The 139,958-nt window shown below is 40.3% G+C and overlaps 1 protein-coding gene and 1 pseudogene across 1 annotated transcript; both read left to right on the top strand.

Moving 5' to 3' along the window:
• Window positions 1–37,020: 37,020 nt before the first annotated feature.
• Window positions 37,021–81,303, top strand: FAS (Fas cell surface death receptor). The gene is made up of 9 exons (XM_066243526.1): window positions 37,021–38,243; window positions 63,410–63,572; window positions 71,155–71,292; window positions 72,990–73,098; window positions 75,637–75,695; window positions 75,852–75,923; window positions 77,081–77,145; window positions 78,074–78,098; window positions 79,221–81,303. The coding sequence occupies exons 1-9, from the start codon at window positions 38,214–38,216 to the stop codon at window positions 79,556–79,558; spliced, it is 999 nt and encodes a 332-aa protein (XP_066099623.1). The 5' UTR covers window positions 37,021–38,213; the 3' UTR covers window positions 79,559–81,303.
• Window positions 81,304–107,376: 26,073 nt separating this feature from the next.
• LOC136313628 (AP-1 complex-associated regulatory protein pseudogene) lies at window positions 107,377–109,870 on the top strand (annotated as a pseudogene).
• Window positions 109,871–139,958: the final 30,088 nt, after the last annotated feature.

The following is a 139,958-nucleotide window of genomic DNA, read 5'->3' as shown; positions in this document are numbered from 1 at the left end:
AGCAAATAAGAAGTACTGAGAACACTGCCTAGCCCATGGGAAGCACTATGTAACTATTCTCTATGATTATCATGGAGTGTTCTGTAAGAGGAAATTAAATCTAGAGGTGAGAGAAACACCTTCCCAGACCACAAAAGTGCAGAAGTAAATACTTAACTAGGGAATGTGGCACCCTGTGCTAGTTTCCTGTTGCCATTTTAACAAATTACAACACAATTACTGGCTTCGAACAACAAATATTTATTGGATTATAGTTTTTGTGTTCACAAGTCCAAGATAAGTTTCACTGGGCTAAAACCAAGACAGCAACCTTTCTTCTGGAAGCTCTGGGAGAGAATCTGTTTCCTTGTGTTTTCTAGTTTCTTGAGGCCACCTGCATTTCTTGGCTCAAGGTCCCTTTGCCCATCATCAAAGCCAGCAGCATAGCATCTTTAGATCTCTTTCTGACTCAGACCATCTTGCCCCCCTCCTTACAAAGACCCTGGTGATAAATTGGACCCTGCTGAATAATCCAGAATGATCTTTCCATTTTAAGATCTCATTAACATAATCATGTCTGCAAGTTCCTTCCTTCCTTCCTTCCTTCCTTCCTTCCTTCCTTCCTTCCTTCCTTCCTTCCTTCCTTCCTTCTTTCCTTTCTCCCTCCCTCCTCTTCCCTCCCCTCCCCTCCCTTCTTCTTTCTTTTCCTTCCCTTCCCTTTTCCTTCCTTCCTTCCTTCCTTCCTTTCATTTTTTAAAAATACTGTGTTAGATAACACATTCACAGGTTTTGGGATTAGGAAGATGTGAACATGTTGGGAAGACCATAATTTGGTATTCCACACATACCCACGCCCTTACACGCCAATGTATTTCCTATTACATGTCAAGGCATTTGTAACAGTTTCTCAGTGACATTGACATTAGATATATTATTAACACTTAATAGACACTTAAGAAATAGCATACAAGCCCTATTTTAGGAAAAGGATCAGAAAACTAAAATTATGTGTCCACAATCTCATAAAGGACAAATAGGAAAGTAGAGGAAGATTGTTTACTCCTTTAATCTTTCAGTGTCTAGAACATGTAATATATTTTAAGATTAAAGGGGCACCTTCAAATGCTTTATTTTATTTTATATATTTATTTGTATAAAAACAAAATGCATGTTGGATTTGGATTACAGAATAATACTTTGTTAGATTTTGGAACCAGAAATTTTTATTTTTTCATAACAACTTTTAACATTCTCTCTGTCACCATAAGATAACTTGGGAAATTAGGTCTAACCATGAGGAACAGAGAGTTTTGAAAGTTGAGTTCATTCCCTGAAGATATGAGCACTATTTATTGTCCTTTCATTAATGACATTTACATCTTGCTTGTTCTTTCACCCTATCTACCCTCATTCAGAAATAGCATTCTCCAACATTTCTCCAATAATACTGAACAATGGACTTTTCCACTAATAAACCAGACTAACTCACAGCTTAGGACCTTTGCTCATGCTGTTCCTCAGCCTGGAACAATCTTTCCTCGGTCAGCTCTCTAACTCCACTCCTCACTCAGATTCTTTTATCATACTTCACTCATCCTCAACTCAGCCAGTTATCACTCCTTTCATACAGTAAGCCTTCCCTGCCCACCTTCACCCCCCATATTTTTTTTTTACGAAGCTGGAAATGGGGAGGCAGTCAGCCAGACTCCTGCATGCGCCCGACCGGGATCCACATGGCATGCCCACCAGGGGGCGATGCTCTGCCCCTCTGGGGTGTTGCTCTGTTGCATCCAGAGCCACTCCAGTGCCTGAGGCAGAGGCCACAGAGCCATCCTCAGCGCCCGGGCCATCTTTGCTCCAATGGAGCCTTGGCTGCGGGAGGGGAAGAGAGAGACAGAGAGGAAGAGGAAGGAGAGGGGGAGGGGTGGAGAAGCAGAGGGGCGCTTCTCCTGTGTGCCCTGGCTGGGAATCAAACCCGGGGCTCCTGCACACCAGGCTGATGCTCTACCACTGAGCCAACCGGCCAGGGCCCACCCCCAATTTTTTAAGTGGCCTTTCTCTCTTTGCTTATACCATTCTATGTTCACCTCTCTCATAGGACTTACGACATTGTTCTATAACAATACTTCTAGACTATAATATGTTTGAGGGCAAAGACTAAATTGATTTCCTCTTTGTATTCCTAGAGCCTATAATGTGCAGTAAATGTCTCCTGAACTGAACTGCATCAAACACAAAAAATGTTTAACAAAATGTTTTTAAATGATAAAAGTCAAGAGTATTCTGAGGAGAGGGTAAATAATAATAATATCAATTAATATTTATCAGCTAGTACTATGAGCTATGCTCTCTACATACATGAGCTCATTTGAGCTTCACAGCAACTATAAGGGAAATATAATATATATATATATTATATATATTTTATAGATGAGGAAATGGAGGTTAAGATAAGCTTATGTCTTGTAAAGTCTTTATAACTAATCAGTGGTAGAGCAGGGACTCAGACCCAGACACATCTAAGTTTAACCTGAGACTGAGTTCAAGTACATACACAGAAGTGTGGGCAGTGACCTGGGTCTCAGCATACAGCAAGCTAACCAGGAGCGAGAAGTTAACCCATCACACAGAGACTGGTGACTTCACTATTCAACATCCCTGCCTTATGTAATTCTGGGCACACAATACAATGCTGGCCCTAGCTGGCTATTCTCTTTTAACCCAGATGAGACTCAAACCGCCCGGTGTCCTACTGGTTGAAGCTCTTAGTCACAAAGGCCCGGGATCTCTAGAATGGCTGTTCTGGTTCACCCATGACTGGTGGGTATTCTGGGACATGAGACTTCCAGTGATTGAGGAAGTCCTGGCCAAACCATGATAAGTTGCTTATTCTTTAACAATGATGAGAGTGTTCTTCCCTCTGTATTATTTGTAAGTAATGATTAGGGACTTTTCCTGTCAGCTGCTCTTAGAGAAGACTACAAATATCTCCTCCACACCAATGATATAGAACAGTCTTGTCCAACAGAAATTTCTGTAATGATAAAAATGTTCAGGATCTGCACTAATACAGTAGCCACTAGCCACATGTGAATACAAATCACTGCAGTTGTGGGTAGAAATTGAATGCTTTATTTTATTTAAATTAAATTTGTATAGCCTCATGTGGCAAGTGACTACCATATTGGACAAGCACAAGTATAGAAAATAATATTTAATATATATATATATATATATTTTTTTTTTAGTAAGAGGAGAGGAGATAAAAAGACAGACTTCCACATGCTCCCTGACTGGCAACCCTTGTCTGAGGCAAACGCGGGAACCAATAGAACCACTGGCTGTTGGAGGAGAAGAGAGAGAGAAGGGGGAGAGGGGGAGAGAAGCAGATGGTCATTTCCAGGGGTAGTCAACCTTTTTATACCTACTGCCCACTTTTGTATCTTTGTTAGTAGTAAAATTTTCTAACCACCCACCAGTTCCACAGTAATGGTGATTTATAAAGTAGGGAAGTAATTTTACTTTATAAAATTTATAAAGCAGAGTTATAGCAAGTTAAAGCATATAATAATAATTACTTACCAGGTACTTTATGTGGGATTTTTGCTAAGTTTGGCAGAATAAATCTTTATAAAACAACTTACTATAGTTAAATCTATCTTTTTATTTATACTTTGGTTGCTCTGCTACCACCCACCATGGTAGCTGGAACGCTCACTAGTGGGCGGTAGGGACCAGGTTGACTACCACTGCAAAGCAATTTCTCTTCTGTTACTGGATTGTTAGAATTTAACCTGGGTTTCTAGGTGAAGGTGAATGAAATCTGTTTTCTTGCAGATGCAATCCACAGTGCTAGCTATACTTTCACAAGGAACATGAAAGATGCCCATTTTTCTGTCTCACATCACTTTGGGGCATCAGGCAACCTTCGAGTCTCCCCAAGGTTCGAGACTCCCCAAGGTTTCTTACTTCTGACTCAACCTCAGTTCCTCAGAGCTGTTCCTGTTTGTGGCCAGGCTTCTGGGTCTCTCGCAATCCTCACCACACATTTCTGGCCATTTCCTTGATTATTAAAATGTAACACTTGCTGATCAATGCCTTAAGAAACCAAGAGGTCAAGTCTCTAATGGCAGCTTTGCTTAGTGGTAGTCAGCCTGGTCCCTAACACCTACTAGTGGGCATTCCAGCTTTCATGGTGGGTGGTAGAGGAGCAACCAAAGTATAAATAAAAAGATAGATTTAACTATAGTAAGTTGTTTTATAAAGATTTATTCTGCCAAACTTAGCGAAAATCTGACATAAAGTACCTGGTAAGTAATTATTATTATATGCTTTAACTTGCTATAACTCTGCTTTATAAATTTTATAAAGTAAAGTTACTTCCCTACTTTATTTATTTATTTATTTATTTATTTATTTATTTGGTTTTTCTGAAGCTGGAAACGGGGAGAGACAGTCAGACAGACTCCCGCAGCGCCCGACCGGGATCCACCCGGCACGCCCACCAGGGGCGACGCTCTGCCCACCAGGGGGCGATGCTCTGCCCCTCCGGGGCGTCACTCTGCCGTGACCAGAGCCACTCTAGGCCTGGGGCAGAGGCCAAGGAGCCATCCCCAGCGCCCGGGCCATCTTTGCTCCAATGGAGCCTTGGCTGCGGGAGGGGAAGAGAGGGACAGAGAGGAAGGAGGGGGTGGAGGTGGAGAAGCAAATGGGCACTTCTCCTATGTGCCCTGGCAGGGAATCAAACCCGGGTCCCCCACACGCCAGGCCGATGCTCTACTGCTGAGCCAACCGGCCAGGGCCATTTCCCTACTTTATAAATCACTATTACTGTGGAACCAGTGGGCGGTTAGAAAATTTTACTACTAACAGAGATACAAAAGTGGGCGGTAGGTATAAAAAGGTTGACTACCCCTGGAATAGAGAGTGCCTTGTTCATTGAATTAATTAACTGAAGGCAAGACAGTGTCAGGGCTTCCTGTACTATAGAATAGCTTCCTGTACTATGTGAGAAATTTGAAGAGACCTTTCAGTACCCCCTAACTGTTTGACTCTCCAACCTTTAGATACTGGATTGGTGACACCGCACTAAGTGTCTTAAATGAGTGTTACTGCCCATCTCTGTTCCTTAAGAAAATGAGACAGATCAATAGTTGCTGTTACAAATATGCAATATACAGCTATAACAATGTGATGCTTTTCCCAATCTGCTGATTTACACTCATCAGAGGAAAACTTAATACAGGCAAGCAGAGAACAGCCATAGCATCAAAGAAAGACCCCTGGTGTGGAAATGGCACAGTCCTGACTCTGCCACCAAGAAGTTATCGTGACTTGCACAAGATCTTCACATCTTTGGACCTCTAACTTACTTCTAAAATGAAAGTTTGAGCTATTTTGCCTCTCAGTTTTCTTCTAGTCCTGACAGTCTGTGTGATCTTCCCTTGGTCCTTATCTTCAAACAGTGTTTGCTAAATCTCAATGAAAAAGTACCAGGGAATTAGGGGACCGGGTGAAAAAGGTGAAGGGATTAAGAAGTGCCGATAAGTAGTCACAAAATAGTCATGCGGATGTAAAATACAGCATAGGACAGGGGTCCCCAAACTTTTTACACAGGGGGCCAGTTCACTGTCCCTCAGACTGTTGGAAGGCCGGACTATAAAAAAACTATGAACAAATCCCTATGCACACTACACATATCTTATTTTAAAGTAAAAAAACAAAATGGGAATAAATACAATATTTAAAATAGAGAACAAGTAAATTTAAATCAACAAACTGACCAGTATTTCAATGGGAACTATGCTCCTCTCACTGACCACCAATGAAAGAGGTGCCCCTTCCGGGAGTGCGGCTGGGGCCGGATAAATGGCCTCAGGGGGCCGCATGCGGCCCGCGGGCCGTAGTTTGGGGACCCCTGGCATAGGGAATATAGTCAATAACATTGTAATAACTATGTATGTTGCCAGGTGGGTACTGGAAATATCAGGGGGAACACTTTTCATTTATTTATTTATTAAAAAATTTTTTCTATTGATTGAGAGAGAGAAAGGAAATCGGGAGAAGGGAGAGAGAGAGAGAGAGAGAGAGAGAGAGAGAGAGATGCATTAACTCATTGTTCCACTTAGCTGTTCCATTTAGCTGTGCACTCACTCGTTGCTTTTCCTTTGTGCCCTGACGAGGGATGAACCTCAGTGCACTGGGACAACATGCTATCCATTGAGCCACCTGGCCAGGCCCAAATCACAATTCTTGAGATTAGGGTTTGATAATGGTACTCCAGAAAATATAAATGACAGAATTGCTACTGCTGGATTCACAGACCATTTTGCTTAATTTCTGTCAATGTGCCTATCTTACATATGATGTTTGTGCCACGTGCCGGTCATCTGTGTTCAAAATCCAGGGCAAGTTTTGCAAATCCATGTGTGTTTAGAGGCTGAAATAACTGAAAAGGCCAAGTGATACCTCTGATGAGCAGAGACCCAGGGACCCCATAACGGGGTCATCCACCACTCAGCTTCTATCTATTGTTGATATGCTAGTTCAGACTTACTCAATGTTTACTTTTTAAGAGAAGGCAGAAATTTTAATTTTTATGTACAATCCCCTTATTTTTAAATGATGTCAATTAGCACATTAAAAGAAACTTAAATAAGCTAAAACAATCTTTTTCTGTGAGCCTTCAGTTTGTAAACTCTGATATACAAACAATTATAATGACCAGTCCGGGCTCTCCACCCTATGGAATTCCAATGGATCATTGATTTTAAAGCAGGGGGAGCAGAAGTATCAGGTACTAGCAACGTTTAGTCTTAAAAGATGCTTTCTATGATAAAATAGTGGCTAAGAGGGCAACAAATTCAGTTTAGAAGCAGTCTCAATTAAGAGTATTTCACTAATACAAAATGATGTTGAATATAAACACTAATTAAAACATAAAATTAAAAAAAAAGAATTTTTAAAATATGCATTCTGTCCTTTTCAGGATGGGTTTGTTATTTGCCTGCAGCTAAGTGTCATTTTCATCAAAGAATGGTAAAGAAGGTGAAGAAGCAAACTTAAGTAATACCACTTTTGGTCAAAACAGAGCTAGGTTCTGGAGTAATCAGACTGATATCCTCATATGGCTTGTAAAGAACCAGGTTGTACAATATACATTTAGCTATATAGTTTTTGCAGATTTTCTTAAAGGCTTCCATTTTCTGTATGTTAATACCTTATTACAATGCTATAGACTCTGATCACCATCTAGCTAGACTTCAAGTTTCTTTCGAACTCAGGTATCTCACTTCTGGTATTTTTTTCTCAACAGATCCTCTGTGAGTCTTGAGTATACGTCCATTTATTCTGCATTTAATATCTACATATTTTGTGGCAGTTGGTCTTTTCCCCTCTGAGTAGCTACAATAATTCAACTACTAGGGGAGCGAGGGCATTCAAAGGAAGTTCCTTTCCACACCTCTCATCTGCTGCCCCCTTGCAATTTTCACTCCAAGCTTCACAAACACTTGTTTTTGTGTGTAACAGAGACACAGAGAGAGAGAGAGACAGAGAAAGGGACAGATAGGGACAGATAGACAGTAAGGGAGAGAGATAAGAAGCATCAATTCTATATTGTGGCACCTTAGTTGTTCATTGATTGTTTTCTCATATGTGCCTTGACCAGGGGGCTCCAGCAGAGCAAGTGACCCCTTGCTCAAGCCAGTGACCTTGGGCTTCAAGTCAGCGACCAATAGGTCATGTCTATGATCCCACGTTCAAGCCAGCGACCCCCACGCTCAAGCTGGTGAGCTCATGCTCAAGCCTGGTGAGCCTACACTCAAGCTGGCAACCTTGGGGTTTTGAACCTGGGTCCTCCATGTCCCACACTGACACTCTATCCACTGCACCACCATCTGGCCAGGCATCACAAACATTTTTTTTAATTCATTTTAGAAAGGAGAGGGAGAGACAGAGAGAGAGAGAGAGAGAGAGGAGAGACAGAGGGAGAGAAGTGGGGGGAGGAGCTGGAAGCATCAATTCCCATATGTGCCTTGACCAGGCAAGCCCAGGGTTTCGAATCGGCGACCTCAGCATTTCCAGGTCGACGCTTTATCCACTGCACCACCACAGGTCAGGCCATCACAAACATTTTTAATGTCATAACCTTCCCTTTCCACAGAGCACACAAGCATGCGTCCCATTTCCAGAGCCTGAGATACCTCTTCACTTCTTGTTCTGCTAAGTCATGTTTCTGTCTCATTTCAAAGGACTGCTCAGGTAAACCTTCTTAAGTAAACTTTTCCACATGGAGAACGCTCCATCATCCAGTAATTTTCTTACCACATTTCCTTGTTGTACGCTCTTGTATCTTTTTATGTGTGCCCTATATCACCATTAAGTACCAAACTTCGGGAGACAGCCGGTGTGATGGTGTTTCCCTCGGGCACACTGCCCTTTCACAGAGAGTGCCAACTCAGGAATGCCATTAGTTAAGCAACTCCTTATTTCCCTATAACCTTAAAAGAGCTGCAGAGACCATCTCAGACATTGTTATTTTCAGGAACTTTTCCCAGTTTATTTTAAGAAAAGAACAGATAAGATGTACAAGATAAGAAAGTTCTCTGGCTCTAGACTTTCTTTAGCACATTTCAGGATTGTGTGTTGAACATAATTCATTGTGAACATGACAGCTTTACCTTTTTTTCCTTAAACAGACAGTGTTGTCTAGTACCCTAGTCGCAGGAGGTCACTAGGCCTATCAGCAGACATCCACGGCCACAAGGCAATGCACAGAACAGAGCCCTTGGCCAGCAGGCTAGAGCAGGTTGAGAGATCAGGGGATTACACAAAGCAGTCAAGGGTGGCCATCATGCTTGTCTTTGCACTTCCACAAAGGGCAGATCTTTCTGGTGAGTTCTGAGTGAAGGGGTCGCTTACTAAATGAACAGCAGACCCATTGGATGAGTCACTGGTCTTATGCCATTGTTGTGGCTGATTTTCTGCAAACCAATTATCCATCACCATTTATGGCTGGTTTCTGGGACAGCCTTACAAAAAGTAAATTGTTCCTTAGATGTAGTTAACCAATGTTTTTCCCACCCAAGTTCTTTGAAATAGTGAGTTAGAACAGTTCTTTAAAACGTGGCCTAAACTTACAGGACCATAGTCGTTGGATCATGTGAGCAGTTTGTCAGATGTGCATTCCTGGGGCTCACCTGAGCCAGAATATCCGGTGTGGGGCCGGCGGGTGTGCCTTTAAACCAGAGCCACTCAGAAGCACTGCAAAAGCGGGTAGTAGGGTAATCTGCCATAGAACTCTCAAAAGTGTAGAAAAAAAGTGAGGGCTGGTTCATCATCATCGTTATCTTCTCCTGTTAGATTGTGGATTTGAAGCATATGTCCTCTGAGAGCTGAGTGGATAGCAGAAACACAGACAGGGGCGGGTGACTGAAAAAAACCAGAAGTCTTTGTTCTGTTTTAGGCTTTACCATTAATTGTCTGTGTGGCTTTGGACAGTTCACTAACTCTTCTGGCCTTGGTTTTGTCGCTGTACCTATCAGTGTGTGGGCCTATATATTTTATGTACTTTTTACCTCTACCTATCTCTGATAAGAATATTAAATTTAAAAATATAAACCCTTCTGATGATATCTGTAAGGCATGAGGCCAAAGAGGTCAATAGTTTTCATAAAAAGAAAGAGAGAGGCCGTGGCCGGTTGGCTCAATGGTAGAATGTCGGCCTGGCATGCAAGAGTCCCGGGTTCGATTCCCGGCCAGGGCACACAGGAGAAGCACCCATCTGCTTCTCCACCCCTTCCCCTGTCCTTCCTCTCTGTCTCTCTCTTCCCCTCCCGCAGCTGATGCTCCATTGGAGCAAAGTTGGCCCGGGCACTGAGGATGGCTCTGTGGCCTCTACCTCAGGTGCTAGAGTGGCTCTGGTTGCAACAGAGCAACGCCCCGGATGGGCAGAGCATTGCCCCCTGGTGGGCGTGTCGGGTGGATCCCGGTCGGGCGCATGCGGGAGTCTGTTTGCCTCCCCATTTCTGGCTTTGGAAAAATACAAAAAAAAAAAAAGAAAAGAAAAAGAGGCTAAGGGAAAGTGGTCAGTACCATATCATAGACTGGCTGTGTGTATGACTTGCACCTCAGTTTCCTCATTTGCAAAATGACAATAACATCGGCTCAACCACTTCACAGAGTTTCTGAGCTTATGAGATTTATAGGATATAAACTTCTCAGATGCCTTGAAAACCATAAGGCGCCAATCAAGAGGGCATATTACCAGTTGTCACCTGAATCAGGATTAATTCAGGTGAGTATCTGGTATCTGGGAGATGCTTAAATGCTGCTTATCCAGAGTGATGTGGGAGGCACGGGTGACTTTGGTTTCTGTTAGAAGATCCCAAGGCTTGAGTAAGAAGTTGCCATGGAGAGCAAAGTGGCCTGAACAGTTCTGAGAGGCCAGGCTGTGAGCCAAGATCGGCCGGGAATTTACCCAACACTCTTTTTTGGTATCAGATATAATTTAGGCCCTAGAAAAGAAAAGGCCCTGAGAGATGTCTTTGGAGGCTTCAAGAATTCCAAAAGCTGCAGCTCGGAATTTGAGGCATTCACTTCCTTTTCTAACAAAACTGAGACCCTATAGGGTAATTTCCTACTGAGGAGCTCCACTTCTTCAAAACCTCATTGGAATTTGAGATAGTTGGTAGGACGCTTATTCTCTATGGCAAATACAGCAGGAGCAGGAGTGTTGGTTCTGGAATCAGGTGGGATTCAACAACCTATTTTGAGTCATTGAAAAAATCATCCAGCATCTCAGCTGCTTGGTTTTCTCATCTGTAAAATGGGAATGGGGCCGCATCTACGTCATCAGGCTATCGCGAGGACAGACGAAAAACACAGTGAAATACTGAATTCTGGTGACTTTCAATGTGAGGTTCCTTGGCAGTGCTCCATTCTTACATGCATTTTATAATAATAAATATTGCCTAAGCCCAAAGTGCTAAATGCAGCACATCCTGGAAACCTTCAAACAAACAAAAGTCAGCATTAAGAACCCTTGTTTCTTAAACTTTCACAGAAGAAAGCAAACATATAAAATAGAACATACTGTTCCATCATTTTCTTACTATAATCCATGTCTTAAGGCCAATTGAAAAATGAAAACAGGCTGGATCTGTGAATCACTCACCCGGTCCAGAAGCAACGAAGAGTCACACACCTGAACTCCTTTCAATCGTCACTAAATTAAACATAGAGGATGGTCAAACAGGGTTTCCCTCCCCCATCCTTCACCCCCACCTTGGGACACTACTTGGAGTAAATACAAATTTGAGTCTTTTAAATGAATGATATCTCAAGATCTTGTTGGTATGATCATCATACTACAAGCTTATATTTTATCCAGAATTCAAACAATTATAGGGTTCAGATAACAGTTCCTTATCTGCTGTAACATATAATAATAATAATTGAGATTTTCCAGTTGTGACCTTAAGGTGTGTAATGGTCCTGACATTTTATCAGAAGTAAAATATTCAATTCAGTAGTGTTTTATATATATATAATTATCTGTATTTAACTTGTATGTTGTATATATTACATTTGTATTTAAGTTACAGCCTGTATTAAGTTAAATGTTTGAAAACATTTAACTCAGATTTGTTAGACTTAGCAATTCTCATTTATTCAGAACATCTGACTAGCCACAATATTTATGTTTTTGTGTGGTCACATCTATAGAGCATTAATGAACTTTCTTATTTTGCAGCAATTTTCTTATATGGAGTACAGGTGATTCCTTTCAGGTACAGAAACTGAGCAAAGCTGCATGCAGGGTCTTTTGTCACCTTGAGTTTAAAGTTCCTAACAGGATAACTGAAAACATGTTTGTTTTTCTGACTCCATGACAACAAGGACTGTATCCAAAAACCAGCTGTGGATGCTGATAAGCTGGCACACCGCTCACCTGAAAGCGCGGGCCAGCTCTGCCCTCGCGCACATATTTGCCCCCCGAAGTCCTTTTTTTGGTAGAGAGGAACAGAAAATCCTGGCTTCTTCCGAGAACTGGAAGCAGGCAATCCCTCCTCCAAAAGTAGTCAAAATACCACTCCAGACAACCTTGACTTTATAAGGGAAGGCAGCTTCTGAGTCAGAGAAGTGTGTTCCTGCTTAATTCTCACTGGCTAGCGTGGAATGAGGCGCTGCTAAAAATGTTTCGGGCAACTGTTGATTTAGGAATTTTTGTCTTATTTTCTAGTAACAAAATGTGTACATGTTGTGGAGATTCTGCAGGTCCCTGTCCCTCACTCACCCCCTTTAAAGTCTTCTTGGAAAGTGCATGCGGATACAAGAATTCTCAAACTCCGAGAAGGAAAAGTTTCAGTCTGTCAGAACTTTGCATAGGTTTGGTATTTTGGATAAAACATTACATTATTTTATTTTTTCCCAGACTGCATGCAGATGGATTCTGAGTAGATTCATCTGAATCAAGAGAAACATCCCAGAAAACATCAATTGTTAAGGGTTTGGAAAGCTATACTTTTTGTTTTATTAGAACTTTAGTTTTTTTCTCCCACACTGAATAGTACGCAAAATGATGTTAGAGGTAGGATCTTGATTGTTGAACCAAGAAGTATAATCATAAGTGGTACAAGTGGGGGAATTTTTTTTTTCTAGAGAGAGGGGGGAAAGGAAGAGAGAGAGGGACAGGAAGGGAGAGAGACGAGAAGCATCAACTCATAGTTGCAGTCACTAGTTATTTATCGATTGCTTTCTCATATGTTCATACGTGCCTTTGACCAGGGGTTGGGGGCTCCAGCAGAGCCAGTGACCCTGTGCTCAAGCCAGCGCAACTTCAGGGTTTCAAACCTCAGGGTTTCAGTGTCCCAGGTCGATGCTCTATCCATTGTGCCACCACTGGTCAGGCTGAAATCGATTTTCTAATGCTCTATTCACCTTGCCTCCTCTCTCATCCCCCCCCCCACCACACACACATTTATTGACTTTAGTGTCAATATTCTGTCTTCAAAAACCTGCTTTGGAAGAAATGAATATTTCCACATTCTGATTTGTTTGAGGTATCAGCTATGCTTGAATCTCTGTCACTCTGCCTTGGTGTGCCTTTTACGTCTCTATTTGAAAGAAATAAACTTGCCCAAGATGGCATATTTTCTGTCATGTAAAGGAGACTTTCAGAGTTTGAGCTTCATCTGCTGTGATCACTTTTTGGCTGGTTTATTCTTACTCCAAGTTTTCAGATCTCTAAGATAGTTAATTTCTTAAGGAAGCCTTTCCTGACTACCATACACCCTCTGAACTAGGTCTTGTTGTAAATTTTAATAGAACACCACTTTCCCCTTGGAGTTCTCATCAGTGTTTGTAATTGTATGGTTAGGTATGATTTTTTCTCACTAGGCTAGGGCAGGGATCTGACTGCTCACCATTGCATATCTAGCGTCCATCACAATGCCTCAGGCATAACAGTAAATGTCTCTCCTGTGGATACTGGTAAATTTTAAACTCTACCTCGGCCTTTATGATGAATAAATGCCTCTAACGGTTCAGGAAATAGGCACTTTTTGAAAAATTCACTACAAGGTTTTTCTCTACTCAGAGGCAAAGTCACCACTCCATTCAAGTACCAAGAATTGTCCTTCCAATCTTTGTATCTTATTCCACTTTCCAGAGACACCTGAAAGCCCAGTAACTTGTTCACCTGTTTGTTCACTCTGCTGAATTCCCTTTGACTTCCATCATTATTTTGATCCTAAGTTTTCCTAGGAGTTCAGCCCTCTGCTCATCAGAGAGGGCGTTCAGTTAGCAATGCTGGGACCATCTGAACAGATCTAGTTCTAGCGAGGCACAGCTCAGATCAGCAGGGAACGCTAGGGGTTGGGAAGAACATAATACTAGAACATTAAAATTGCGTTCGTATAGTTCAGAAATTAGACAGTTTAAACAGCTCCCGAATTCCTCATTTGATATCAATGAATCCCAAATCTGACAAAGCAAAGGGGTGTGTCTGTTGTCAGGATTCCACCACCAAAAGACAAAACATAATGACAAACTTTGTCCTCCTTTGTCCTTATCCTCCAAAGTCACAACCACCCTAAAAAGGGAGTAATGGGGTCTGAATTTCATGCCTTTCCCAGACACTTGTGAATTTGGGCAGGAAAGGCTTTTCCAGAACAGGTAAGCTGAAGAAGGTGGACATTTTTTCTTACACTCACTTTTCCTAAAGTTTAACACTTCAACTGCTTAAATGGGTACCTCACTTCCAAGTATGTAAAATAATAGCTTGTCTTTTTGTTTTGTAGCCTCAAATTGTTAATCAATGAAAGAAGTCCAGCTAAAGACAAATACAATCACAAAATGGGCCAACCCCATGCAGGATGTTTTGTTAAGGCATCAGTGGGATGAAATCATGTAATTCTGTCTCAGTCTTTATCAACGTGGCCCACTTAAATTCAAGGTAGAGTCTGAGTGTTTAGGTAAACAGAATAAGCAAAGAATGTGTGGGTAACATATTTGTTTAAATTATGCTAAAGGTTTAGGTCCAACTCTTGTTAATTGACTAATTCCTTCCTCTCTAGACCATTTGGCTTGAATTTTTTTCTGATGGGTTTGCCAGAAGCAGAAGGAACAATGCTAACCACTTGAAGGGTTGTCTGCTTATTGGTTTTTACTAACAGACATTTGTCAAAGCAGGACTGGAATACAGACAGGAGCCACAGCATGTAGCATCTTTAGCGGTTTGTGCAATCTCTCTCTTCCTGCTCTTGCTGCCGCATTTCCTCCTAGAAAATAGCCAAGAATGGATGTTCAGAGGGTGACCGTCATATGGTGAGCTGATCTGTAGCTTCTCCAGCAGTTTATTTAAGGTAAACCTATAGCTTCTGGAGAGCTAGCACTTATTAATTATTTATTTCTAATGAAATGAAGCAAATTGTTGATTGCTAACAATTAAGAGGAGAGGGGTTTAACTTAAGCTATCGGCTGATCTTCAGGCAGCAGGAAAATAAGGGATTGGCTACTGTTATTTTTAATAGTGATTATTGCTCCATGGATTATAATATACGTCCTCAAATTTTCAGTTGACTTAAACTTACTATTGTACCATTTCAAGGAAAATGTTGAAACCTGACAAGCATGTATTTACTCCCTCTTTTTTTCTGTAAAGTGCATTTAAATTTCATACAATGGTTTAATTTTTGCTTTAATATTCTCTGTATTATTTCTATTTCTGTATATGTGCTCTCAGAATAAGTATCCTATTATTTTTTGGTCTATTTCTGAACTGTTTCCACAAAAACTATTCAATTTTACAGAATTCTAGGTATTTTAGGGGGGCAGATATAAAGATTGTGTGTGTGTTTGTGTGCTCAACTATTGAACAGAGCCATTACAGGACATGAAGCAGATTGAATCCATATGGAGTCTGTGGTTGTTTTATATTAAAAGCTAACTTTTTAAGTCTCTAGCCTTCCCTAAAATAAATTGCAATTTCTAAGTTTTGTTTGATCTATTTTCGTTTTGCTTGGACCTTCCCCTTCCACTTCCCTCCTCCTTTCCTTATGTGACCCCTAGAGTCTTAAATTCCTTAGAACTGGCTAATTTCTGGCACTGTTCTGGAAACAGAGCCCATGAAGATCGACCCTGCAGAGTCCCTGCTTGGACCTAGTGGACTGTCCCCCGAAGAGACCTGCAGGTCATCATCACCATCTGATGATCCAATGTCCTAACGGGGAGAGTGATGAGGGATAAGGCAGTCCCAGAGATTGACAGGGCAGAAATTAAGAAATTTTTTCATAGAGTTCACAGGTAAAAGAAAACTTTCTTATTAGAAATTATGTCTTTCTCCCCCTTATTAGAAATATGTCTTTCTTCCCCTTTCTAATAATTCTGATTCATCAGTTTATCAAGTACTCTCGGATGTAAGGCAGTCATCTCTGGAGGCCGTTGGGTAGGCAATGCTCTGCTTATCCCCCATTCCCTTGACCCAGAGCTTCTTTAACACTGGCCGTTCTTTCTTCAGGTACGAAGTGTTTAACTGAATGAATTTTAAATAGTCCTTAATAATTTACAGGCATTTGGATAAAATCTATATTCATCTTTGCAGCTGAATCAAAGTCACCTGGCCAAATATAAATAAATATGCATACACATGCATACATAATTACCTACTTATTTTCCATATGTATACAATATACTTTCAGAGCCAGATGTTTTTGTTACATTTTAAACCCAGAACTAAACCAGGCATGAAATAAACTGTAACTATAACCTGACTAAGGTGATATTTCACTCGGCCAGCATCCTCACTAAAGAAACCAGGCTCTAAAGATCCCTGTTTAGGAAACCAACAGCAAATAGAAAAACGTTCTTGCATTTTTTTCTGAAATGTCCAAATAATTTGCACTTTTTATTCGACGTTTTATGTATTGAAAGTGAGATTGAAGCTAATAGCGCCCTACCCAATATATTTGGAAATATGAGAAAAGCAATTGTCATAGCATGTAATTTATTCTATGTTGTTGACCTTTTTCAAAATGCATTTCTCTGGTGGTCAGATCAGTTTATGGTTAAGTTAATAAAAATATTTTTCTTGAATTCCACCTGACTATTGACCTTGGCATAACTCGCTTAAGACTTTATTTGGTAAAATAAGTCTTTTTAATTAAGAAGCAGTTTAGGGAACCTGATTAATGCTTTATTTTTGTAGGGTTAAAAATATGTGGAATGTGGCTCCTCTTTAAAATAATACTGTCAGTGATTGGCCAGAGCAGGAAAACATTCTGGGACGAATAGCAGAGGGTATAATGGTCTTAGAGCCCATTCTCTGGAGTTAATTGAGCTGGTTTCAAATCCCAAATCAGCAGCTTGCTGACTTTGTGGCCCAGGCAATTTACTTCACTTTTCAAAGTTGCATCTTTAAAGTGGGGAAAATGATAAGGTTATTTTGACAATTAAATGAGATCATGCAAATTGGTTAGTCCAATGTCCAGCATGGACAGTAATTAGTGCTCATGCATTTAACTATTATTACAGATTGCAGTAGAAGTCAAAGTGGAACAGTGTCTTAAGTCACCAATTAAAAATATAAGCCCTGGCCGGTTGGCTCAGCGGTAGAGCATCGGCCTGGAGTGCAAAAGTCCCGGGTTCGATTCTCAGCCAGGGCACACAGGAGAAGCGCCCATCTGCTTCTCCACCCCTCCCCCTCTCCTTCCTCTCTGTCTCTCTCTTCTCCTCCTGCAGCCGAGGCTCCATTGGAGCAAAAATGGCCCGGGTGCTGGGGATGGCTCTGTGGCCTCTGCCTCAGGCGCTAGAATGGCTCTGGATGCAACAGAGCGACGCCCCAGAGGGGCAGAACATCGCCCCCTGGTGGGCGTGCCGGGTGGATCCCGGTTGGGCGCATGCGGGAGTCTGTCTGACTGCCTCCCCGTTTCCAGCTTTGGAAAAATGGGGGAAAAAAAAAATATATATATATATATATTATTGTAATCAGAAATATTAGTAGATACTTAAAGAAGCGGTTGATATTTGGGTCTGAGTGTATGTATCATATTGAAAATTCTATGATTGATCAGGTTACGATATATATATATAAAAGACACTCTCTAAATCTTTGAACATTTGGGTATGTTAAGGTTTGTGAAGATGATTGTTAAATTTATAAAAAGGGAGGTGACAGATTGAGACAGAAGAGTCCTGCAAATCAGTGTCTATGCTTCAGTAAGGCGCTGGCCCCGGGCACAAATATCAGTTGAGAAGGACAAAAGTTTCGTGATTTTGTAAAGAAAATTGACAATATTACAACCGTTTGCTTTTTTGCTTGTTACAGAACAAACCTAGCAAAAAATTTCTTGTCATTCTTAGTTTCGCAGAACTCTGATATGTCAAGAATCTCAGACAAGCCTGACCAGGCAGTGGTGCAGTGGATAGAGCATCAGACTGGGATGTGGAAGACCCAGGTTCAAGACCCCAAGGTTGCCAGCTTGAGCACGGGTTCATCTGGTTTGAGCAAAGCTCATCAGCTTGGACCCAAGGTCACTGGCTCCAGCAAGGGGTTACTCGGTCTGCAGTAGCCCCACCGTCAAGGCACATATGAGAAAGCAATCAATGAACAACTAAGGTGTTGCAACGAAAAACTGATGATTGATGCTTCTCATCTCTCTGCGTTCCTGTCTGTCCGTCCCTATCTATCCCTCTCTCTGACTCTCTCTCTGTCTCTGTAAAAAAAAAAAAAAAGAATGTCAGACAGAAAGGCAGGGAGGATACAGAAAGTGAAGCCATTAAGGAAACAAGCTCGTGGGCTCTGGACCCTGTAAAACGGGGACCGGGATGGCTTTCCCCCTGGATTGTAAGCAGCACAAAAGTAGGAAATTTTTTTCATTCTTGCATCTTCAGGACATAAAACAGTGCCTGGCACACAGGCTCCCAATAAATGTTCTAGGATAGAAGGGAAGATATGGACTGGGAGACAATAAATTGTCAGGGCAGTAAAGTTCTGTCTTTCCCTCTGAGGTCTGAAAAACATTTAGTGTGGTATTAGTGTGTACAGCTAAGACTGTAGTCCTAGTGCCAGTGTTACACCACAGTACTGTACAGCTATAATTCCGTGAGTTTCACTTCGAATCAATGTTTGTGACAGAGGCCTTACTAGCTCCTTGTAATTAGAGTCTCTAATATTTTGTGACCAAAATCTGTGGTCCCTCTCAAGTGTGAGGCGTGGCCAAATGGTCCAGCCAGTGCATCTGATGTCCTTGCCACATTAGGACTCTATCACAGAATATTATTAGGGATTATTAATAATAAATAAATAAATATAGTAATTATATAATGTGTAATTGGTAACATGCAATTAGTATATTGATAGATAATATTATTATAAAAATGCCAGAGTAAAGCCGGGAGGGCCATATTTAGTCTCAAGTGGTATTTGGTGTATTTAGTCTCAAGTGGTTGATAAGATTGAGGTCAATATATTGGTTCATTTCAAGAATCATAAAAAAATGGAGAGAAAATGATGATCACATTTAAATATTCTTTCCAATGTACTGATCTAATTTAAGTTTTTTTGACTCTCTAATTTTTTGTAATTCTATAGCTAAAGCCCACTTCCTCTTCAGTAGTTGAAAATGGCTAACATATATGTAAAGCATCCTAAATATAATGAACAATGCTTCAGTGATATTATATTATTAAAAAAGATATACTAAGTATTGAGATTGATTATAATTTACAATTAATACAATTGACTACTGACATTTCAAAGTGTGTATTTGTAATTAAGAAGGCTATGACAGAAAGAAAATGTTGACCAGAACTTCTTTAAAATGTTTTATTAAACAGAGCAAAACGTGAGCGTCAAGGCACTTGGATAAAGTTTAGGTTTGAAAATTGAATAGATCTTTCTTGTATTAAACATTATTAAACCTTATTTTACCAGTGTTCATAAAGGATGTGTATATTGTTTCATGTGCTTACCTCTGGTTTAGGGAATGTAGCGTAGGTCCCCAACTTCCTTTGGATAAACAGCAAAAAGTTATTTTTATGGATCTCAAAGGAGAAACTTAATCCCTGCATGTCTAGCATCTAATGCAGGGGTCCCCAAACTATGGCCCGTGGGTCACATGTGGCCCCCTGAGGCCACTTATCTGGCCCCCCGCCGCACTTCCGGAAGGGGGACCTCTTTCATTAGCGGTCAGTGAGAGGAGCACATTGACCATCTCATTAGCCAAAAGCAGGCCCATAGTTCCCATTGAAATACTGGTCAGTTTGTTGATTTAAATTTACTTGTTCTTTATTTTAAATATTGTATTTGTTCCCATTTTGTTTTTTTCACTTTAAAATAAGATATGTGCAATGTGCATAGAGATTTGTTCATAGTTGTTTTTTTTTATAGTCCGGCCCTCCAACAGTCTGAGGGACAGTGAACTGGCCTCTTGTGTAAAAAGTTTGGGGACCCCTGATCTAATGAATTAATATTTTTATGGACTGGATTATTTAAAAATCTTTTAAAAATACCTCCTATTCTTCCTTTAACATAAATAGGTGAAGCTGAAAATGCATAATTGTCAATATATTTGTCATAACTCTCCAAATATTGTATGATCTTGTTTTCTTGGACACTGACAGAGCTTCAGTCACACCTGCTCTGACCTGTCAGGAGTTGGTAGGAGAGAGACAAGAAGCTGTTCTATTGGAGCCCAACCGCGGAGTAAAGAAGAAATGATAGCCACTCTGGCTAGTCATGAGCCATGCTCAGTCCGTTTGCACTGGAGTGCTAGCTCACCTTGCTGCCTGGAAAGCTGGGAGGCCACCCTGAGAGGAGGAATTTATTAAGGTGTGTCTTCTCTCCCAATAATGCATGCTAAATTGCCCCACTCCTAATTGCCCCACTCCTGCTCCATGAAGCCTTCTATGATTCCTGAAGCTTAAAGCAGTCCTTCATCCTCTTCTTTTCCTCAGTAATTTTGCCTCTTCTATATTAGCAATAACACTAATAAGTACTAATATTCATCAAGAAATTACTGTGTGTCAGATACTGTACAACACCCTGACCATGAGTTACCTATACCCTCCCAACAAGATTATAAAGTTCATTCTGTTGTCATTATCTTCTTTATATAAGTCATAAAACTAAAATATCAGAACAACTAAGTGACTGTTTCATGTTCACATAATTAATGTGTGTGGAGCCAGAATTTGATTTCCAGGGTCTATGCTATTAGCCCATAGATTATTCTGGTTCCAAATCTTCCTTTTCTTCTGTAAGTGCAATAGTGGCTCGTCAAAATTCAGTAAGTAATTTTGGAAGTAAAGCCCAGAAATGAATTGCTCTTCAGGTTTACCTCTGGGCCAGGACAGACTGGTTTGTTATTGCTTCCTCATTGAGGGATTTGAAAGTGGTATGTAGCAATGTGAACTATTTGGGTACAAAACTGAGTATGTAAAAATTGTTTCCACAAACCATATAGCTTCAAAGTTATAAACCAAGTGAAAGTCAAACTGTGGTAACCTAGAATGTTCCTCTTATCCCTCGTCTATTTAATAAGTCAAATCTGTTCTCACTTGGCTATCCTGGCATCTTTTATAAGATAATAGCAGAGAAAGATGCTTCTGGTCAAGTGAAGACTTTGAAAGCAGAGAGGAGAAATGTGGTTCTTATATAGCAGGGGTCAGGAACCTATGGCTTGCGAGCCAGATGTGGCTCTTTTGATGACTGCATCTGGCTTGCAGACAAATCTTTAATAAAAAAAATAACATTAAAGGCCCTGGCCGGTTGGCTCAGCGGTAGAGCGTCGGCCTAGTGTGTGGAGGACCCGGGTTCGATTCCCAGCCAGGGCACACAGGAGAAGCGCCCATTTGCTTCTCCACCCCTCCGCCGCACCTTCCTCTCTGTCTCTCTCTTCCCCTCCCGCAGCCAAGGCTCCATTGGAGCAAAGATGGCCCCGGCGCTGGGGATGGCTCTGTGGCCTCTGCCTCAGGCGCTAGAGTGGCTCTGGTCGCAACATGGCGACGCCCAGGATGGGCAGAACATCGCCCCCTGGTGGGCAGAGCGTCGCCCCTGGTGGGCGTGCCAGGTGGATCCCGGTCGGGCGCATGCGGGAGTCTGTCTGACTGTCTCTCCCTGTTTCCAGCTTCAGAAAAATGAAAAAATATATATATATAAAACATTTTTATGTATTACAATTCATTCATTTTCTACCATTCATGTTCATGGTTGCAGGTGGCTGGAGCCAATCACAGCTGTCCTTTGGGACAACACCAAATTTTTATTGGATAATGCATAATGTACAAGGGTCATTGTGAGGTCAGGAAGTAAACTTCCCTCCTTTTAATCAGGTAGTCAGCTAGCTAATTGCAGAAACACTTTTGATGAAGAAGATGGCTAAAAGATAAAAAGATGAGGAGTATAGTACTTTTCAGCAGGAATGAAGAGAGGAATTCACCTTTGTGGAGAGCAGGTTCTGCAGTGTGTCTAATATGCAATAATAAAATTGCATCGATGAAATAGTCAAATATAAAGCCACACTTCGACACACGCCATACTACATTTACATCGAAATATCCAGTGGAGGACAGCAGGGAGAAAGCATGTCAAGAGCTACTGTGCAGCGTGCAAGCTAGTCAGTAGCAACTCCGTGTTTGGACCCAACAAGGTGACTGGAATTCGGCTAGCTTTGCTGGTGCTTTAGCAATTGTGAGAAATGGAAAGCCATTTACAGATGGGGAGTATGCCAAAACATTCATGCTTGACGTTGCCAATGAACTTTTTGACAACTTTCCGGACAAAGACAGATAATCAAATGAATAAAAGACATGCCTCTGTTGGCAAGAACTGTTCACAATCGTACCATCATGATGGCAAATCAAATTGAAGCAACACAAGTGAAGGACATAAATGCAGCACCATTCTTTTCTCTCGCTTTGGATGAGTCAACAGACATAAGCCATTTATCCCAGTTCAGCATGATTGCAAGGTATGCTGTCGGTGACACACTACGTGAGGAAAGTCTTGCTGTTTTGCCTATGAAAGAGACAACAGAGGGGAGGATTTATTCAAGTCTTTCACTGAGTTTGCTAAAGAAAATAATCTACCATTGGATAAACTTATTTCGGTGTGTACTGATGGTGCTCTGTGCATGGTGGGGAGAAACAGGATTCATAGTGCTTCTTCATGAACATGAAAAGAGACCCATCCTAAGTTTTCACTGCATCCTACATCAGGAGGTGCTTTGTGCTCAGATGTGTGGCAAGCAGCTAGGTGAGGTGATGTCGCTGGTCATTAGGGTGGTCAACTTTATTGTTGCCCGAGCTTTAAATGATCGCCAGTTTAAAACACTGCTGGATGAAGTTGGGAATAATTATCCCGGTCTGCTTCTGCACAGCAATGTGCGTTGGTTGTCAAAAGGGAAGGTGCTCAGCCATTTGGCGGCTTGTCTGAGTGAAATCCGGACTTTCATGAAATGAAAAACATCGAGCATCCTGAGTTATCTAACACTGAGTGGCTCCTGAAGTTCTACTATCTCGTGGACATGACTGAACGTCTGAATCAGCTCAATGTGAAAATGCAAGGCATTGGAAATATAGTGTTATCCCTTCAACAAGCAGTGTTTGCGTTTGAAAACAAGCTGGAACTTTTCATTGCTGACATTGAAACAGGTCGTTTACTACACTTTGAAAGACTGGGAGAGTTTAAAATGCATGCACAGCAAGTGACCAGCTCAACATCTTGATCTCCAGCAGCTAGCGGGCTTCACATCTAATCTCCTGCAGTCATTCAAAGCGCGCTTTGGAGAATTTTGTGAGCACACTCATCTTTTTAAGTTCATCACCCGTCCACACAAGTGTGCAGTGGACAGCGCCGACCTGAGTTACATCCCCGGTGTCTCCCTCAGAGATTTTGAGCTACAAGCTGCTGACCTAAAGGCCTCAGACATGTGGGTGAATAAGATCAAGTCACTGAATGAAGGTTTGGAAAGACTTGCCTGACAAAAGCAGAGTTGGTGAGCAAACACAAGTGGGGAGAAATAAAAAAACTTCAACCCGTGGACCAGCTGATTGTCAAAACTTGGAACATGCTTCCCATCACATACCACACACTACAGCATGTGAGTATTGCTGTACTGAAAATGTTTGGCTCTACATATGCATATGAGCAGTCTTTCTCACATCTAAAGAAAGTTAAGACCAACTTACGATCACCTATAACAGATGGAAGTCTCAACGCCTGCATGAATCTTAGCCTCACCACGTATCAACTGACTACAAAGCCATCAGCAAAACCATACAGCACCAGAAGTCGCATTAATGGTAAGAAGTACTTTATTCATCATTGGTTAGCAACAGCATAACAACGTTATTAAAAAGAATTCAGAGACTTATTGTACTTTAAAAGTGTTGGTCTTACATAAAATGCACACATTTGCTTGTATTTAGTGTTAAACATATTGTATGGCTCTCATGGAATTACATTTTAAAATATGTGGCGTTCATGGCTCTCTCAGCCAAAAAGGTTCCCGACCCCTGCTTTAGAGGATGCCAGCCCATGACAGTCGCTCCAAGGCGACATGTGCATACAGGTTTTCCCTGTCCTGATCTACATTCACACTAAACAAGTCCCTCTGTCTCCTCTGTTTATTGGAAGAAAAAGAAAGGGTGACCAGAGGCAAGAGAATAAAGAAAAAAAGAATAATGGTGCATAAAAAAATAGGCATTAGTGAGAAAAAAATCAATACCATGTTGTTTTATGTTTAAGAACATGGTCCTCTGATAGTAAGCTGGTTCTAATGGGTTACACGGGTGTGTGTGTGTGTGTGTGTGTGTGGGTGTAACAGAAGAAGGGAGATGAGAGCTGAGATAAGAGAAAAGGACAAGGCCAGCAAGTTTCCAAGCTGTGTAGAAGGGCACTTTGTCAGCCCTGGCTCCTACGGAAGCCAGGTCGTGTGATTCATCACAGCCCAGATTCTTATCTCTTCAAAGAGCGGTGTTTACAAGAAGATGATGCCAACATTCAAGAGGGATGAGAGTCTGGCCAAATAATTGTCAAGAACCCTTAAAATATAGGCTACTTAACTTGGGGTGATATTAAACTCAGGAGCAGCAATAACTCTAAAAATGAGGGGGAAAGAACGTGGTGGTCACAAGCTAAGGATGACATTCTCTCTTTCCCTCATTCTCTCTCTCTATCACTCTTCTCCCCCTCTCTGCCTGGCTGTTATTGAAGATGACATTTTTATCGTTATTCTTAACATAGCTGCAAACTTAAAGAGGTGGGAAGAACAGAATAGATGCAATTGTTTTGATCTTTCTCTCACAGATTAGGACGAAATTCAAACCCCATTGAATCAGAAAAAGTTAAAGGTGCTTTACCTTATAATTTGCTAGCCATCTAGTGCTGAATCCACAATCAAATGATAGGTCCATATAGAAACAGCAAATGCTGTTTCTAGAGTCTGTGCTTTCATCAAACACCTACTCATAGCTGTAGAAAGTGCCTGTAAGACTTTGGGTAAACCCTGGCAACCTGGAAGAGTAGGAGACATACTTCTTACTTTTTAGGAGCTCCTAATCTAACTCATGAGACTGAGAGACACAGAAAAGCAAAGCACAGTGCTAAGTCTGTGGGATCAGACGAGAGCCAGATGGGCCCAAGCACTAAAGTGGACTTCTTTCAACTTGAAATTTAATTTCATTTTTTATTTTGTTCACTGCTTTCAATTTCCTTACCTTTCTGGTCTGGATGAAAATTAAAGAGCTCAGTTTTAGACTTGGAGGTAATAAGTGAAAGGGTATTAAAACCAGTGCACTGGATATGTAAACCTACATCAGATCATGAGGTAGAGATTTCATCTGGGAAAAGGTGATGCTTTAGGGTATCTTTGAAGAAGGGAGGGGAACAGAAGACTGAGGAATGCGCTTAAGTAAGGATGCTGAGCATAACCAGTGTGAAGACCAGGACAGTGGTCTAATGGCCCAAAGAAGAGAAGCTTTTCTCAAAGCCAGGAGAGGTTGGGGCTGACTGTTATAATTGTTTAAATGTCTTGTCCCCACAGGTTGTTCAAGTTCATGAAGGCAGGGACCATGCTTGTCCTTCTCACTGCTCTTCCTAGGGCCCATTACAGCCCATGACACCAAGTATGTACTTACAAATATTCATTTAATTAAGGAAGATTGTTGGAATCCAGACTTAAGTTCAAACCTCCATTCAAAGACCATGGAAAATAATGCCTCCTCTCAAGCTTGCTTTCCGATTAGCAATGTGCCTCTTGCCATATAAAGTCAAGTACAGTTATAAGGCAATGAGAAGAGGGGGTAGTTCAATTCCAAGTCAATATGGGTTTATCTGAAGTGTAAATTTTTAAAAAGAGATAAATTTCACAAACTCCAAATATGAAATTAATCTCACTCTTCCAAAGTGCTGAGAAAATTTAAGGTTGCAAAGGGGTCCTGGGCAGTTGGTTCAGTGGATAGAGCATCAGCCAGGCATGTGGATGTCCTGGGTTTGATTCCCAGTCAGGGCACAGATGAGAAGCAACTACCTGCTTCTCTGTCCCTTCCTCACCCTCTTCTCTCCCTCTTCCCCTCTTTCAGTCAGAGAGTGGCTTGGCTGGGCCAAGCATCGGCCTCAGGCACTGAGGATAGCTTGGTTGATTCAAGCATCAGCCCCAGACAGGGGTTGCCGGGTAGATCCCAGTCGGGATGCATACAGGAGTCTGTCTCTCTATCTCCCCTCCTTTCACTTATAAATAAATAAATAAATATTGCAGTGGAGTGAAGCAAATCAAGGAAGGCTCTGAGTTTTTTATTTAGCCTTATATGAAAAGTGGGATTGGGATTGGGATTGTCAAAGTGGAGGTGAGTGTTTTTCTAGAGGGGTAATTTGGATGACAATGTAGGGACAGGGTGTACGGAGGTTGACTACAAAAAGTCAGCCTAAGAAAGACACAGACTCACCACCAAAGAGGGAGTGAGGTCATTTGGCACAGGGGTAAATTAGGAGCCACGAGACCTGTTTTTCACCCCAACTCTCCCATATGCTGTGTGCGATTTCAGGCACACTTAATTCGCCGAACCTAAGGTTCCTAACCTATAAGTAGAGGGCAATATTAAATAGAGAGATAATGTGAGGGTCAAATGAGATTGTGTGTACTTAAAGCACCTGTCTAGTGCAGATAAATGTTAGCAATATGTTCACCACCGGGATGCGAGACAAGTGGCTCCTTTTATTTTTATTCTTTTATTCTTTTCCCAAGTGAGAGGAAGGGAGATAGACAGACTCCCACATGTGCCCCAACCAGGATCCACCCAGCAAACCCCACCTGGGGCCAATGCTCTGCTATCTGGGGCCACACTTGCAACTGAGATATTTTTTTAGTACCTGATGTGGAGGCTCCATGAAGCCATCTGCAGTGCCAGTTGAGCCATGACTGAGGGTGGGGAAGACGGGGAGAGAGAGAGAGAGGAAGGGGAAGGGTAGAGAAGCAGATGGCTGCTTCTCCTGTGTGCCCTGACCAAAAATCAAATTCAGGACATCCATCGTCAGGCTGATGTTCTACGACTGAGCCAACCGGCCAGGGCCAAATGGCTCCTTTTGAAGAAACTGGCCACGGCATCATCCTTCATCACTGTGGTTTACAGACTTCTGCTATATTCACAACATGGAAAAAAGACAGAGAATACTATTTTGGGTGAGGGCCAGATTGGTATCCAAGAAGAGAAGAGTAAAATGAACTGATGAGATCTTAGGGCACGGGAGGTGCCCAGGGAACGCAAGAGAGGGGCATTTTCCAATTCTATTTAATGTGTACTGTGTCGCTAGAGACACAGAGAGGAAGGTGGGCGGGGCGGGAGACATGGAGTTGTGAGAAGGGGGAACCATGAGAGAGATGGAGAAGGCGCGATGGGGAGAAAGGTAGAAGAAGTTTTAGGCAAGGTGTGTTAGACCCTTCCAGAAAGTGTTCCAGTCCTAGGCAATACGTGCTCTAGGCTGTGCTCTGGTTTATGTAAGGGTTTCAGACTGGCCCTCTAGTTAAAAAATAAATAAATAAAGCACCAGGAAAACTGTCTCATCCACCTAAAAAGGCAGGAGGTATCAAGATATTGTACAAAAAAACGTAGGCTTTCGAGTCAGCTGGTCCCGGCTCCCTTATTTGCCTCAGGAACTTGGTCAAGGTACCTGTTTATATGAATAAGAAATGTCATTTTTTCCTAATACATGTGAATATAAAAATTGCATGAGATAACATGTAAAAGAATCTAACACATAGTGAAGGTTTTTCTTTTTTTTATATGATCTACTTATTATATTAGTCTTTTTGTTTATTTTTATTTTTTTATAAATAAATTTTTATTTTAATGGGGTGACATTAATAAATCAGGGTATATATATTCAAGGAAAACATGTCCAGGTTATCTTGTCATTCAATTCTGTTGCATACCCATCACCCAAATTCAGATTGTCTTCCATCACCTTCTATCTAGTTTTCTTTGTGCCCCTCCTCCACCCCTCCCCCTCTCCCTCCTTCCCTCCCCCCGCCCCCCATAACCACCACACTCTTGTCCATGTCTCTTAGTCTTGTTTTTATGTCCCACCAATGTTTGGAATCCTGTAGCTCTTGTTTTTTTTCTGATTTACTTAGTTTACTCCATATACTGTTATCAAGACCCCACCATTTTGTTGTAAGTGATCCGATGTCATCATTTCTTATGGCTGAATAGTATACCAGTATACCATGGTGAATATGTGCCACATCTTCTTTATCCAGTCTTCTATTTTTTTTTTACAGTGATTAAAGCCTTTAAGCAAACTCTTGGCCAATACAGCAAGAATCCATAAAAGAGTAGTATCCTTAACATGTTCATAGTGAAGGTTTAATTAGCTCATATGTGCTGGGTAAAATCCCAGCCCTGTAACTTACTTGCTATATGACTAGGGCAAGATCCTTAACTGCTTGAAAGCTCAGTTATTGCATCTATATAATGGGTATAAGAAGACCTACCTCACAAAATTTTTATGAGCATTAAATGAAATCCTTCCTATAAAGCCCTTAGAATAATACTCAGTTCATATTAAGTGCTCTAAATGTGTTCAAAGTTGCTATTCAAAGGTAATCAAAAGCTGCATGTCTACTAGGTTAATAGCTTTGAACATAAAAGACAATAGACTTTCAGATGAGAGATCCCACCAATCTAATCTTTTTGTTTATTTGTTTTGTGAGGAGAGGAAAGTTAGACATAAAAGGGAGAGTATGTGGCCCAGACTGTAGGAGACATGGCTCTGCGACAGAAATCAAGAAGGCAGAGATTTACCAAGTGGGGAAATCATGGACATTTATGGTCACATTATTCTGATTGGCTGAGAGAATCAGCAGGCCTCTCGCCAGTTTTCTTTCTGTTCACAGAAATAAAAGCTCAGTGTGTATGAAAATCAACTATTTCTTTCCTCCTTTTTTTAGTTGATAAGAAGAATTTACTTATGTAGTCAAGGCAGGCTTGTTTCTGCTCAGTGAAAACTGGGTTTAAGTAGTATAATAAGAAGCTAGATGGGCACTGGATAAAAATTTGTTTATTGTGATATGATATAGTTTGTTGATTTTCCTCCGTTTCCTACCTACAACCACAAAAGAGATAGTTGAGTAATAATACAACTGGCCAAAATGTTAAAAATAGTCAGCTTGGTTTTATCTGGTTGAGATCAAACTGGACTGCTACATGGTCCCCCTGAGCTGGCTAGACCCGTCCAACACAAGTGTCCTCTCCTGAGGGTGCCATGGGCATCACGTGGCAATTCATGAGAAATAGACTCTCATGCTTTTCTTCAGGCCTACTGAGACAGAATATGAATGCCTGGTAATATTGCCCAGTGATTTATATGTGTATTAAGGTTTGGAAAGCACTGAGTTAGAGGGCGGTGTTATGACCACACAATCTTGATTATTACAGTCTTTATCTCAATCCGATTTGCATGGGCAAGAGTGTTGAAGGGAGGCTGAATATAAATAAAATTTCTCGCTTGATAGATTTAGCACAATAAAGAGTTCCCTTAGCTCATAAAATGACAATCTTAATAAACAAACCTTAATATTAAAAACATGATAAAAGTATATTAATCAATAATAGGAAAGCATGTGTTCAATGGAACAATATAACAATTAGGTTCTGTACTTCCTTAGGGAGATTATGGCTTGATCATAAGGCCACTGATGCAAGTTTTTTTAAAGAGGAAGTGGATTCAGCCCAGACTTCAGAAATTCACTTCTGCCACCTAGTAACCATGTGACTTTGGGCAAGTCACTGCATTTCTCATACATCAAATGAGAGGAAAACAGGACCTACAGCATGAGGTGGTTAAGAGGCTTAGATGAGTTAACAGGTACACACAGAACTCACAAATTTTTTCAGCACTATATAAGCATTAGATACTAGTACTGATGATACTATATTTTTGTTTGATTTGACAATGCTATCTCCTTAATTGATTCCTCCTAACGTATTTTCATGGTTTCAGTAAAAATAAATTTGAAAAAAATTTACAAAAATTTTGATAAACTCCTTGAATATCTTGGACATTCCAAGGGAATTTCAAAGCCAGCACTGGGTGGGGAATACCTGCTTCGTATCTTTTCTTGCTGTGGAGGCTGCTATAAAAGTCTCAGTTCCCCCTGGTTTACTGTGATTAGTGAGTGAGGCTCACTCATCATCCTTGTTGCTTGGATTAAAAACAAACCCCCAACACCCCCCAAAACCTCTCAAGACGCAGGTTTGTGAAAGACTGCAGAGAGGTTTCAGATGGCAAAAATGCTTCTTCCAACATGGGTTTGAGGGGAGAATTACTACTGTCACCTATTTTTCATGGGACTTCTTCCAGCTCTGTTTATAACTAGTGTTCATAACATAGCGGATGTTGAACAAACACTTGTCAAACTACAGGAAGTTATGACAACAGGGAGAACATCTCACTACTGGAAAGTGTTCTGAAATGGTATGAACTACCTTGGGAGGCAGAGGGAGCAGTGCCGGAAGGATTCAAGGTAAGGCTTGTGCTTGGCTTCTGGGGCTAGTTTATTTTATTTTTTAAAGATTATATTTATTCATTCTTAGAGGGGGGGGGAGCAGGAAGCATTAACTCCCATATGTGACTTGACCAGGCAAGGCCAGGGTTTTAAACTGGGAACCTCAGTGTTTCCAGGCGACATTTTATCCACTGCATCACTACAGGTCTGGCTTCTGGGGCTGGTTTAAATGGGAAGTATTGAGGCAGTGGTCTCAAAGATGTCTCCCCCCAAAGATTCTGCAGCTGTAGGTCAGGGGCAATCAGCAATGGATCATAATAGCTCAGGCCTCACATCCCTGAAGGGTCTTAAATATAGATTCTTGACACTAGCCTCCCATGAGATTTTGCATTGAAGTTTTAAGTGTTAAAAGCATCCGTTTGCAGCCCTCGCAGGTTGCTCAGTGGATAGAGCATTAGCCTGGTATGTGGATGTCCCAGGTTCGATTCCCAGTCAGGGCACACAGGAGAAGTGACCATCTGCTTCTCAACCTCTCCTCCTCTCTCTCTCTCTCTCTCTTTTCTCCTCCCACAGCCATAGCTCAAATGGTTTGAACAGGTTGGCTCTAGACACTGAGGATGTCTCCATGGCCCTGACTTCAGTGTTAAAATAGCTCAGTTGCAGAGCAACAGAGCAGTGACCCCAGATGGGTAGAACATCACCTGGTAGGGGCTTGCCAGGTGGATCCCTAGGTACTGGTTGGGGTGCATGTGGGAGTCTGTCTCTCTGCCCCCCTGCCTGTCACTTAATTAAAAATAAATTAAAAGCATCAGTTTGCTAAATGGAAACACTTTAGACATCCCATAGTTTTGGTCAACCCATTTCATTATTTGTGTTGATTTTTGTTTGGCCTTATTTAATGTACTAGAAGAACTTTAAAAGCCAGAAGTGGTCCAAGTTCTCTGAGCCAGGCCTCTCTTGAGCTCTGACAGGTCTTGTTCTAAGCGTATATAAATCTCTGGGGTCTGCTGTCCCCTTACTCTATGCTTCTGTTGGGCTCTCTCATTCTTCTACAAGAAGTCCAAACCAAGCAAGCACATTGTGATTGTCCACAGAGAGAATACTCTTCAAACAGGGCATAACAAAAAATATTTTGGGGGGAAAAATTCCATCATACAGGTCTCCCCCAGGTCATTCCTCTTTACCTCACACTGATAACACCTTCCTGGCTTTTACCTCAACCCACCACCCTTACCCCCCCCCCATAGATCCACACCCCCCACTCTAAGTCTCTCACACCTTTATCATGCAACGACATTCGGTTCAGTCCCAGACGCTCCATACTCACTGAGACACTTATGAGAGTCTTCTAGAAAGCCAGCGTTCCTAGAAGGTGGTGTGTATATAGAAGGAGGGTGCTTAGAAGCTTAAAACGATGTTAAATCGTACATCTATGCCACACACCTTTGGGGGGAGGGGCATTTCTCATTATGGTTTTGAATAATGCAATTTGCATTTAGTTATTCATGAAACCGTTGGGCCTGTCTAAATGGCCAAATCATGTATGGGGAGACAAATAGACAGATAGAGAGAGAGAATGAGAGAGAGAGAGAGAGAGTGAGAGAGAGAGAGAGATCTTCACCTTCAAACCACACATGATCAGAGGCAACAAAGAATAATCATGGGAGTAAAGAGCCTGATCTAATGATTCCTTTTTAGTTCTTTTCCAGAAAATTTTATTATTATTATTATTTTTAGTGAGAGAGACAGAGACAAAGAGAGGGACAGATAGGGACAGACAGAAAAAAAGAGAGATGAAAAGCCTCAATTCTTTGTTGCAGCTTCTTAGTTGTTCATTGATTGCTTTCTCATATGTGCTTTGACTGGGGTGGGGGTGTGGGCTCCAGCTGAGCCAGTGACCATTTGCTCAAGCCAGAAAACTTGTGCTTCAAGCCAGCAACCTTTGGGCCCAAGCCAGCAACCATGGGGTCATGTCTATGTTCCCATACTCAAGCCAGTCACCCCATGCTCAAGCTGGTGAGTCCAAGCTCAAGCTGAATAAGCCCGCACTCAAGCAGGCAACCTCAGGGTTTCAAACCTAGGCCCTCTGCATCCCAGGCCAATGCTCTATCCACTGTGCCATTGCCTGGGAAGGCTCCAGAAAATTTTTAAAAATCTGTTTTCTTTGTGGAGAAGCCAAGGTGGTGGAATGCAGGCAATGCTTACCCTCTAACCTGGGGAGGGAGGAAAGCAGTAAAGGCACTGATGTTGGTAGCTATGGGCAGGGCCTGCCTAAATTGTCACTGGTAATTGGTATTGGTGGTCCTCATGCCTTTAGAGGACCATTTGAAAATTGCAAAAATAAGATAAAATAAAATTACAAAATTCAAGACCAACTTCCAGGCAGACAATTTTTGTTCACAGGGCCAATATTTACCGGGTAAGAAAATTGAGTCTGAGGATGGTTAAATATTATACAAACTAGTGAAGTAATTGAACTAGGATTATTAATAAAATCCATGTGTCTTTCCTTCTCACTATTCTGTATTAGTTGACTAAGGTCATCTTCTGCAGAAACCATCTATCCCTCTCTTCTATCCAAGTACACTGTGCTCTAAATTAATCTCCAGTTCCCCTGCCCTCTTTTCTCCAACACCCTGCTGCACATTCTCTCCCCAGCTCTGCAGGAGCCCTCCCCCTTCCTCATCCATCACCTCCCTTAAGCTTCACTCAGTTCCTTTTAATAGGGAAAGGCTAGTGTCATGGTAGAGGGCCACCGTGCCAATCTCGCTCTTCCAAAACTGTGTGGGACGTCAGAGACAATAACTACTCTGATATCTTCTACTGCTCTTACACATCACCTCTCTTTCAGTCTCTTGGGAAGGGTATGAGGCTCAGGTCTGTTGGTCTTTGCTCTAGTGGTCATTTGGGGGCAGGGAGGAAAGCTAAAACAGAGAACAGACTACTATGCCATTAGTCAACCTTTCCAGAAGTATAGTGCCCATGCCACTGGTGGTTTGGGAAAAAATTATTAGAGGTATGCAGGCAAATATTTTGTTTCAATAGTTGTGTATTTATTTTTACGGATACTTTCTATGTTGGGTGAGGGATGCTGATTTCCATTTACGGTTATAATGCAATCTTTTTTTTAAAAAAAACAAACAACACACAACATTGGTTAGAAATAAAGTAAACATTTAAAAATATAGATTAGTTAAATGAAATTACAAATGGACCAAAGAAATGGCAAAAGGTGAACAGAGGTTTAAGAAACACTGCCTTAAGCAAAGCTTTAAATCTCATTTGCCTCAGATTAGCACTTCTTGAAAAGTGGTCCTTTTCATGTTCTGAACACCTGGGGGTGGGCACACTTCTCATGGTGGAGTCATAGACTATCTGTGTTTACAGGGCACTCAGGGGAGGGGTGCTTAACTGGATTACACAACCAGGGTACAGTGGTCCCTTGTCTATCGTGGAGTTGAGTTTCCAGAACCCTCTGTGATAGGTGAAAATCTGCAAAGTATAGACCTTATATTCATTTTATTATTTATATAGATTTCAAGGCTTTATAAAACCCTCCCACATTCTTATAAACCTTTCCCACACTGTTATTAATCTTTTCCACACTTATTTTGCTTATTTTACTGCTAAAATAATAAATATATAAAAATACCTATATACCACAAAATCCTGGGATATAGCGAAAAACCCATGATACAAAATTAGATATATATAATTTTAAAATCCGCGATACAGTGAGACTGCGAAAAGTGAACCGCGTGATATGAAGAGGGATAACTGTATATAGAGCAATTTTATCCCAGTGCTTGTTGCTCAGAATGCTCTCTGCATCCTAACTGCTCCAGTCTAAATGCTCTTTAAAACCCATTGTCTTCTTCAGGTTCTTGCTCAAGAAGTAGACTGGTATTGCAGTTTTGACAGTTGGGAGATTGAATAACTTGCTCCACATCTTGGTGGCCAACCTTTGTCACCCTGGTCAGCCAGGCTCTAGGCCGGCCCTTCCTGTGGGCAGTATCTTCGGGCCCAGGAATACATTTATTCAGATAAGAGGTGGTATGGGAAAGGAGGTGCAAGCTACTTAACTTGTCTTTCTTCCCATCTGAACTGTGACCCCACATTAACAACCTGTCTTGTGAAGGCATCTCATTTAGGATGAGTAATGCAAAAGTAGTAGTTAGTGTTCATTGAGTGTTCTAGGTGCTTTGCATACATCATTTCTTTAACCTTATAAGAAATATGTTCTCAGGAAGGTGAAAATATCTCTGTGATCAGGGTCACAGATTATCAAGTTTTCCCTCTTTTCTCTTCCCTTTTCCAAGAACCAAAATATATTTCTATTAATAGACAGAAATTATTCAATTTTCTTCCTCACTTGGCTGAAGTGGAATCTGGCAATAGAAATATTCTTTGATAGAAGTAATGTCCCTAAGATCTTTCGCCATCTCTACCAGCTTGTGAAGGCTTACCTGAGGCTGAGACTGTAACAGTTAATTTGTAACAACTAATTTTAGTAACAGGGGATTTCTTATGCTGATCATAATAAGCTCTGATGACATATAAATTAGGATTCTGTTAGTTGGATGAATCAGGCTTAAGCAAATATTGCAAATGTTTTCAGGCGAGTAATTGTGGGAAAGCCAGGGTTTGATTTCCACATCCCAGTCCGACGCTCTATCCACTGCGCCACCATCTGGTCAGGCAGCTAGGGTTTGATTTCAAGATGAAAGCAATTCAAGACTCGGGTAACACTAGCAGGCTTTGCTTCTTAGTGCAGTTTCCTCTCAGCATGGGATGACTCTGTCTTCACAACCACATCAGTTCGACACTTCACATATTCCCACTTCAAATCCAGTGCAGAAACGCTGTGTCTTGTTTCCAGCAAAAGTCACAGAGTTGCTCAATTGAAGGTGATATGCTAGTTGCCTTATCCAAATAGTTCCCTGTCCCCCTCGACCACCCATCTACATACAAATGAAAGCCTTGACATTGGTGTCAATGCTCCTGTGGTGGTCGACTTGGCTAGACCAGAAGGCTATGAGTAAAGTGATTGCCCTCCATGATGAGTGTGGACCTCATTTAATCAGTTGAACGTCTTATGAAAAAGCTCCCCTGAGAGATAGGGACTGACTTTGGACTCAAACTGCAATTCTTCCTTAGGTCCCTCGGTCTCCAGCCTGCCAGCCTATAGTTTTGGATTTGCCAGGCTCCACAATCACATAAACCAATTTCTTAAAATACATCTATCTATCTATCTATCTATCTATTGATCAATCTATGCAAACATAGATAGATATCTCAATTTCTATATCTATTCTATTGGTTCTGTTTTTTCTGAAACTGACTAATACCAGTCACCCATACCAAACAGTTAAAAAGAAGGAAAAGGGACAATTTTACCAAAGACAACTTGGAAGTTTTGTTATCAGGAAGAAGGGAATAGGAAAATCAGTCATAAAAGTTCACTACTGTTGGGAGTTTAAAAAGTTGACATTGCTGTAGCAATTTGGTTGACAAAAAATTTTTAAAAATTAGATCCATGGGGAAAAGAAATAAAAAATAAACTTGGTGAAAAGATGTTGAAGGTTTTCTTCACCCAGCTTTTTACATATTCAGATATGTGTTTAAATGTTATTCAGAATAAGATGTCTAATGGCAAGGCTATCTTTAGAGTAGAAGCAAGCTTTAACTTATATGGTATGGTTTGAGTAAAATCAGGATCGTAGGACCCAAAACATCTCCCACATCTGGTAGAGTGCCTGAAATTCTATTATTAAAATTGTATTTTTTTTTTTTTGCTCTGCTCTTGAAGGATTGGAAGCCTTAGGAATGTGCTATTAAAATAAAAATGACCTTTAAAGATATCCAAACCGTTTTCCCCAGAACACCAGCATTCATGAAGGGATCCTTCAATAGGCCCTCCTCAAAGGACTGCATAAAGAAGACAAAGTTTGGGGAAAAGCATACATCATAGCCCCCTGTTAGATATTCACAATGCATATTGACATATTAAGAGCTCTGAGAAATTTTGGATTAAAAGGCCCATTTAAATTAAATTAACCCCAAACTTTCTAAAATCACTTGACCATGAAACATCCCCCCCCCCACAAAGCACCTATTAGTATATCATTGAACTTGAAGGTAATTAGGTGTGGGAGTGGGGGTTGGTTAGAAAGGGCAGGGCCTCAGGAACAATAATAGCTACGTTTAATTCCTGGCTCTGCTATTTAATAACTAACCAACTTTGCCAATGTTGCTTAAACTTTTTTGGCTACAATTCTTTATTTGTAAAGTAAGTTTGATAGTCACCTCACCGGGTTAAAATGATAAAGAAGCATTTGTGAAAATTGCTGATTCATAGTAATTCACTCTCAAGAGATGTTGATTTTGTAAACTGTCTTCTCTCTTTCCCCTTCTTTCTCTTTCCTTTTTCATACACACACACACACACACACACATTTTTTTATTTCAATGAACTTTTTATTTTAGAATAGTTTTAAATTTACAGGAAAGTTGCAAAGATAATATGATAATATACCATCAGCCCTATCCCCATTAACTTCTTTTTGTGTTCATTATGTGCTGGGAACTGTAAGAACAGGACTGGAGCAGCCAGGTTCTTCACAGTATTCACTAACATCTACTGGATGTGAGGCAGAGACGAGCAAACCAACATCTACAAGGACTGGGCTGTAAGTGCAATGCAAACACTAGTCATCATACAAACTTCCCCTTCTATAAAATTCTTGCAAAACTACCTAAACAGACAGCTCTATTTTTCCAAAACAGTTGTGACTTTGAAAAGTGTTAACCAGAGCACCAAAGAGAATTACTTTTTTTTCCCTTCTTCTTCTTCTTCTTTTTTTTTTTTTTTAAATAAAATCGTCCAGGAAATAATGAGTAACAAAGCAAGGGAAGTACCTGTAATTGTGAAGGCTTAATACGCCTGGAGCTGTGTGATTTGTCATAAGTACTAAACTTTGCTTTCCTTTGGAGAAATAAAAGCTAAGGGGTCGTCACCTTTCCGAATCCCTATAGCACAGTATCTGAATTGTCTCCGGTGATAATCGTCACTTTATACACTAGTCAGAACTGCGAGACTCTCATGTCACAGCTGAGTGCCACGAGCCAGGTCTTCCTTTGATTGTCCCCAGCAATTAGCTAAGGCTCCTGCCCGGGAGCTCATGTCCTGCCCAACCAATCTGGTTCCAATTTAGACTATAGAGGAGTTTCACAGGGACAGCAAGTCCCTCTCGGAGTCCTCATCGGATCAGGACAAGCCTTGCGACTGAGGACACGCCTCGAATGGGGAATGCCCATTTGTGCAATAAACTCTGACTTTTTCTCCATTCCCCATCTCTGCTGCACCCAGCAACAATCCTCCCCCCACATCGCCTGGGAGGCCGAGTAGCTGAATCAAAGGCGCCCTCTTCAACTCGGGAGTTCCCCAGCAAAGCTCCCCTTCCTACCCTCCCCTGGTCTTTTCGTTTGTCTCAGAGGAGGCACACACAGGTGCTCAGCGAAACTTCTGGAGCGAGGGCCAAGGAGCTGCAGAATCACCTCGCACGAGCGGCCGCCGGGGCGGGGCGGGCGGGGCCGGGCAGGGAGCACACACCCGGGCTGGCCAGACCGCCGGCAGGGCCCTGCGGGGCTGTCACTTCTCCTGGTGGCGCCGGCCTGCGCGGCTGGGAGTTTGAGAAGCTCTTCACTTCTTCGAATTGCTCCCCAGCCATGACCAGGATCGGGGTTCTCCTGTCCCTGGTGAGTCCTCCCGCGCCCGGGAGGGGCTCCCCAGGGCGGGCCCCGGGCGGCCCCGGGATGCGCGCGGCGGGCCCCGGCGCCGCGGGCGGCTTAGCGGGCGGCGGACAGACCGGTTCCCCGGGGCTGCCAGGAGCCAGGGCTTCCCGTCCGGGCGGGGTCTCAGGACAGCAGGGGCCTCGCTTCCCTGGGTGCATAACGCGGGGCTTCAGGGGGCCAGCGTGCGCCGCGCCGAGCGGTGGGCGCCGGGGCGGCGGGAACGTGGGCGGCTGCGGGGCGGCGGCGGGGCTCCGAGAGAGGAGTCGTTACACGTCCAGCCCCACGTCCGCTTCAGGCGGGCGGCCGGCCGGGCGCGTGCGCGCCGGGCGGCGGGACCTGCGCTCGCCGGGCTGCCCGGCACGGCTTCCCGCAGGGGGCTAAGCGAGGGGAGAAATCGGCCCCCGGCGGCGGTTAAGACTCGGGCTTCGCACCGCACGGTTTCTTGAAAAGGTTGTCTTGGCGCTCCTGGTGTCTCGGGAGCTTTGTTTATTACTCTCTTATCAAGACAGAAAAAGAAACTGTTTTTCGTTTCCCTTCCGGGAATCCCTCTCCTTAAGACTGTAAGTTACGGTCTCGGTTTTCTTTCTTTCTTTGTTTTCTTCCTGCTCTTCATTTTCTTCTCGGTATCTTTTCCAGCCGGCGCGCCTCCTGTCATTTCTGTCTGGAGGTTGGAGGGAATCTCCGCGCTGCTGAGCCGCGGGACCCGCTCCAGGTGCGCATGTGCCCTGGCGCCTGTTCTCGGCCTAGAAGCCTCTGCCTTACTCGCCTCTTACGGAGAGAGTCCGTATCTCAGAAATGCCAGCTTAATGATGGCTAATCGAACAGTCTTGGCTTCACGAGGTTATCTGAGTCCCAAAGCCTATGAACGGCAATGGATTGTTATTTTATTGGGCCCTCCGTAGTTCCAGGCGCTGTCAGGAGTGTTAATAAATCTGATCTCAGTTAATTCTCACAGCAGCTGTGTAGCGAAGATGTCCGCATCCCCATTTTACAGATGGCTAAATGGGGTTCAGAAAATTTAAGTTATTGAACTAAGATCACAATACTAGTATGTGACAAAGCTGGGATTAAATTTCGATCTAATTCCATAGCCCTGGCAGTTTGTTGATTGCACCCGTTTCAGACTACCCCAAGAGTTGAAAGGAGAAAAAAACACAAACACTATCTTGTGATTGGACCTTCATTTTCTAAAAGAATGTATGCACATACATACACATATTTATTTTGTACACATACCTACATTTATATATATATATACATTTAGTTATATATACATATTATTATAATAAATTAAATGTAGTTTATTATATTTATATGATACATGGCCTAGGCAACTGTTTCATTAAGTAAAATTTATAACTGAATATAAGTAAAAAGAAAAAGTCTGACATAACCCTGTCACCTAGATAATCATTGTTTACATTCTGTAGTCTGTCCTGCATTTCTCCCTTCTAAGGAGACTTAAATTTAGTTACACAGAGTTCTGTCTTGCACCCACCACTGGCCCAATATCACACCTCTATTCTGAAAGTAGTTTTTTTTTTATAAATTGAATTTATTGGGCTGACATTGGTCCATAAAATTATGTTTCAGGTGTATAATTCTAGAATATATAATCTGTACTGTATAGTGTGTTCACCACCCCAAGTCAAGCCTCCTTCCATCACCATCTACCCCCCCATCCTCTTTTACCTCCCTCATCCCCCTTTTCCTCTGGTAATCACTGTGCTGTTGCCTGTGTCTATGAGTCTATGAGCTTTTTTTTTTTTTTTTGCTTAACCCCTTCACCTTTCTCACCTCAACCTCTCTCCCTTCTGATAGCTAGCTGTCAGTCTGTTCTCTATATCTATGAGTCTGTTTCTATTGTGTTTGTTCATCAGCAGTAGTCAACCTTTTTATGCCTACCGCCCACTTTTGTATCTCTGTTAGTAATAAATTTTCAAACCGCCCACCGGTTCCACAGTAAGGGTTATTAATAAAGTAGGGAAGTAACTTTACTTTATAAAATTTATAAAGCAGAATTACAGCAAGTTAAAGCATATAATAATAATTACTTACCAGGTACTTTATGTCAGATTTTGCTAAGATTGGTAGAATAAATCTTTATAAAACAACTTACTATAGTTAAATCTATCTTTTTATTTATACTTTGGTTGCTCCGCTACCGCCCACCATGAAAGCTGGAGCGCCCACTAGTGGGCGGTAGGGACCAGGTTGACTACCGCTGGTTTATATTGTTCTTTAGGTTCCATATATAAGTGCTATCATATGGTACTTGTCTTTCTCTGACTGGCTTTTTTCACTGAGCATAATACTCTCCAGGTCCATCCAAGCTGTTGCAAAAGGTAAGTTACCTTCTTTTTCCAGGCTCAGCAGTATTTCATTGTGTAAATGCACCACAGCAATTTTATCCACTCATCTACTGATGGGCACTTGGGCTGCTTCCAAATCTTGGCTGTTGTAAATAATGCTGCTGTGAACATGGAGTGCATTTATCCTTTCAAATTAGTGTCTTGGGTTTCTTCAGATATATTCCCAGGAGTGGAATCCCCCGGTCATAAGACAGTTCCATTTTTAAGTTTTTGAGGTAGCCCCATATTGCTTTCCACAGTGGCTGCACCAATCTGCATTCCCACCAACAGGGCATGAGGGTTCCCTTTTCTCCACATCCTGGACAACACTTGTTTATTGATTTATTAATGATAGGCATTGTGACAGGTGTGAGGTGATTTTTGTGTGCGCGCGCGCGCGTGTGTGTGGTTTTAATTTACATTTCTCTGATATTTAGTGACAGTTGAGCATCTTTTCATATGTATATTAGACATCTGTATGTCCTCTTGAAGAAGTGTCTATTCAGATTCTTTTCCCATTTTTAATTGGATTGTTTGTTTTATTTTTGTTGAGTTGTGTAAGTTTTTTATAAATTTTGGATATTACCCCCTTATCATATATACGCTTGCCAAATCTCCCATTCAGTGGGTTGTCTTTTCATTTTGTTGGTGGATTATTTTTTTGATGTGTAAAAATTTTAGTTTGATGTAGTCTCATTTGGTTATTTTTTCTTTTGTTTCCCTTGCTCGAGTAGATATATCAGAAAAATTGTTGCTTCAAAAAATGTCTGAGATTTCACTGCCTATGTTTTCTTCCAGGATTTTTATGGTTTTGAATCTTACATTTAAGTCATTTTGAGTTTATTTCTGTGCATGGTGTAAAAAGGTGGTCTAGTTTAATTTTTTGAATGTAGCTGTCCAATTTTCTCAACACTGTTTATTGAATAGACTGTCCTTACCCATTGTATGTTCTTGCCTCCTTTCTCAAATATTAATTGATCATAAAGATGTGGGTTTATTTCTGGGCTCTTTATTCTGTTCCATTGATTAATATGTCTGTTTTTATACCAGTATTATGTTGCTTTGATTACTATGGCCTTATAGTATAGTTTGATATCAGGTAGCATGATTTTTCTGACTTTGTTCTTATTTCTCAAGATTGCTGTGGCTATTTAGGTTCTTTTATGGTTCCATATAAAGTTTTTGGAATATTTGTTCTATCTAGATTTGTGAAATGTACCACTGGTATTTCCTTCTCCTTCTCCTTCTCCTTCTCCTTCTCCTTCTCCTTCTCCTTCTCCTTCTCCTTCTTCTTCTGAGAGAGAGAAGCATCAATTCATTGTTCCACTTAGTTGTGCACCCATTGATTGCTTCTCTCTCATGTGTGCCCTGACTGGGACTCTAACTGGCAACCCCCAGGATTGAACCAGTGACCTGGTCACTCCAAGACAACACTCTATCCACTGCACCTCTTGCCAGGGCACACCATTGGTATCTTGATAGAAATGGAATTGAGTAAACATATATAGATTTGCTAGTACAGGTTTTATACATCCTTGATTAAATTTATTCCTGCATATTTTATTTATTTATGTATTTTTATGCAATTGTAAATGGGATTGTTTTCTAACTTTCACTTTCTGATAGTTCACTATTGGTGTATAAAAATGTGACTGATTTCTGGACTTTTGTTATCTTGTAACTTTACCTAATTCATTTATCAGTTCTAGCATTTTGTGTGTGTGTGTGTGTGTGTGTGTGTGTGTGTAATCTTTAGTGTTCTCTATATGCAGTATCATGTCATTTATAACTAATGACAATTTGATTTCTTCTGTTCCAATTTGGATGCCTTTTATTTTTTTCTTCTCTGATTGCTATGGCTAGGACTTCCAGTACTATGCTGAATAAGAGTAATGAGAGTGGACATCCCTGTCTTGTTCCTAATCTTAAGAGAAAACACTTACAGTTTTTGCCCGTTGAGGTTGGTTGTGAGTTTCTGATATATAGCCTTTATTGCATTGAGGTATGTTCCCTGTATTCCCACTTCGCTGAGAGTTCTTGTCATAAATGGGTGCTAGATTTTATTAAAGCATCTAATGATATGATTGTGTGATTTTAATATATATTTTTATTTATTGATTTAAATATTTTTGTTAATTTTTAGAGAAAGGGAAATGGGGAGAGAGAAAGAGAGAGTGAGAAACATCAATTTGTTGCTCCACTTATTTATGCATTAATTGGTTGATTCTTGTATGTGCCTTGACTGGGGATCAAACCCACAACCTTGGCATGTCAAAAGAACACTAACCAACTGGATTACGCAGCCTGAGCATGATTGTGTGACTTTTATCTTTTATTTTGTTTATATGGTGTATCACATTTAATGATTTGCATTTTGTACCAACCTTGCATCCTAGAATAAATCCCACTGGATCATGGTATATGAGCTTTCCAATGTGTTGCTGGATCTGAATTGCTAATTTCTGTTGAGGATTTTGTCATCTATGTCTTGTTCATCATAGATATTAGCCTATAATTTTATTTCTTTGTAATGTCCTAATCTGGCTTTGGAATTAGGATAATGCTGACCTTGTAAAATCAGTTTGGGAGTCTTCCCCCATCCTGATTTTTTAAAATTAGTTTGAGAGGAATAAGTGTTGGTTTTTCTTTGAATGTTTGGTAAAATTCACCAGTGAGGCCATCTGGTCAAAGAGTTTTGTGTTTTGGGATTTTTTTTTGCTTCAATTTCACTAGCTGTAATTGGTCTAGGAATTTATTCATTTTTTCCAGATTGTCCAATTTTTTGGCATATAGTTGTTCGTAATTTTTAAAAAATCATTTTTATTTCTTTGATGTTAGTCATTATTTCTCTTTCATTTCTGATTTTAAGTTCTTCCTTTTTTTCTTGATGAGTTTGCCTAAAGGTTTGACAATCTTGTTTATCTTTCTAAAGAGCCAGCTCTTGGTTTCATTTATCTTTTGTATTTTTTTTTACTCTATTTTATTTATTTCTGCTTGGATCTCTATTATTTCCTTTCTTCTACTCACCTTGGGATTTGTTGGTTGTTTTTTTTCTAGTTTCTTTAAGTGTAAGGTTAGATTGTTTATTTGAGGTTTTTTTTCTTGTTTCTTGAGGTAGGCCTGTAATACTATGAATTTCCCTCTTAGGACTGCTTTCACTGCATCCCAAAAGTTTTGGGTTTTTGTGTTCTCATTTTCATTTGTTTCAGAGTGTCTTGTGATTTGTTCCTTGATCTCACTGGTAATTGATTCATTGTTTAGTAACATACATGTTATTTAGCCTCCATGCCTTTATGTATGTATGTGTGTGTGTTTCTTGTGATTGATTATCATTTTATATCATTATTGTCAGAGAAGATGCTTCACACAATTTCAGTCTTCTTAAATTTATTGAGATTTGTTTTGTGTCCTAACATGTGGTCTGTCCTAGAAAATGTTTCATATGTACTTGAAAGAATGTATATTCTGCTGCTTTGGAGTAAAACACTCTGAAAGTATCAATTAAATCTATTTGATTTAGTGTGTCATTTAAAGCCACTGTTTCATTGTTGATTCTCTGTCTAAAAGTTCTATCCATTGATGTTAATGGGGTGTTAAAAATCCCTTTATGTCTATCAAGGTTTTCTTTACATACTTAGGTGCTTCTATGTTAGTTGCATAAATATTGGTTGGATTGTTTTCTTTATCATTATGTAGTATCCTTCTTTGATTTTTATTATAGCCTTTATTTTAAAGTCTATTTTGTCAGATATAAGTATTGCTACCCCAGTTTGTTTCTCCCTTTCCACTTGCATGAAATATTTTTTCCATCTCTTTACTTTTAGTCTGTGTATATCTTTTGTTCTCTTGCAGACAACATATACATTGTGTCCGTAAAGTCATGGTGCACTTTTGACCGATCACAGGAAAGCAACAAAAGACGGTAGAAATGTGCAATCTGCACCAAATAAAAGGAAAACCCTCCCAGTTTCTGTAGGATGATGTGGCAGCATGTGCGCATGTGCAGATGATGACGTAACACTGTGTATACAGCGGAGCAGCCCACGGCCATGCCAGTCAAGATGTGGACGGTACAGAGGAAAGTTCAGTGTATTCTGTGGCTTGCTAAATTCGAATCCGTGACCAAAGTGCAACGTGAATATCAGCGCATTTATAACGAAGCACCACCACAGAGGAATAGCATTACTCAGTGGGATAAGCAGTTGAAGGAAACCTGCAGTTTGGTGGAGAAACCTTGTTCTGGTAGGCCATCAGTCAGTGACGAGTCTGTAGAGGCTATATGGGATAGCTACCTAAGGAGCCCTAAAAAATCTGTGTGTAAGCCCACATCGAACTGCACTGAATAGGTATGAAACTGGGAAAGTTTTCCTTTTATTTGGTGCAGATTTCACATTTCTATCATCTTTTGTTGCTTTCCTGTGACCAGTCAAAAGTGCACCATGACTTTATGGACAACACTGTATATAGTCTTGTTTTCTTATTAGTTCAACAACCATATGCTTTTTGATTGGAACATTTAAGCCAAGGGTCCCCAAACTTTTTACACAGGGGGCCAGTTCACTGTCCCTCAGACCATTAGAGGGCCGGACTATAAAAAAACTATGAACAAATCCCTATGCACACCGCACATATCTTATTTTAAAGTAAAAAAACAAAACGGGAACAAATACAATATTTAAAATAAAGAACAAGTAAATTTAAATCAACAAACTGACCAGTATTTCAATGGGAACTATGGGCCTGCTTTTGGCTAATGAGATGGTCAATGTCTGGTTCCATATTTGTCACTGCTAGCCGTAACAAGTGATATGACGTGCTTCCGGAGCCGTGACACGTGCGTCCCGCATCACTGGAAGTAGTACTGTACATGAGCAACCCCGCGCTTTGCAGCGCCGCCACTTACAGTACTCCAGGATCTCTCACTGACCACCAATGAAAGAGGTGCCCCTTCCAGAAGTGTGGCGGGGGCCGCATGCGGCCCACGGGCCATAGTTTAGGGACCCCTGATTTAAGCCATTTACATTTAAAATTATTATTAATAGGTATGTATTTATTGCCATTTTATTCTCTTAAATACATTCTTTTTCTTTTCCTTCACCTTCTTAAAGAAGACCCTATAACATCTGTTATAATACTAGTTTGATGGTAATAAACTCTTATAGTTTTATATATATTATAGTCTGGGAATCTCTTTATTTCTCCTTCAATATACAATGATAGCCTTGCTTGGTAAAATAGTCTTGGTTGTAGGTTCTTGCTTTTCATCACTTTGAATATTTCATGCCAATCCCTTCTGGGCTGAAATGTTTCTGTTGAGAAATCAACTGAGAGTCTTTTAGGAACTCTCTTGTAGGTAACTAACTGCTTTTCTCTTGCAGCTTTTAAGATCCTCTCTTTGGGATGTGTCTTGGTGTGGGCTTCTTTGGGTCCATCTTGTTTAGGATTCTCTCTGCTTCCTGGACTTGGGTGTCCTTTTTCTTTACCAGGTAAGACAGTTTTCAGTCATTATTTCTTCAAATAATTTATTGATTTCTTGCTTTTGCTCTTCTCTTTCTGATACCTTTATGATGTAGATGTTGTTATGGTTCATGTTGTCCTAGAAGTCTCTTAAATATCCTAATTTTTAAAAAAATTTTTTTTTCTTTTTGCTACTCTGGGTGTTTTCTGCTACCTTGTCTTTCGAATTGATGATTTGATCTTCTTCATCTAACTTACTTTTTTTTTCTTCAAGTATGTACTTTATTGTTTGTTTGTTTTAAAGATTTAATTTATTGATTTTAGAGAGAGGAAAGGGGAGGATAGGAGCAGGATGCATCAATTTATAGCTGCTTTTTGTATGTGCCTGACTGGGCAAGCCCGGAGCTTCAAACCAGTGATCTCAGCATTCCAGGTCAACACTTAATCTATTGTACCACCACAGGTCAGGCCTAGTGTGTTCCTTTTTATTTTATTTTAATTGTGACAGAGACAGAGAGAGAGACAGAGAGAGGGACAGATAGGGACAGACAGACAGGAAGGGAGATGAGAAGCATCAGTTCTTCGTTGTGACACCTTAGTTGTTCATTGACTGCTTTCTCAAATGTGCCTTGACCAGGGGACTACAGCAGACCCTTGCTCAGGCCAGTAACCTTAGGCTCAAGCCAGGAACCTTGGGCTTCAAGCCAGTGACCTTTGGGCTCAAGTCAGGAACCACAGGGTCATGTCTATGATCCCATGCTCAAGCCAGCGACCCTGCACTTAAGCTGGTGGGTCTGTGCTCAAGCTGAATGAACTCGCACTCAAGCTGGCAACCTCGGGACTTTGAACCTGGGTCCTCTGTGTCCCAGTCTGATGCTTCATCTACTGCACCACTGCCTGGTTATGCAGGCCTAGTGTGTTTTTTATTTTAGATATTGTATTCTTCATTTCTGAGTGGTTGTTTTTATGGTTTCTATGTCCATTTTCATGCTGTTGAGGTTCTCACTAAGTTCCTTGAGCATCCTTATAACCATTTTTTTGAACTCTATATCTGGTAAATTGCTTACCTCCATTTCATTTAGCTCTTTTTCTGGAGAGTTCTCCTGTTCTTTCATTTGGGGCATGTCTCTTTATCTTCTTCATTTTGGCAACCTCTTTGTGTTTGTTATATGTATTAAGTAGATCTTCTATGCCTCCCAGTCTTCGTAGGGTGGCCTTATGTAGTAGGTGTCTTGTGGGACCAAGTGGTGCAGTTTCCTTGATCAGCTGAGCTGAGTCCTCCAGGAATGTCTTTTGTTTTGGGTATTTTGAGCTCTTCTGTTGTGATTGAATCTTTTTTTTTTTTTTAATTTTTTATTTTTTCTGAAGTTGGAAATGGGGAGGCAGTCAGACAGACTCCCGCATGCGCCCAACCGGGATCCACACGGCATGCCCACCAGGGGGCGATGCTCTGCCCATCTGGGGCATTGCTCTGCTGGGACCAGAGCCATTCTAGTGCCTGAGGCAGAGGCCATAGAGCCATCCTCAGTGCTGGGGCCAACTTTGCTTCAATGGAGCCTTGGCTGCGGGAGGGGAAGAGAGAGACAGAGAGGAAGGAGAGGGGGAGGGGTGGAGAAGCAGATGGGTGCTTTTCCTGTGTGCCCTGGCCGGGAATCGAACCCGGGACTCCTGCACACCAGGCCGACGTCTACCACTGAGCCAACTGGCCAGGGCTTGAATCCTGATTGCTATTGCCCAATTTGTGCATGGGGTCAACACTCTGGCTGGTTGACTATGAGGATTGACCCTGACCAGTGTACAAGCTGCTGTGCAAGTGCTGACCACACAAAGCAGATTTTGCCTCAGCAAGGTCTAGTCTAGTGTCCCTTTGGATATGTTGCTCATGAAGCTAATTCTATCCTGATTTGATAATTTCTGAAGCTGGCCACTGGGTCTATCTGTTCTGGGACCTTTTGGGAAACCTTGGTGCAAGTCAATATCAGATGCTGCCTGTAACTGACCCTGGGCAACCTGTTTGGACCTACAGAGTGATGCACAGTTTGTGGCTGCTCCTGCTGGGCCTTGGTGTGCATGGAAAGAACCAAGCTGCATAACAAGTCCAGCTTTCACCAGTACCAAGCCCAGCAGCAGGTCAGCAAAAGTCCCAAGGTACCCAGAGACCAGCCTCTGCCTGCTGACTGCCTGTTAGGCTCACTCACTGAGAGCCTCTGGTGGTACATGAGTTGCATGAGGTACATTCTTCGTGAGTCACCAGGAAGGGGCAAGTGGTGTTCACCATACTGATTCGGGTTCAAACTTGGTGCTAGTTTGAATTCGGGTCTGAGGCCACTCAGTCAATACTTCAGGATTGCCAAATCTAGCTGCCACATACTGGGTACTCACACATCTTTGAAGCCAGCAGTTTATCAGGCCCAAACAAACCAAGATTTGGCAATGTGAATGGAGGCCTCTGCCCTAGTCTGATGTGCAAGGAGAAAATGGCTCCCATTCTAGAGCCACAAAACAGTCTGTCCCAGACGAAGGCAGGAGTTTGATCTAAGTAGGGTTGGGCCTATGGGAATTGGGAGGATGGAGATAGTATATCTCCCATGAAGGAGAGATGTCAGTGAGTCTTGGGGGAGGGTCCAGTAGTGAACCCTGTGCCAGAGCCACACAACTCAGTCTGTCCTGGATTCTGACCTTAGCAGGGAAGAGCCTCCAGAAGTCAACAGGATGGGGCCATTAGGAGCCTGGGGGATGCGGATAGCAGTTCTTCTGCATAAGGGAGGCGCCACTGGTCAGGTTAATGGGAAAGTGGGGAGAATGGTCCCCATCCCAAAGCCTCACTAACTGACTCTGTAACTGACTCTTTCCTGAGTCTGCTTGGATCTCTGTACCCTGGCCCAGGCAACTGACCCCTCAGTAGGGTACAAACTCTGCAGGGTGCGGCAACAGGGAGTCCAGAGGGTGGGGCTATTTTATTTCTTCAGTCTGATGATGCCATATGGAGGGGGATGCTACACTGAAGAAAGATGAGCTCTCATTCCTGAGATTAGCATTAGAGAAGAGAGCAGAGAAAGGAGAGCAGAGAAAGGCCTTGTGGAGAAGGCCAGGAGAAGCAGCCAAGATGGTGGAGTGCTGAGGGAGAAACCAGTTTGTGCAGAGAGAAGGGGATGGGGGACAGAGGTGAATAAGGCTGGTGAGCTAGAAACCTTTGATTCTAGGAAACTCGAATAAGTCAGTGGCTTTGGGAGCCCTGAATGGAAAGGGAAGTGTTTTTCCACTGTGTGTATTTCTTGCCTGCTGGGTGCAAGCTAGGATTAAAGCTAATGGTGCACCAAAAAAAACCCCAAAAAACAAACAACAACAAAAAAAAACATCTGTGGTGTGGAAGAGGGACTCAATACAAGGGTCCTGGTCACTGTCCCTTCAGCTCTCTCCTCAGAGCCACAAACCCCAGTCTGTCCTCAGGTGACTCTAGCCTGCTTTGCTTTCCTTCTTCCCTTCCTTTGCCAGAGCCCAGGATGAGTGGCTGTGAGTTAGATTTTGTGCTTTGGCCCTTTAAGAGGCTGCCTGTGTCTCTAGCAGACTCTCATCTCTTGCTGGTTGACAGAATCCCCACTGATTTTCACATCCAGATGTTACGTGGATGCCTTTTCCTTGCTCTGATGCTCTGGGCTGGGAGCCTGCCTTCGGGTCAGTAACCCCCTGCAGCTGAGATAACCCTCTGGAACCTAGCCCTTTTTGTGTCGCCATCCTTCCTACCAGTCTCAACATGGCTTCTTCTGTGAATCTTTGGTTATAAGACTTCTCTTCAGCTAGTCTTCAATTGGTTAGTCTAGTTGATTGTTCTATATTTTAGTTTTAATTCCACTTTGGTCCTGGGAGGAGGTAAGTGTAACATTCACCCACTCTGCTGCCATCTTGGATTCCCCCTGAAAGAAGTTTCCACACTGTCAGGTTATTTGGGGTGTCTCTAGGAAATGCGTGATTTTATGCTCTTTGCTTCTCTCTCCTTCCTCTTACCCTGTTGGCATTAGTTTTCCCTCCCCTGGTTTCTGATTGTTTTTTCCGTGGCACCTATAATATATAAGTTTGAGATTTCAAAACAATTCACAGCCTGACCAGACGGTGGTGCAGTGGATAGAGTATCGGACTGGGATGAGGAGGACCCAGGTTCGAGACCCCGAGGTCGCCAGCTTGAGTGCGAGCTCATCTGGTTTGAGCAAAAGCTCACCAGCTTGGACCCAAGGTCGCTGGCTCGAGCAAGGGGTTACTCGGTCTGCTGTAGCCTCATGGTCAAGGCACATATGAGAAAGCAATCAATAAACTAAGGTGTCGCAATGAAAAACTAATGATTGATGCCTCTCATCTCTCTCTGTTCCTGTCTCTCTGTCCCTATCTACCCCTCTCTCTGACTCTCTCTCTGTCTCTGTAAAAAAACAAAAACAAAAACCAATTCACAAATGTGACAGAAACAAACTTTCTTTAGAAACGTATGTGAGAAATAGCACTGGGTACTGCAGGTTCATTTTGTGATAGCACCTAGCACTTACAGGTTTTGTCTGGTACTATTTAGGTCTGCGGTCAGGCAATGACCAGATAGCCAGTTTCTTCTACATTTCCTGAAATAGTTGTGTCAAAATTATGGTTGAAGAAAAGGAGACAGCATTTGAAAAAGAAACAAATGCATTTACAAGTAATCATACAGAAAAATTTCAGGGGGAAAATAAAGAACAGTTGTTTAATTTAGAATTTCATTATTTTCCTTAAACCAACCTAAGAAACATAAAATGGGTTGAAATGTACTTCTATTTATTTTCATTTTTAACAGGTTTTACTTATATCACAAAGGACTTGAAATGTTTTATGAATAAAATAAAATTATGAAATGTAATTTAAAGCATTAAAAGTCAAAATGGAAAAATACAAATTTATAAATGAAGGCAATATTGGGAAACAAAAATAAAATTGACATTAAGACCCTCAAGTCCCCATTACTAGTTACAGTTAGATGAGTAAAAAGTCTTCCATTTTTCATCTCTGAAATAAAATTACCACCCTTTGTGTGAGTTTAATTTAGAAAAAGAAATTTTATTTCTTGCACTGAGTTTAGGTAAGGAAAGGTGGAAATAGTCAGAGACAAAGAGGACCCAGGATTTGGATGCTGTTCTGAGTAAATCTCTTTGGGACATTAGTGAAATAATTTCTTTCTAAATAATTCTTATAGTGGAAGTGTCAGTATTGTGAAGGAATCTCTCTGAAGGTCACTAGAATCCTGTAGGAGAGCTGGATCTCTATCATACAACTGCCAGTGGAGAGAATCACTATTTTCTAGAAATGATCAAAACCCAAATAAGGAAATCCCCCACTTGAAAACCCCTAGTGAATTTGATACCTTTTGGCAAATTATCTTGGGCCTCAAAAGTCCCTTAATGAGCACATGTTTTCTATTAGGTAGTAAAGACTATTTACTTATGATAAAAAATAATTAAAGGGTATAATTTAATTTAAAACTTGTTAGAATAAAAAGCAAGTTAAACCAAATTAGGTCAGTGACTCCATCTCTTCTTTTTAAATAGGTAAATATAGAGACATTGGTTATATTATGTAAAACAAAGTAATTCTTGAAAAAGAAAAGTTGCTTATTATTTCACCACCGAATACAAGTGTTTTTATTTCACTTATAGCTTCTTGGCTTTGTGTACACTTATACAAAATTTCATACTTATTCATTGTTATTCATAGTCTAACTTTTTGTTGTGTGACAGAGACAGAGTCAGAGATAGGGACAGATAGGGACAGAGAGACAAGAAAGGAGAGAGATGAGAAACATCCATTCTTCGTTGCGGCTCCTTAGTTGTTCATTGATTGATTTCTCATATGTGTCTTGACTGGGGGCTACAGCAGACCGAGTGGCCTCTTGCTCAAGCCAGCAACCTTGGGCTCAAGCTGGTGAGCCTTGCTCAAACCAGATGAGCCCGCGCTCAAGCTGGTGACCTTGGGGTCTCGAACCTGAGTCCTCCACATCCCAGTCCAATGCTCTATCCACTGCGCCACTGGCTGGTAAGGTCTGACTTTTGTCACTTTGTGTATGTATAAATATTTTTCTATTTATACATAATTTTTATCTTAAAATTTTTATTGGATGCATTATAGAAAAGGCATTTATTAAATTAACAGATTACTATAGTTCTTATCACATTATTTTATTACATATAATTTATTATAAATTTCTTAAATACACAGAGATATATCTACTTATTATTACTAAAAACTTATAGATGTTACTATATATATCTTGTTACCTAAAAATTATAGTACTGTTTTAAGTATTTTACAAAAGATTTCTTGATCCTAGTAGGCTGTTTTTTCACATGAGTTTGTATAGATTAAGGCCTGATTTCAGAAATTTGGCCTACACTGCCCCAGTATATGTTTTGTTTAGCCCACATGGTACTGACACACACAGTATGTATGTATTGTATTCATTTTGCTATGTGTGTACATCTGTTCACGAAAGTGGGAAAACAGCATTTCACTACCTAACACGTCCTTTTCATTTCCTGGAAGACTTGCTTTAAAAAGAAAAATAAAGTGTTTTTTATCTTTTTATAGATAGGGTGTTAGGGGACTCCTAACACCCAATTAACTATCTTCAATTCAGTTGGAAACAGGAACAAATAATTCAGTCTGTTTGCCTACCTGTTTCCTTTGAAGAGAAAGCATAAATAGTAAAGCCCAAATTAGAAAGAAGTTGATCATTGTAAGACTGATGACTTCACCTTCCCTGGAAGGAGGTGAACAGGATGTCCCCTTTGATCACAGCTTCTTTCTTGATTTGGAGTGAACTTTTGTGCAACCACAACTCCCACCTATGGCATTTAGAAACAGCAGTGACAGCAGTATTAGACAACTGGCACACATGCCACTATGTGGAGATGACAGTGAATTTAGTATAAAGTTATGCCTTTTTAAGCAAGGAAGTCTTGGATATTTACAAATCTTACTACAAATTTAATTGGCTGATATACTCAGCCCAGCAAGGCAAGCAACCCTACTGCAAATTTTGTTAAGCTGTGGACTGGAATGAACTTGCATAATTACAATAAACCTGACATTGGTATCATTAACAACAGGTGTCCTTCAGTTAAGACTTGCAGCATTATAGATTTACTCACCTCTGTGTTCTGAGAGGTCATAAAAATACAAGATGTGAAGAACATCAATATTGATTTCTGAAGGCAGAGATCTTGGAGAGAAAAAGAGAACGAGAATGAACTTAGAGCAAGTGGGTTAAGTCTCTCCCCTCTTGCTGAAGATTGAGCTTTGGTTTTTAACCATCTTCACAAAAGGTTTCTAGATCCCAGGAGACCTTTTTCTTTCCCCCATAAGAGTGTCTATAGATTTAGGCTTAATTTAAAAAATTGGGCCTACAGTGTCCCAGACTGTTTTGTTTAAATTGCTTGGTATTGAAACATACAATATGTGTGTGTATTTACATACTATTTTTAATATTAATTGCCACCATTTCTATGTTGGAGGATTTTAGCGTCTCTTAAACAATAAAGCTCTTTTCTCCTCACATGTAAGTGTAACCCGCTAACCTTTGACTTTGTTTCTGCAAGCGCAGTTGTTTTACAACTGCATTGAGCAGCAATCCTATGGGGGGCCCTTGTTTAAGATAATCACAATACAGGTAGCCTCGTTCTCAGAGAGCCTGATTTTTTGGGTCTGTGGTAGAACCTAAGCACTTTCTTTTTAAAGCATCACTACTTGATCCTGATTTCCATCAGGGTTTTGAGAGCTATTTTGCAAACACTAGACTAGTACTAAACTCAAAATCTAATCCCAGTGAACTGACTTTGGGTGATGGGCACACAACGCAATCAACAGTTCAAATGCTATGGAGGTGTTCATCTGAAACCTATTTATTTTACTGGTCAGTGTCACCCCATTAAATTTAATTTCTAAACAATAAAAAAAGACCTAATCCCAGTGGAACTTCCTAGGTTCCTTATTTTATTTTATTTATTGCTTGACCAATCAGGGGTCTAACCAGTCACTTACTCCCCGTACCTCAACTATCTCTCTCCTGGTCTTCCCAGAAACTGATCTTAAGGAAGAAAGAAGACATTATTGAGATAAGATTAACTTGTATTTTTATTTATACATTTTCAAAAAAAGAAAAAGAAAAGAAAAAATTGGTTGTCTTAGTGGTAGAGGTCGGCCTGGTGTGTGGATGTCTCAGATTTGATTCCCAGTCAGGGCACACAGGAGAAGCACCCATCTGTTTCTCTATCCCTCCCCTCTTGCTTCTCTCTGTCTCTCTCTTCTCCTCCAGCAGCCATGGCTCGACTGGAGCGAGTTGGCCCCAGGAGCTGAGGATGGTTCCATGGCCACCTCAAATGCTAAAAAATGGCTCCGGCTGCAACAGAGCAACGGCCCCAGATGGGCAGAGCATCGCCCCCTAGTGTGCTTGCTGGGTGGATCCCAGTTGGGGCACATGCTAGAGTCTATCTCTGATCCCCCCTTGTCTCATTAAAAAAAGAGAATGAAATCTTCACTTACCTCTTTTATGTAGAAAATTTTATTTTTATTTCAGTTTTTCAATGCTGTACCTACTACAAAATGTCATTATTATTTCCTTATTTTTTTACACAAATGTATTAGAGGTGCACTACATAATTGGAAATGGTGAACTCTAGTAGTTTTTAGAATTTCTTTTCCCTCTAGTGTTGATAAGTAACTGTCTAAAAAAACAGGTGAGCAGAATTAATCAGCTGAGCTTCGTGTATTTTTCCACTTGTGCTCTCACCAGCAGAGGACAGTGAGAGTTCCACCCACCTAGTGGGGCCTGGAGGCTGGGAAAGAGCGGGTCAGGTTCCCCTAAGCCCGGATGATTTAAAAACCATTTGAAATCTTTTGTTTTTTTTACCTCAGTGACATTGGAAGACGAGAAATGCTTGTACGCAGCTATGACGAATCCCAAGTGCAAATGTGCCATGACATCCTTCAAATCCAGAATCTGAGGGAATCAAGAGGCTGTGATTAGGACTGCCATAAAAGAGTACCACAGTCTGCATGGCTTGAACAACAAAAATTCATTTTCTCACTGTTCTGGAGCCTAGAGTCTGCGATCAGGCTGGTGGCAAGGTTGGCTCCTTCCAAGGGCCATGAGGAAAGCATCTGTTCCAAACCTCTCCCCTCGGCTTGTGAACGCCCTTCTCCCTGTCTTCACACCATCTTCCCTTTGTGTCTGTGACCGAATTTCCTCTTCTTTCTTATAGGGTAACTAGCCATATGAGTTATGGCATACCCTGCAGACCTCATTTTAACTTAATGACCTCTTTAAAGACTTTATCTCTTAATACGGTGATGAGGGGTTAAGACTTCAACCTAAGAAATTAGAAGTACAGGAGCTGAATTCAGCCCGTAACAGACCTGAATCTCTTGAGTTAGCAGTATGCTGTGACCCAATCACTCCACCAGTTTGGGCATAGCTTCCTCTATCAAATGAGGGGCTTGGGTTGTGTCATCTCTAAAACCTTTCTGATCTAAAATTGTAAATAAAATAAGGTGTGTGTGTGTGTGTGTGTGTGTGTGTATGTGTTATATGTCTAAGACCTTAGAATTTAGCAGAAGACTGCTGGTGTCAACACTTTTTAAATTTTTTCTCACTTTCTATTTCTACTATCCTTCCGCATAACCCACTGCCTTCTGTTACCTGGTAGCTGAATTCTGAGAGAGGCTTTGTTGCATGGTGAGGAGAGGGGGGCTTTTTTCTCTAGAATACTGTCAGCCATCTCGTTTCATCAGTCTGTCTGAAGTTCAGGGCAAGGAGTTAAAATGACCACTTTCAATTTGAGACATCTATATTTTAAGACACTTATTAACATGCATTTTTAAATGACTAAGAATTTTATTCTATTATACTTGTATATTGGGATAAGCCTTATACTTTCATTATAAGGTACAATTTTTAAAAACAATGCATTAAAATATAAAATAGTAATTCTGATCTTTTAAAACAAACTTTCCAGAACTTATACACATAAATGAGTGTCTTCTCCTACCCTCAGAGTGGTCTGTACAGGTGACTGAGCAATCAATACAGTATTCCCACCTTCCTCAGTTACCACAGTCAACTATGGTGTGAAAAGACTAAATGGAAAGTTCCAGAAATAAACAATATATAACTTTTAAATTAAATGCTGTCCTGAGTAGTGTGATGAAGCCTTGGGCCATTTCACTCTATCCAACCTGGGTTGTGAGGCATCTTTTTGTCCAGTGTTTCCATGTTGTGTACGCTTAAGGAAATAAACCAATACTTAATCAAGAAAGAGTATTTACTGTAAACTGTTGTAACCATTTTGTGGGGCTATATAACCAAGCTTTCAATTTCATAAATTATAAAGATAAATTCCTTTAGGGTCATACCTTTGTCTGATTTGATTTAAAAAATAAAACCAAATGTTTTTATTATCAAACAACTTTGCTGTTATGAGTAGGTAATATACTTAGTCTCAGCTGACCAAAGAAAAATAAAATAACTCTAGTTTAAGGAAATACATCCAATTAAAGGCATATGCTTATGATGTTGTATTTAGTAAAATCATAGGACTACTATAGAAACCTAGAACAGCAAAAGATAGGAAATTTATATGAAAAGTTAAATGCTTTTAATTCAAAGATTTAGAATATTTTACACCTTCTAAATAATAGATTGTTGTTATAGATTCACCGCTATTGTTATCCATATTTTCTAATCTTACTGAGAAAAAGTAGCATAAATGATAACTCAATAAACATCTTTAGGTTTAACACAATCCTGCTACATCTAAAGTTGTCCCTTTTTTATTTTTTATTATACAACTAACACATGTCCAGCATTGAAAAAAACATAAATTAAGCAAAAAAAGAAAAAAGAAAAAAAACCTCACTCATAGTCTCACCATCTAGAAATAAACACACTTAACTTTCTGTTATGTTAAAATAATTTCCTGCTGAAACTTTTTTTTCCTTGAAACGTTCCCCTTGTTTTCCCCTTTTTAATATTTTCTTAATCCCTGACCTCCTAGTACTGAACCCTTTGGATGACCATTATGCACTCTGAACAGCACAGCACTCTTCTGCAGTATCTGGGCACAACAGTTGTACCTGTATTGAATAAACTCCCGTCTGTGCTTTGATTAGAAGTAAAACACTCTTCACCATTATTACTGTAGAGCTTGGAGTCAAGCGTCAACTTCTGTTGTCAGTCTGACATCTGCTCGGTACCGAAAAATCTCACTGTCCCAGGCATCTGTCTACTCATTCTTGCCATCTGAAGGGCTGCCATTTTTCAAGGCCCGCTGCCTCCCCCCCATCACTGCTTTTTAAAATTCTTTTCCTGTTTGCTTTGAACTTCATGAAAAACAGAAAAAGGTGATTTTTTTTAACTTCCTTTTCAAATTATAGCTCATCTCTCAGGGCCAATTGGTTTACTATTTTTTTTTTAAATAACCCTAAATGGGAGTCTCAATTTCTTACAGGAGTTTGTTTAATTCAGTCACTGAGAGGTTACTGTACTTGTAATGGCTAACGGTCCTGAGTGTGTGTAACTCCTGGGAAAGTGTGAAGAGCTTGACAAACTGGGGTGATGTGCGTAGGGGGGTGCCATCAACTTCTGTGGCCATTCCTGCTTCGTTTGCTCTATTTAGTAACCTGGTTTGCTATGAAAAGTGATTCATCACTGATGCAGATAATTAATAAATATCCGTTTGTTCTCTCAGTTTCTCATCATCTGATTCAAGGGGCAAACTCTCATGTAGCCCTGTTTCTAAGCGTTTCAAAGGGAGCAAATGCAAAGATTCTGGTGTAAGAGGACTTCCGGTTCCTAACTATCTGTTCATTTCAGGTCCCCACCCCTGCAAGAGGCTGCATTCACAGTTAGCGCCATGGCTGTTCACATTTAACACCCAGACTGGTCAAAGGCAAACTCTGCTTCCTCTCAAACTGCAGACAGGGCTGGGGAGTTGCAGCCAGAACCCAGCTGTGGAGAACTGCTACAATTTTCCCAGACTAGAGGGTTTGGGACTGACTTTTGGTTCTCAGAAAATTCCTGCCAGACCACCCTCCCTCCACACCACCAACACCTACATCTAACATGAATGTGTTTTAAAGGTTCATTGTATAACTAATACTTAGACATTTTGCCAACCATTGCCTAAAAACAATTTAAGTTGTTTGCATGCCTAAATGCAGGAAAAATAATTAGGAAACTAATTTGTGTACCTGAAACAGAACCCAGATTTGGGTCAGAAATGTCAAATTGTCCCTTCACCACTCCTACTTGTGGATTATTGGACAAGTTAGTTCATGTACTCTGGGCTTATACAGTGAGACAGTTCTAATTCTCATGCATAGGTTAACTGTAACTACCACGAAGTGATATATGTGAATGAACTTGGCAGAAGGCCAGACAAATATCTTGAGGGTATGAGTAGACTCTGAAGGGATTGTTGCTCTTAACATTTTCATAAATGATTGAGGAGAGATAGAAGCAAATTTTCTGATTTGCAGAAAATATTAAAATCCTGTAGATATGAGAAACTCAAGGAGATCCATTAAAAAAAAAAAATCTATCTGGCCTGACCAGGCGGTGGCGCAGTGGATAGAGCGTCGGACTGGGATGCAGAGGACCCAGGTTCAAGACACCAAGGTCGCCAGCTTGAGCGCGGGCTCATCTGGTTTGAGCAAAAGCCCACCAGCTTGAACCCAAGGTCACTGGCTCCAGCAAGGGGTTACTCGGTCTGCTGAAGGCCCACGGTCAAGGCACATATGAGAAAGCAATCAATGAACAACTAAGGTGTTGCAATGCGCAATGAAAAACTAATGATTGATGCTTCTCATCTCTTTCCATTCCTGTCTGTCTGTCCCTGTCTATCTCTCTCTCTGACTCACTCTCTGTCTCTGTAAAAAATAGAAAAAATTAAAAAAATCTATCTGGAAGCTGAACAGATGCTTATGGTCCATTTTCTACATCACGGATTACAGCATCTCTAGTATGGTGGGCCATATGATCCTATTAAGGTGTCCAGAGTTAACCTGTTCATTACCTGTTGGTTCTGGAGACCTTAATCATTAGTTATCTTAATAGCAAGCTGCTAATGATGGTTTTGCCGAGGACTCAGATACTTCCCCACTTTGGCCAAGCCAGGGTACTCTGCATGTGACCTGTCAGGAAAGCCCTTCTGTGTATCCGGCCACACAGCTCTCAACCCACATTTCCATCAAGTCACTGCCCAAATGTCCTGTTATTCACTAGCCTTCCCAGGTCACTCTTTCCAAAACAGCATGGCTCCACTCCTCGAACTCTCCATGACATCATGCTGACTTTATTCCTTTAAACAGCACTATTCCTCACTGACATATTGCATATTTCTTTGTTTGGTCATCATCATTTCTTATATGATGCTTAATGTTATGCATCAATGGGACTGAACCGTGGGTGCCCAGATGTTTCATCAAATGTTATTTTGGATGTTTTTGTGAAGGTATTTTTTTGGATAAAATTGACATTTAAAGTAGTAAATTTGAGTAAAGCGGATTACTCTCCATAATGCGGGCCTTATCCAATCATTTAAAGGCCTTAAAAGAGCAACTGAGGATGGAATTTCTTCTTTCCTCAAGAAAGAAAGAATTCTGCCTGCAGACTGCTTTTCCCTGACCACTCCCTGCTGGCCTACCCTGTGAGATTCTGCCCTTTCCAAGCCTCCACGACTGCATGAGTCATTCCCTTAAAATCAATCTCACCCTCTCTCTCCACACACACACGCACTTCATTGGCCCCGAAGAACCCTGACTAATACATGTCACTTATGTATAAACTCTATGAGGGCAGAGTCTTTATCTGTCCACTGCTCTGAATTAGCATTCAACAAAGTATTTGTTCAATTAATTAACTGATTAATGGAGTAGCTAATATTATTATTCTCAGCAGAATATGCAATTGAGATTTCTCTGACTTTTTAATTTTTATTACGCTGGAGCTTTAAAATTATTTTTATTTCTCCTTTTATTCCCTATTATCATTTGCCTTAGTTTACTCACATTTCAGAACTTTGATTTAACCTATTTTCTGGCCTTTTCAAAAGCTTTTCTGTTAAAAAATTTTTGAGCATTTAGATCATTTTGTTCTTTGTGGGTTTCCTGCCTTGTCACAGTCAAAATGCCCCAGTTTCTGCCTGGAGAGTTTGGGGTAAATCTTTGCATACTGTGATCTTGAGTTAATGCAAAAATTTTAAAACGCGCAAGCTATACAGAGCATTGCTTACATCTCACGATGTTGCAGTCACAAGGGGCTCTTCTCACCAACTGTTTCATTCTTGAGGTAGTGTTTTTCATGTTGAGCTGACTATGAAATGTTTCCAGAAGTTGGATCTGTGTAGCAGGCGTGAGGAAATCAGGGAGGAGGTTGGTGCCTGTGCGTCACGGGCCAGATATCGGCGTCTCTTCTCTTTTCTGCTCCAGGATCCACACTTCTCAAAGTTTGAATGTGTTTTGGACCGTGCATTTTGATTTCCAATCAAAAACTTTAAAACTTAAATGAATGAATTAGAAAGTACATTTATTTTAGGCAGCTCCAGAAATCTTGAGTATATGCAGTTTTTCAGAAATAGCATTAAAATAATACTCCATAAATGTAAAATGATGTGCTATGCCCCTGAACACTTGATCATTTAAACCAGGGGTCGTGGGCCTGCTCATAATATAATCTTGTGATGTTAGATAAAATTAGCATTCTAAGGAGGATAGGGACCTCTACCTATGACACACACACACACATACACACACACACTCACACACACACACACTCACACACACATTCACACACACATTCACACACACACTCACACACACACACACACACTCACACACTGTTGGGTATCAACTCTAAGTGCCTTTGCCTTGTCAACTTTGGCCAGCCTCATACCTAGAAATCTTTTTGAGTTTAAATCTGTGTCATCTTCTTCGGTTTCTGGGGAGAATTGAGAATTGAGAGAGAAGGAAAGCAAGTAACGTTTCCTGGTTTGCTCCCTCTTTACAGCACCCACGGCGGCTGACGACAAGAAAATGCTCCTACTCAGTGTGTTTGCTTAGAGTCAGTTTCACTCTCTGTTGCAGAGAGGATGTACTGATCTCTTCTAGAGACAGATTTTTACATTGATTTGAGAACTTTTGTGTGTTGGCAGTGTCTGGAATGTTAAATGATTAGTATATGTAATCCCAGGCTGTACAATAGAGCAAGGTAGTACAATAAGGATCTCAAAAATTGGAATGACTTTCATATGAAAGCCCTTCCCATCTTAGCAATTAACCATTTGGTATGCTTTCAATAGTATTATTATTTACTAGACTGCTCAAATGCAATTACTATTCATTAGCTATAAATTCTCTGATCTAGAAGGATTAATATTAACAGGATGATCTGTAGAGCAAGTAAGAAGTAAGGAACTGTCACCCTGAGAAGATAAAATGATTGATGTTCAAAGCTGCTTGAAAAGATCAAAGACTCAAATGTGTTTTAAAAAGTAAGAGTCATGCAAATGTAAAGAGTAAAAAACAGCCCCAAGTTATTAATCTTCACATGACATGCCCATGTGCACATCTGCTTTTAGAAACTCAACATTCATTTTTTTATTACAATCAATGCTTTTAGTCCCAGAACCTGGTGCATAGTGGGAGTTCAAGAAATGTCTATTGGATTCAACAGGCAGTGGTTTGCTAGTGAAGCCAGCATACTTAGGCATAATTCCTCTGATCTATGTCTTAGTTCCAGTTGTTCTCTACATAGAATTGTTCATAAGTGGAAAGTAAGCTGTATTCTGTTTTAAGTTTACCTGTCTCTTGATTGTAGGGGAAATAACTGTGTAATAGGAGTTAGGACACTTAGATAAGTTCTAGCTCTCTATATTTTGGTAACAAGTGACCCTGAACAAGTTCAGATATTTTCTTGATATTTTGGTGTCATTTTCCCTATTGGGAGATTGGATACTAGTAATGCATTTTTTTTTTTTTTTTTTTTTTTTACAGAGACAGAGTGTCAGAGAGGGACAGATGAGGACAGACAGGAAGGGAGAAAGATGAGAAGCATCAATTCTTCGTTGTGGCACCTTAGTTGTTCATTGATTGCTTTCTCATATGTGCCTTGAGGGGGGAGGAGCTGCAGCAGAGCAAGTGAGCCCTTGCTCAAGCTAGAGACCTTGGACTCACGCCAGCGACCTTGGGCTTCAAGCCAGCAACCACGGGGTCATGTCTATGATCCCAAGCTCAACCCAGCAATCCCATGCTCAAGCTGGTAAGGCCACAGGAGGAAAAGTGGATAGCTACATCTTCATTTTCCTTTTTTGAGGTCCTATGGTATTGTGTATGACCTGAAGGAGATACAGGCTTTGATGACACGGGAAAGGACTATAATGAGAGGGAGGGACTTTTGTGGCACTGATTTATATGTGTAGAACATTTAGTTCTCTTAACTGAGAAGAGTTCAGTATTATTACTGTACCACAGAGTACAAAAATATATTTACCATGAAACAAACAAAAATGGCCTTAAGAAAAAAAATCCAGAACTAATAGTTTAAATTTTTTTGATACTTGGCAATACGATTTATATACTTCACATAAAATGAGAGATTATTTGAATTCATGTATAGAGATACAAAAAATAAGTACTAGAAAATCTGAGAAAAGAATAAACTGGAAATTATCCCCATTTTAGGGGCTCAATTTTCTAGGGAACTCTAGTCTATAACTGAGGCAATTTGACACACTGTCACTAAGACTTATATGCTTTTATCTCAAGAAGAAGGAAACCAGAAATAAATTAAAGATTGGTTTTTTATTAAGTGAAGTTCATTTTTTCTGAATAAAGGTGAAGAAAATTTTATTGGAATTGTGCTAAGACCTTTAAGTGCATTATTCCATTCAAGTGACAAACCCATAAGCGATTATTTCTACTTGATAAAGAATAATAATTAGAAAGAGACTCAGAATATAAATTACTTAATCCACAGTCACTAGGCTAGTAAGAAGGAGCCGGTGTTTACACTTACACCCAGAGCCCTGATTCCTACTATTCATGGCACTGTTTCAAGGGTGGTTTGGAGAACCTAAGATCTGGACTGGCATTCAATGAATTGGCCCCTTTTCTTGGAGATGAGCCCGCAGGAGGGTGGAGTCCCACACTGGTTCCGCCTGTGTCCTGTGACAAATGCAGCTGTCTGGATGGTTTATTCTTGCTTACCAAGCTGCTTAGTCCAGAAGTCAATAAAATTCTCTTCATGCTTTTCTCTTGCAGATACTTACCTTTTCCCCTGGATCATTGTCTAAAGGTGATAATGCCCAATTGACGGGTATCAACTCTGAGCTGTTGAAACTGAATAAGACTGTTACTAAAAGGGAAGCTGAGTGTCCAGAAGGCCACCGTGAGGGCAAATACTGCTGTCTGCCGTGTCTTCCTGGTATGTTACATACACATCCAGCAATTAGAGTGAGAATCAGGGTGAGGACCAGCATACAGTAATAATGAAGAAAATCTTTTTACAGCATTTGCTTCTCCTGCATAATAATTGCATGTGTGTGTGGAGTGGGGGTGAGGGGGGACAACAATTATGAATATATTTTCCCCAGACCAGTTCAATTCATCTTTATCATACTTGTTTGATGTTGGTATAATTATACTTTGCAAATGATATGTACTTCTGAAATAAGAGGAGTTACCTATTTAGCTCCATTTTTCATTAGCAAAAGAAGACTTTTTTGTTGATATTAAAGCTTATCACATCAGCACTGATTACAATATATCGTAATAATTGTAGCACTCTGAAAGCAAGTGTCTTAGTACTTCCCCTCACTTAGATGACACTGAAGCCTGCAAAAATACATTTGCATTTTGCAGCTTAATGACTAGCTGAGCTAGAAAAGCAACCGACAAAACCAGCGGTTTTTGAAAATCAGTATTTTGAAATGCAAACCAGTTTCAGATCAGAAATCCTTGAAACATCAGCTCATTGGAAGCTAAGCAACATGCAATTGTGCAGGCTTTTTCAGCATGGAGTAAATCGACTCTGTTTCATACAGCTACACATCTTGTCTTGCTGTTTTGTGATTTAAGACAGGAAGATAAAGGAAAACATCTGGATTTACGAGACAGATTACTAGAACCATAAAGGATTGTTGATAGGGTTTTCTGGTTGGCCTCCAGGGATTTTAGCACTCAAGCTGCTAAACAGGCATGAGTCTTGTTTATAATAAGATTCTACCAATCTTACGTGGCCTTCTGCCCAGGTTTTAATAACCCTTATGGAGTATCTCCCTTATAATCCAATCATTTTATACTTTAACCCATTCTTATAACTTGCTAAACACAACCATTTTATAACTTGCTAAAACACAACCAATTTGTCCTGTGAATTCAGAGCTTTCATATTTTTAAAACTTAAAATGCAAATTAAAACAAAGATAATATGCTCTGTATATCAAATTGTCAAAGATTTTTGTCTGTTTGCTTTTTTTGTTTTGCTTTGTTTTACATTCTTTTAAGGAGTGATCTCAGCCCTAGTGAGTTTGCTTGTGAGATTAAAAACTCTTATATGCCACTTTTTCTTTTTAAGAAAAATTTGAATATGTGGGTCAAAAACTTGAAAAAGTTTGCCTCTTGCGATACAGTAATCAATTAATAGAAAAATGTCTTAAGAAAACAGCTAAAACAAAGGAAAATACTGTATATGTGGCATTTCATGATGATAATGATGTAGAATTAAGTAAATTTTGGAATACTCAAAACCTGGAACATTATGTTTAATCAAAGTCTTGTTTTCTGATATATTTTTAATATAATCTTCAATGTACATAAATTCCCTTACGAGGTTTGTAACTGACCTGCTGGCTGAATGAACTGGTGCTTTCTGTTCCATCTCTGAAATGTCCTGGATGGCATCCGACACATACTGAGTTCTTTCCCCACTTCTGTTCCCTTCAGTTGAATTTTAGGCTTTTATCAGTACTCAAATTGCTTCCAAAGCTGTCTATGCTTATTGGTGTTGTGAGATATATATATGAGTTAATTATTATATAATCAATGGCTTATGAGTACAAAGGAAATACAGATTTTATTTATGTGAAAACTAGTTTAAATGCTTTGGAGAACTTCACTAAAGGTGAGTTGCTAACTGAATTAATGAATGAGGTGAGAGCAAAATTATTGAAAAAGTCATAAGAATTTTGAAAGGCTTTCATACAGAGTATTGGTGTCTTTAAATTTTCTTTCCATCAAAAAGAAAGGAAGGACCCTAGCCTAGTAGCACAGTTGGTTAGAGCACTGTCCCTATACACCAAGGTTGTAGGTTTGATCCCCGGTCAGGGCACTTATAAAAACCAACCAATGAATGCAAACATAAGTGGAACAACAAAATTCATGTTTATCTCTCTCTCTCCCCCTCCATCCTTCCTTCCCCTTCCTCTTTCTCTAAAATAAATTTTAAAAAAAGAAAGAAGGAGGGAGAGGGGGAAGGATAAAAAGAGGAAAGAAGGAAGGAGGAAGGGAGGGAAGGAGGGAGGGAGAGAGGGAGGGAAGGAGGAAAGAAGGAAGGAAGGGAGAGAGAGAGGGAGGGAGGAAAGAAGGAAGGAAGGGAGAGAGGGAGGGAGGGAGGAAGGAAGGAGAGAGAGAAGAAAGAAAGAAAGAAAGAAAGAAAGAAAGAAAGAAAGAAAGGAAGGAAGGAAGGAAGGAAGGAAGGAAGGAAGGAAGGAAGGAAGGAAGGAAGGGAAAGAAAGAAAGAAAGAAAGAAAGAAAGAAAGAAAGAAAGAAAGAAAGGGAAAGAAAAAAGCAAGAGAAAGACATGAAGTCATAGGTGATGTATTTTGGATGTGACTTTAGTGAGAAAGAATCTGGAATTCTAATAACTTTATTCTACATCACAAGACAGGCAAATAATTATATAGCTATACTTTATAAATTAAAATAAAATACAGTATTTTTTCAATGATTCCCTATTTAGTGAACTGACATTTTTGATAAACCAGTCAAAAGAGTCCTTGCAATATCACCATATTCAATAAGGATTTTACAGTATATTGTATATATCATATGCATATATACATATACATATTACACATACCTATACATATTACACATACATGTACTCATATATATATGTGTGTGTGTGTATATTGGTATGTATAGGAGTGCACCAAAATGATAACAATGAATATCTCAGGGTAATTGACATACAGATGCTATTTGTACTTTCCTGCTTTTTCCAAAATGTCCACTGTGAGCATATGTACCTTATACTCAGGAAAAAAATGTATTTTAAAAACTTATTTTCTAGAAAACAACTACTCACTTTTTATATTTTGATAAATTTAGGTTGTATACGTTGGAGGAAAGAAGCCTGTGATTTATTCTATCCCTGTCATGCTATAGGCATTGAGCTAGACACATTCTGCAAGGTAGTCCATTAAAGAGGACAGTTCTCTTAGAAACCAGGATAATAACACAGCAAATAAAATTGTACTTTGGCTTGGTTTCTTTTAAAATATTGCCATAATTAATAAGGCCCCTTTGTACTGTATTTGAATTAGATTCCAGGTTTCCATGATTTGGTTACATTTCTCTGTTGAAGGAATATTGTTGCTGTTTACTAAAATATCATATGTTTAATTTGATTATGCAGTAAGTACAGTGGTACCTTGAGATATGAGTTTAATTTGTTCTGTAACTGAGCTTATAAGTCAATCAACTTGTATATCAAACAAATTTCTCCCATTTAAAATAACTGAAATAGACTTAATCCATTCCAGCCCTGTGAAACATCCCCAAACCATCCTAAATTATGAAAAAAGACGTGTTTTTAATTAAGAAACACACATGCATACTTTACCAATGCATAACAAAATATATGAAATAAAAGAAAAAAGTGTTATTTAGTACTGTATTCTTACCTTGGAGACAGATGAGTGTGGCTAATGGAGGTGAATGGTGGAGGAGGAGGGAGGGAGGAAGGGATGCAGGCACTGTAGACACGTAAACTAAAACTGCACTTTCTTAACACTAAATGTAAACTAAAACTGTGGTATTTTTACTTGAAACAAAACTAAAACTGCACTTTCTTTACTTAAAATGAAAAACCACAAAAACTTAATTGTAAAAAAGTGCACTTTCTTAACTTTAAACTTAACCTAAGCTTAACATTACGTATTTTTCATTTAATCATCACCTGTTTTTGCCTTTTTGGCTGCAGTTTCGACACTTTCACTTGCAGGACTTTTGAATAAAAATCTATCCAAAGAGATTTGCTTTTGCCTGCCTTTAAAAAGTAAATGTTACAGAAATTGTGACAAACAGCATCATTAAAAAGTGCTGAAGTCACGACCAGTTGAAAGTTTTTCTGGTGTTTCTTTTCAGTGAAACTTGAAAGCTTCTCCCAGCATTGCCAGCATGTCTTTAATTTCCCTTGTAGAAATCACTTCCTCCTACCTAACTACTACCCTCCTCCTCAGACTGAATCTCTTGCAGAAGCTCCGTATGTTGCATCATCTGTAGCTCCATCAACTCCTCAGTTGAGAGTTCTTCCTCATGTTCCTCAATGAGCTCGTTTACATCACCCTCATCTACCTCCAGACCTATCAACTTTCTGAAGGACACAGTCTCCTCCAACACTTCTACCTTGGTCTTGGTCTCTGGTTCGAATCCTTCAAAGTCCCTGTCTGCAACAGCATCAGGCCATAACTTTTTCTATGCCGAGTTCAAGGTTCTTCTTGTAACCTCTTGCCATGCCAAGTCAATAATGCGTAAACATATCATGATGTTGTAGTGATCTTTCCAAAACTCTCAGAGGGTTAGAATTGTATTCTCAGTCACCTCAAAGCAACGGCGGAACAAGTGCTTTGTGTAAAACTCTTTAAAGTTGGAAATGACCTGCTGATCCATAAGTTGCAAAATTGAAGTCATGTTGGGTGGGAGGTAGAGGACTTTCACGAATTTGAACTCATCAAGAATGTCATCTTCAAGACCAGGTGGGTGGGCTGGAGCATTATCAAGGATTAGTAATGCTTTCATCGGGAGTTTATTTTCTTGAAGATATTTATTCACTGCAGGACCAAAGACGAGATTTACCCATTCAATAAAAAACTGCCGCGTAACCCATGCCCTAGCCTTGGTGTGCCACATAACCTGCAGTTTTTCTTTAAGAATCTTGTGAATCTTGGCTCTGGCTGGTTGGCTCAGCGGTAGAGTGTCGGCCTGGCGTGCAGGGGACCCGGGTTCGATTCCCGGCCAGGGCACACAGGAGAAGCGCCCATTTACTTCTCCACCCCCCCTCCTTCCTCTCTATCTCTCTCTTCCCCTCCTGCAGCCAAGGCTCCATTGGAGCAAAGATGGCCCGGGCGCTGGGGATGGCTCCTTGGCCTCTGCCCCAGGTGCTGGAGTGGCTCTGGTCACAGCAAAGCAATGCCCCGGAGGGGCAGAGCATCGCCCCCTGGTGGGCAGAGCGTTGCCCTTGGTGGGCGTGCCAGGTGGATCCCAGTCGGGCGCATGCGGAAGTCTGTCTGACTGTCTCTCCCCGTTTCCAGCTTCAGAAAAATACAAAAAAAAAAAAAAAAAAGAATCTTGTGAATCGTAAAGGCTAGAGGATTTTTGGAATGATACACTAGCAGTGGCTTTACTTTACAGTCACCACTAGCATTTGCACACAATGCAAGGGTCAGACGGTCCTTCATGGGTTTATGGTTTGGCAGCTTCTTCTTCTCTGCGGTGATGAAAGTCCTCCAGGGCATTTTTTCCAAAATAATCCTGTTTCATCACAGTTGAACACCTGTTGGGAGATGTAGCCTTCCTTTGCGATAAGCTCAGCAAAACGTGCGATGTACTCCTCAGCTGCCCTAACGTCAGCACTCGCAGCTTCACCATGCCTCACTACCGAGTGGATGCCAGATCTCTTGAAATTTTCAAACCAGCAGTGACTTGCCTTAAACGTATCTTCTGTTGCCTCTTCTGATGTTGATGGTTCTTTCTTCAAGTAGCTGTATGTGCCTTTTCTCATATTACAGTCTCTGTCACTGTATCTCCTGCCAGCTCTTTCTCTTTCACCCACACTAGCAGAAGCTTCTCCATTTCTTCATGGATATTTGTCCTTAATTGGGACAGAATTGTAGTTCCTTTTGCTGGACTTGCGCTTTTGATGGCATCCTTTTGTTTAAGGATGGTACAAATTGTAGATGTATTGCAGTCGTACAGCCTTGCCAGTTCAATCACTTGTACACCACGCTCATGCTTTTCTATTATTTCTTGCTTTACTTCTATCGACATCATTCTCTTCTTCTTCTCACCACTGTCCTTTACATTCACTTTCTTCAGTCCCATGATAGCACACAAAATGTTAGTAAAAAATGCAAAAACGATGCAAGAACAGGTATAGCACACAAGATTTGACTTGTTTCTGCGGGTAACACATGAGAAAGAACGAGATGCTGGTGTTGTGCTGCCAATACTGGACCCATGAGCCAACGCGCCAACTAGCGGCAGCTTCCCAAATCATGACTCATATCTTGGAATTTTGCTCGGATCTTAAACAAAAAATACAGACAGAGTCACAGCTCGTATCTTAAAAATTTTTTTTGTATGTTGGTCTGCTCATATCTCAAGGTACCACTGTATTTTGTTTGATCTAAAAGAATGCTGTGAGGTTAAGCAAGTCATGTACCTAGAAAGGACAGCAGAAATTATGTTGGTTTGTGCATGTGAGAAAGGCAGATTAGACTTTGCTTATTGTTCTCAATTAATTATACCATTAGCCATTAGTCATTAGTCATGCTTTTCTCTTAGCTTCCCCTGCACATTTTTGTAAGTGCTCCAGCTCCTATAAAAATGCCTGGAACACAATAGGCCTTTAATAAACACTTGTTTAAAAAAATTTCCAGGAGAAGGCATTGTTGTATAACACTAACAGCAGTATAATAACTTGTTTTATTGTTAAAGTAAATGAAAGCAAATATTATTTGAAATTGTGTGCATTAAGATAATAAATCTTATGACAGATTTTGTTATAAATATGTTCATGCCTGTTCATCAAAGCATACTCTGACCCTTAATGGCAAATGAATAGAGAGAAAGGGAGAGAAGAGGGACTATGAGCATTTAGTAGGCAGGACCTGTGCAGTCCTGGCAGCAATGCAAGAGAGGTATTACTATGTCCATCATATGCATGGAGAAATGTAGGTTCAGAGAGATTATTTTATTAAAGATCACAGGGATACTAAAGATTTGACCAAGGTCTTTAGAACTTTAAAAGTCCTGGTCGGCTCAGTTGTAGAGCATCGACCAGGCATGTAAATGTCCCAGGTTTGATTCCTGGTCAGGGCACACAGGAAAGGCAACCATCTGCTTCTACTCCCTTCTCCCTCCCTCTTCTCTCTCTCTTCCCCTCCCACAGCCATGGCTCAATTGATTCAGCATGTAGGCCCTGGGCGCTGGAGCCTCTGCCTCAGCTGCTAAAAATAGCTCAGTTGCCAATGCAACTTCAGATGGGCAGAGCATTGACCCCAGATGGGTTTGCTGGTTGGATTTGTCTCTGTATCTCTCCTACTCCCACTAAAAAAAAAGCCCTTTTCCTTACACTGTACTCTCTTATCAGGATCTGTGGACTTTGGAAAATAAAATGAGAAGCCAGAGCAAGGTGCATGTTTATGTCTCAGTGTCCAGTGGCAGCCATTTCCACCTACTAATCTCTCCCCTCCCCCACCAAAAAGTTAGTAAAGGCAGCTTTTCCAGCGCATTTGGTCATTCTAGCCTCTTCCCCCCCCCCCCATTACATGTTCCTATTGTTATTCATCCTATTTCTGTAAAAATATTCCTTTAGTCACTCTTTCAGCTTTTGTATTGGGAGACTTTCTGTCCCTTGACATGATTTTTACAATAACCATCTCCCCCACTGTCTGTATAGTTCATTAGCCTAATACCCCTGTTTTAGCAGTGTTTTTATTGCCATGCCCGCACACTTCTCATACTTTTTTGTTCAAACACTTGCTCCTTTTTTTCCTTGGCAGGGGAACGGAAATCTGGAGACTGCACTGCTGATGGGCAAAAACTAGTCTGTGTGTCCTGCCTAGAAGGGAAGGAGTACACAGACAGGCACCATTACTCTGATAAATGCAGAAGATGTAGAACTTGTGATGGAGAACATGGTAAGTGTCTTTAAAAGCAATGGAAAGAGAACAGTTGTGGTGCTCTATGTAGAATCACTTATAATCCAATTGAAAATGGGAGCCTTTTCCTCTGGTGCTAGTTGGTATACAGAAAGGGACAGGCTGAGCTTACTGGGGTGAAGCAGCACCAGGTACTGAACTAATCACTGGTTTAGACACTTAAGAGTCAAGTCTAGGCAATCCTCTCAGATGTAGGAGACTGACTAAATATAAATCCTATGAACAGATTTAATTAGTTCTCATCAAAACTGCAGAACCTTTTTTTTCTGCCTCAGTTTATGCTTGTGTACTGGCTCTCGTTCATGGCCAGAAAGAACTTAGAAATCTTCAACTCCAAGGACAGAGAATCCCGAGAGATGGCTGGTGTGTTTCACCTTCTTTGGGTACCTGGTTGGTCCTAATGATTTCAACTGGGCTCCTGAATTTCAATGAATATCCCAATCTATTTTGAGGCTCAGATTAAAATATACCAGAAGTACTCCTGGTTTCGTTTGACATCAAGAAATCTGCCTGACCAGGTGGTGGCACAGTGGATAGAGCGTCGGACTGGGATGCAGAGGACCCAGGTTCGAGACCCCGAGGTCGCCAGCTTGAGCACCGGCTCATCTGGTTTGAGCAAAAAAAGCCCACCAGCTTGAACCCAAGGTCCCTGGCTCCAGCAAAGGGTTACTGGGTCTGCTGAAGGCACATATGAGAAAGCAATCAACGAACAACTAAGGTGTCGCAACGCGCAATGAAAAACTAATAATTGATGCTTCTCATCTCTCTCCGTTCCTGTCTGTCTGTCCCTGTCTATCCCTCTCTCTGACTCTCTGTCTCTGTAAAAAAAAAATTTTTAAATAAATAAAATATATATTAAAAAAAAATCTCTGGACATGTGTTTTAAGTGTCTCTATTCAAGCTCTAATGCATTGTTTCTCAACCATAGCTGTACATTAGAATCACATAGGAAACTATGAAAAATGCCAATGTTTAGGTCCCACATTAGACCAATTAAATCAAAATCGCTAAGGAAAAGGGCTTTGGCATTGGTCTGCTTGACTAGATCAAGCGAAGGTGGGCTTGTCTTGATTGCTGGATTGTCTATCCCAGGGGTAGTCAACCTTTTTATACCTACCGCCCACTTTTATATCTCTATTAGTAGTAAAATTTTCTAACTGCCCACCGGTTCCACAGTAATGGTGATTTATAAAGTAGGGAAGTAACTTTACTTTATAAATAAACTTTACTTCATAAAATTTATAAAGCAGAGTTACAGCAAGTTAAAGCATATATTATAATAATTACTTACCAAGTATTTTATGTCATATTTTCGCCAAGTTTGGCAGAATAAATCTTTATAAAACAACTTACTGTAGTTAAATCTATCTTTTTATTTATATTTTGGTTGCTCCGCTACCGCCCACCATGAAAGCTGGAACACCCACTAGTGGGCAGTAGGGACCAGGTTGACTACCACTGGTCTATCTACTTAAAACTCTGCTAAATGGTTTCAATCATTACAACTTGCAGTTGTCTGTTTTGCATTTAAATACTAGTTATATTAGTAAAGGTATGATGGTGTGACTGCTCATATAAGTAGTGGATCTCAAAAAATCTATACAGCTCCTACTCATCATTTTCATTGTCAGTGTATAACTAGCTGTTACAACTAATTGTCTGCATTGGTTTTCTAGGCTTAGAAGTGGAAAAAAACTGTACCAAGACCCAGAATACCAAGTGCAGATGTAAATCAAACTTTTTTTGTGACACTTCTGAATGCGAACACTGTAGCCCTTGCCGCACGTAAGTTTTAATCTGTCTCATTAAAACACAAGATATACTTTGAGAGATGTCTTCCTCAAGGGAAGAAAAACTGACTGAGAGTCAAAAATTTGGGTTCTAGTCTTGCTTTACCTCCAAACAACTAGATAACCATTTGATTATTCAGGCATTCGATCTCCATGTCACCAGAAAAATGACCCACAGGTCTGGCTGCTTGTCACCACAAACATTAAATAATTGTAGCACAGGTGCTGGTGCAAAGAGAAGAGGTTATTCAAATGCTGGTCACCTGAGAAAACTAGGGAACTCCTGTCCTCGAAAACCCATTTTCTAGCTCAAATGCCTTAGCCAGTTTACCTGAGGGATTGAGGGAACCCCTAGGGGAAGGCTGATGCTGTTTCTCTTGAGGGAGGGGAGTCCTTATCGACATGGCTGGCTGGACTTCCATGGTTCTCTTGGCCTTATCAGCAGTGTGATGGGAGAGAGAGAAGGGGGACTGAAGATTCATTCTTCCCATTTTGATGTTAATTCTTGAAGTGCATCAGCTGGATGTCTGTGATTCATTGTCAGAATTATTCCTTATTCTTGGAGAGGAACAGGTTTTCCTTGAAAGGAATCAGAACTGGAAGCCTCCGTGTGGTGAGAGCAGCAGAAGGAGGGGGAAGCAAACACGCACATATCTCCCATTATGCTTATTCTCGTTCGGGTATTAACCCTTGCTGTGCATTAGCCAGAGGGGAACAGGCATTTTAACTTTCATGAGAGCTTGGTCAGAGATGAAAGTACAGAACTGATTATATACATTTGATTTGTTACAGCATACATAACTGCGATCACTAAATTGGAAATATTGAATTGTGGTTATAAGAGCAACAAACTGGATTTAACATTTTACATAAATTCTTTTATAAGCTTACTTTGTTAGTACATTCTCACTTAGCTCTATTTTATGGCTTGTCAGACTAATATCAGTAAGTCAGTAATATAACATATTTATTCCTGGTTACATCCAAACATGTATTGAACACCTCCTATGTGCTTGACACCACTGACTGCCTAAGCTAACAATATGAGCAAGACACATTCCTGGCATCAAAACTCTCAGGCTAGAAGCAGAGAGTCAAAAAGTGCATGGTTACTGAGCCAACATCATGTGGCAAGCATCAGAAGAGGTCCGTGCCTAGGGTGTTGCGTGTTCTATAAAACCTTCCCACCCTGCCTGGGGAGATACAGTGAAGATACGAAAAGGCTTGAGTCTGGAAATCAGTGTACATAGATCTAAAATACATTTCAGGCAGGGAAACAGCAGCGACAAAGAGACGGAGGATGCTGTGGAGAACAGGGTATCCGGCTGGAGTGCGGGAAGAGGGAAAAGAAGCCAGGGCCCAGTTATGAAGGACCTTGCCTTTCACGCTAAAGAGCTTGGGTTTTGACCCTAAGTTAACAACCTTGATTGTGCATCTCACTTTTTCTGATTAACTGAGTGAATTTGAGCAGATCACTTAACCTCTCTGAGCTTCTGTTTCCTCACTCATTGGGATGCAGATAATTATCACTTGTCCTATTGGCCTCATTTCTGTGAAGATAAGAAATATGTAATATGTGTTATAAAAAATAGCTTTTGTTTTGTAAGACATTGCTTTGCATACATATAAATATAATTGAGATTATATCAATGTGCTTCTCCTTAAACTTGCCTGATGTCTCTTATTTACTGGAAGAAGTTTAAGGCATGTGCACTTAACCTAGCCTCTTCTTTCTAGCCCCAAGTGTCGAGACAGCCCTCATGATGATAGAATAAATAGGAATTGGGGGTGAGGGGAGGGACTCCTGTAAGGCAAATACTAACCATACTAGTAATTCTAAATACTTCCTAATCTTGACTTAATTTTCTTCTCACCATAAACCCTTCAAGCGTGTAATATTCTTGTTATTGGTGAGAAAGCAGGTTCATGGTGGTTAAGTGACTTGCTCAAGCTCACCTAGTTATATAGTGGACAGAACCACGCTTTAATTCAGACAACCTGACTGTCAGTGCTTGACCGTCTGAAGAAAACCCACAGGAACCTTTTGAGTGCCCTGAGCACCATTTGATGTTAAAAGAGGAAACCTCTAAGGGCCAGCTGAGTCAGCCCCCTCAGTGGCATCATGGGCAGTGGCTATTGTCTGGCCATTTTTACTGTTCTGTGGAACTACTTTGAAACTGCTTTTGGTGGTTTATGATTGTCATCTAGTATTTTAAAAGCACAGTTTATTACCAATTTTAAGTTTATTTTAGGATCTTTTTCTTATATGTCGATATTACGATTTCTTATATTACTTTATTTACCTTCCTTTAACTCTAGGTATTTTAAAACATAGTCATTCTTTATCCATACAAACATCCAAATTATGTTACAAATTTATACCAGCTTTAGATGTCAGTCTGGAAATATTTTTGAAATATATTTGCCAGAGATGTGAAATGAGTAAAATGGTCCCATATTTATAGTGTGTTATTGAAAATGGTCAAGGAGTCAGTTCATTAGGCTTTTTAATTTCTTCTATATTTCTTTCTAGGTGTGAACACGGAACCATTGAGAATTGCACACCGACCAACGACACCATATGTAAAGAAGGTTATTATTATTTTTAAATGAGTATACTCTCCTTTTTCCTTATTCCCACAGTAAAATTTGAAGAAAAGCCAGTCCCTTTTGATTCTTTGAAAGTATTTTGTTTAATCTTAAACACTGCTTATTTTCATGTAAAATGTTCAATATTCCAATCTATAGGATCTGGACCTGACTTACGGTGGTTATGGCTCCTGATCCTGATTCCAATAACTGGACTGCTGATAATTTGCTGTAAGTTCCTATTTTGTTCAAATTGAAATAACTTGGAAAGTACTTGTTCAAAGAATTCCCCCCGTCTCCTACCTATAAGAAAACTTCTACCAGGTAGCTAGCTCGCTCTAGTGTATCTTTAATTCCTGCCACTAAATGCACTCATGAAAGCTGATGAGACTATATTACATTATCTCTCAGCTACTGTTTCTGAGCAACCATTTAGGGGCGCTGAGTGGGTATTACCATCCTCCCTCTGTTTCCATTCAGGCAGCAGCCAAGTTTGCCAAGTGCACTGTTCGTCAGGCTTGCCTCGTGCATGAGGAGAACACAAGGAGCCAGGGCCTCCCTGGAAAAGGCATTGCAGGGGACCCTCGATAAATCATCCCTCTTTGTGCCTCCTCACCCTTGTCCAAACTCTATTTTTTTAGTATTTCTTCACCATAATTTAAAATACTGTGCAATACATTTTTATGCAAGGGTTACTTAGTAAAATTAGCAGATAAGCCAAAATTGGTATAACCATAATTACTCTAGAAAAATCCCTTTAAATCATCAATAAAACACAGGTGCAACTTTCAATCACTCTGAAACATTCAATTTTTCCTTCTTGGTTGGAATAAGTCTCTGTGTCTTTAGCTGAAGATAGAGGTTGCCTTGCCTTTAGAGGTTGTTAAGCTAAAAATACATACTCTGTATTTAAGCACTATACCATGTCTGCAGTTTTACGGATTCCTTTCTTCCGTCTCATACTGACTTCAAGGCATATATTCATTGAGTGTGTATACTTGGCCTATTTGTGAGAGCATGCACAGGAATTTCTGGATGTTCAATGCCACACCATGAAAGTTGATGTCCACTTTCCATACCCTGTGCCTCTATACCCTGCTGTAGCCATGACATCCAGCTCCAAGCTGCTGAGAGGACATGGTGCTACCATGCCATAAGTCAAATGCCAGCTTTAGGCTAGACCAGTTTGAGATAATTGGATGTTCCAATTAAAATGTAGCATATCTCTAGAACAGTTGACCTGATGGGGTAAAATTACCCGTAATCTGAACAATGCTATCTCTCGGGGTGTTTGGTCACCATAAATATCAATGAATCTCTCCTCACACTTCTCTAGTGTGAGAGTAGTGCTTCCTACAAGGCTGATAGAAGATTCTTTAATCTTCTAGGGGTGAAAAGAAAGTACTGGAAGAATAATGGTCACTATACACCTACACCTTCAAATATAAATACGGTAAGTGTTGAAATGTGCATCAGCTCTCCTAAAAACTTAGGGAAAGTAGTCATTCAACTTTTTACTTAACTTTTTAAAAAACCAAACATTTATTGTGTGTGTGTGTGTGTGTGTGCATATGGTAGAGGGCATCCAAAGGTAATTAGGATAGATGCCCAGTTTATAAAAGAGTTATCAAAGGACTTAGTGGAGGGTGCTCAAAACGAGTTGTAAAAAGGAGGTGGCCAAGCGGCGTGTTCCGCGTTGGTGTGTCCCTGTCCCTGCAGAGAAACCGCAGACGCCGCCTTCACTAGAGCGCGGACTCGGTGTGCGAGCCAGGCACTGAGGCAGCTCTTCAAGCCCGTTACAAAGGCACAGCTCAGCTTTCTCTAGCCACTTATTACTGTCGTTCTTACCATATGTATTTTTTTTTTCCTCACATGGGATCAAAGCATTTCAAATCACAAAAGTTACACAGGGAAGAAAAACCGTTCGCTTCAGAAATACAGCTTTCCTCATTTGGGGCCAGGACTCAGTGGGAGGTAGGGTTCCTAAAAGCAATATAGTACAAAATAATTTCAGTTTAAATCATTTTCTCACATCAGAAATAAGATTAGTTACAGTTTAGAGGGTTGTTGATGACTGTGTTTGTTATGTTTGTTTTCATGAGTCTGTATGAAACATACATTCAACACATTCCACAAATTCGCTGGGTTCCTTGGCTGTGTAAAAAATAAGCCAACATTCTTTAGTGCCTGGCAATTCTGGAACCTTTCAGAATAAAAATTTGATGGATAACTCCTTCTTAATCACGTCGTCTAGCTAATTATGTATATCAAGCAACTGATTGTACTTCCTTTAGTATTAAGGAAAAATTAAAAGATTGCATTTAAACTATCCTAAATATGTATTTATTTTTCTCTCTTCCTCCATATTTTTTTCTCCCCAGGAAATGGCCCCAGTGCCTGTAGCAGGTAAGGTTTTTATCATTTCATTTCATAGAGATGGCTTCCATGGGAGTAAGGCTAATTTTAGAGTAAAATAATGTCATTATTGGCAATGACATATTGTGAGGTCTTGCTATTCCTTGAGCTTACAGTTCTTCTTGCTCACTACCAAGGGTTTTTCAGGCACTTTGTTTAAATGTATAACTAATATTCCTAGATAGAAATAAATCAGGCAGCAATAAGACACTATATTCTGAGCCTTAGGACAATTTCCCTTTACAAACATTTTGGTGTATTAAAAAACTCCTGCCTAAACTGACTTAGATGTTAATCTGAATTGTAGACTCTGTTATTTTTGGTTTATTACAGCTCAGTCGTGAGAATCAGCTTATGATTCTCCTCGGTTCTATTTATTTATTTATTTATTTATTTATTTATTTATTTTACAGAGATAGAGTGAATCAGAGAGAGGGATAGACAGGGACAGACAGACAGGAATGGAGAGATGAGAAGCATCAATCATTAGTTTTTCGTTGTAACACCTCAGTTGTTCATTGATTGCTTTCTCATATGTGCCTTGACCACGGGCCTTCAGCAGACCCAGTAACCCTTTGCTGGAGCCAGTGACCTTGGGTTCAAGCTGGTGGGCTTTTGCTCAAACCAGATGAGCCCATGCTCAAGCTGGCGACCTCGGGGTCTCGAACCTGGGTCCTCTGCATCCCAGTCCGACGCTCTATCCACTGCGCCACCGCCTGGTCAGGCTCAGTTCTCTTTTTTGAGCTGTCGTTCAGAGATAGATGATCATGAATTCTTTGCCTGCTTATTCAGTTTGTAGGTCACTGATCCATAGGAGATGGTTCAAGGTGATCTTTTCTATCCCTTTTATAGATGAGGAAAGAACATACAGAGATGTTATGTATCTTGCTCAGGTCACAGAGCAAATAACCGGGAATATAGGTGGAGTTGGGATTAGAAGTCAAGGCTGTTTCTGTTTTTGTGTTTCCTTATCAGCTTTTTAGATGTCTAGGACTAACCTGCAATACAATACAATAAGAGGAGAAGTAAACATGGTTTTCAGTCATGGCAATTTCATTTAGAAGAACGAATTTTCAGAGACTATTCTCGCCCTCTCTCTTTTATCCCCCCCAGATATTGACTTGAGTGACTATATCAGCACTATTGCTGAGCTTATGACAATGAATCAAGTTAGAGATTTTGTTCGGAAGAATGGTGTCAGTGAAGCCAAAATAGATGAAATCAAGAATGACAACGCCCACGACACAGCTGAACAAAAAGTCCAGATGCTCCGTACTTGGCATCAACGTCACGGGAAGAAAGGCGCATATTGCACCTTGATGGAAGGTCTCAAAAGAAGCAGTCACCATGCTCTTGCAGAGAAAATTGAAGACAAAGTCCTAAAGGAAAATACTAGAAAACAGGAAAATGCTAACTACAACAATGAAAATGAAAGCCAAAGCTTGGTCTAAAGGAAAAAACAACTGTCTCGGTTCTGAGTATAGACAATCAATAGAAAGAAAAATGAGTGTTTGCACAAGTTTTTAGTAGAGGTTGGGTACAAGCATTGCTTGAATTTTTACTGGGTATGTTTTCTTTTTCTCATGTATTAGATTTGTAGAGCTAATATACAGGTTTTGAGGATCTAATGGTTCTGCCTTCAAGGATGTTTAAAATCTAGACAGACATGATTAGGAATAAATGCAGTGGCATGTTAAATATGCAAATATGTAGGAGTGTTTGCAAAGACAAAAGATTGGGATCATTCCCTAGTATCTAATGTATGATTCTATAAATATATACATAATCACTGTATGTGAACACAAAGATCTGTCTACGGGCTAACCCCATCCATGCATCAGTAGACGATATGACCTCTTGCTGCAATGTCACAGAGACTGAAAAGGCAACTTTGTTTCTGAATTACCTCCCCAGCTCTGGTATGACTTGGAGATTTTTACTATATTTGTTTTTTGTTTGTTTGTTTGTTTTTGTATTTTTCTGAAGCTGGAAACGGGGAGAGATAGTCAGACAGAATCCCGCATGCGCCCGACCGGGATCCACCTGGTACGCCCACCAGGGGCGACGCTCTGCCCACCAGGGGGCGATGCTCTGCCTCTCTGGGACGTCGCTCTGCCGCGACCAGAGCCACTCTAGTACCTGGGGCAGAGGCCAAGGAGCCATCCCCAGCGCCCGGGCCATCTTTGCTCCAATGGAGCCTTGGCTGCGGGAGGGGAAGACAGAGACAGAGAGGAAGAGGGGGGGGGTGGAGAAGCAAATGGGCGCTTCTCCTATGTGCCCTGGCTGGGAATCGAACCCGGGTCCCCTGCACGCCAGGCCGATGCTCTACCACTGAGCCAACCGGCCAGGGCCGATTTTTACTATATTTGTAAACTTTGTTTGCAACTCTGAGCATCTTCAGGAAAAGCTTGCATATACCTCTAAGAGTGGAATTTAAGTAAGATTCCACTTCAAAAATGTTTGCATAGATTATTGGTATTTCATTGCAAAATATTTCAATTTTGAATTCACATAGAAAATGGAAACTAAGTTATAATGCTTGAAATTTTATACTTGTGTGCCATTTTACTCAATTAAAATAATCGACTTCCTTCTCAGGTGCCAAAACATTTCATCAATCAGGGAAGTATTCCTAGAGCATTGCCACCTCTTTAATTTTTTTTCTTGATGTGTATCTTGATAGCCTTACACTCCCAAACCTGTAACTGCTATCTATGAAACACAGTGAGCCACTGTTGCTCTTAAAACTTCTAGTTCTGCTCCTACACCAGGTAGTTTTGCAACCTATCCCAAACCCACGTCTCACCAAAGCTGATCAGATGGATTCTTCTTTTGCCCTGTCCCCCACAAACCATTCAGCACTTGCCATGTGTTCTGGCTACAGATGCAACTTATCCACAGCTAAGGCGAAATCATCGGCTTTAGGGCTCATTCTTGTTGTTTCCTGCAGCTTCTTAGTCAAACAGGCCCCTCTCCACACGGCCACCTCCTCCCTTTGACATTCAAAACACTTCAGAAAATGTCTATTAATGTGAATTTTAATAAATACTATTTATATGTGTAGCTATACAATGATGACATTTATAAACTGAAATAGGTACGTGGAACTAACTACCTGAAGAGCTTCTGTTGATGGAAGATTCTTTTCCTCCTTATCTTTGAAAATGTCAAGTACAGGTAAAACTATTTAATTAAAATCACGTGTTTGGTATTTCTGGTTGTCTCTTTTTAGTAAAGGCCTTGCCTTTTTGTTTGTTTGTTCGTTTCCATTTTCTCTAACTACAGCTAAATGTAACCTGTTTATGAGTTTTCAATGCTTTCTTTGTCCTCTCAGGAGGCCTCTTTAAATACCTTTTAGTAGTTAATTTCCTTCATAAGCTGTTACTGCCAAGAAAATCCCTCTCAAACAATATACTATTATTTATTTTTTTTTACCTTTTTTTTTTTTTTTTTTTTGTATTTTTCTGAAGCTGGAAACGGGGAGAGACAGTCAGACAGACTCCCGCATGCGCCCGACCGGGATCCACCTGGCACACCCACCAGGGGTGACGCTCTGCCCACCAGGGGGCGATGCTCTGCCCCTCCAGGGCGTCACTCTGCCGCCTGGGGCAGAGGTCAAGGAGCCATCCCCAGCGCCCGGGCCATCTTTGCTCCAATGGAGCCTTGGCTGCAGGAGGGGAAGAGAGAGACAGAGAGGAAGGAGGGGGGCGTGGAGAAGCAAATGGGTGCTTCTCCTATGTGCCCTGGCTGGGAATCGAACCCGGGTCCCCCGCACACCAGGCCGACGCTCTACCGCTGAGCCAACCGGCCAGGGCCAGTATACTATTATTTATTATGTGAGGGTTTACTCTGACACTGGAAATGAGGATTAGGTAGGTTTTATTAATAAGAAAGCTAAACAAGAATTTTGAAATATTCTTTTCAGCACACTTTTCACTGTGGCTACTTGGTACTACTGGACTCTATTTTTTTTAATTTAATTTTAATAATATATTTTATTTAACCCACTATTCCCAAAGTTATCCTTTCAACATGTAATCAATATAAAGAACAGATAGTGTACATTCTTTTTTTTTTTTTTTTTTGTATTTTTCTGAAGTTGGAAATGGAGGCAGTTAGACAGACTCCCGCATGCGCCCGACCAGGATCCACCTGGCCTGCCCACCAGGGGGCGATGCTCTGCCCATCTGGGGCGTCACTTTGTTGCAACCAGAGCCATTCTAGCGCCTGAGGCAGAGGCCACAGAGCCATCCTCAGCGCCTGGGCCAACTTTGCTCCAATGGAGCCTTGCCTGCGGAAGGGGAAGAGAGAGACAGAGAGGAAGGAGAGGGGGAGGGTTGGAGAAGCAGATGGGTGCTTCTCTTGTGTGCCCTGGCCAGGAATCGAACCCGGGACTCTTGCACGCCAGGCCAACACTCTACCACTGAGCCAACCGGCCAGGGCCCGTTCTTTTTTACTTTTTATACTGAAGTCTTCAACATCTGATTTGTATTTTATTTATATTCACAAGCACATCTCCATTTAGACTGGTCACATTTTAAAGCAGGGATCCCCAAACTATGGCCAGCAGGCTGCATGCGGCCCCCTGAGGCCATTTATCCGGCCCCTGCTGCACTTCTGGAAGGGGCACCTCTTTCATTGGTGGTCAGTGAGAGGAGCACATTGACCATCTCACTAGCCGAAAGCAGGCCCATAGTTCCCATTGAAATACTGGTCAGTTTGTTGATTTAAATTTACTTGTTCTTTATTTTAAATATTGTATTTGTTCCTGTTTTGTTTTTTTACTTTAAAATAAGATATGTGCAGTGTGCATAGGGATTTGTTCATAGTTTTTTCTATAGTCCAGCCCTCCAACGGTCTGAGGGACAGTGAACTAGCCCCCTGTGTAAAAAGTTTGGGGACCCCTGTTTTAAAGGTTCAGTAGCCTCATGTGTCTAGTGGATTCACATTAGACAGTTCAGGTCTATATCTTTGTTAGGGCAGGTCTAGCAGCCTTGACTCTGGTGGCCGGTTTAGACCTGCCAGGAAAGTCCAGCACATCCTAAGTCTGTTCGATGAGGCCTCTTCACTCTGGTGAGTTGGGCAAGTCAACACTTCCCGTCCCTAGCTCAGCTTTGGGAATAGTTTTGCCTACAGCACCTATAGTTCTTTGCCTGGCACATGGCATCTAACCTCTGCATGTGCACAGAGATTTCAGTCAATGGCTCCAGTGAACCTCTGTACAGACTTCTGGAGCTCGTTTTCTGCATACATTCCTTTTGTGTAGTACGTTTTTTCTGGAAATTCCGGTAGCCTCTGTCTCCTGAACTTGAACCTCTGCCCCTCCAGTCAACAAGATGACAATGCTGTGCTAAGGGTCTGTTGGAAAAACAGTTGTGTTAAGCTTCCTCGCTTGCACTTTGCCTGATTAGCGCATGAGCACACGGGCGAGCCACGTGTGTATAGTCTGCGTAAGGCTACAGGTGCCTGCCCTCAGGGCAGCGGGTGGCGGATTGCCTGGCTGCCACTGTGAGGGACCACTTTTGCTATTTGTTGGCCTGTTGCCGTGAGAAGCGGTTTCCCCTGCCTGTTTACTTGTCTGCCATTGTGAGACTCTATTAGATGGGAGTGGCCCAACACTTTCTGTCTCCACAGTTCCTCTACCGTCTGCTTGAATCCATGTGGACCTGCTGGGCCTCAGCCACTGGCATTACAGGTCCCTGCTGGCACCAGGGTCTACCTCTGGGCAGAATTTTGGGTGGTCAGAGGGAGAGGTGGATTTAAACGGGTGCACTGGGCACCCGCGCTGAGCCCTGACTTCTGAAGGGCCCCACAAAACCCCAACTTTACACTTTTTCTAGTGACATCAAGTTTGGTTTCATATGTGCAATTTTAACATTAATAGTATATAATATTTTTTATTTAAAAATATAGTTAACATGTATTTTTATTTTTTTCTGCCTCTCTTTTAAGGGGCCCAATATTTTCTTCTGCGCCTGCGGCCTCAAACAACCTTAATCCACATCTGATCACAGGGCTCACCTCTTCAGTTTCTTTTCTGAAGGGTCACAGCCTGTGCTACCTGTTGTCCCATTTTCTAGTCGTAAACAGCATGGGACAAGGCTGGCTGGCACTGGTTACTCTCCATGGACAGAAGCAGAAGTCCTACTTTGCAAGGTGAAGTCAAGTTAGAGAACACGCTGTGCTCACTCTGTGAGGCGAGTGCCAGCTAAGAACCTGGGGACCGTTTGGGAGGAGGACAGTTGAGAAGGTCTTTGGACTCAGTGGTGTGGCTCTTTCCTTCATTGTTTTACCTGAGCAGGACTGCTCCCATGTCACCAGTCTTGTCATGTTGGGTTCTTTTTTTTTTTTTTTTTTCTGAAGTTTGAAACGGGGAGGCAGTCAGACTCCTGCATGCACCCGACCGGGATCCACCCGGCATGCCCACCAGGGGGCGATGATCTGCCCATCTGGGGCATCGCTCTGTTGCAACCAGAGCCATTCTAGTGCCTGAGGCAGAGGCCATAGAGCCATCCTCAGCGCCCGGGCCAACTTTGCTCCAATGGAGCCTTGGCTGCGGGAGGTGAAGAGAGAGACAGAGAGGAAGGAGAGGAAAGAAAGGGGAAGGGGTGGAGAAGCAGATGGGCGCTTCTCCTGTGTGCCCTGGCCGGGAATTGAACCCAGGACTCCTGCATGCCAGGCCGACGCTCTACCACTGAGCCAACCTGCCAGGGCCCATGTTGGGTTCTTAACTGATCATCTTTGTTTCACTCTTGCCCCTCCAATCGACACTCCAAACTGCAGCCACCATGATCTTTGCAAATGGCAAATGCATTATGTTGTTTCCCTGCTTAAAATCCTCTGTTTTCTATTGCTCTTTGAACAGAGTCTACACTCAGTTTACAAGGCCCCATGAGCCCAGGGTCTAGGTACCTTTCTAGCACCCTCTCTCAACACTTCCCCTCTCCCAGTCTAAAGCCATGTCAAATTACTTTTTTGTCCTTAACGCTGCTGTCCTGTTCTTTCATCTGAGATTTTGCTTTCTTGCTGCTTCCCCTATTTTTGCCTCATAAACTTCCAGTTTATTCCTCGGTCTCAGCTTTAAATGCCATTTCCTGTGGAGCACCACCTTGATGTCCAAACCACTCACCTCGGAAACGTATCTAGTTGTCTCTCCCTTGCTAGGCCGTAAGCACCTGAGGGTAGCAATCATGATTAACACAGAGCAGGTGCTCATTCAATCATTATTTCTTGAACGAGTCAGTTCATGAAGGAAGAAATGTATACGCTAGTCATTTGTATTGGATTGTGACTGCCTTCTGGTAGGGGACTTCATAGTGAGTGGTTGATCATTCGCTGTATGGGGGGGCCTCATTCTTTCCTTTAAAAATGATTTTGTCATTGCACTTACCACATGTATCTGAGAACTTTGAGGATGCTTCCCGCCCTCGGTGTCATCCCTGCCTTATTTCCCGCTGCTTCCCTGATGGCCCGCACTTCTTGTTTCTCACACCAGTATTCTCAGTTCAAACCCTGTCCTGACTACTTACACGCTGCGCTCCCCACCACCCCAAAACACATGCAGCCAAATTCCCCCAAATTCCACTAGCTTCCCCAAGAAGCTATCGCCAACTCGGAACACCTGGAGTTTTTTCTGAAGATATTGGTGACCATCTTCAGAACCTCTGTAGGCTTCAGTTTCCCCATTTCTAGAACAGCTGCACGTAGCACTGCTCTGAGGTGTAATGAGACAGCCGCCTGCAGCACGAGGGGCAGTACTCTCACTGCACGCATCTCCAGCATGCCACAGGCACGTATGTGATACCGACGTGTCATCCACGAAGCTAGATGAGACCACACAGAGAGCTGGTGATGTGCGGCTACACATCTGCTTTCACACAAAGCTCTGGCTCCCTTCTTTAGAAATCAAAATGATTCTGCAGTAGAATGCAGAGAAATGGCCACGAGAGGGCAGTCAAAGACTAGGACAGATGTGATGGTAACAAGGGGAAGCTGCATCCTGCCCTCATGTCATGCGTTCCTTTCACTCTCTTCACGATGATGCTGAAGCAACTGGAACGAGCTTTTTTCCACATTAGTCGATGCTGGTCAACCAGATAATGAAGAAGTTATGAGGAAAGAAGGGTCATCAGTGCAAGTGATGCATTCTAGCCACTGAACTGAGAGTAGCCAGGAAGAATTTTTTCTCCTGTGTGGTATCGTCCTATTACCTGTCACAAACCCTGCTGTCTGAAGATTGCAAGAATTTAGATTTGTCTGGCACCAAAGCTCTCCTTTCAGCAGTCTTCCAGTCAAGCACATCTCATTTAAAAGTCTCCCCAAGAGTAATGGCGGGGTAGGAAGCGATACTGATAAATCTCCCCCAAAACTCAACAAGATCTTCAATCAGAAACAGAAAAACCTATAGTTGGAGCTTCCAGATGCTTCACAATACACCCAAAGGTATGATTGAGTGAAAAATTGGCTAAATATATAACCAAACCCCGAAGGAAATAGGGAGTAAGAAATGCTGCTCCTTCCTCACTAACCTAAACAGGGCAGCTTTCTCTGGTAACTGTGAATATAGAAACTGAGGTGGGCAAAGGGGGTGAATAGATCCAGGCCACGGCACAAACGGCTGAACCAGGCTGTGGCACAGAGATCCAAGCCGAGGAAAATCTGATCCTGTGGCAACCCGGGCAATACAAGCTAACACTTGCGCCAAACCCAAACAAAGAAAGAAAAGCAGAGTGGCCATTTTACCCGGTCTCCTGGTCGGTGCGCAGTTAGTGGGCGAGAATTTCTTCCTGGGAAAGCCACGCACGGGAGGGAGTGAGAACTAATTCCAATGGTGGAGATTTTCCGTGCTGGAGGGTGTTTCACTCAGAGGGAACCGCGGCCGGCCTCATATCCTGGTTTGTGTGCGCAGACAAGGAGTGAGCGATTCCTCCGAGTGCCTCGGCAGTGCGCGCCCGTGTTATCGCACAGAGGGGCAGAATCAGGGGCCTTTGTGTGGGCCAAAGCGGAATCTCGAGGCACCCCAGCGCCTTGCAAAAGCCGCGCACGGGGACGGAGTGAGACTCAATTCCAACGCTACAACTTTTCCCTGCGGTTGGGGGTTTCACTCAGAGTGTGAGACTGCTGGCCGGATATCCTGGTCGCAGACAGTGAGTGAGAGTTTCCTCCAAGCGCCCCGGAAGTGGGCGCCTGCTTGTGTTACCGGACAGAGTGGCAGAGCCAGAGGTCTTTGAGTGGGCAGAAAGCCCGCCTGATTATGCTAGCAGCTCTGACTGACTGAGCCTTACCCAGAGCCCTGTGCTGAGTGGAAATAGAGTGGGGAGTTGCCAGCTCTTTGAGCCTCTTACTATCCAGGCAGAGGCAGCAGCAACCCCATAGCTGGATTATCAGGCTACTAATTAAGGAAGGAAAGACTAGGAGAAAGGCTCCAGGAACACGGACTCTCTCACTGTCGGCGCCTATAAATGCTATTGAGCTTCGACTGCCAACGAGACTAAAGCACAATACATGACATTGCCATAGAGACTTATCAACTGCAAACCTCTACCTGAGCGTGCCAAAGGGGCAGAACCCGGGGTACAGAGTCACCGACCAGGAAGAGGGAGAGAAAAGAAAAAGCAAGAAGATAACCTCTCAAAATCAAGAATAATCTGCAGACTTTATAACCTATCCCATTTTATTATATTTGTTCGTTTGTTTCTCTTATCTTCATTCTTGAGACTTTTTTTTCCTCCTCCAATTTGGCCGATTAACTCTCTACCGGTCTTACTCTCTCCTCTCCTTGAACTACACTACCCATAAGTGTTACATCTCCCATTATCTTTTCTCTTCTCTTCCTTTCTCTCTATGAGGGTTGCACTCCAAAACCCTTAACTCTCTCTCTCTCTCTCCTTTCTTTTTTCTTCTTTTAGTGGTTCCCTCTTTTTTTCTCTCTCTCTCTTTCTTTTCTCCCTCTATATTAGTTTCTTCCTTTCTCCTTTACATCTCCTCTCATTCAAACCTCAATAACAAACAAATTATCTTATCTGGGACTCAAACCTATGTTTGTGGCATTTTGGGGGGTTTTTACTTCACCTTTTTAACGCACTAGCAGTGCTCTCATCCCTGGCTCTCCATATTATCTAGTTCTTGTTCCACTAAATACAATAGTAATTTTTTAATTTGTCCCCCCATTTTTCCATTTTCCTCTTATTCCTCTCATCATAACTCTTAGACAACCAATACCTAAAAGCAAATCATTTCATTCTTGACCCAAATTTTTTCCTTATTTGCTTTTTGTGGGTCCATACGCTCTTTTTTTTCTTATTTCTTTCCTTTTTTTTTTTTTTTCTTTTTTGCCCCTTTATTACTTTTCCCCAATTCAGGCCCTCCATCACAGGCATTGTTTGTTATAATTCACAGTCCACCACAAGATTTTCTCAAAAAAGAGGGGAGAGGAGAGGAGAGAAAAAAAGGAGGGGGGGAATAATTTCCTTTTTTTTAATTTTTATTTTATTTTTCTTTATTTCATTATTAATTTTTTTTATAAAAAAACAACTCTTTTCGATTTTTTATTTTTTTATTGTTATTTTTTTAACTTTTTATTCTTTATTAAATCTCATTAATACTATCAACAAAACCACCCCCAGATGCCATTAAGGAAGAGAAAATCGAATATCATGGATACAAAAGAAAAAGAGGTAACACAGCTAGATGAGGAAAAATCTATGGAGAAAAAATTTAATATATTGGAAACCTTGGAGCTAAATGACAGAGAATTCAAGATAGAAATACTAAAAATCCTCCGAGATATACAAGAAAACACAGAAAGGCAATTTAGGGAACTCAGAAAACAACTCAATGAACACAAAGAATATATGTCCAAGGAAATTGAAACTATAAAAACAAATCAAACAGAGATGAAAAACTCAATTCACGAGCTGAAAAACGAAATAACAAGCTTAGCTAATAGAACAGGTCAGATAGAAGAGAGGATTAGTGAAATAGAAGACAAGCAACTTGAGGCACAACAGAGAGAAGAAGAAAGAGACTCAAGAATTAAAAAAAATGAGATAGCCCTACAAGAATTATCTGACTCCATCAAAAAGAATAACATAAGAATAATAGGTATATCAGAGGGAGAAGAGAGAGAAAATGGAATGGAGAACATACTCAAACAAATAATAGATGAGAACTTCCCAAGCCTGTGGAAAGAACTAAAGCCTCAAGTTCAAGAAGCAAACAGAACTCCGAGTTTTCTTAACCCCAACAAACCTTCTCCAAGGCATATCATAATGAAATTGACACAAACAGCAAAGAAAAAATTCTCAAGGCAGCCAGGGAAAAGAAGAATACAACATATAAAGGAAGGCCCATTAGATTATCATCAGATTTCTCAGCAGAAACTCTACAAGCTAGAAGAGAGTGGACCCCAATATTTAAAGTCCTGAAAGAGAGGAACTTTCAGCCACGAATACTATACCCATCAAAGCTATCCTTCAAATACGAAGGAGAAATAAAAACATTCACAGATACAGAAAAGATGAGGGAATTTATCATCAGAAAACCCCCACTCCAGGAATTACTAAAGGGGGTTCTCCAATCAGATACAAAGAACAAAAAAAAACAGAGCCACAAGTAAAAGCTCCAAGAAGAACACAATAAAACCAAATTTAAACTGTGACAACAACAAAAAAAAAGAGGGGGAGAAGATGGAGATTAACAGTAGCAAAGGACGATGGAGTGCAAAAGTACTCACAAAATAGTTTGCTACAATGAACAGGGTAGGGACCCTTTTCATTACTCAAAGGTAACCACCATTGAAAAAACCACCACAGAAGCACATGAGATAAAAAAGATAGCAACAGAGGAAAGATGTATGGAATACAACCAAATAAAAACAAAAGATAGAAAAACGAAAGAGAAGGATCAAACAAGACACAAAACCAACAGAAAGCAAGATATAAAATGGCAATAGGGAACTCACAAGTATCAATAATTACACTAAATGTAAACGGATTAAACTCACCAATAAAAAGGCACAGAGTAGCAGAATGGATTAAAAAAGAAAATCCAACTGTATGCTGCCTACAGGAAACTCATCTAAGTAACAAGGATAAAAACAAATTCAAAGTGAAAGGCTGGAAAACAATACTCCAAGCAAATAACATCCAAAAAAAAGCAGGTGTAGCAATACTCATATCGGATAATGCTGACTACAAGACAGGAAAAGTACTCAGAGACAAAAATGGCCATTTCATAATGGCTAAGGGGACACTGAATCAAGAAGACATAACAATTCTTAATATATATGCACCAAACCAAGGAGCACCAAAATATATAAGACAGCTACTTATTGATCTTAAAACAAAAACTGACAAAAATACAATCATACTTGGAGACCTCAATACACCACTGACGGCTCTAGATCGGTCATCCAAACAGAGAATCAACAAAGACATAGTGGCCTTAAACAAAACACTAGAGCACCTGGATATGATAGACATCTACAGGACATTTCATCCCAAAGTGACTGAGTATACATTTTTCTCCAGTGTACATGGATCATTCTCAAGAATTGACCATATGTTGGGCCACAAAAACAACATCAGCAAATTCAGAAAAATTGAAGTTGTACCAAGCATATTTTCTGATCATAAAGCCTTGAAACTAGAATTCAACTGCAAAAAAGAGGAAAAAAATCCCACAAAAATGTGGAAACTAAACAACATACTTTTAAAAAATGAATGGGTCAAAGAAGAAATAAATGCAGAGATCAAAAGATATATACAGACTAATGAAAATGACAATACGACATATCAGAATCTATGGGATGCAGCAAAAGCAGTGATAAGAGGGAAGTTCATATTGCTTCAGGCATATATGAACAAACAAGAGAGAGCCCAAGTGAACCACTTAACTTCTCACCTTAAGGAACTAGAAATAGAAGAACAAAGACAACCCAAAACCAGCCGAAGAAAGGAGATAATAAAAATCAGAGCAGAAATAAATGAATTAGAGAACAGAAAAACTATAGAAAAAATTAATAGAACAAGGAGCTGGTTCTTTGAAAAGATCATCAAAATTGACAAACCCTTGGCAAGACTTACCAAGGAAAAAAGAGAAAGAACTCATATAAACAAAATCCAAAATGAAAGAGGAGAAATCACCACGGACACCGTAGATATACAAAGAATTATTGTAGAATACTATGAAAAACTTTATGCCACTAAATTCAACAACCTAGAAGAAATGGATAAATTCCTAGAAAAATACAACCTTCCTAGACTGAGTCAAGAAGAAGCAGAAAGCCTAAACAGACCTATCAGTAGAGAAGAAATAGAAAAAAACCATTAAAAACCTCCCCAAAAATAAAAATCCAGGCCCTGACGGCTATACCAGCGAATTTTATCAAACATTCAAAGAAGACTTGGTTCCTATTCTACTCAAAGTCTTCCAAAAAATTGAAGAAGAAGCAATACTTCCAAACACATTTTATGAGGCCAACATAACCCTCATACCAAAACCAGGCAAGGATGGCACAAAAAAAGAAAACTACAGACCAATATCTCTAATGAATTCAGATGCTAAAATACTAAACAAAATACTAGCAAATCGAATACAACAACATATTAAAAAAATAATACATCATGATCAAGTGGGATTCATCCCAGAATCTCAAGGATGGTTCAACATACGTAAAACGGTTAATGTAATACACCATATCAACAAAACAAAGAGCAAAAACCACATGATCTTATCAATAGATGCAGAAAAGGCTTTCGATAAAATACAACACAATTTTATGTTTAAGACTCTCAACAAAATGGGTATAGAAGGAAAATATCTCAACATGATAAAGGCCATATATGATAAACCATCAGCTAACATCATATTAAATGGCACTAAACTGAAGGCTTTCCCCCTTAAATCAGGAACAAGACAGGGTTGTCCACTCTCTCCACTCTTATTTAATGTGGTACTAGAGGTTCTAGCCAGAGCAATCAGACAAGACAAAGAAATAAAAGGCATCCATATCGAAAAAGAAGAAGTAAAGGTATCACTTTTTGCAGATGATATGATCCTATACATCGAAAACCCCAAAGAATCCACAAAAGACTACTAGAAACAATAAGCCAATACAGTAAGGTCGCAGGATACAAAATTAACATACAGAAGTCAATAGCCTTTCTATATGCCAACAATGAAACAACTGAGAAGGAACTCAAAAGAATAATCCCCTTCACGATTGCAACAAAAAAAATAAAATACTTAGGAATAAACATAACAAAGAATGTAAAGGACTTATATAATGAAAACTATAAACCATTGTTAAGGGAAATTGAAAAAGATATAATGAGATGGAAGAATATACCTTCTTCTTGGCTAGGAAGAATAAATATAATCAAGATGGCTATATTACCCAAAGCAATATACAAATTTAATGCAATTCCCATCAAACTTCCAATGACATTTTTTAAAGAAATAGAGCAAAAAAATCATCAGATTTATATGGAACTATAAAAAACCCCGAATAGCCAAAGCAATCCTAAAGAAAAAGAATGAAGCTGGGGGCATAACAATACCTGACTTCAAACTCTATTATAGGGCCACGACAATCAAAACAGCATGGTATTGGCAGAAAAATAGACACTCAGACCAATGGAACAGAATAGAAAGTCCAGAAATAAAACCACATATATATAGTCAAATAATTTTTGATAAAGGGGCCAACAACACACAATGGAGAAAAGAAAGCCTCTTCAATAAATGGTGCTGGGAAAACTGGAAAGCCACATGCAAAAGAATGAAACTGGACTACAGTCTCTCCCCCTGTACAAAAATTAACTCAAAATGGATCAAAGATCTAAACATAAGACCTGAAACAATTAAGTACATAGAAGAAGACATAGGTACTCAACTCATGGACCTGGGTTTTAAAGAGCATTTTATGAATTTGACTCCAATGGCAAGAGAAGTGAAGGCAAAAATTAATGAATGGGACTACATCAGACTAAGAAGTTTTTGCTCAGCAAGAGAAACTGATAACAAAATAAACAGAAAGCCAACTAAATGGGAAATGATATTTTCAAACAACAGCTCAGATAAGGGCTTAATATCCAAAATATACAAAGAACTCATAAAACTCAACAACAAACAAACAAACAATCCAATAAAAAAATGGGAAGAGGATATGAATAGACACTTCTCCCAGGAAGAAATACAAATGGCCAACAGATATATGAAAAGATGCTCATCTTCTTTAGCTATTAGAGAAATGCAAATCAAAACGGCAATGAGATACCACCTCACACCTGTTCGATTAGCTGTTATTAGCAAGTCAGGTAATAGCAAATGTTGGAGAGGCTGTGGAGAAAAAGGAACCCTCATCCACTGTTGGTGGGAATGTAAAGTAGTACAACCATTATGGAAGAAAGTATGGTGGTTCCTCAAAAAACTGAAAATAGAACTACCTTATGACCCAGCAATTCCTCTACTGGGTATATATCCCCAAAACTCAGAAACATTGATACGTAAAGACACATGCAGCCCCATGTTTATTGCAGCATTGTTCACAGTGGCCAGGACATGGAAACAACCAAAAAGCCCATCAATAGATGACTGGATAAAGAAGATGTGGCACATATACACTATGGAATACTACTCAGCCATAAGAAATGATGACATCGGAACATTTACAGCAAAATGGTGGGATCTTGATAACATGATACGAAGCGAAATAAGTAAATCAGAAAAAAACAGGAACTGTATTATTCCATACGTAGGTGGGACATAATAGTGAAACTAAGAGACATTGATAAGAGTGTGGTGGTTACAGGGGGGAGGGGGGAATGGGAGAGGGAAAGGGGAAGGGGGAGGGGCACAGAGAGAACAAGATAGAGGGTGATGGAGGACAATCTGACTTTGGGTGGTGGGTATGCAACATAATTGAACGACAAGATAACCTGGACTTGTTATCTTTGAATATATGTATCCTGATTTATTGATGTCACCCCATTAAAAAATAAAATTATAAAAAAAAAAAAATTCTCCCCAGTACCTCTAATAAACTGTCCAGATGCCAGGTCTAATGACTGCTTCTCCTCTGCACCTTTTCATGAATTACTTTTGACCTGGAATTGTCATTTCCCTGCCTACCAAGGCCACATGCCACCCCTCTTTCCAGGTGTAGTTGGAGGCTACCTCTTTTATGAAGCCTTCTCTGGTACCTCAGGCCAAAGAAACCTTTCTTACTCTAGCATTAGTGGAGCTTGGGGCCCATCTGCTTATCAGGGCTCCTATGCCTCCTTCTCTTTTGTAGCATGGATTAGAGATGATTGTGTAAAGTACCTAGCACAGTGCCTGGTTTACACAAACATGCAGTCATTTACTGTACTAGGAGTATCATTCTTCCTGCAATTAATTATATATGAAGCTTATACCCTAAAAGCAGGAGGGTAGGTGTTATGTGTCAGGCTCATCTTTTTTATTATTATCATTTTTTGATTTTAGAGAAAGGAAGAGAGAGAGAGAGAAGCCTTCACATGTTATTGCACTTAGTTGTGCATTCAGTGGGATGTCGGACTCATCTTGCATGTGTAAGCATTCATGAAAAGTCTGCTGCACAGATGAGCACAGAAATTAAGGAGCTAGTCAATTCCTAACTCATTCCTGAACTATCAGGAATAAATGACTCCTTGTGTTTTAGTGATTGTGATTCTGAAGGACAATCCAGCAAATACATTCATTGTTTCTCCTCCCCTAATTATGAAGCCAATTCATAGTTATTTTCAAGCAGTATAGAAAAGCTTAAAGAAGAAACTGCAAATTAACCCAATCTCAGAGAGCAGAGGTAACCAGTCTGATTAATTTCCAGATACCTATGTAAACACACACACACACACACACACACACACACAGTTAAATAAAAGTGATCACACCATATATGCTTATAATCTGTATTTTACTCAACAATAGGTCATGGATCCTTTTCCATATTAATAAATATAGATAAATCCTTTTAAATATTCCTTTACAATATAATATCCTTTTTGGATGTATGATATTCTATCATTTTGAGGTATGGTGTTTTATTAAAATACAAATGTTACAATATATTTTGCTAAAATACAAAGGTTACATAGGAATGTTAATACATGTAACCACTATGACCATTAACACGTTAGTTCTTGCCGGACTTGTTTACCTTAAACTGAAGACTTGGTGGGAGGTGCAAGGAGGCAATGCCCCAGAACTCGGGCCACGCTAGGGTGGCTGGCCCGGGTAGGCGTGGTGCCTCTTGAGGCTCAGGAACGGGGCAGCCCGGGACAACGACTGAAAGAGAACAGTTTGGTGCCGAAAGTGGGCTTTTCTAAGTAGACATATGCAAGTCAGACCTGCCTGAAGTTTTGGGCCTCTTCCACTCTCAACCCGAATATGAGCCTCAGCCAAGTTCAAAGCTGCCAGACCTGGATCAGCTCTTAGCAGAAGGAGGTGATTTGTGTGTTACTCAAGACTGGCCAACCAGCGAATGAGACCGTTACAAGGAAGAGGAAAATAGAAAGTAGTTATCAAGAGGGAGGAACTAACTTGATTGAGTGCTTACTGTGAACCATGCTATATGCTTATGTGAAACATCATTGGACAAAATTCAAGATCAATTTATGATGAAATTTTCCCAAAAGTAAGAATAGCAGAGAACTACCTGCCTGGTGAGGATGTCTGGGAAAAATCTATAACACAATATTTAGTGGGGAAGGATTCAATGTACATTATCTGGTGACTCCTTCCAATGGACCTTTATCCCCGTTTTACAGGTGAAGGAGATCAGGGTTTATAAGGTCAATAAACTCATCCGAAATCACACAAGCAGTAAAAACCAGCGTATTCTAAGAAATTATCAGGCTGTTGTCAAGCAGAGTAGTAATCTTTCAAGGTCTTGTTAGGACTCTAATATTGTGTCTAACCTCTCCCTGTCTTGAAATTTGGATTTAGATAAATAGGGTTTAAGAGCAACTCTGAGATATTTAGCCCTAAATAATCTCACAAAGAGTTTGAGAGATACGATTTGAGGAGAGTTAGGATGAGATTGTTGGAGTAGGATTAACCTCACTTATATGTTCACTCATTCATTCATTCATTCATTCATTCAATAAATGTTTAGTGCACATCTACTCTGTGCCAGGCACTGTGCTAGGCACTGGCCTCTAGGATCAATGGGATGCTAAATCACAACTTCGACAGATGCCATTAGAAGAAAAAGGCAGAGGGATAGCATGATAGGAGGATTTGACCTAGTGTGTGAGTCAGGAAAGTGAGTGATGATAAAAAATCTGAAGGAAGGAATAGCGTGCAGGCTCCCATGGCAGAAGTGAGCACGAGGAGTAGAAAGACAGAAGGAAGAGCGTGTTGTAGAGCAGCGGGACCAAGGGGCCCAGAGCCCTGCGGTGGGCAGCGGGGCCACCAACTGTGGTTCTACTTTGCAGCAGCTTGGGAAGTTTACCCTTTGAGGCAGGGGAAGCACATGTATTTCTAAAACTGAAGACGGAGCAGCAATTGGCAATTTGCACCAATGCCTGGGGTGGCTTAAGCAGATCTTGGGTTGTCTAGGAGGCTAATTGTTTCATGTCCAACTGACCAGATAACACTGGCTGTTTTGGGGCTGTCCAGACAGTTCTGTGGTGTATGATGTGTCTGCCCCATGACAGCCCCTGTGATGATTTTCTTACGAGTTTTCAGAGGTTAACGTGCTGGAGTTGAGGGGAAGAGAGTGGAGGTGAGGGTTCTACTCCCCAGCACTGAGATCACACTTTGGTTTCATCAGGAAGATTTTTGTGACCATGGTAGAAAAACTTTTTTTTAATTGAAATTAAAAGATAAAGAGACTAAGACCTAGAAATCTAGAATGCATTGGCTCCAGAAAGTATTTCACCAGGGTCTTTGGGTCTGCTGGTTATTGTATGGCGCTGATGATCTTCTGGTTCCTGACCTAAATGGGTAAATTATTTTAGCTAGGAAATAATATCTCAGCTACAAAACTAAAAGCCAGAGACTGATGTATTGTTCCAGCTGTATCAGTGGAAAGTGAGGATGGCTTAACACAAACCCATCAATGAAAGATGCACCAAGGTGAAGCAAGAGGAAATAACCCGTTCAATAACAAGGCTACACTTTGATTGCAGGTGGCCACAAGATGGCAGTGTTTCTCCCAGTACTAGCTTTGCCCTATTTGTGTAAAACAGTTACCCTCCCTCCCCCATGGAAATATATCCCTGTCAAATATATACTACTCACAAAAATTAGGGGATCTTCTATCGCTTCATATTCATTTTGAAACATCTCCTAATTTTTGTGAGCAGTATATTTATCTTTGACTCTTTTTCTTTCCCTAGCAAAGGACCAGCACAGTGTGGTGTAGGTCAATGAGTGGATCTGGAATCACCTGCAAATCCTGGTTCAAATTCTAGCTCTGCTATGGGTTTGAACTGTATGACCTTGGATTTCACATCTCTTGTGTTTTTGTTTCCCATCTACACAATGAAGATACATCTCACCGGCCCCTCCTTATAATTGTGAGGAACTGGGAAAAAATAACTGTGCAAGTGTAATAAGTTATAATGCACAACACTGGTCCTTCACCATTAATGTGTGTAAGAATTGCCTGAGGACACTTTTAAAATGCACATTCCACCCCTGGCCGGTTGGCTCAGCGGTAGATCGTTGGCCTGGCGTGCGGGGGACCCGGGTTCGATTCCCGGCCAGGGCACATAGGAGAAGCGCCCATTTGCTTCTCCACCCCCCCCCTTCCTCTCTGTCTCTCTCTTCCCCTCCCGCAGCCAAGGCTCCATTGGAACAAAGATGGCCCGGGCGCTGGGGATGGCTCCTTGGCCTCTGCCCCAGGCGCTAGAGTGGCTCTGGTCGCGGCAGAGCGACGCCCCAGAGGGGCAGAGCATCGCCCCCTGGTGGGCAGAGCGTGCCCCTGGTGGGCGTGCCGGGTGGATCCCGGTCAGGCGCATGCGGGAGTCTGTCTGACTGTCTCTCCCCGTTTCCAGCTTCAGAAAAATACAATAAATAAATAAATAAATAAATAAATAAATAAATAATAAAATGCACATTCCTAGGTCCTGTCCCTTCAAATGTTTCAATAAGCCCAGCAGCACTGTTCTTTGGAATCTGCATGTGTGCGACCACCTTGATAATTGTGATGCTGAAGGTCCTTGGATCACAATTTGAGAAACGGCACCCTGCAAATACATCTCGCGGTGGAGGGAGAGAGGCTAAGGCACAGAAGTTATTCTTAGCTTCGCTTATAATGGAACTTATTCACGTTCTTTTCTTGAATAAAAATTTTTACAAAATCCCCACTACTCTTCATTAATGAAGACTGAAGACAGAAATCTGTATTCTGTTCACCCTTTTACATTCGTAGCAAATAGTTGGAAATATTTCCTGGATGACAATCTGACCTGGGACAGTCTGCAAAGCATTTCTAGGTATTTCACTTCATCTGCGAGTGCGTTTGGGTAATAGGACTTGGCAGACTCAGCAGGACTGTCCTGAATTTTGCCTTTGTACCCCAAAAAGCTCATTTTTGCTACCAAAGAAATGACCTAGTGCCTTCCAGTTCACTAGGCAATGGCTGAGTCATGTTTTCCCCTGCTGAGACAGGCAGTTGTGACGGATTAGAAATGAAGTTCCACACACCCCCAGGAGCTTTTTACCGCAGACCACCAGGATTTTTTTCACCAGAACTAGCAGGGTTTTATAGTTTCTAAGCAAAGACTGAGCCCCCACCCCTGCTTCTCCTAAGATGCTCCCTACCTGGACTGTTGTGTTGCCCTAGTGGAGAAGGTCTGATTCAAAGAGTAAATATAAGAGCAGAGAGGTGCAGGCTGGCACCCTGGGCCCCTGGCCAGGACGCAGTAGCTTGGATGGGATACCCCAGCACCTGGACACGAGTGTTCCGCTCATCTTAGGTAACAGCAGACAGGGTTGTTAACAAAGTTTCCAGAAATGGCTGCAGAAACTTGCTTTGCTTGGACTGTGTTCCAACTTCACACTGATTGAGAAAGCAAGGTGGTTAAATGGAATTACAGGAGTATTAGTCTTTCAGCAAATATTTATTGAACAATTGTTATTTTTGAGCAAGGCACCATTCTAGGTGGGTTTTTTTTTTACTAAAATATTAATAAAATATCCAAAAACTTTCATTATAAAACAGAGTCTAGCAGCAAGACACAGACAGTAAACAGTAAATGAACTTCCTTGCACTTTGGAAGGTCTACAAAGACCATTCGTTGAATTAGCTGAACCTTGAATCAGTAAATGAAGGCAGTCTCAACACAGTGCTTTCTGCATCCCACCCTGCCAAGTCCTTCCCGTGCAGAGCATGCGCGGCCTGTCGGCAGCCTCTCTACTCCTCCAGCACCTGGCTTGCCCAGTGATGGACCTGTGTGCATCACACCTCACTCAGCCTTTCACTCAGAAAGGGCTTTCTTCAGAACTTAGAATTCGGAAAGTCCCTTTCTCCCCTGCCCCCTTTTTGGTTTGAATGAAGATAAAATTTACATAACATACAAATTAACCATTCTAAAGTTTAAATCCAGTGGCATTTAGTTTACTCATAATGTTGTGCAATCACCAGCTCTTTCTAGTTCCAAAACATTTCCTCACTGCCAAAAGCAATCCTGTATCCATTAGTGGTCACTTCTCACTCTCTTTCTCTCCAGCCCCTGGAAAACACCAATCTGCTGTCTCTATGGGTTTAATTATTCTAGATATTTCATATAAACTGAGTCATATAATATGTGGTTTTATATATCTGGCTTGTTTAATGAAAATGCATTTTGAAGCACTAAAAATATTCAAGGGAAGCTGCAGATTTTAATCACTGCACATTCAGGAAGGGAAATGCCATCAACAGCTTTTCTGATTTCTTCAGCTTCAATATGTAATATGAGGAAAATGAAAAATATATAATGTTTGTTAGACTTCTATTTCCTAGGACTAGTCTTTGGGATAAAGTTCAAGAATATAGAGGCCAGCAGTAATAACTTTAATAGATCATCTCACAGCCTTACCTCCATTTCTGTCCTTATTGGTCAATGCAAGCAAGAGTTTAAACAGAGAGATTTACAGAGATGGTTTTCTGCTGGGAGTGGAGATGTGAGTCTCTGATGTGGAGAGGTTTGAAATGGTCTTATTCTTCCGTTTATTGAATATTACCATTGGTCCATGCAAGAACTCCGTTTAATTTTATATTCATCAATGCATTTTATTCCAATACTTTGAGGTAAGTATTATTATCCCCACTTTAAAGATGAAAAAACTGAGTCTCCAAGAGGATAAAGCTTTGTGTAAATTCATACATCTTTTTGCTGACAACTCAGACTGAGTTTTAATACTCTAGTTGAACTGGATTAAACTTTGATGATTTTGTATCTTTGATCTGGTAGCTTTGACTCAATAAGGAGCTATTTGATATTCACAGGGGGACTCAGGAAATCACAGATGTTAAATATTTCTGAGGAATAGATTGCAAAATATTCATTACAAACTCAAATGCAGTGTCTAATGGATCTTAATTGAAGCCATCACAGGAGGTGAATTTTCATGTAACACTAAACAGTTAACCTCCTTTATGAAGCACCCTCTGAGGTCAGAGCACCCCTTCAGTGAAAAGACTTGGCAGAGCTTCTGCTACTTGGGAGATTGCCGTCTGGTACGAAAGACAAGTCCAGAGCATCAAAACACATTCTGATGCACACAGGCAGTATTCTCTTTTTCTTGAGCATAGCCCAGAATGTCAGACAGGGCACTTAAACAGGTCGTTTAACTTCTGCAGTATTGCCTGCATATGAATCACCTCAGAGAGTAAGTTTAAAATGTAGAGTATTGTACTCATGCCCTAAGATTTTCATGCAGAGGCGCAATGCAGAAATATGAATTCCTATTATCTTTCTACACGGATAAATTCCAGTGAAGACCCCCTTGGGAAACATTGACTTAGAGGGCCTTTAAATAAACTTCAAGGAGCCTCAAATCCTCTAAAATTATATATTAAGTTGAGCTTGCATGTAAATTTGTCTAGGACACAGTGCATTCTGTTTAGCAACTTCTCTAAATTCATGTTGAAAATGGGTTAAGCCCTGGCCAGGTAGCTCAGTTGGTTAGAGCATCGTCCTGAAATGCCAAGGTTGTGGGTTCGATCCCCAGTCAGGGCACATACAAGAATCAACCAATGAATGCAAAAATAAGTAGAACAATAAATTGATGGGGTTTTTTTTCTGTCTCTCTCTCTCTCTCTCTCATGTCTCTCATGTCCCCTCACTCTATAAAAGTGAATAAATAAAAATTTTAAAATTTTAAAAGAAAATGGATTAAAAATCAACTCCTGAGACAAAAAATATTGTTCTGCACTTCCTGAGTGTCAGGCCTTCATCTGGATACTTATATGCTTTATAATTCCAACAAAACACTGTCAACATAGTCTTTTACAGATGAAGCTGAGAGCAGTTAAATACTCCCTCTTCTCCTTCAACACCCCCATATAATTCACCCATTTAAAGTGCACACTTTAATGGTTTTTAGTATATTCATAGAATGGTGCAGCCATAATCTAACTTTAGAACATTTTCATGACCCATACCCATTAGTAGTGAGTCCCTATTTTCCCACCCTTGCCCTAGGCACCAATAATCTACTTTCTATCTTTATGTTCTGCACATTGCCAATCAATAGAATCACGCGATGAGTTGCTTTTTGTGACTGGCTTTTTCATTTAGCATATTTTCAAGGTTCACCCATATTGTACTATATTACAGTACTTCATTCCTTTCTGTGGGAGAATAATATTCCATTGTATGAATATATAGGGGTGGTCAAATGTAGGTTTACAGTTGTTCATATGGAAAAATATAATGCAAAAATAAATAATAATACAAGAATGAACTCTGTGTTTCGCATACTTACAACTGTAACCCTACTTTTGCCCATCCCTGTATTACAATGTATTTGTCAGCTGATGGACACTATACATCTTGATGTCATAAATAATGTTGCTATAAATATTTGTGTACTAGTTTTAGCATGGATATGTTTCATTTCTCTTGGGTATACACCGAGGAGTAAGTAGAATTACCAGATCATATGGTAACTCTGTGATAAACTGCCAATCTTTTTCTGCAAAGTGGGGTCACCACTTTAAATTTCTAGCTGTAATAAATGCAAGCTCCAATTCTGCCACATTCTCCCTAACATTTCGTACTGTCTTTTTTTATTATAACCATCATAAAGGGATGTGAAATGGTATCTCACTGTGGGTTTTTTGTTTTTAGCGAGAGAGACAGACAGGAAGGGAGAGAGATGAGAAGCATCAACTCATAGTTATGGCACTTTAGTTGTTCATTGATTGGTTCTCATATGTGCCTTGATGAGGGAGGGAGGTAGTTCCAGCTGAGCCAGTGACTCCTTGTGCAAAACAGCAACCTTTGGCCTCAAGCCAGTGACCATGGTGTCATGTCTATGATCCCAGACTCAAGCCAGTGACCCTGCTCTCAAGCCGGTGACCCCGCACTCAAGCCAGATGAGCCTGCACTCAAGTTGGGGACCTCAGAGTTTCAAACCTGGGACTTCAGCATCCCAGTTTGACACTCTATCCACTGCATCCCACAGGCTCAGGCTTACTGTGGTTTTGATTTGCAACTTCCCAATGATTAATGACTTCGATCATCTTTTTATGTGCTTATGGGCCATTTGTATACCTTCTTTGGAGAAATGTCTATTTGTCGGGAGCCGATCAACAACTGCTGGCTGACAAGGTCACAGCAGGAGAAGACCCACAACTGCTGGCTGACAAGGTCACAGCAGAAGAAGACCCACAACTTCTGGCTGACAAGGTCACAGCAGAAGAAGATCAAAAACTGCTGATTGACAAAGTCACTGCAGTGAAGACCAATGGCTGTGGGGTGACAAAGTCACCGCAAAGGAAAGGCACAACGATACTTCCCCCTTTGACTTTTTAAATTAATCTGGCCTTATATCTCCCCTTTTCTGGGTGTGTGCTATTAATTATGGCACAGAGATAATAGTACCGTGCTTTCCCTGTAGATTCGTAGTGATTTCTTTGGAAATGAGACAGAGGGTGTGAGTTCCACAGAAAAGCCTGTAAGCCCCTTGAACTGGGCTCATAGACATAAGAGGCTGGCTATGATATCCCTCGTAAAGGGTTAAGTCTGTAGGAGAATTCCTTCTTAATCATGTTAGAAAGAATAGATTGTAACTTGTGAATGGGTAGGAGGCAGTGGCTGTGCACAGAGCACCCTTCGGCCTTCACTTAATTCAACATTTTTCCTCCCTAGCCTTTTCATGTGATAGAGTAGAGAAACATTCTTTTCTTCTTATTTGATCTGCAGATAGTGGTACACTCTGAGAAGAATAGAGTGTGTTGCTGCTGGGCTATCTTGCAAGTGCACTCTGCATATCTTTGGATGAAAGCTATTCTTAATGTTATGTTAATTTCTTCAGAGGCAAGCCTTTTAGAATCTTGTGAGAAAAAGTAGGACACTGCATAAACTCAAGGCCATTTACCTGAGCAAGTGGTGGTCCATTGTTAGTCGTCTGCTAAATCTCTCTCTGCCCCTTAACTCACAACAGCAGTAAAGTTAGTTAACTATTAGTACTAATACTTTAAAAGCTTTTACTGATGTTGTTATCGCTATTCAAGTTATTTTGTATTTTGAATGATTTGCTACCTGGTTTGTGATTCATAGATGTAAATTAACTGTTATCTGGAAACATGCAAACATAGTGAAACAAAAGCAATAATTAACACCATGTGATTGTAACTCAGTGTGCCTGTATAAAAAGGGAGCTATACTAGCATTTGGCAGAGATGCCTGGCAGTAAATGCTAACAAGAGAATAAAGAGAACGAAAAGAATCCGGCTCTCTCACTCCATTTTCGCCGTCGCCGTCTCCTCCTGTGGGACCCCTGGATCCCCTTCGGGGCTGGACCCCGGCATCTATTCAAATTCAGTGCTCATATTTTAATTGACTTATTTGTCTTTTTATTATGGAGTTGTGAGAGTTCTTTAAGTAATCTGGATACAAGTCACTTATAAGATATTATTTGCAACATATCTCCTATTTTGTAGGTTGTCTTTTCATTTTCTTAATGATATCCACTTTATATTTTTCTTCTTGTTACTTGTGCTGTTTCCATTATATCCAATAACAATGTTTAACCCAATGTCATAAATATTCTAAGTTTTCTTATAAGAATTTTATAGCTTTATAGCTGGCATTTAGACCCATGTCCTATTCTGAGTTAATTTTTGTATATGGTATGAGATAGGAATCTAACTTAGTTCATTTGGACATGGATATTCAGTTGTCCCAGCACCATTTGTTGATGAGGTTATCATCCCCATTGAATTGCTTTGGCATCCCTGTCAAAAATCAATTGATGATAACTGTAAGGGTTTATGTATGAACTCTGAATTCTGTATTGATCACTATAACTATCTTTATTCCAGTACTACAATGTCTTGATTACAATACATTTTGAAATAGAAAAATGTAAGTCCTTCATTCTTTTTTAAGATTGTTTTGGCAATTTTGAGCTCTTTTACATTTCCATAAGATCAGCTTATCCATTTCTGAAAAAAAAAACAACAACCATGTAACTGTAAAATACATTTTATACTTTATTTTCCTCTTATTTTGTGATATTAGATTCAAAATATATATCATTGACAGTCATAAGAATTATTCAAGATGCTGTGTTATAATAAAAAAACAATATATCTGTAATATTATAGTTTGAAGGATTTTGGAGCTTAATAACTTACTAAATATTGTGTTTGAAAGGCTTTTATTCTGTCTTATTGATGGATTACTCATTGGAATTAAGGTTACATGCTTAGTTAGAGTCTAACATCTGACATTAAAAAGTCATCTGGTTTATTGTTAAAATTTTAATGATTTTCTTTTAAATGATGAGATGAGGATTCAAGTTTGCTCCTAGTGAGTACTTTTTCACAAATAATAACAAATTGTAGGTGATAAAAATATTCCTACCAATGAAAAATCAGGTTTTATATAATCAAGACTCTCTTTTGTGTGTGTGTGTGTGTGTGTGTGTGTGTGTGTGTGTGTGTTTTTCTGAAGCTGGAAACGGGGAGAGACAGTCAGACAGACTCCCACATGCGCCCGACTGGGATCCACCCGGCACGCCCACCAGGAGCAATGCTCTGCCCACCAGGGGGCGATGCTCTGCCCTTCCGGGGCATCGCTCTATTGCAACCAGAGCCACTCTAGCGCCTGGGGCAGAGGCCAAGGAGCCATCCCCAGCGCCTGGGCCATCTTTGCTCCAATGGAGCCCCTGCTGCGGGAGGGGAAGAGAGAGACAGAGAGGAAGGAGAGGGGGAGGGGTGGAGAAGCAGATAGGCGCCTCTCCTGTGTGCCCTGGCCGGGAATCGAACCTGGGACCTCTGCACGCCAGGCCGACGCTGTACCACTGAGCCAACCAGCCAGGGCTCCTTTTTCTTTTAAACTATTTTTTAGCATTCAAACAGTGGCCAGCCCTGGCTGGATGATTCCGTTAGTTAAAGCATTGGGCCCAATATGCAAAGGTTGTAGGTTCAATCCCCAGCTAAGGCACATATAGGAACAGAGAGATGTTTCTCTCTCTCTCTCTCTCTCCCTTTCTCTCTCTCTAAAATTAATAAACTTATTAGAAAAGGTGCCCAGAGTCCTATTATTTTGTAATTATTTTGAATAATTACACAGTAGAAAAACTGAGGAGAAAGAATTGCACATATAACATTTTTTTCAGTAATGAGTGTCTTATTTAGTGAATTCATTAGGCAATTCTAATTGAGCACAAACAACAGGCAGACACTGTGCCCATTGTCAGGAATGGAATGGGAGCAAAGCAGTCAGGGACTCTCCTTTATGGCAGTGGCGGTTAAATGGACGGCAGTTTCTCCTGAGCCTACCACTTTAGTACTGTGGCCTGCAAGTTCCTTCCAAATCTGTCTGCATTCCTAGCAGTGTGACCTTGGCCAACATTTCTCTAAGTCTTAATTTTCTTGCACGTAAAATGTGTATAGGGTTGTGAAAACTAGATAATGTAAATCAACCACCTGGTGTGCAGCAGCCACATAGAAAAGAAGAATGGATTAAATATGACACAAACCTTATACATTCCTTCAAATTCCTTAAATGCACCTATCTCCCAGGACCTCAATTATCACTCCACCTGTCAGACAGTACTCTAAACTCTGCTCAGCCCTATCATTTTGCTGCTTAAGACCAGCCAGTAACTTGCCCCAAGTGTATTACCTCTGCTTTGACTGGCCACATTTGGAAGTTTCTGGTTTTACCATTTCTGGGTTTAGACAGAACATCACATCCCAAGAGATCACTGAAGGGACTAGCTGACACAACCCAGGAGCGCAGGTTGCTATCTCCCCGTGGAGAAAATCTGACCATTGGAAACATTAGTTGTGAGCAATCTGGACAGATAAATCCTCTCCTCTCTCTCCTTCCTCTTTTCTCAAAGCCGTTTCTCCTTAGCATACAGATGGAAAAATACCCAAGTAGATCCGCCTGCTGAGCAACCCTCTGTGTCTTTTCATGATTTGTCATGAAGCAGTAGACAGTATCATCCAGACGGCTTCACATCCCCTTTTGCCAGGAATTCTCAGACACATTTCAACAGAGTTCAAGTCTAAATTTTATTGCCATTAATTCCTTTCTTGGTCAAATGTTTGTGTGTGTGTGTGTGTGTGTGTGTGTGTGTGTGGATTTTGGAAAAGAAACTGCTAAAACCTTTAAGATATTTACAGCACTTGGTGCTCATGACTTCATCATGTTCCCAGAAGCCTCCTTTGCAGAAGATCAAGCACTCTGGAAAGTTAGAAATAGTAACACAAGAAACATCCCAGCTGTTTGTTTTCCATCAGTGAGGATTCGTTTAAACTAGAAAACCCAAGTATCCCCACCTTCTTTTTCTCCCATTTTCTACATCCTAGCATCCATGCTGGTCAACGGAAGTCATTAATATTTTTTCTTTGTCCTCTTATCAACTTATTCAGACCACTCTTCTAGACAGAATCCTCAGAGCTGCTGGTCAGTCAGTGGGAAGCATCACCCTACTTGAATCTGTTCTCCAAATTCCTACCAGATCAGTCTTTCTCAACATAACGCAGGTTATTTTGCCCCTGTGGTCACAAATCCTCAATAATTCTTCACTACTTTTTGAAGAAGGGCTTTTGAGTTAAACTCATTCTATGACCATCGACCCCTCCTCCACCAGTAGATACTGTACACCCTCACTTATCGTCAATGGGTCCTTGGAACTTGGACTTCAAGTGAATCCACGTATACCAAAACCACTTTTTCCCACGGGCTAATGTAAACAGAGTTAAGTTCCTACGAATATCTCTAGTCACAAAAACATCATCAAACTTCTAAATAGACCCAAAGTACCTCTACTATTAAACACTGAAATAGTAAATGTGAACTATACAGACATTTAAGAAGGATGGTAAGGTGCGGCTGAGGGCCACCGCCAGCACTACGCCAGGCGGAGGCCGGAGGGCCCAGAGTCGGGGCGATGCTCCTTCCCTGGGCCGGCGCCCGGGCGGCAGCGGGAGTGGCAGCGCCGCCTTTGCCCCACACGCTTTCCGCACACCGCCCGCTCCGGCCGCCGGTGCGTCCCCGCGCCCGCGGGCTCCCCCGCGCGGAGGCTGCAGCGGCCAGGCTTGGGGCAGGCGGAGGAGCGGCCGGCGGCTGCGATGGGACGTCTGGGGAATCGCTGCTAGATGCAGTGCTGCCCTCGGCTCCGCGGGGAAGCCATGTGGAGGAACCAAATATATATTCAGAACATGCTCAAGAGGTGAGCCTTAACCTATAGAGTTTGGAAAGCTAGGATGAAGGGGAAAGCCAGGAAGCAGTCCTAGGTCTCGTACTGAAGAAGGACTCGATGACCTAAAAGAGAAGTATTATGAGTCTGTTGCTGAAAAGCAGAAAGCTCTTCTTGATATGAGAATTTGACAACAGGTAGCGGTTGGGAGAGAGGCGGCTGCTCCTCGGGCAGCAGCTTTGCACACCGCACAGGAGAGGCAGCCAGCAGAGGCTCTGGCGGGGAAAGCCAAGCCCTGTGCCTGGGCCCTGTCCTCTAGCAGTGCAGAATGTCCAAGTCCAAGACCAGAAGATGGCTTTGAATCTTGTTTGAGAAATATAAAGTCATAAGATACCACAGTTTTGACACCAAATACATTAAACAGTTGTGACTTAATGACCAAAGCTAAATCAACTCGTGGAAACGATGCCAGCACATCTTTAGACCCAGAGCAGCGATTGGTAGCCTTTTTCATCTCATGGCACACATAAACTATGTATGTATAATTGCTAAGATTCTGTGACACATCAAAAAATATATTTTTGCTGAGCTGATGAAGAAAATTGGTACGATTTTGATTCATTCACACCAGACTGCTATTATTGTGTTGACTATTGTCATTTTCGTATTTGACAACCTATCCCACTTTTAGGAATATATCCCAAGAACACCATAGACCTATTCCAAAAGGAGAAATGCACCCCCATGTTTATGGCAACATTGTTCACAATAGCGAAGATCTGGAAACAGCCCAAGTGTCCGTCAGAGGACGAGTGAGTTAAAAAGTTTTGGTATATATATACTATGGAATACTACTCAGCCATAAGAAATGATGACATCGGATCATTTACAATAACATGGATGGACCTTGATAACATTATACTGAGTGAAATAAGTATTGAATAAATCAGAAAAAACTAAGAACTATATGAATCTATACATAGATGGGACATAAAAATGAGACTCAGAGGCATGGACAAGAGTGTGATGGTAACGGGGAAGGAGAGGGAGGGGGTGAGGGAAGGGAGGGGCACAAAGAAAACCAGATAGAAGGTGACAGAAGACAATTTGACTTTGGGTGAGGGGTATGCAGCATAATCAAATGTCAAAATAATCTGGAGATGTTTTCTCTCAACATATGTACCCTGATTTATCAATGTCACTGCATTAAATTTAAAAATAAATAAATAAATTATTTGACAACCTATAGAAAAAAAGAGGTCAGTGTCCCTGACCCTGGGGGCCTTGAGGGTGGCACCTTCAGAGGGGAGAGGCAAGACGAGTCTCAAGGGAGAACCAGGCCTCCTCTTTCTAAAGGTGTTGCCACAGAACTAGAATCATGGGAGAACAATTCTGGACACCCATGAGTCCTAGGTCTTGATGTGGACTTCATTTCATTCTACCACTACGGAGGTGTTACTCATCAACTCCAAGTTCACTAGGGCCATTTCAGTCTGGGACGGGAGGAATAGCTGACAACATGCAATGCAAGTAGGGGAAGAAAAGAGGTCAGTGCCCCTAACTAAGCAATCAGGTATTGCATGTTTTAAAAATTCTTGCAGCATGTGGTTGAAAATTGCTGATCTAGAGTTGGAAAATGAAGAAGGGCTGAATCAAATGTGCCCAATGAGAGAGTGTCCTAAGATAATGATGTCCTCCAGGCAGCACCCAGGAGAAACCAAGGAATCTTCCTGCCTCAGCCTCTGATGACTCCAAGGGCCCGGAGTGGGAGAGCTGTTTCATGTGCCCACGTGGGTGATCATGGCAATTCTCAGTGTTCGGGGTTTGTAAATCCTGTACTAGAACTGTCTGATGCTGACATGAAGCCATCTGATGGAGAGCAACGTAAACAGAGGGGAGACTTTTGTGACCCTGCTTAGCAAGTATGATCAAATGCTAAAAACCAATTAGAATGTATAAATGTTGCGCTGAGCCTTTTCATAGGGAACTAGAAATCATATTGTAAATGCTATAAGAAAGGACTAGGAATCTGAATTGTATTCAGAATTAATTTCATCACCTGCCTTCTGTTTTCAAAAACAATTTCATGGCTCTGTCATGTTATCAATTAAATTTATTTTAACCACTTTAGAGAATTCCTGTTTACTATTTGTAGATTCATGTTTAAGTAATTTTATTGGTTTTACTTAAAATGTTTTAAAAGCTTATTTCAGTTGCTAACTGAAAATATCAGGCATTTTGTGTTAATACTCAGCAGACTGGAGAGAACACGAGGACCAACTTTCAGCCTCAGAACAACGTGCTGTTTCCAGCATGATTTATTATCTAGCAGTGAGCACAATTAACTTCAGTAGATGACCCTAAAGAAATTCTCAAATGTCATTTTCTTTCTACACCTATTGCATATGCAAATGTTGATTCAATCTGAAACAAAGTATATGATATATAATATGATATGATATGATAAAATAAGATAAGCTTTCATAGTTTGGACACAAATTTGGTAGTCAAAAGTAATACTGAAGCCTGACCTGTGGTGGCGCAGTGGATAACGCATCGACCTGGAAATGCTGAGGTCGCCGGTTCAAAACCCTGGGCTTGCCTGGTCAAGGCACATATGGGAGTTGATGCTTCCAGCTCCTCCCGCCTTCTCTCTCTCTCTCTCCTCTTTAAAAATGAATAAAGAAAAAAAAAATCCTTAAAATCACAAAAATTAAAAAAAAAAAAAAAAAGTAATACTGAAAAATATAAATATATAAATACTTAGGTTTTTCACTTCCTTTTACATGCATTATAAATGAATATCAACTTTTATTGATATATTAAATTTCTAGGTATCATTTTTTAAAATTTTATATTTCCAATGACTGGTCTGGGAAAGATTTCACACATAACATATGTCCTGTGCATGATTTAGTAAGAAAGAAAAATCTTAAAAAGTAATATGGATATTTCAAAGTAAATAAAAAACCCTTTTTGGTTTGAAAGGATCTGTGGATTTTTATCAAGCTTTCCTTTGCCACGTAATACAAGAGGCATTAATAGGATAGAACTAAGTGTATCCAGATATAGAACTACTTTTTGTAATATGCAGTGAACTCTTCTTTAAAGTTTAGGTGTCAAGACACTCTCGAATTGCTTATCTTGATTTTGCTGAGGATTGATATGATTTCAGTAAGCAAGCTCTATTTATTTTTTCCTTAGTGTTTTTTTTTTCTTTTTCTTGCAACAATGACAATGCATATTCTCAAAATTATAGGAAGGTCCAGATATAAATAGTAACTTAAAGTTCTTGCTGTACTTAAAAATAAAATTATGTGGTTCTTTCAATATTTGAACTGCTAAGCAATGACATCTATAGTGTCATCTTTACCTCTTAGAAATAAACATGACACTTTAAATGTGTAAACATATCAGGTAATATTATTATTTATGTCTGTCTTATCATAATTTAAATTATAGCTATGTCATAAAAATATTTTAAATATAATCTATATTCACACTGCCTATGCTATGCCTTTCACAGGTTGTATACGTCAGATGTATATTTTTGGTTTGTCATAAGCTGCTATTGTAGTTGTTTTTGGCCTTCCATTCATAAAGAATTGGTTGAAGGCATGATAACTTTTTAAGGATTGTAAATAAAGACAGTTTTTATTTAAAAGCTATGAAATATGATAAAAAGGTGAAAAAAGTAAAATAATTGTTTTCCAACCCAGTTATTCCAGTTCAGAATGTTGGGGGGCAGATCTTCTCCTGGCAGCTCAGACAAGACCCAGCCCCAGAAGGATGCACTTCCACTGCAGGCCACACACACACACACACACACACACACACACACACACACACGGACACACACGGACACTTACCAATAAAGAGTATCTACATCAATTAGTTGAAATTATTTTTCTGCATAGAAGACTGTCTCTTCTTCCCTATTTATTCATTTCTTCCTTCCTTTGTTTATACTTGTGTGAGCTGTGCATGGTAATTTTCTTCCAAATGATAGGGTATGGAAATAAATGAGTACCTTTATGTTGGAGAAACTGGGAAAACACTATCTCAGCCAAGTGATGAGCTGAACATCAAACTCAGTAAGCATATTGATAGTATGTAATCTTCATATCATGTGATAAAAATGGTACTTTACCTATGTGATCTTCCTTTCCCAACTCATAATTCCCATTTGATCATGAGACAACATCAGACAAATCCCAATTATGAAGCATCTTACAAAATACTTGACTAGTACTCAGCACTGTCATGGTCATCAAAGAAACAAGGGAATTCTGAGACCTGCCACAGCCAAGAAGAGCCAGTGGAGACATGATCCAATGTAATGTGGTATTCCATCCAGGATTCCACCCAGGAACAGAATAAAGACATTAGGGACATGGCTCAATGTAATGTGGTATTCCATCCAGGATTCCACCCAGGAACAGAATAAAGACATTAGGGACATGACTCAATGTAATGTGGTATTCCATCAAGAATTCCACCCAGGAACAGAATAAAGACATTAGGTAAAAACTAAAGAAATCTCAGTGAAGTGTGGGCTTTAGTTAACAATAATGTCTGAATATTTTTTCATTAACATTGTCTCAATATCTCTGTAAATTGTTCTAAAGAATAAAATCTATCTTTAAAAAAACACACACAGGTTTTATTGTCCTCCAAACATGAAAACGGCAACATTTCCATCAATTGTTGTGATGGAATTTTGGGGTCCAGGTCCACTGCTCAAATAAGAAGCAAGCTTATGTGCTATGACCTGAGAGTGATTCCTACAGATTCCCTTACCCTAAACTATTATGCAGTGAGCCAGTCACTTTATTTCCTGAGTTCCTAAAAAGCTTTTAGGACTGAACTTTCAATATATATGCCTTCTTGAGGATCTATGCCTTATGTGTCTGGAAGCTTCAGGCAGGCGTCCCCAAACTACGGCCCGCGGGCCACATGCGGGCCCCCTGAGGCCATTTATTCGGCTCCCGCTGCACTTCTGGAAGGAGCACCTCTTTCATTGGTGGTCAGTGAGAGGAGCACTGTATGTGGCGGCCCTCCAACGGTCTGAGGGACTGTGAACTGGCCCCCTGTGTAAAAAGCTTGGGTACCCCTGCTTCAGAGAAAGGTACAAAAGACGGATAGCAAAAAGTGTGGAATTATACTATTGCTTCTGTTTGTTATTTGGGTAGAACATTTTACCTATATAGCAATTTGATTTTGTTAAACTGAAGTTAGAGCTTTGCCTTCCTTTTTTATTTTTTTATTTTTATATTTTTTTGAAGCTGGAAATGGGGAGGCAGTCAGACAGACTCCCGCATGCACCCAACTGGGATCCACCCGGCATGCCCACTAGGGGGCGATGCTTTGCCCATCTTGGGGCGTCGCTCTGCCTCAATCAGAGCCATTCTAGTGCCTGAGGCAGAAGCCACAGAGCCATCCTCAGCGCCCGGGCAAACTTTGCTCCAGTGGAGCGTTGGCTGCAGGAGGGGAAGAGAGAGACAGAGAGGAAGGAGAGGGGGAGGGGTGGAGAAGCAGATGGGTGCTTCTCCCATGTGCCCTGGCCGGGAATCGAACCTGGGACACCTGCACACCAGGCCGACACTCTACCACTGAGCCAACCAGCCAGGGCCGCCTTCCTTTTTACAGTAAAACAATTTTGTCAAGTTGAGAGAATAGCTTGGCAGTCCAAGCTAATCTTGTTGGCCTTTCTCCTTCTTCCTGGGTTGTATTTGTTATTCAAGGATTTGTGTTATATGTTGATGCTGGACTTTAGGTTGTAACGGTGATTATGTTACTGGTGCCAAGAATTTGGAAATACTATAACTCTAGGAAAAAAGTTTGTTTTTATCTTGAAAACAAAAATACTATATATATTATATATTGTATATTAAAGAAAATATAATACTATATATTATATATTGTATATATCTGATACATAGAAATATAATACATTATAGAATACAACATTACAATAAAATATCCATGTACTTACTATCCCAGTGTAACAATATCAGCAGTTTGTCATACGTGTTTCAGCTATTTTAATAAAAGAAAATGTTAAATATGTCACTACAAAAATACGCAAAAAAATTGCATTCTAAGAATTTTTCACTGTACTTTGAATCAAGTAGGAAGTTAAGAAGACTAAAAATTATAGTTCAAAGCTCTGAGAAATAAGATATTAATAGAAATCTGTACTCTTAAGAGAAGGGGAAAATATCACGAGTTTCCTCTTATAGTGCCAAGAAGTAATTTAGTTCAAAAAATATGGGAAGATTAAACCACACCTTGAGTCCATGTTTCCTGGAAAAATACAATCACATACACACACAGGCACTAATTTGCCCCAGTGTTTCTTCTTCTTGGAATTTCCAAAATCATTAAGAGGCCAAATTTACTTTGCTTCTGATTTCTTTGGCTCTTACTATCTAAACAACCATCACCCTGTCATTTACTATCCTATTCCCTGATTTAAACAGTTGAGTGGTCATAACTGCATAGTGCTCTTAGGTCTTATCACTGATCACTTTATAATTTCATATCTTATCCCCCCCCAACTGGTTGTAAATTCTTACATAAGACCTTGGGTGTTGGTATGATTTTAAAGACCAGAGCTCAGTGAATTGAAAAGTTGTGCCCACTGTAAATTTTCAATAAATACATGTTGCTTGTTTACATAAACTGGTGTTTTTAATGTATGTAATTAGTGATTTGATTGTATTTCTCAACCTCCTGTGTTAACTCAGAGTAACTGTCCTGCATTCTTGAGCCCATCACTAAATTTTATAAATTTTTAAAATCCAGTCTCAAGTCCATACTTCTGTAAGAAGTCTTTCAGGCCTTACAAAATACAGACATTGGCATTTTTTAAATTTTTATTTTTTAAAAGATTTTACTGGAGGATGACGTCAGAGTAATGGCGGGGTAGGAAGCGATACCGATAAATCTCCCCCAAAACTCAACAAGATCTACAACCAGAAACAGAAAAACCTATACTTGGAGCTTCCAGGTGCTTCGCAAGACACCCAAAGGTATGATTGACTGAAAAATTGGCTAAATATATAACCAAACCCCGAAGGAAATAGGGAGTAAGAAATGCTCCTCCTTCCTCACTAACCTAAACAGGGCGGCTTTCTCTGGTAACTGTGAATATAGAAACTGAGGCGGGCAAAGGGGGTGAATAGATCCAGGCCGCCGCAGCACAAACGGCCGAACCAGGCTGTGGCATAGAGATCCAAGCCGAGGAAAATCTGATTCTGTGGCAACCCGGGCAATACAAGCTAACACTTGCGCCAAACCCAAACAAAGAAAGAAAAGCAGAGCGGCCATTTTACTCGGTCTCCTGGTCGGTGCGCAGTTAGTGGGCGAGAATTTCTTCCTGGGAAAGCCACGCACGGGAGGGAGTGAGAACTAATTCCAACGGTGGAGATTTTCCGTGCTGGAGGGTGTTTCACTCAGAGGGAACCGCGGACGGCCTCATATCCTGGTTTGCGCGCGCAGATAAGGAGTGAGCGATTCCTCCGAGTGCCTCGGCAGTGCGCGCCCGTGTTATCGCACAGAGGGGCAGAGTCAGGGGCCTTTGTGTGGGCCAAAGCGGAATCTCGAGCCGCCCTAGCGCCTTGCAAAAGCCGCGCACGGGGACGGAGTGAGACTCAATTCCAACGCTACAACTTTTCCCTGCGGTTGGGGGTTTCACTCAGAGTGTGAGACTGCTGGCCGGATATCCTGGTCGCAGACAGTGAGTGAGAGTTTCCTCCAAGCGCCCCGGAAGTGGGCGCCCACTTGTGTTACCGGACAGAGTGGCAGAGCCAGAGGTCTTTGAGTGGGCAGAAAGCCCGCCTGATTATGCTAGCAGCTCTGACTGACTGAGCCTTACCCAGAGCCCTGTGCTGAGTGGAAATAGAGTGGGGAGTTGCCAGCTCTTTGAGCCTCTTACTATCCAGGCAGAGGTAGCAGCAACCCCATAGCTGGATTATCAGGCTACTAATTAAGGAAGGAAAGACTAGGAGAAAGGCTCCAGGAACACGGACTCTCTCACTGTCGGCGCCTATAAATGCTATTGAGCTTCGACTGCCAACGAGACTAAAGCACAATACATGACATTGCCATAGAGACTTATCAACTGCAAACCTCTACCTGAGCGTGCCAAAGGGGCAGAACCCGGGGTACAGAGTCACCGACCAGGAAGAGGGAGAGAAAAGAAAAAGCAAGAAGATAACCTCTCAAAATCAAGAATAATCTGCAGACTTTATAACCTATCCCATTTTATTATATTTGTTCGTTTGTTTCTCTTATCTTCATTCTTGAGACTTTTTTTTCCTCCTCCAATTTGGCCGATTAACTCTCTACCAGTCTTACTCTCTCCTCTCCTTGAACTACACTACCCATAAGTGTTACATCTCCCATTATCTTTTCTATTCTCTTCCTTTCTCTCTATGAGGGTTGCACTCCAAAACCCTTAACTCTCTCTCTCTCTCCTTTCTTTTTTCTTCTTTTAGTGGTTCCCTCTTTTTTTCTCTCTCTCTCTTTCTTTTCTCCCTCTATATTAGTTTCTTCCTTTCTCCTTTACATCTCCTCTCATTCAAACCTCAATAACAAACAAATTATCTTATCTGGGATTCAAACCTATGTTTGTGGCATTTTGGGGGGTTTTTACTTCACCTTTTTAACTCGCTAGCAGTGCTCTCATCCCTGGCTCTCCATATTATCTAGTTCTTGTTCCACTAAATACAATAGTAATTTTTTAATTTGTCCCCCCATTTTTCCATTTTCCTCTTATTCCTCTCATCATAACTCTTAGACAACCAACACCTAAAAGCAAATCATTTCATTCTTGACCCAAATTTTTTCCTTATTTGCTTTTTGTGGGTCCATACGCTCTTTTTTTTTCTTTTTTCTTTCCTTTTTTTTTTTTTTTTTTTTTTTTTTTTTTTTTGCCCCTTTATTACTTTTCCCCAATTCAGGCCCTCCATCACAGGCATTGTTTGTTATAATTCACAGTCCACCACAAGATTTTCTCAAAAAAGAGGGGAGAGGAGAGGAGAGGAAAAAAGGAGGGGGGGAATAATTTCCTTTTCTTTAATTTTTATTTTATTTTTCTTTATTTCATTATTAGTTTTTTTTTAAAAAAAACAACTCTTTTCGATTTTTTATTTTTTTATTGTTATTTTTTAAACTTTTTATTCTTTATTAAATCTCATTAATACTATCAACAAAACCACCCTCAGATGCCATTAAGGAAGAGAAAATCGAATATCATGGATACAAAAGAAAGAGAGGTAACACAGCTAGATGAGGAAAAATCTATGGAGAAAAAATTTAATATATTGGAAACCTTGGAGCTAAATGACAGAGAATTCAAGATAGAAATCCTAAAAATCCTCCGAGATATACAAGAAAACACAGAAAGGCAATTTAGGGAGCTCAGAAAACAACTCAATGAACACAAAGAATATATGTCCAAGGAAATTGAAACTATAAAAACAAATCAAACAGAGATGAAAAACTCAATTCACGAGCTGAAAAACGAAATAACAAGCTTAGCTAATAGAACAGGTCAGATAGAAGAGAGGATTAGTGAAATAGAAGACAAGCAACTTGAGGCACAACAGAGAGAAGAAGAAAGAGACTCAAAAATTAAAAAAAATGAGATAGCCCTACAAGGATTATCTGACTCCATCAAAAAGAATAACATAAGAATAATAGGTATATCAGAGGGAGAAGAGAGAGAAAATGGAATGGAGAACATACTCAAACAAATAATAGATGAGAACTTCCCAAGCCTGTGGAAAGAACTAAAGCCTCAAGTTCAAGAAGCAAACAGAACTCCGAGTTTTCTTAACCCCAACAAACCTACTCCAAGGCATATCATAATGAAATTGGCACAAACAAACAGCAAAGAAAAAATTCTCAAGGCAGCCAGGAAAAAGAAGAATACAACATATAAAGGAAGGCCCATTAGATTATCATCAGATTTCTCAGCAGAAACTCTACAAGCTAGAAGAGAGTGGACCCCAATATTTAAAGTCCTGAAAGAGAGGAACTTTCAGCCACGAATACTATACCCATCAAAGCTATCCTTCAAATACGAAGGAGAAATAAAAACATTCACAGATACAGAAAAGATGAGGGAATTTATCATCAGAAAACCCCCACTCCAGGAATTACTAAAGGGGGTTCTCCAATCAGATACAAAGAACAAAAAAAAACAGAGCCACAAGTAAAAGCTCCAAGAAGAACACAATAAAACCAAATTTAAACTGTGACAACAACAAAAAGAAAGAGGGGGAGAAGATGGAGATTAACAGTAGCAAAGGACGATGGAGTGCAAAAGTACTCACAAAATAGTTCGCTACAATGAACAGGGTAGGGACCCTTTTCATTACTCAAAGGTAACCACCATTGAAAAAACCACCACAGAAGCACATGAGATAAAAAAGATAGCAACAGAGGAAAGATGTATGGAATACAACCAAATAAAAACAAAAGATAGAAAAACGAAAGAGAAGGATCAAACAAGACACAAAACTAACAGAAAGCAAGATATAAAATGGCAATAGGGAACTCACAAGTATCAATAATTACACTAAATGTAAACGGATTAAACTCACCAATAAAAAGGCACAGAGTAGCAGAATGGATTAAAAAAGGAAAATCCAACTGTATGCTGCCTACAGGAAACTCATCTAAGTAACAAGGATAAAAACAAATTCAAAGTGAAAGGCTGGAAAACAATACTCCAAGCAAATAACATCCAAAAAAAAGCAGGTGTAGCAATACTCATATCGGATAATGCTGACTACAAGACAGGAAAAGTACTCAGAGACAAAAATGGCCATTTCATAATGGCTAAGGGGACACTGAATCAAGAAGACATAACAATTCTTAATATATATGCACCAAACCAAGGAGCACCAAAATATATAAGACAGCTACTTATTGATCTTAAAACAAAAACTGACAAAAATACAATCATACTTGGAGACCTCAATACACCGCTGACGGCTCTAGATTGGTCATCCAAACAGAGAATCAACAAAGACATAGTGGCCTTAAACAAAACACTAGAGCACCTGGATATGATAGACATCTACAGGACATTTCATCCCAAAGTGACTGAGTATACATTTTTCTCCAGTGTACATGGATCATTCTCAAGAATTGACCATATGTTGGGCCACAAAAACAACATAAGCAAATTCAGAAAAATTGAAGTTGTGCCAAGCATATTTTCTGATCATAAAGCCTTGAAACTAGAATTCAACTGCAAAAAAGAGGAAAAAAATCCCACAAAAATGTGGAAACTAAACAACATACTTTTAAAAAATGAATGGGTCAAAGAAGAAATAAGTGCAGAGATCAAAAGATATATACAGACTAATGAAAATGACAATACGACATATCAGAATCTATGGGATGCAGCAAAAGCAGTGATAAGAGGGAAGTTCATATCGCTTCAGGCATATATGAACAAACAAGAGAGAGCCCAAGTGAACCACTTAACTTCCCACCTTAAGGAACTAGAAAAAGAAGAACAAAGACAACCCAAAACCAGCCGAAGAAAGGAGATAATAAAAATCAGAGCAGAAATAAATGAATTAGAGAACAGAAAAACTATAGAAAAAATTAATAGAACAAGGAGCTGGTTCTTTGAAAGATCAACAAAATTGACAAACCCTTGGCAAGACTTACCAAGGAAAAAAGAGAAAGAACTCATATAAACAAAATCCAAAATGAAAGAGGAGAAATCACCATGGACACCGTAGATATACAAAGAATTATTGTAGAATACTATGAAAAACTTTATGCCACTAAATTCAACAACCTAGAAGAAATGGATAAATTCCTAGAAAAATACAACCTTCCTAGACTGAGTCAAGAAGAAGCAGAAAGCCTAAACAGACCTATCAGTAGAGAAGAAATAGAAAAAACCATTAAAAACCTCCCCAAAAATAAAAGTCCAGGCCCTGACGGCTATACCAGCGAATTTTATCAAACATTCAAAGAAGACTTGGTTCCTATTCTACTCAAAGTCTTCCAAAAAATTGAAGAAGAAGCAATACTTCCAAACACATTTTATGAGGCCAACATAACCCTCATACCAAAACCAGGCAAGGATGGCACAAAAAAAGAAAACTACAGACCAATATCTCTAATGAATACAGATGCTAAAATACTAAACAAAATACTAGCAAATCGAATACAACAACATATTAAAAAAATAATACATCATGATCAAGTGGGATTCATCCCAGAATCTCAAGGATGGTTCAACATACGTAAAACGGTTAATGTAATACACCATATCAACAAAACAAAGAACAAAAACCACGTGATCTTATCAATAGATGCAGAAAAGGCTTTCGATAAAATACAACACAATTTTATGTTTAAGACTCTCAACAAAATGGGTATAGAAGGAAAATATCTCAACATGATAAAGGCCATATATGATAAACCATCAGCTAACATCATATTAAATGGCACTAAACTGAAGGCTTTCCCCCTTAAATCAGGAAAAGACAGGGTTGTCCACTCTCTCCACTCTTATTTAATGTGGTACTAGAGGTTCTAGCCAGAGCAATCAGACAAGACAAAGAAATAAAAGGCATCCATATCGGAAAAGAAGAAGTAAAGGTATCACTTTTTGCAGATGATATGATCCTATACATCGAAACCCCCAAAGAATCCACAAAAAGACTACTAGAAACAATAAGCCAATACAGTAAGGTCGCAGGATACAAAATTAACATACAAAAGTCCATAGCCTTTCTATATGCCAACAATGAAACAACTGAGAAGGAACTCAAAAGAATAATCCCCTTCACGATTGCAACAAAAAAAATAAAATACTTAGGAATAAACATAACAAAGAATGTAAAGGACTTATATAATGAAAACTATAAACCATTGTTAAGGGAAATTGAGAAAGATATAATGAGATGGAAGAATATACCTTCTTCTTGGCTAGGAAGAATAAATATAATCAAGATGGCTATATTACCCAAAGCAATATACAAATTTAATGCAATTCCCATCAAACTTCCAATGACATTTTTTAAAGAAATAGAGCAAAAAATCATCAGATTTATATGGAACTATAAAAAACCCCGAATAGCCAAAGCAATCCTAAAGAAAAAGAATGAAGCTGGGGGCATAACAATACCTGACTTCAAACTCTATTATAGGGCCACGACAATCAAAACAGCATGGTATTGGCAGAAAAATAGACACTCAGACCAATGGAACAGAATAGAAAGTCCAGAAATAAAACCACATATATATAGTCAAATAATTTTTGATAAAGGGGCCAACAACACACAATGGAGAAAAGAAAGCCTCTTCAATAAATGGTGCTGGGAAAACTGGAAAGCCACATGCAAAAGAATGAAACTGGACTACAGTCTCTCCCCCTGTACAAAAATTAACTCAAAATGGATCAGAGATCTAAACATAAGACCTGAAACAATTAAGTACATAGAAGAAGACATAGGTACTCAACTCATGGACCTGGGTTTTAAAGAGCATTTTATGAATTTGACTCCAATGGCAAGAGAAGTGAAGGCAAAAATTAATGAATGGGACTACATCAGACTAAGAAGTTTTTGCTCAGCAAGGGAAACTGATAACAAAATAAACAGAAAGCCAACTAAATGGGAAATGATATTTTCAAACAACAGCTCAGATAAGGGCTTAATATTCAAAATATACAAAGAACTCATAAAACTCAACAACAAACAAACAAACAATCCAATAAAAAAATGGGAAAAGGATATGAATAGACACTTCTCCCAGGAAGAGATACAAATGGCCAACAGATATATGAAAAGATGCTCATCTTCTTTAGCTATTAGAGAAATGCAAATCAAAACGGCAATGAGATATCACCTCACACCTGTTCGATTAGCTGTTATTAGCAAGTCAGGTAATAGCAAATGTTGGAGAGGCTGTGGAGAAAAAGGAACCCTCATCCACTGTTGGTGGGAATGTAAAGTAGTACAACCATTATGGAAGAAAGTATGGTGGTTCCTCAAAAAACTGAAAATAGAACTACCTTATGACCCAGCAATTCCTCTACTGGGTATATATCCCCAAAACTCAGAAACATTGATACGTAAAGACACATGCAGCCCCATGTTTATTGCAGCATTGTTCACAGTGGCCAGGACATGGAAACAACCAAAAAGCCCATCAATAGATGACTGGATAAAGAAGATGTGGCACATATACACTATGGAATACTACTCAGCCATAAGAAATGATGACATCGGAACATTTACAGCAAAATGGTGGGATCTTGATAACATGATACAAAGCGAAATAAGTAAATCAGAAAAAACCAGGAACTGTATTATTCCATACGTAGGTGGGACATAATAGTGAAACTAAGAGACATTGATAAGAGTGTGGTGGTTACGGGGGGGAGGGGGGAATGGGGGAGGGAAAGGGGGAGGGGGAGGGGCACAGAGAGAACAAGATAGAGGGTGACGGAGGACAATCTGACTTTGGGTGGTGGGTATGCAACATAATTGAACGACAAGATAACCTGGACTTGTTATCTTTGAATATATGTATCCTGATTTATTGATGTCACCCCATTAAAAAAATAAAATTATAAAAAAAAAAAATAAAAAAAAAAAAGATTTTACTTATTCATTTAGAGAGAGTGACAAGAGAGAAAAAAGGGGAGAGGATCAGGAAACATCAACTCCCATAGGTGCCTTGACCAGGCAAACCCCAGGTTTTGAACTGGCGACCTCAGCGTTCCAGGTCGATGCTTTATCCACTGTGTCACCACAGGTCAGAATGATGTTGGCATTTTTAATCCATACAGTGTACTTGGAAAGTTTGGAAATAACTCTTGTATTTTCCTTTATGTAATGCATTGTGTTTACATTTGAGTTACATTGTAACTTATATTTTTCACATTTGTACCTTTTGTAACCATACTACAGGGTAAGGCAAAAGTAGGTTTACAGTTGTACATATGGAAAATACTATAATAATTAATAAATAATACAAGGATAAACTGTGTTTCACATACTCACTACTGTCAACCTACTTGCGCCCCACCCTGGGTGGCACTTTGACAGTGGAGATCACAGGAAGTCTGCGTCTTGATGTCAGAGGCCCTCTACTGACGGGGCTAAAAGACCCTGATGTCATAAATATTTCTGAAATAAATTAATAATTATCTTACACCCTCCTAGTCTCAGTTTCTTTGTCTATTAAACAGGTGTAATTATATTTAACCTAGAGGAATATCACGAGGACCAAAAGACACAATGTGTTAAATGTAATCATATATAAAATAAAATGTTTACTTCAGGACAGACCATTGGCATGTGCCTGCCTTGTTGTTTCTCCCAGGTTTAGGGTTTTCTTTTCTTTTAAAATTTATTGTACTAACGTGGTTTCAAGTGTCCCACTCAATATAACACCATCTACCCACCACATCATACCCACCCCATCATGCAGTGTTTTCATTTGGATTCTCAAGACATCATTCTTTTTGCCTTTGAAGGGAAATAAGCCCAGTTCATCTATGGCTTCCCTCCCTGTACCTCATTTATTTCCTTCATGGCACTTATTGTGCTGCATATTTTTTGGTGTTCTCACCACTTTATTGTCTAGACATCCAAGCTCATTTTGTATTGTTCATGTCTATAACCCACATGCATCTTTCACTGAGCATTACAACCCATCTGGACCTTCTTCTGATTATCACATTTGAGCTACATCACTTAGGCTGTGGTCCTGAGTCACTTGCATTAGTCACCTCAGGACACCAGGAAACAGCCTCAGCTCCCATTTCATCCTAATGGTTAGATAAAGAGAATGAACTATCCCCTCCTTTGAGGGTATTGGAGAAACACTGGCAGGAATAGATGGGAAATTCCTCTGTGGGCTGGGAAGTACATTGGTTCCTTAGGGAGGTCTAGGAACTTCAGGACAAAAAAAAACACCCTCTTTTTTTTTAAAAGACCTTTTAAAGCAAGAGTTTTCTAATATTTGAGTGCATAAAAATAACTGCATGCATAAAAATCGCAGAAAGAGTTTGTTAAAAATGCAGATTCCCCAGGTCCCACCTGCTTGGAGACTAATTTGGTATAGGTAGCGTGCAGGAATCTACATTTAAAAGTCATGATTCTCCTCCTCCCCACTATGTTGGCGCAGATGTTCCTCTGGCCTTAATTCAGGAAGGATTGTTAGGCTACCAGGAATGCTTTCCTCTGAATTGGTCAGCACCTTCCTTGGCAGAGCCAGGACAGTCCAGAGCCACATATCATATTGACTGGGCTGGTAAGATGATACCTTTACTACTTTGGCAACATGATTTCTAGTAGAATCATAAACAATAAACAGAATTAGTCAGTTAAATCCTTGACAGTTTAAAACAGGGTTTGGGAACCTATGGCTCGTGAGTCAGATGTGGTTCTTTTGATGGCTGCATCTGGCTCGCAGACAAATCTTTAATAAAAAAATAATAACGTTAAAAATATAAAACATTCTCATGTATTACAATCCATTCATTTCCTACTGCTCATGTTCATGGTTGCGGGTGGCTGGAGCCAATCACAGCTGTCCTCCGGAACAACACCAAATTTTTATTGGATAATGCGTAATGTACACGGGCTGTTGTATGGCTCTCAAGGAATTACATTTTAAAATATGTGGCGTTCATGGCTCTCTCAGCCAAAAAGGTTCCCGACCCCTGGTTTAAAAGATGAACTCATCATTCTTTCTTTGGGGTTGAGCTACCATGCAATGAGCATGTAGTGAGGGGCAGTACTGTGAACTCCAAACAACATAGTCATCAACTAGAGCTCTGCTTTACTTTGGTGCAACTTTGGGGGGAAAATATAAAAGATGAACTCAAGATCCCAAAATTCTGTCTAGTTCTAGATGACACACTTTTAGAGTGTTCCAGAATAGGTCCACGAAAAGAAGATCAAGATGGTGAAGGATTGATTGCCTGGCCAGATAGCTTGGTTGGTTAGAGCGTCATCCCAAAGCACAGAGGTTGCCAGTTCTATACTGGTCAGGGCACACACAGGAACAAAATGCTTTCTCTCTCTTTCTCTCTCTCTCCCTTCCTCTCTTGCTAAAATCAATACATAAAATAAATTTTAAAAAGTAAAACAAAAAGATGGTGAAGGACTTAAAAACCATGGTGTATCAGAGTGGTTGAAAGATCTGAAGGTCATGTCTTCACAGAGCTGCAGCAATCGCAGTCATAATTCCGGGCAGGTGAAGGAACATGCACTCTGTGTGGCATCAGTAGGCACAATATATTTATCCCTGCAGAACTGGATCCTCTTCTATATCCCACCACTGATTGCATTCAACTCAATGATTTGTCTCACAAAGATCGATGTGATCACAAGGACATGAATTGTAGCATAAATAGATGTAAATGATGATAAAAAATTTGGTTAAGTCTTTGAAACTGAAAACAATATACTGTGTAGTAATTTCAAATTTTCTGTGTGCTTTCCTCATTTTATATCCAGGTCTTCTTTGCTCACTCAGTTTCCACTCAAAGTATTTTTCTTCTTACTTCTCTACCGGTGTTTGAATTCTTCTTCTTTTTCTTCTTCTTCTTCTTCTTCTTCTTCTTCTTCTTCTTCTTCTTCTTCTTCTTCTTCTTCTTCTTCTTCTTCTTCCTTCTTCTTCTTCTTCTTCTTCTTCTTCTTCTTCTTCTTCTTCTTCTTCTTCTTCTTCTTCTTCTTCCTCTTCTTTAAAGAGAGAGTATGAAAGAGGAACAGACAGGGACAGACAAACTGGAAGGGAGAGTTGAGAAGCATCAATTCTTTGTTGCGGCTCCTTAGTTATTCATTGATTGCTTTCTCATACGTGCCTTGGCCAGGGGGCTCCAGCTGAGCTAATGACCCCTTGCTCAAGCCAGTGACCTTGAGCTCAAGCCAGCAACCTTGGGCTTCAAGCCAGGGCCTTTGGGCTTAAGCCCCCAACCATAGGGTCATGTCTATAATCCCACACTCAAGCTGATGACCTCAGGGCTTTGAACCTGGGTTCTCAGCATCCCAGGTTGATGCTTTATCCATTGCACCACCACCTGGTCAGGTTGGTTTATCCTTAAAGTCAGGCAACTCCTCTAGGAAGCCCCCCTTGATTTCTAGGCAGAGCTGTTGTGATTCTGCCCGTTTTATGGATGAGGCACTAACTATCCTTCTGTTCCTGGCTGTCTTTTCAAGGATGTTTATAAGGAAATCAGCCTTGCAAGATGGATATAATGCCTCCCTCTGAAGGGCATGGCAAATTTGTTTTCTGTGTAGTGTGAGAGATTCAGCTCCCTAAACTCAGGGACTTCAGCTAGGAAGCAAGGCCACTGCTGGTGCAGCCTCCCCTTGGCTCCCTTTGTGTTACCCTTGTGGGAGTTTCTTGGTAACAGGAAGTGATGCAAACATGATGCTTATGTTTGTGTCATGAGTAATAGAGTTCTTTGTCATTGATCCAAGAGTATGGGGTCTTCTGCCAGTTTCTATGCAACTCTGTTAGTCAAATTCATTGGCTTACAAGGAGGGTAAAATCTCAGACCCTTCACAATTCTTAAAAAATAGTCTCCCTGATGACTTATTTTATTGTAATATTATTCATCTCATATTAAAATTATCATCTCATCCTGTGATAGCTTTAAGGGAAATGTGACTGTTTCAGATTAATTTTTGCTTTTTCATTATCTTGCACATGGCAAGCACTTTTATTAGAGATGTGTTTCTACTTAAGAACATGTGAAGTTTCGCCTGACCAGGCGATGGCACAGTGGATAAAGCATCGGACTGGGATGCGGAGGACCCAAGTTTGAAACTCTGAGGTCGCCAGTTTGAGCACAGGCTCATCTGGTTTGAGCAAGGCTCACCAGCTTGCACCCAAGGTTGCTCGCTGGCTTCAGCAAGGGGTCACTTGGTCTGCTGTAGCCTCCTGGTCAAGGCACATATGAGAAAGCAATCAATGAACAACTAAGGTGCCACAACAAAGACTTGATGCTTCTCATCTCTCTCCCTTCCAGTCTGTCTGTCCCTATCTGTCCCTTTCTCTGTCTCTCTTTCTGTCACCAAAAAAAAAAAAAAAGAACATGAAGTTTCAAAAGCCTATATATCTAAGGCTGCTTGATTTGTTTCAAAATTTAAAGTGACAGTGTCTACTGAATAATAACAGTGTATGTTAGTGGTGAAAAGAGTTGTTGTGTTTTTGTACCTGTGTGAATCTGTGAAAGTTTATTAATTTAAAAATTTATAATTAGAAGAATTTGATTTACCTCAACTGAACTGAGCACTTGTTAAGTTGTTATTACAGGAGGTCCTTGGGTTACAACAGTCTCAACATATGATGTTTTGAGTTTACGACGCTCATTCCCATAAAAACTTTAAAAAATTGAGACATGAGTGTTAAGGCAGATTTTGGAAGAGAAGAAGTCATCAACCTTCCAGACTAGCCAGGAACAATTTTTTAAGAAGGTAGAGAGGCTTGCAACAGATCCTGCATCCTCTACATCAGCTGCTTCTCCAGATGAAACAGCTGCAGTACAGGTAGAATCATCTTCAGCGTCTCCTGCATGTTCCTTAGGCAACCCTGATTCACCTGCCCCAGTGTCTCCAGCACCTTCTGCCAGCTTCCTCCTCCCAATAGGTCACTCTCTCCCACCTTGCAATACCCTTTCCAGTATGCAAGTCAACCATAGGAATAAAGGTAGGGAATTTTTTTTTACACTCATTTTTTGTTATTTTTTCTGTTACTACAGTACAGTATACAGTGCAGTATATCTGCTTCTTTTTCTTTTTCTGTAGCTTAGTTATGTTTTTTATGTTCTGGATTATGATTTTACAACTGTGTTAGGATAGGTAAGTGACTTAGGCTAGGGTATGCTTCAACTTACACCAAAATTCAGGTTACGTCACTGTCGTAGGAACAGAACTGTGTCATAACCCAAGGATCCCTTGTTTTTCAATTCTTCCCTCCAAATGCACTTGTTGAAAGCAAAGAAACATCTTAGAAGAAAGAAAAGCTGTAGGGATGAATGTGGGGGTGAAGTTATAAAAAACTCAATTTAAGGACATATATTTAAGGCTAGAAGAAAGGTCGCTAAGGGGATTAGAAGTGGGTTGATCAAGGAAACATTATTAGGTCCAGTGAGCCAAGATGACAATGAAAAGATCTCTGCTAATATTTTCCAACTAATATTTACCTCTAGTTATTTCCTAATGGTCATTATCATCAGTTTTTCTTAATTTAGCACCATAAGCAATAAGAACATATGACCCAGAATCAGAAATATTCTTCCTCCAACACACATCCCTAATGAATAGTGACAAACTAGCCTCACATTCTTTTCATCTACAAGATTCTGTTTCTCCACCTCATTCTCCAGTTACCCACTACCAATCAGGATACATGTATTAAGCCTAAATGCTATCTCAAACAAATCTCTCTGGGATAAGTTTTTGGAATGGGATATAAAGAAATGGTAAATCCCCCAGAAGAGCAGCCTTGACCAAATAATAAACCCAGTAGCTAGGACCGATGGGGAGATGCAGCTGGTTCGCACTGGTTCAGCAGAACTGATACCTAATTTTTTGTTGAGTTTGGTGAACCAGTTGTTAAAATGGTGCTTGTAATCAGGGTTCTCTCCAAGTCGGGTGCCTGGGCAGCCACTCTGTGTGGAAATCACAAATTTACATTCCTGACTCTTTTTGAACGTTCATCTGTGCAACAGAGAATGCTAAGCACCTGTAGCAATAATGTTCATTCCATTCGTGATGAAAAAAATTGACGGAATTATGCTTGTAATATTTATTTATTCATTTCATAAAACTCATTATACCTTTGATGAAATACTACTTAAAATTTTTTTTATACTTAAAACATTCATTAGAGCAGAGAACCGGTTGTTAAAAATTATTTGAATCCCACCACTGGCCCAGGCCCTGAAGAAGTGCAATCTGACAAGGATCAAGAATCAAACTCCCACAGAGATGATACCAGGTTTACACAAAGTCAGACACTCTTTTAAAAGAAATTTGTTTTGAGAGCTTAACTGTACCATTTAAAAAATTTTTCAGCCTGACCAGGCGGTGGCGCAGTGAATAGAGCATCGGACTGGGATGCAGAGGACCCAGGTTCAAGACCCCGAGGTAGCCAGCTTGAGCGCGGGCTCATCTGGCTTGAGCAAAAAGCTCACCGGCTTGGACCCAAGGTGGCTGGCTCCAGCAAGGGGTTTCTCAGTCTGCTGAAGGCCCACGGTCAAGGCACATATGAGAAAGCAATCAATGAACAACTCAGGTGTCACAACAAAAAACTGATAATTGATGCTTCTCATCTCTCTCCGTTCCTATCTGTCTTTCCCTCCCTATCTATCCCACTCTCTGTCTTTGTAAAAAATAAAAATAATAAACTTTAAAAATTTTTTCAATTACAGTTGACAATATTACTTGATATTAGTTTCAGGTGTACAGCATAGTAGTGAGACAATTATATAATTTACAAAGCGATGCCGCTAGTTAGTCTAGTATGTACCTGGCACCGCCATAGTTATTACAGTATTAGTGACTATGTTCCCTATGCTGGATTGTACATCCCTGTGACTATTTTGTAACTACCAATTTGTACTTCTTGACCCCTTCACCTTTCTTAACCAGGCGCCCAATCCCCTTCCCATTTGGCAATGATCATTCTGTTCTCTGTGTCTATGAGTTTGTTTCTACTTGGTTCTTTATTTTGTTTGTGATAGTCCACACAAAAGTGAAATCACATGTATTTGTCTTTCTCTGTCTGCAAAGTCAGACGCTCTTGACCCCAGCTGCCCTGTCTCGGCATGTGCTCTTCTATGCCTTCCCATGGCTTTTTCCTCACAAAGAAGAGACAGAAAGGAGGAAATTTTTCTATAATATGAGAAACAGATAGAAGGAAAATTTACTGTAGAGAATGTCTCCTAAATGCCCTCGGTGGCACCGTAAATCTCCCTTCTAGAGCTTCTAAGGGCCTTGGGGAAATGCATTGTATATATCTGGGGAAATGTTTGACCACCATTTGGTGTTACTGAGGACAGGAGGAAAGAGGGGCTGGGTTGTTTTTCAGCTGCCTTCAAGGGCCTTGCACAACCTTCTCCCGGAGGGACATGTGGACCTGCTGCCATCTGCTTGGAGCCCACATTGTCTGCTTCCACAGTGAAGCATTTTGCACAATCATTCAACAGCTGATGATCTTGAGGAAGTAGTTGGATTTACAGTTCAGCCTGTCTTTCCTCGGCATCCTAGAGGTACATCAGGGACTGCCAGGTAGGGTTTAAAGAGGATGTATTCTCAAGATGATGCTTGATGAGAGGAATCCCAACATATTCAGAGAATCCTGATAGGCATAAAACAAATATTTAATTACAAGTATTTTTGTTCCTGAATTACTGAGAATGGAAAAATAGCCTTACAAATTCCAAATTACCAATAATATGGGTTTTTCTCAATAGTTTATTTTATGCCATACATTGGAATAGTACTATTTATTTTAAAAATCATGTTCAAATGGAAATTTATTTAAGTGAGAAAATATTTCTGAAGTATACTTAAGAGACAAAGAAAGGCACTGAAGAATACATATAATATGAGCTCCATTTATGGCATAGATGGAAGATATTTACCCCAATATATGCAAGGTGATTATATGAAATGGTTGAGATCATGAATAAATTTTTGTTAATTTCTTCTTTTTTGTGTAGTTCAATTTTTTGTACATTACATAATTATTCCATATGCCATCAGAAAACCATGTATTAATAAAATAGTGATAATTAAAATAGTAATGACCTGCTTTTAAATCTCTTAGAAAGCATGGTATGGCCTCATTAAGACATATAAGCAAGTTTGAGTAAAATCCTATTTAAACAGTAGCTAAATCATATTAATGGATAAAAGACTCAATATTATAAAAATGTCACTTCTCCCCAAATTGATCTATAAATTTAATGCAAATCTAATCAAATTTCAAACAAGTTTGTATGTGTGACTGTATATGTGTAGGAATTAATAAGATGTCTCTAATTTATGTAAGAAATGTAAAAAAATCCAAGGATAGCTAAAATAATACTGCAGAAGAAAAACAAACCTGAAGGTCTTACCCTACTGAATAGTAAGACTTCTTATAGAGCAGTAAGCAGTTTCAGTGTGGATCTAGTTCAAGAATAGACAAATAGACCAGTGAAACAGAAAGGAAAGCTCAAAATAAACCTTCTCATATGTGGTCACTTGATTATTACAGAGCAGTGAGGCAAAGAAAAGGATGGTCTTAATAATTCATGCTGGATCAATTGGATAGCCACATAAAAATTAACTTTTATCCCTACTTCTTATTATAAACAAAATTAATCTTAGATGGACAGATAGGATTACAGATAAAATAATAAACTTCTATGTTAAAATACAGAATTTCTTTATGACCCTGAAATAGGCAAAGATTATATAAATAAAATACATTCAAAGGCACTATCCATTAAGAAAAACAAAGATACATTATAATTAAGAATATTAGTTTATAAGAAGACATCATGGCAGTGAAAAGATAAGCTATAAAATGGGAGAAGATATTTGCAAAGCAGATAGCTCAAAATAATGTATATGCAACATATATTTATAGAAATTAATGGGATTCTGCAAGGTGGTGGCACAGTGAATAGAGCATCAGACTAGAACACAAACAACTCAGGTTCAAAACCCCAATGTCGCCAGCTTGAACGTGGGCTTATCCGGCTTGAGTGTGGGCTCACCAGCTTGAACACAAGGTCGCTGGCTTGAGTGTGGAGCCATAGACATGACCCATGGTCTCTGGCTTGAGCCCAAAGATTGCTGGCTTGAAGCCCAAGGTCACTGACTTGAGCAAGGGGTCACTCAGTCTGCGGTAGCCCCCTGGTCAAGGCGCATATGAGAAAGCAATCAATGAACAACTAAGTGCCACAGCAAAGAATTGATGCTTTTTATCTCTCTGCCTTTTTGTTTGTCTTTCCCTATTTGTCCCTCTCTCTGTCTCTCTCTTTGTCTCTGTCTCTTATGCTAAAAATAAAAAATTAATGGGAGCCATCACATAATGCGGTAGGAAAAAGAGGCAAAAGACATGAAAAAGCACCTCACAAAAGGAGATATTCAAATGCCAAACCTCCAAAAAAAAAAGTACTCAACTTTATAGGTTTTTAGGAAAACGCCAATTACAAGCAATTTAAAAACTATTTATATTTTACAATTACATAAGTGGTTCAAATGAAGACAAGTAAGCACATGTGTTGGTGGTATTGTGGATCAAGCCGCACTCTCCTATATGCTCATGGTGGGAGTGCATGTTGGTCTAAGTACTTTGGCACACTATTTGGTGGTATCTAGTAAAACTAAAAATGAGTATCTCTATGACTCAGTGATTTCATCTGTGAAAATATACCCAGAAGTAATAATGCGTATAAATGGCCATGATAAGATATGTACAGAAATATACATGGCAGAATTATTAGTAATAATCCCAAAGTAATACCAACTGAAATGTAGATTAAGAGTAGAATAAATATACAAATTATGATGTTTTTATACAACAGCAGTAAAACAATACCATATGCAACAATGTGGATGATTTTCATAACACAATATTGAACAAAAAAGTGGTATATACTGTATTATTCTATGTATATAAAATTATAAAATAAGAAAGAGTAATCTATAGATATGTGTTATACATCAGGATAATAGTTATCCTTTGAAGGGTAATTTCTGCTAAGGAATATGAAGGTGTTGATAATGCTTCCATTTTTTGATTTGGGTGCTAGTTACATAATACATTCATTTGTTTAAAAAATCATTAGCCTGACCAGGTGGTGGTGCAGTGGATAGAGCATCGGACTGGATGTGGAGGACCCAGGTTCGAGACCCCAAGTTTGCCAGCTTGAGCACGGGCTCATCTGGTTTGAGCAAAGCTCACCAGCTTGGACCCAAGGTCGCTGGCTCGAGCAAGGGGTTACTCAGTCTGCTGAAGGTCCATGGTCAAGGTACATATGAGAAAGCAATCAATGAACAACTAAAGTGTTGCAACAAAAAACTGATGATTGATGCTTCTCGTCTCTCTCTCTCTCAGTTCCTGTCTGTCTGTCCCTATCTGTCCCTCTCTCTGACTCTCTGTCTCTGTTAAAAAAAATCATTAAATTGAACAGTTGTACACATGTTACATTTTAATAAAATATATACTTTAAGAAAAGTTGCTGAAAAAAACACTTGTATGGCTTATTAAGTTATCTGGTAGAAAGATGAGCTAGAATAAAATTTTTAAAAAGATTAAAGTAAACCAAACCCAGACAAGAAGAAGAAATAAAAGGTATTCAAATTGAAAAGGAAAAAAGTAAAACTGTCATTATTTGCAGATGACATGATACTGTATATAGAGAACTGTATAGATTCCACCAAAAAACTACTAGAAGTCATTAATAAATTATGTAAAGTAGCAGGATACTAAATAAATACTCAGAAATTAGTTGCATTTTTATACATCAATAATGAACTATCAGAAAGAAAAACTAAGAAAACAATCCCATTTACAATTGTATCAAAATAAAAATACTTAGGAATAAATTTAACCAAGGATGTAAAAGACCTGTAGGTGGAAAATTATAAGACACTGAAGAAAGAAAACTCAAATAAGTGGAAGCATATACCAAGTTCATGAATAGTAAGAATTAAAATCATTAAAGTAACCATTCTACCCAAAGCAATCTATAGATTCAATGTGATACTTATCAAGATACCAATGGCATATTTTACAGAACTGGAAAAAAATATTCCAAAAATTTATATGAAACCACAAAAAAACCCGAATAGCCGCAGCAATCTTGAGAAAAAAAGAACAAAGTTGGAGGAATCATGCTACCTGATATCAAACTATACAATAAGACCACAGTAATCAAAACAGCATGGTACTATCATAAAACAGACATATAGATCAATGGAACAGAATAGAAAGCCCAAAAATAAACCCACACTTTTATAGTCAATTAATATTTGAGAAAGAAGTCAAGAACATCCAATGGGGTAAGGACAGTTTATTTAATAAATAGTGTTGAGAAGATTAGACAGATATATGCAACAACAACAAAAAAAATGAAACTAAACCACTTTCTTAAACCATGCACACAAATAAAGTCAAAATGGAAGACTTAAATGTAAGACTCAAAACCATAAAAATCTTAGATAATAACATAAGCAATGAAATGTCAGGCATTTCTTGAAGCAATCGTTTTTCTGATATATCTCCATGAACGAGAGAAACAAAAGAAAAACAAACCAATGGAACTACATCAAACTAAAATGTTTTTGCCCCGCAGAGGAAACCTTCAACAAAATGAGAGGACAACCCACTGCATGGGAGAACATATTTGCCAATGATACATCTAATAAGGGGTTAATATCCAAAATTTAAAAATAATTTATAAAACTCAACACCAAAAGAAAAGATCCCTTTTGCTATGTCTTGAAGAAGGCTGAGTGAGGATCAGAAAATCAATTAGCCCAGGCCCTGGCCGGTTGGCTCAGCGGTGGAGTGTCGGCCTGGCGTGCGGGGGACCCGGGTTCGATTCCCAGCCAGGGCACATAGGAGAGGAGCCCATTTGCTTCTCCATCCCCCCCTCCTTCCTCTCTCTGTCTCTCTCTTCCCCTCCCGCAGCCAGGGCTCCATTGGAGCAAAGATGGCCCGGGCGCTGGGGATGGCTCCTTGGCCTCTGCCCCAGGCGCTAGAGTGGCTCTGGTCCCGGCAGAGCGACACCCCGGAGGGGCAGAGCATCGCCCCCTGGTGGGCAGAGCGTCGCCCCTGGTGGGTGTGCCGGGTGGATCCCGGTCGGGTGCATGCGGGAGTCTGTCTGACTATCTCTCCCCGTTTCCAGCTTCAGAAAAAAAAAAAAAGAAAGAAAATCAATTAGCCCACACTCAGATAACTCTGAACGGACCCACTACAGATAGCTGTAAATTGCATTTTACACACATTGTCATTATCCGAATTTTCTATTCTGATGATCTATGCAGAGCATAAATTTCTTTCTGTTTCTGTGTTAACAGAAAAAGCATGAAGATTAGATGATCAGTATGGTAAACACAGACCAACCCAAAGGGGCCAACAGATACCAAACAAATACATTTTCAAATCCAAGCTAAGCCAGTGTGTAAAACTGAAAAAAAAAAAAAAAGTTTTCCCAAGTAAAACAAAAATACTTTGTGGACTATACTCCAACAATAGTATTTAACAGTATTTTAAATGACTTTGACATCAGCCATAAATAATTAGTGTAAGGCCGTAATTATACCAATAAGGTGGAAACCAAGATATTATCTGAATGAAGCAGTAATTAGAGCAGAAAGAATTTAAGAGATAATTGTCAGAAATCATGTCATTGGATTTACTAGACAAATGGTCATTGTTGAAGCTGAGTGGCTCTGGAGCTCCTAGTCTCCACTTTTTGTATCTTTGAACAGTGATAAGCATATGCCTCAATAAAAAATGATATTCTTTAAAAAGTGATAAGCAAACAAGCCAAGTGTGAACAAACCTAAATCAATTTTTCACTTCTCTAGAAGTAAAAATAAAGTTTTAAGTGATGAGTTATAGAAAAAAAAGTGAATAATACTGCAATGAATATTACTGGCCTTTACCACAAATGGAGTTTATATCCATTAGAAAACCTGCATTGGAAAAAAAAATCAAACCTAGTTGCTCCCCCCACCACCACCCACACACAAAAAAACCCCCAAAAAACTTGGCCTCAAACTTTTATGTGGGCCAAAGTTTTAAAAACCTAGGCGGGCTCCAAACATGTTTTCCTTTTTGAGTTTCCTGAACTTTGACTTGGCCCTTCCAGTAAGTTTTTGATTTGCCTCCACCTGGTAGCTGTCTGATCTCCGAGCGGCAGCCCTCAGCTTCCTGCCTGACTCCAGCTTGGTTCAGCTCTGCATGTGATCCCTGGTCCCCACCCCATGGACTGCCTTCATGTCCAGTCAATGGCTTCATCTCAGATTTTGCCTTCACATCAGCAGTCTCTAATTAGTGCAGAGTCTGAGTTGATGAAATCACTACTCAGATAAAAATATTAAGGAAGCTTTGTTCTGCAGACAATACTAGTTCTCTCTTTCTCCATTCTGGCTTTTATAAAGCTACCAGAAACAAAAAGCATGGAATCTCTATCACAGAAATAAAGATAGTAAAGCAAAGTTGTAAACTTAAATGCCCAAAGGGGACAAGCAGATGAAAATGACTTAATTTTTGTAAAATGTGTTTTCCTATTGAGAAAAAAACATATGCTCTTTTCTGTTTTTTCTAAAATTATACAGCTTTCAGTCTAAACTCGTAGTTCAGAGGAATTTGTGTTTACTACACATATGAAGAGTAACAATACAAATCAAATTATTAAAAGCAACTCCTCTTACAGCAGACGTGCACGGTCGTCAAGAGCAGGGCCCATGCCATGTCTACGATAGATCGCTGATACTGCGTCCACCTGTGTGATGCTGTGGAGGAATACAGACCTTGTGCAATAAAAGATAGAAGCGATATTTTTAGGTAAAATCTTCTGCTTGGTGAATTTTAATTCAAAAACTTAAAACACTATGAAAGTCAAATAAAAAGTGTTTGGGGTTGAATTTAGCCCATAGGTTGTCAGTTTGTAACTCCTCCTATGAACTAGTTGCCTATTCATTAAATTCATCCCTTCATTGAAGAAATTCCAGAGCAAAACTGGTGGTGAAAATAACTAGAACTTCTGGTGCTGGGTAAGTTTTGGACCAAACAAGGGAGAGTCATTGTCAATCACCTTTACTCAGAGTCAGGGACAGAAGGAGGTGTCGGTGGCTAAACCAATTCATTCATTTATTCATTTCCTCAATGAACAGTTATTGAGCAGCTGCTTTCCAGGTGTACTTCAATTTGGTGCAATTTGAATTTTTAATTATCTTCAAATGGGCAACAAAATGTAAAGCAAACTCACAAACCAAGAAAGCTTTTGGTCGAATAACCAGCCGGGACTTAAAATTCAGGAAGCATGACAGCTATCTGGGAAGTTTTTGGCATCAACTTTTATGGTGGTTACTCAGGGGTTTGTTGTGGGCTCCAGAAGGAAATTAAAAGCCTCTGGAGGCTGGCCTCTCAAACCCAAGTCTTGTCATTGCTCAATGCAAGTTTAAGATAAGAGAAGAGGCTCACCAGACACACACAGTTAGTAAGTTAATTCATGCAGAACAGTAATTGGAAGTGGAAATAGCAGTGAGGGCTAAGGTTCTAAAAGCTAAGGAGAGATTTCAGAGGAAAACTTGGTGTCTACCTGAATGATCCAGTTAGTCTACTTTCCAGTTTATTGTTGTTTTAAACAGAAAGGCACAAAGAATAAAATTCTGACATCTCGGTAGCCTTTTATTTTTCCCCTTAATAGGAGGAGAGTTAAGGTCACTACTCTTTCTCTTTCTCTCTCTTTTATTTTTGTCACTTTCTCTGGGTTCTAGTTTATCCTTACATCTACAGGACAATCTTAAATAAATACTATTTTCCTTTGCACAACATCACCCGAAGAACCCAAACAATTTTTCAAATGACAGCAATTACCCTTTTATGCAACATGATCAGTTCTCCAAACTACGGAGGGGCTTCCCAGAGAAGGTGCTGAAGCTGCCAGCTTAACCCATGCTGAGTGCAGGGCCGGAGTGGATCCATTCCTGGAACCAAACTGCGTCTTTCTGAACTTTGTTTACAGAATTCAATGTCTTTGCTTTTCGGTTCCAGCAAAGCTGTAATAAAGACACATGAACACATTCTTTAGCAATTCCAAGGTCAAGAGCATTAGGACAAAAGGGCCCTGTGGTTTGTTCCTTTTTATCAACAACTGTGCAGATGAAAAAGGATTGCTAAATTTCCCTGTATTAAGGTAATTTAAATCATCTCTGATTCAGGAAGAAAAGAAAAAAGAAAAGAAAGTAATCTTGGACAGGATTTTGTTTACCTAGCCCTCATCCTCCTAGAAATAAATGGAAATGCTGGCAAACGCTCCCTGTCTTCCCGTAACCTTCCCAGGCCCGTTCCTTTCTCCACACCTGCTTCTTCTAGTCGAAAGTCTGCTGATTTCTGGGCGTAGGATGCTGCCTTAGTGAACACAACATGTGGCTCCCTGCCGCCTAGATTTCTCAGCGGTAACATTCTCTAGAGAAAGATGGTCTGTAAGGGTCACCAGTGTGACGGAAAAATCCGAGATTTGGAGTCAGACAGAACTCTAGCTGGAGAAGTTCAACTCAAAAGCTTCCAGTTTCCTTATATGTTTAAAAGGGGCAAATACTTAGATCACATAGTTGCAATAAAAATTAAATTAAGTGAGGAATAGGAAATATCCAGAATGATACTTTGTGCAAAAATAGTTCCCAATAAAAAAGGTTGAATTTGAATTTCTAAGAAAACTGGAATCTTGAATATTGATTACAATGTTGTATATTATTCACAAAACTCCAAGAGAACAGGCAACCTGAATTATTTTTAAATATGTATATCTCATATCTTATTTTTAAAAATACTGAATGCTCTAGAATTTTACTAAAATAAGCATATGTTATTTTTCAAAATAGACACAGGCTCCAGGTTGTGCTGCAAGGAACACCATCACAGAACTCGGACACATTTTTCTTTCCAATGGAACACATATAAGTTTTGAGATTCTAAGTCCAACTATCCAGAGAATTAATATAAAAGTCAAAACAGGAGAATTTTTTTAGTTGAAGATCCTGTGTAGTTTTTTTTTAAATCCAAACACTATATAAATCTTAAAAAAATGATTGTATTTTAACTATTCATTTTGGTCTATTTGGTTCTATTTAATTAAAGGGTTATGGGGCGTGGCCAGGTTTGTTTTTTTTTTCCTCAGAATTAAGGGTCATTTTCTGTGGAAATCAAACCCCCTATTCTCTTGACAGACTGACGGTTTATACTATTCACCAAGACCCTGCAGCAAAAATTGCACACATGTATTTTATTGAAGAAAAAAATGTATTCACATATACCTGCAGAAAAGTGTGTACATCATAAGTGTACAGGTCAAATAAATTTTACAATCTGATCACACCCACGGAATGGGTACCCAAATAAAATAAAAAAAAAAAAAAAACAGAACAAACCAGCATCTCAGAAACCTCCTGGTGCCTCCTCCCCAGGGTAACCTGATAGCATAGAGAAGTGAGTTTCCCCAGTTTTTACATGGTATGTAAAGTGAGTTCAATAGTAGGTATTCTTTTTTGGTGCGGTTTCTAGCTCAACATATATTTCTGAAACTGATCCATGTTTTTGTATGTGTCTGTAGATAAATCAGTATTTCATTGTGTGCCTACATCACGATTTGTTTGCCTATTATGCCAATTTATATTTGGGAGTATTTTATCCCCAATTTTTGGCCTTTACAAATAGCGCTACAATGAGCACTCCAGTGCTTTTCTTTTGGTGAGCATATGTGTATATTTCTGTTGGTTATAGACCTAGAAATGGTATTTAAAATTTTTAAATAAGCATATCTCTGGCTTTAGTAGATGATGCCTAACAGTTATCCTAAATATGCTAAAATATACTCCTACCCACAGTATATGAGAATTCTGATTGGTCCACATTCTCAGCACTTACTTGGTATTGTCAGTCTTTTTCACCTTAGTTATTCCTCTGAATTTGTAGTGTTGTTATATGGAAAACATGTATTCTAAAACAAATTTATTTGTATAAAGAAAAGATATATTTTTCTGACTTTGAAGAAATATTGTCAGAGAAATAATTTTTAGGATTAGGAATCAAATTCCCACAGAGATGAGTTTGCTACATATTCTTCACAAAATACATAGAGCTTACAGTTTTTCAGACCAAGCCTCCTATGAATTGAAGCCACAATGAGCTGGTAAGCTTTCCATAAAAATCCTCTTCCTGACCAGAAGTGACACACCTAATGTCTGCTACAACCTTACAAATAGA

This window comes from Saccopteryx bilineata, chromosome 9 (genome assembly GCF_036850765.1).
Source record: "Saccopteryx bilineata isolate mSacBil1 chromosome 9, mSacBil1_pri_phased_curated, whole genome shotgun sequence".
Classification (NCBI taxonomy): domain Eukaryota; kingdom Metazoa; phylum Chordata; class Mammalia; order Chiroptera; family Emballonuridae; genus Saccopteryx; species Saccopteryx bilineata.
Note: the sequence above shows the minus strand (reverse complement) of the source record. Positions and strands in the feature narration are given on the sequence as shown.

Bases quoted from the DNA above. Each gene is read 5' to 3' on its own strand.
- FAS (XM_066243526.1), top strand. From the start codon at position 38,214: ATGACCAGGATCGGGGTTCTCCTGTCCCTG. The intron at 63,573-71,154 runs GTATGTTACATA...TTTCCTTGGCAG, and splicing joins CTGTCTGCCGTGTCTTCCTG to GGGAACGGAAATCTGGAGAC. The intron at 78,099-79,220 runs GTAAGGTTTTTA...TATCCCCCCCAG, and splicing joins GGCCCCAGTGCCTGTAGCAG to ATATTGACTTGAGTGACTAT.